The 144,179-nt window shown below is 43.4% G+C and overlaps 3 protein-coding genes and 1 pseudogene across 13 annotated transcripts in view; 3 read left to right on the top strand and 1 right to left on the bottom strand.

The window, feature by feature from the left end:
• Nucleotides 1-20,553: 20,553 nt before the first annotated feature.
• Nucleotides 20,554-21,012, bottom strand: LOC114709717 (annotated as a pseudogene).
• Nucleotides 21,013-32,387: 11,375 nt separating this feature from the next.
• Tut7 (terminal uridylyl transferase 7) lies at nt 32,388-93,642 on the top strand. 11 transcript variants are annotated; one of them, XM_037205666.1, is made up of 30 exons: nt 32,388-32,492; nt 33,701-34,251; nt 38,927-39,108; nt 39,376-39,492; nt 40,117-40,294; nt 42,989-43,077; nt 46,372-46,423; nt 47,298-47,367; nt 48,424-48,550; nt 49,687-49,806; nt 58,807-58,959; nt 62,208-62,388; nt 63,664-64,733; nt 65,243-65,393; nt 66,221-66,307; nt 67,159-67,259; nt 69,566-69,623; nt 72,487-72,590; nt 75,417-75,506; nt 75,914-76,027; nt 76,180-76,257; nt 76,945-77,122; nt 79,587-79,634; nt 79,722-79,813; nt 80,689-80,804; nt 82,179-82,504; nt 84,909-85,105; nt 85,290-85,353; nt 90,561-90,635; nt 92,648-93,642. In XM_037205666.1, the coding sequence occupies exons 2-30, from the start codon at nt 33,732-33,734 to the stop codon at nt 92,713-92,715; spliced, it is 4,806 nt and encodes a 1,601-aa protein (XP_037061561.1). In that variant the 5' UTR covers nt 32,388-32,492; nt 33,701-33,731; the 3' UTR covers nt 92,716-93,642. The 11 variants fall into 11 exon arrangements, with proteins under 11 accessions (XP_037061561.1, XP_028749520.1, XP_037061559.1 ...); XM_037205664.1 differs by having other exon boundaries at nt 32,404-32,596; XM_037205667.1 differs by having other exon boundaries at nt 32,406-32,596; nt 84,909-84,973.
• Nucleotides 93,643-95,496: 1,854 nt separating this feature from the next.
• Nucleotides 95,497-110,728, top strand: Isca1 (iron-sulfur cluster assembly 1). Its single transcript, XM_028893688.2, has 4 exons — nt 95,497-95,670; nt 103,315-103,368; nt 106,769-106,874; nt 109,138-110,728. Exons 1-4 carry the CDS (start codon nt 95,590-95,592, stop codon nt 109,284-109,286), a joined length of 390 nt encoding a protein of 129 aa, XP_028749521.1. The 5' UTR covers nt 95,497-95,589; the 3' UTR covers nt 109,287-110,728.
• A 29,822-nt stretch (nt 110,729-140,550) lies between these two features.
• The window catches only part of Spata31d1 (SPATA31 subfamily D member 1), a 6,496-nt gene continuing 2,867 nt past the window's right edge, over nt 140,551-144,179 (top strand). The window contains exons 1-3 of the mRNA XM_028893698.2: nt 140,551-140,751; nt 142,780-142,833; nt 143,696-144,179. The exon at nt 143,696-144,179 is cut by the window's right edge and continues 2,867 nt beyond it. Of these exons, the coding sequence (XP_028749531.1) occupies nt 143,712-144,179 (468 nt within the window). The 5' untranslated portion in view covers nt 140,551-140,751; nt 142,780-142,833; nt 143,696-143,711. The remainder of the gene's footprint in view (nt 140,752-142,779; nt 142,834-143,695) is intronic.

Genomic DNA, 144,179 nt, shown 5'->3' on the forward strand with positions numbered 1-144,179 from the left:
TAGTTGACCCACCAGGGATCACACCCCAACGAAAATGGGACTCTCTCTGAAAAGCATCCTCAGCTAAGGGTGGGAGCTCATGACTACCTTCTCCTTCCACACTAGAATGCCGATTGCCTCAATCTTTAACAGGTCTCATGCAGGAAACCACAGTTGCCTTAAGTTCATGAGTGCAGAGGTCCTGTAACTTCCAGAAGGCACTGTTTCACTCTGTTCTTCCCCAACTTCTTTCTGCTCCCTCTTCCATAATGATCCCTGAGGCTGGGGTGCGGGGTGGTAATAGATGTCACATTTGTGTTTGAGCACTCCACAAATGCCTATTCTCTGCATTTAACAAGTTATGAGTTTGTGTTAATCAATATCCACAGAACAAAGAAACCCCTCTAAGTCTGAGAGCAGAACTAATCTATGAGTAGGAAGATATTAATTTAGAGGGCATCTTGAAACTTTCACTTAACATAATAGTTCTCCCTGGGGCCTTTGAGCTTCCCAACCACAGGTTATTGGCCAGATTTACAAAACTAGACATGTGTTTCCTTCTGTGCACCAGGCCTTAAATCCAATCAGAAAGCAGTTGGTTACCTGCATAACATTTGTGCCAATACTACAGCCACAGACATGTCTTACCATGGTAATCATTACTGCAGTTCACAGAGTTCACCTGGGTGAGACTGCTGCTGGCTTTTATCTCCCAGCAGTCTGCACAGCGCCCTCTTGTGCTAAGAAAGCTGGCCAGCAAGGAGAAGCTTCCTGGTCAGTACCAACACGATTCCTCCATGTCCTGCAACCATTGTGTATATGTCTTTAACAAGGGGATCTTGCCATCAAGTTGTGCAGCCAAGGGCAATGGCAACAGACTGTATTGTTTGTCTTCAGGCTACTTCTGACCAATAACTCCAGGGAAGACATATCACACCTGGTACTGGGGCTTGTTATTTGGTTCCCTGTGGCTTCTGGAACGACTGTTGATGGGCATGGTTTAGGGGGTTTTGGACAGTTTTATTTTGGGTTTTGTTGTTGTTGTTGTTTCTTTTATTCTACTGCCACCTAGTGGATAAAAAACAATTCTGAGAGCTGGGGGTTTTGTTGTTTTAAAACTTGTTTATCTGAAATGCAAAACTTGTGCTTTACTTCAAAATAACCTCTGTAGCTACCATGTGTAGATGTAACCAATCGTCTTATTAAAATAAGAAACACAGAACCAATGTAAAAGAGAAAGCCGAGAGGTCAGAGCTCAGAGATAAAATCTTACCTCCTGCAGTGCTCCTAGCTTCCCCGAGAGAGAGCTTCTTCCTGTGTGTCTGTCTTTAAATAGTCTTTCTGTTCTGCCTTCTCATTGGTTGTAAACCCAACCACATGACTGCCTCATCACTGCCTGTAAGTACCACCCTCCAGGTCTTAAAGGCGTATGTCTCCAATACTGGCTGTATCCCTGAACACACAGAAATCTACCTAGCTCTTCTAACCACCACGCTCTTGCTATGGCTCTAATAGCTCTGACCCCAGGGCAAGTTTATTTATTAACATAAAATTAAAATCACATTTCAGTACAAATAAAATATCACCATAACCATGTCTTCTTGCTTTGCTTTGGATTAAGTAAAATTTATAATAAAGTGATACTTCAAAATGTATGTTGTATTTCACATTATCCTGAAAACAATATAGATAATAAGGTTTGAGTTTCCAGTGACCCACTGATCCATTTGACCTCTCAAAGAGGCCCCTTCTGTATTCTCAGAATTTGGTCTGGCTTCTGTTTCTGCTTCCCTGTGTGATCAGTTGGGAGGAGGAAGGAGAAGCCAGAGAGAGAGAGCAGGAAGGAGAGGAAAGGCAGAGAAGGGAAAAGGAAGGGGAGGGAGGGGAAATAGGAAAGCCTGACTGTATCGGAAGCCGATCCGGATGGCCGCGTGTGTTCCCCAAAGATTCATGTGCTGGAAGACTGGTCCCCAGTGTGGCGGTGGTGGGACCTCTAAGATGAAGGGCCTAGTGGGACACTGTAAGTTTTGGGGGTCACCACCCTTGAAAGAGGTTAACATAATTCTCAGATGATATCAAGTCATTAGTGAAAAAGAAAATCTGAGTCCTGAATCGATCTAACTTCGTTTGTACCATGTGGTTGCCCCTGCAGCTGGCTAATGTCCTTTCTGATTCTCCATTTGTCGCACAGCCAAGGGCTCCTGGTGAGGATGTTGACTCCCACCTAGTTACAGAGTGAAGTCACCAGAACAGTGACTTGAAAGCATTGTTTTGTGTAACTCAGCCAAGGGTGTTCCATAAGCAACTTGATCAAGAGTGTTTTCTTATAAATAGCAATATATATGAATCAAGAACCTGGAATCCCAGTTCTCAGAAGGCAGAAGCAGGGGGATGAATGAAAAGTTCAAAGCAGGCTGGGCTACAGAATAAGTTCCAGACCAGCCTAGACTATAAAATGAGACCCTGTCTCAACAATTAGGGGCTGGAGAGATGGCCCAACAGTTAAGAACACTGGCTGCTCGTCCAGGAGGCTGTGGTTTGGGTCCCAGCACCCACATGGTAGCTCACAACCATCTGTAACTCCAGTCCCTGGGAATCTGGTGCCCTCTTCTGGTCTCCTCGAATGCTGTATGCACAACATGTGTAGACATAGTTGCAGGCAAAACACCACTATACATAAAAATATTTTTAAATTTTTAATAAAAAAAATTAAGAGTCCTAGGAAGCTATAAGACAGAGAAATATAAGAAGTTGGGGGGGGGCCTCAACAGTAGAGTGTTCACTAATACACATAAGGTCTCAAGTTCCCTTCACACTGAAAAAAAAAGTTTCAACTCTCTCCACCTCCTATTCCACCCCAAGCCCACATCCTACCCCACTCCAAACCCCACCTCCCATTCCACCTTAAATCCCCCATTCCACTCACCCCCCACCTTAGAGCTGCACGCAGACAGAACTGAGACCCTCCCTGCTCTTCATGCTGGGCCACTTCCTTCCCCTGCTGTTCATTCCCAGCCACCCCCTTTCCTGGGATAACTGGTTTATCTTCATGCTGCTCTTCCTGCTGGACCATGAGCACAGGAAGGCAGAGGTTTTGACCGTTCTTATTTTTTCCTTCCTGTTCTGTCCACTAACAGTAAATCCTGGCACAGGCATGGTAAGCTCTTGGTAGGTATTTATGAGATAAAGGATGAGTGAAGGGATCGCAGGGTCCATTCTAGAACTGAGCGGGTGTATTTGTGTGGTTTGTCCTGCTTTGCGACTGACACATGGACAGTGTGTCATGGGCAGAGCACATTTTCATTTGCTCATATTCCCTGAACTTTGATCCCTGCTGTTCTTCTAAAGATACAGCATGGATGCCTAGCAATCATTGCTCTCTTTCCGTGCTAATAAACATTTCTTCTGTTTGCCCAGGACAGAGATATCACATGCAATGCTAGGCAAATAAACAGTACTGAACAACACCTGTGTCCAAAGCAAAGATACTCCTGGGTGTGACAGCACATGCCTGTAATTCCAGCATGCCTGTAATTACAATACTAGGGAGGCTGAGGCAGGAGGATTACAAGTTTTGAATCTAGTCTGCTATAATGAGATACTTACTTGCAAATGATAAAAATACAAGGCGTGGCATATCCCTGGGGCGCTCTTCACCAAAAATGTTTTGCAAGCAGTCACACCCAGTTTCTTTTTATTCATGAGGCTGCCAACAAATTCAGGTTACTCTGGTTCATCTCCTTTTGTGTTGGTATATATTTATTAAAGTTATTAAAATTGAAATTATCATATCTTCCTGAAGCTCACAGGCTCATTTTATATCCTCCGAGGTTAGCACTAAGCCTCCATTCATGCTAAGTATCTGCATCCATCAGGTCCCTGTTTCTCATTAGCTCATTCCCTGCCTGCATCCCCTCCCACCCCCGTATTCCCCTGCCTGTATCCCCCCACCTGTATCCCCCCACCTGTATCCCCCACCTGTATCCCCCCACCTGTATCCCCCCTGCCTGTATCCCCCTGCCTGTATCCCCCCACCTGTATCCCCCCACCTGTATCCCCCACCTGTATCCCCCCCACCTGTATCCCCCACCTGTATCCCCCCACCTGTATCCCCCCCGCCTGTATCCCCCCACCTGTATCCCCCCCACCTGTATCCCCCCCACCTGTATCCCCCCTGCCTGTATCCCCCCACCTGTATCCCCATGCCTGTATCCCCCTGCCTGTATCCCCCCACCTGTATCCCCCCTGCCTGTATCCCCCCTGCCTGTATCCCCCATGCCTGTATCCCCCCTGCCTGTATCCCCCCACCTGTATCCCCCACCTGTATCCCCCACCTGTATCCCCCCTGCCTGTATCCCCCACCTGTATCCCCCCACCTGTATCCCCACCTGTATCCCCCTGCCTGTATCCCCCACCTGTATCCCCCCACCTGTATCCCCCCGCCTGTATCCCCCCACCTGTATCCCCCCTGCCTGTATCCCCCCCGCCTGTATCCCCCTGCCTGTATCCCCCCACCTGTATCCCCCACCTGTATCCCCCCACCTGTATCCCCCCACCTGTATCCCCCCGCCTGTATCCCCCCACCTGTATCCCCCCGCCTGTATCCCCCCACCTGTATCCCCCCCACCTGTATCCCCCACCTGTATCCCCCCACCTGTATCCCCCCACCTGTATCCCCCACCTGTATCCCCCTGCCTGTATCCCCCCTGCCTGTATCCCCCACCTGTATCCCCCTGCCTGTATCCCCCTGCCTGTATGCCCCCCACTTGTATTCCTCCCCTGCCTGTATCCCCCCACCTGTATCCCCCCTGCCTGTATCTCCCCACCTGTATCCCCCTGCCTGTATCCCCCTGCCTGTATCCCCCCACCTGTATTCCTCCCCCCGCCTGTATTCCTCCCCCACCTGTATTCCTCCCCCTATCTGTATTCCCCTCCCCACCTGTATTCTCTCCTGCCTGTGTCTCCCCACCTGTATCCCCCCACCTGTATCCCCCCTGCCTGTATCCCCCCACCTGTATCCCCCCTGCCTGTATCCCCCCTGCCTGTATCTCCCCCTGCCTGTATCCCCCCTGCCTGTATCCCCCCTGCCTGTATCTCCCCCGCCTGTATTCCTCCCCCCACCTGTATTCCTCCCCCCACCTGTATTCCTCCCCCCACCTGTATTCCCCTCCCCACCTGTATTCCCCTCCCCACCTGTATTCTCTCCTGCCTGTGTCTCCCCCCACCCACACCGCCTGTATTCCTCTCCCTGCCTGTATTCCCTGGCCCCTCGCCTGTATTCCTCCCTGTATTCCTATGCAGAGGGAGAAAAAGAACACACTCTGTCTCCAGCAGCTGGTATATTTTTCAGCTGACATGTCCTAGATTTTCCTAAAAAGAGAAGCAGCTGGAGAAACTATAAGAAGAGACGATTCCAATACTCCCTGGGCACTGCCCCAGGCAGCTCAAAAGCATCTGTATTCTGAGTCACTCCAGTTTTCGAGAAGGGAGAACATCATTAGCCCTCCCCTTGCCTAGACCCCTGTGGTCTGCATGGGCTTCAGAAGTGGTCCACAGAGGGCCCCATCAGGTCTTACCCCCACTCATACAGCTCAACATCATCTCTCAGTTTCTAATTATTGACTGCTGCCTACAGAAATTTTACAAATTTTGTGGGTTTTTTCCCTTGATGATTGAACCTAAAATCTTGTGCCTTCTCGGCAGGCAGGCATTCCTCCACCGACCTGTGTCACCAACCTGGCTTCACACTCATCATAGACCCAAAGATAATCTTGAACTCCTGATTCAAATTTAAAACTAGTCTAGTAAAATCCTGTCTCCAAATAAGACAGCAGGCCAAGCTTGGTGTACAATGCCAGCACTTGGAAGAGAGAGGAAGGAGGACCAGGGGTTGCTGTGGATATCACTCTATATAAATAAAACACTGATGGCCAGTGACCAGGCAGGAAGTATAGGCGGGACAAAGAGAGAGGAGAATTGGGAAAACAGGAAGAAGAGGGAGAGACACTGCAGCCACCGCCAGGACAAGCAACATGTAAAGACGCCGGTAAGCCACCAGCCACGTGGCAAGGTATAGATTTATAGAAATGTGTTAATTTAAGATAAAAGAACAGTTAACAAAAAGCCTGCCATGGCCATACAGTTTATAAATAATATAAACTTCTGAGTGATTATTTTATATGTGGATTGTGGGACTGCGGGGCTTGGTGGAGCCTGGAGAAAAGCCCTCCAGCTACAAGGGGTTCAAGGTCATCCTCAACTAGGGTGAATTCAAGGATGGCACAGGCTACATGAGACTCACCATAAGCAAGGAGCTGGAGATGGCTCAGTAGTTAAGAGCACTGGCTGTTCCTCCAGAGGACCTGGGTTTGGTTCCCAGCACCCACAGTGGCTCACAACCATCTGTAATTCAAGTCCAAAAAGATCTGATGCTCTATTCTGGACTCCAAGGCACTGCACATAGGTGGTACACACATTTTCTGCAGGCAAAATACTTGAACCAGTGATTCTCAGCTTTCCTAATGCTGCAGCCCTGTTGTGTTGACTCCCAACCATAAAATTATTTTCATTGCTACTTCATAACTAATTTTGCTACTGTTAAGAATCATAATGTAAATATCTATATTTAGGGGGGCTATCCCACCCCCACATTTCCCCCAGAGTACTCTTGAGTAGAAGCAGCAGGAAATAGTAGATAGAAGGATAGAGGGGAGAGAAACAGATAGAAAATACAGGATAGCCTCAGGAGGGCCTGGATCCTAATTCATTGGCCCCCACTGTCTCTGCCAAAGGGTTTTTAAAGGAAATGCCAAGGGGTGGAGCAAAAGACCTCCCCTCAGCACAGCCAAGTGCAGACCATCTCAGACACCTGGTACTCGGCCGTGGTCCAATCTTTATGCAGACCTGCTGGGTAAAGCCTAAATGGGCTCCAGTATGTTTTCTGATAGTCTTAGGCAACCCCTGTGAAGGGGTCATTTGACCCCCCCACAAAGGAGTCATGACCCACAGTTTAAGAACCACTGACTTAAACACACAAAATTAATAAATCTAAAAATAATTGTTAAATAATAAACAAGACCCCTACCAGCACCATGTGGAACCTAATAGAGCGAGGCATCTGAGAACTTCGCCTTTGAACTGAATACAGTTGTGCCTGTACTTCACTCCTTAAGTATTGGTTTGTTTTGATATTTTTATATGCTATGATTATTTATTAATAATAATTATTATTATTTTATATCCCTACTACCTCTCCTCCTAGTCTATCCTCCCCACATCCTCTCTGCCCCCCCCCATTTATTCCTCCTCTGTTTCTATTCAGAAAAGGGCAGGCCTCCCGTGGATATCAACCAAATATGGCATATCAAGTTGCAGTAAGACTAGGCTCCTATCCTCATATTAAAGTTGGACATGGCAACCCAGTATGAGGAATAGGGTCCAAAATCCAGCAAAAGAATTGGAGACAGCCCCTGCTCCCACTGTTAGGAGTCCCACAAGAAGACAAAGCTACACAACTGTCACATATATGCAGAGGGCCTAGGTTAGTCCCACTCAGGCTCCCTGGTTGTTGGTTCAGTCTCTGTGATCCCCTATGAGCCCAGGTTAGTTGCTTCTGTGAGTTTTCTTGTGGTGTCCTTGGCTGCTGCAGTCTTTTCTCCCCCTCTTACACTGGATTCCTCGAGCTCCACCTAATGTTTGGCTGTGGGTCTCTGCATCTGTTTCCACCAGTTGCTGGATGAACCTCTCTGATGACAACTGGGCTAGGCACCAATCTATGACTACAGCAGAATATCATTAGGCATCATTACAGCGACTTTTTTTTTGTCAGTCATCTTTGTTTCTATCCTAGGTCTCTGGGCTATCCAGCCTCTGGGTCCTGGTGCTCCAGGCAGTGTCCGGGGTGGGCTCCCTCTCATGGCATGGATCTCAGGCTGGACCAGTTACTAGATTTTGAGATTCCTCTACCTAGAATTCTCTGTTTAGATCTGTACCCCATTTTCCAATTGGACTATTGGGTTTGTTAAGGTCTAGTTTCTTGAGTTCTTTATATTCTTTGGAAATTAGCCCTCTGTTAGATGTGGGGTTGGTAAAGATCTTTTCCTATTCTGTAGGCTGTTGTTTTTTCATTAATGGTGTCCTTTGCTTTACAGAAGCTTTGCAGTTCCATGAGGTCCCATTTTTAATTGTCAGTCAAGGTGCTTTTGGTGTTCTGTTCAGGAAGTTGTCTCTTGGGCCAATGCATTCCAGGTTATTCCTGACTTTCTCTTCTATCAGGTTCAGTATATCTAAATTTATGTTGAGGTGTTTGATGTACTTGGACTTGAGTTTTGTGCAGGGTGATAGATATGGATCTATTTGCATTCTTCTACAAGCAGACATCCAGTTAGACCAGCACCATTTGTTAAAGATGCTTTCTTTTGTTCCATTGTATAATTTTGGCTTCTTTGTCAAAAATCAGGTGTCCATAGGTGTGTGGATTTACATCTGGGTCTTCGATTTGATTCCACTGATTCACCTGTCTGTTTTTATGATAATACCATGCTGGTTTTATTACTATAGCTCTGTAGTAGAGCTTGAAATCAGGGATGGTGATACCTCTGGAAGTTATTTTATTGTACAGGATTGTTTTAGCTATCCTGGGTTTTTTGCTTTTCGATATGAAGTTAAGTTTCATTCTTTCAAAGTCTGTAAAGCATTGTGTTGGGATTTTGATGGGGATTGCATTGCATATACAGATTACTTTTGGTAAAGTGACCATTTTTTATATATTAATCCTACTGATCCATGAGCATGAGAGATCTTTCTGTCTTCTGATATCTTCTTCAATTTCTTTCTTCAAAGACTTGAAGTTCTTGTCATACAGGGCTTTCACTTGCTTGGTTAGAGTTACACTAAGATATTTTATATTACTTGTGGCTATTGTGAAGGGTGTTGTTTCCCTGATTTCTTTCCCTGCTGGTTTATTGTTTGTGTAGGAGGGCTATTGATTTTATTTTAGTTAATCTCATACCCAGTCACTTTGATGAAGGTGTTTATATGCTGTAGGAGTTCCCTGGTAGACTTTTGGGGGTCACTTATGTATACTATCATATCATCTGCAAATATCGATACTTTGACTTCTTTCTTTCGAATTCATATTCCCTTGATCTCCTTCAGTCGTCTTACTGCTCTAACTAGAACTTCGAGTACTACATTGAATAGGTATGGAGAGAGTGGACAGCCTTGTCTTGTTCCTTTGAGTTTCTCTCCATTTGATGTTGGCCACAGGCTTGCTGGATGTTGTCTTTGTTATGTTTAGGTATGTCCCTTGCATCCCTGATCTCTCCGAGACTTTTATAATGAAGGGGTGTTGGATTTTGTCAAATGCTTTTTCAGCATCTAATGAGATGATCATGTGGGTTTTTTTCTTTCAGTTTGTTTATATGGTGTATTACATTGACAGGCTTTTGTATTTTGAACCATCCCTGCATCTCTGGAATGAAGCCTACTTGACTACAATAGATGATCTTTTTTATTTGTTCTTGGATTTGGTTTGTTGGCATTTTATTGAATTTTTTTCATTAATGTTCTTAAGAAATATTGGTCTATAATTCTTTTTCTTTGTTGAGTCTTTGTGCAGTTTAGGTATCAGGGTGACTGTGACCTCATGAAAATAATTTGGCAATGTTCCTTCTGTTTCTTTTGTTTGGAATAATTTGAGGAACATTGGTATTAGGTCTTCTTTGAAAATCTGGTAGAATCCTGTGCTAAAACTGTCTGATCCTGAGTTTGCTTGGTTTTTGTTTTTGTTTTTTGTTTGTTTGTTTGTTTGTTTTTGTTTGGTTGGTTTTTGGTTTTTGGTTGGGAGACTCTTAATGACTGCTTCTATTTCCTTAGAGGTTATATCTGTTTAAATTGTTTGTCTGATCTTGATTTAACTTTTGTAAATGGTATCTACCAAGAAATTTGTCCATTTCTTTTAGATTTTACAATCTTGTGGAGTACAGGTTTTTGAAGTATGACCTATTGATTCTTTGGATTTCCTCAGTGTCTGTTATGTCCCCCTTTTCATTTCTGACTTGGATAATTTGGATATTATATCTCTATCTTTTAGTTAATTTGGATAAGGGTTTGTCTATCTTGTTGGTTTTCCCAAAGAACCAGCTCTCTGTTTCATTGATTATTTGTTTCTATGTTATTGATTTCAGTCCTCAGTTTGGTTATTTCCTGCCATCTACTCCTCTTGGATGTGTTTGCTTCTTTTTGTTCTAGAGCTTTCAGGTATGCTGTTTAGTTGCTTGTATGAGATCTCTCTAAATTCTTTATGAAGGCACTTAGTGCTATGAACTTCCTCTTAGTACAGCTTTCATCGCGTCCCATAACTTTGGGTATGTTGTGCCTTCATTTCTATAGAATTCTAGAAAGTCTTTATCTCTTTATTTCTGCCTTGATCCAGTGGTGACTCAATAGAGAGTCGTTCAGTTCCCATGAGTTTGTAAGCTTTCTGATGTATCTGTCATTGTTGAAATCCAGCTTTAATCCGTGGTGGTCTGGTAGGACACAAGGGGTTATTTCCATTTCCTTTTGTATCTGTTGAGACTTGCCAAGTGATTGACTGTGTGGTCACTTCTGGAGAATATGTTCCCCAGGGTGCTGAGAAGAAGGTGTATTCTTTTGCGTTTGGGTAAAATGTTCTGCAGATAGCTATTAGGTTCATTTGGTTCATACAGTCTGTTAGCTCCAGTATTTCTCTGTTTAGTTTATGTCTGGGTGACCTATCTGTTGGTGAAGGTTGGGTACTAAAGTCTTCCACTATCAATGTGTGAGGGTCGATGTGTAATTTAAGCTTTAGTAATGTTTCTTTTACAAGTGTGGGCACATTTGAGGCATACAAGTTGAGAACTGAAATATCATCTTGGTGGATTTCTCCTTTGACGAGTATGAAGTGTCCTTCCCCATCTCTTTTGATTAATTTTAGTTTGAAGTTTATTTTGTTAGATATTAGTATAACTACACCAGCTTGCTTCTTGGGGACATTTGCTTAGAAAATCTTTTTCCAACCCTTTACGCTGAGGTAATGTCTATCTTTGATGTTGAGGTATATTTCTTGTATGCAGAAAAATGATGGATCTTATTTTCAAATCCCTTCTGTTAGTCTGTGTTTTCTTTATTGGGGAATTGAGTCCATTGATATTGAGAGATATCAATGACCAATGATTGTTAATTCCTATTATTTTGTTGTAGTTGTTGTTGCTGGTAGTGTGTGTGTGTGTGTGTGTGTGTGTGTGTGTGTGTGTGTGCATGTCTGTGTATGTGTTTTCATTCTTTGGATTTTGCTGGTGTAAGATTATTTATTATCTGTGTTTTCGTGGTTGTCATTAACTTCCTTGGGTTGGAGTTTTCCTTCTAGTACTTTCTGAAAGGCTAGGTTTGTGGGTAGATATTGTTTAAATTTGGCTTTATCATGAATATCTTGTTTTCTTCATCTATGGTGATTGAATGTTTTGCTGGGTATAATAGTCTGGGCTGGCATCTGTTGTCTCTTAGAGGCTACAGCACATGTGTCCAGGACCTTCGGGCTCTTAGAGTCTCCATTGAGAAGTCAGGTGTAATTCTAATAGGTCTACCTTTCTATGTTACTTGGCTTTTTTCTCTTGTAGCTTTTAATATCCCTTCTTTGTTCTCTGTGTTTAGTGTTTTAATTATTATGTGGTGGGGGGACTTTGATGTTCTATAAGCTTGCTGTATCTTCATAGACATGCCCTGCTTTAGGTTAGGAAATTTTTCTTCTATGATTTTGTTAAAAATATTTTCTGGGTCTTTGAACAGAGATTCTTCTCTTTCTTCTATTCCTAATATTCTGAAGTCTTTTCATATTATTCCAGATTTCCTGGGTGTTTTGCATTAGGAATTTTTTTGATTTAACATTTTCTTTGACCAATGTATCTATTTCTTCTATTGTGTCTTCAACGCCTGAGATTCTCTCTTCTATCTCTTGTATTCTGTTGGTGATGCTTGCATCTGTAGTTCCTGTTCACTTACCTCGATTTTCCATTTCAGAATTCCCTCAGTTTGGGTTTTCTTTATTGCTTCTATTTCCATTTTCAGGTCTTGAACAGTTGTATTCATTTCCTTTAACTGTTTGTCTGCTTTTTCTTGGCTTTCTTGATATTCTTTGAGGGATTAATTGATTTCCTCCAATTTTTTGATTGTCTTTTCCTCAGTTTCTTTAAGGGATTTATTCATTTCCTCTTTAAGGACCTCTATCATCTTCACAAAGTTGGTTTTAAGGTCATTTTTTTTTTTTTTTTTTTTTTTTTTGCACTTCAGCTAGAATACTCAGGGCTTGCTGTGGTGGGGTGGCTGAGCTCTGATGGTGACATATTGCCCTGGCTATTGTTCATTGTGTTCTTACACTAATGTTTAGGCATCTGGATTTGGAGTGATTATAGGTCTAGGTGCCAATTTCTGAGTTTATCTACGTTGGATGTTTTGTTCCTTGGTTTCTGTCTCCTCTCTGGTCTTCTTGCTGAAGTGACCTGTGGTTGAGTAGAGGGTCTCCACCCAAGTTGGGGGCTGAACTTCTAATGGCCAAGATGACCTCTGGTCCAGCAGGGGGTTACTGCCCAAGTTGAGGGCTGGAGTTCTGGCAATGTGTGTGGCCCCTGATCTGGCCAGGAGTCTTCTGGGACTCAGGAAGCTGGCCTGGCTTCTGGTGGAATAAGAGGCTTCTGCCAGGTTTTTAGAGAGCTGGCCTGGTCTCTGAGGCTCAGGATGTTGGTCTGGTCTCTGGTTTTCAGGGTTTTGACCTGGAGTCTGATAGGATACAAGACTTCTACCATATGAATGAGTCTGGTTTTCAGGGTACTGGCCTGGCTTCTGATGTGGTAGAAAGCGCCTACCATAGATGTGGGCCTGACTTTCAGGGAGCTGGCTTGGCCTGGGGCTCAGGGCTCTGGCCTGGCCTCCAGTGGTGTAGGAGCCATAACTGTTGTTTGTATGACTTGTTTTTTATTCTTTTTGTGTAATTATAATAAATATTATTAAAATATTTTGGAATTGTAACATTAAAAAATTGTAACTTCCACTCTGGTATGTGTGTCTCATGATTATTTTTTATTTGTTTGTTTATTTCCTGGCTAGTTAGGCCTGCAGTTTGTTTCTCTGCCCAGCTTACTGGGAGGTGTTCTTCACTATTCTCTTCAACCAGATGTCATGGACTTCCCTCTTATTCCTCGCTTTTCTTCTTTCTCTCATCCTTATTCCCTCCTTTGCTCTTCTCAGTTGTTTCTTGTGGGATGTTAATGTATGTCCTGTGGGAGCCCTTCTTGGGTTCCTTGTGGCGTTACCCAGCTGGTCTGCATAGAGGATGATTAGGACCATGGGCCTGAGTGCAGGTGTCTGAGATGGTCTGCACTTGGCTGTAATGGGGGATGGTCTGTATGTCAAGTTGCTCTGATTGGTCAATAAATAAAACCTGATTGGCCGTGGCTAGGCAGGAAGTATAGGCGGGACTGGCAGAGAGGAGAAATAAAAGAACAGGGAGGCAGAGAGACACTGCCAGACGCCACCATGACCAGCAGCATGTGAAGATGCCGGTAAGCCACCAGCCACGTGGCAAGGTATAGATTTATGGAAATGGATTAATTTAAGCTATAAGAACAGTTGGCAAGAAGCCTGCCACGGCCATACAGTTTGTAAGCAATATAAGTCTCTGTGTTTACTTGCTTGGGTCTGAGCGGCTGTGGGACTGGCCAGTGACAAAGATTTGTCCTGACTGTGGGCAAGGCAGGAAGACTCTGGCTACAGCGTACACTGTCAAGGCTGACAGGGTCCCAGCTAGAACCTGGCCTCTCATTTCATAGTCTCTAAGTGAAGGAGGGGCCTGCCATAAGGGGTAGTTTAGATGCTTCTCTATTCCGATTGATAGATTTGTTTAATAACCATATCTCTACTGTGAATGTCCCTTCCCATAATACAAATGGTTTTAATCATATGCATGCCCAATCAAACATAGGCACACGATGGTAAAGAGGGATTCTTCCTAAAAAGTTACTTAGAAGACACAGCTTTGCTTTACTGCACAGGCACCTAAAACCAGTTCAGGCAGATGAGCTCTTCATTAGCCCTATCATTGTTCACAGATGGGAGGGCCTGGGCCTAACGCAGGTGGGGGACTGAGAGTTCTGAGGTTGTTACGTGTATTGTTCAGACAGGATTAAGGGTTGGATCCACTTTGAAAAGAAAAGAATTGAAATGGGTAAAGTAGCTGGGAAGTGAAAGTTGGCATCCCAACTTTCAATAGATTTTAGAGATTATTAAATCTATGAAAAGAAACTATAGATGTAACCAACCGTCTTATTAAATAAGAAACACAGAAACAATGCAAAAGAGAAAGCCGAGAGGTCAGAGCTCAGAGCTAAAATCTCACCCTTCCGCCTGCGGTGTCCCAGCTTCCCGAAAGAGAGCTCTATTTCCTGTCTGTTCATCTATTTAAAGTATTTTGTTCTGCCTTCTCATTGGTTGTAAACCCAAACACATGACTGCCTCGTCACTGTCTGAATGTACAGCCCCCTAGGTCTTAAAGGCATATGTTTCCAATGCTGGCTATATCCCTGAACACACAGATATCTATGGGATTAAAGGCGTGTACCACCACCGCCACACTCTTGCTATGGCTCTAATAGCTCTGACCCCCGGGCAACTTTATTTATTAACATACAATCAAAATCACATTTCAGTACAATTAGATTACCACCACAGTACGCTCTAAAAGCTGCACTATCGTTCCACTACAAATGATGCTACTGTACTTCTGTAAACCTCTATGAGCCCTTATTTCCAGTTCTTTAGATAAGAGGCCAAGAACCTAGAAGTATTCAATCCAGAGTCTCAAAAACCACTAACAACAACACACCCAACAATCTTTATATCTCTAGGTACCTACATTAGGAAATCAGAGATATCAAATAAATAACTTAAGGAAGCACCTTTAAAAATTCTGTAATAAAAAAAAAGAACAAGTCAAAACTAAAGCATTCAGATCAAGGTAGAAATCAATGAAATGGAAACAGTGACAAGGAGTCGGGAGGCAGAGTTGGTTCTCTGCAAAGATAAACACAATTGGCAAACCCTTAGCCAAACTAACCAAGAAGAGAAAGACAGAAGATCCAAATTAAATGTGGTTAGAGATGAAAAGGAGCCATTATAACAAATAATAATGAAATTTGAAAAATCATTAGCTCTTACCTTAAAAATATATATTCCACTGAATTGCAAAATCTAAAAAAAAAAAAAAAGATGAATTTTGGACTTGTATGGACTACAAAAACTAAACCAGTTTAATTGCCAAGATGGCTCAGCAGGTAAAGGTAGTTGGTGCCAAAATGAATGACCTGAGTTTGATCCCTAAGACCCACGTGGGGAGGCTAGAACTGACTTCCACAAGTTGTCCTCTGACCTTCACAGTTCATCTGTGGTCACACACACGTGCCTCGTAAACAATAACTATTTTTAATAATTAAACTACAATGAGATAAAATATTTTAGTAGATCTCTAACAAGCAGTGAGACTGAAATAGTGGCTAAAATTTTCCCAACTTGGCCTGAAGAGGTGGCTCAATGATTAAGAGAAGTTACTGCTCTTCCAGAGGACCTGAGTTTGATTCTCAGCACCCACACCAGATAGTTCACAATCACCATCCAGTGCCAGAAGAGCTGATACTCTTTTCTAGACTCCATGGGCAGAGTTGGACTCACACATGCACATATGTACACACACATGTGGACATATTTAAAATAAAAATAAATATTTTTAAGATCCCCAAATAAAAATGGTCTAGGCCCAGATGGAGTAATTAGTGAGTCAAGGACATATCATTTCAGTTAGATGCAGGAAAGGCTTTTGATAAAATCGAACACCTTCATGATAAAAATCCTGAAGGAACACTTCAAAACATAATAAAGGCTGTAAATGACAAACCTACACCCAGCATTGTGTTAACACATAGGAACAAGACCAAGGGTCTGCTCTCTCCACACTTACTCAGAGCCCATTTGAGTCCATTTATGTAATTTATAACATTTACTGTATATTAAATTACCCTTTGTGTCCAGAATAAAGCCAGTTTGATCATGATGAGTATGTTTCTAATGTGCTCTTGAATTTGTTTGTCAAATATTTTGTTCAGAATTTTTGCCTCTATGTTCATCAGGGAAATTGGTGTGTAGTCTCTCTTTCATTACATCTTTGTCTGGTTTTGGCATCAGGCAATCCAAGCTTTGCCTAGCTAGAAAAGTAAGACAGGAGAAGCCAATAAAAAGGATACAAATAGAACACAAAAAAGTCAAAATATCTCAAGCCAGGCAGTGGTGGCGAACACCTTTAATCCCAGCACCCAGGAGGCAGAGCAAGGTGGATCTCTGTGAGTTCGAGGCCAGCCTGGTCTATAGAGTGAAATCCAGGACAGGCACCAAAACTACACAGAGAAACCCTGTCTTGAAAACAACAACAAAAAAAAGTCAAACTATCTCTATCTATAAATGATACTATTCTGTACATAAGAGACCCTAAAGACACCACTAGAAAAATGTTAGAACTCATAAACACTTTCAACCAAGAGGCAGGTTACAAATTCAATACACAAAATTCAAAAGCCCCCTATGTACAAACGACAACTGAAAGAGAAGTTATACACGCCCATTCACGATAGTTGGGGTTTTTTTGTTTTAAATACCTTAAAATAAAACTAACCAAGGATGTGAAAGACCTCTAAAATGAAAACTTCAAAACACTGAAGGAATATATTGAGGAAAACACTAGAAGTTTAAAAGACCCATCATGACCATGGATTGAAAGAGTCAACATTGAGGAAATGGCTGTTACCTACAGATCCAAAGCAATGCTGAGCAATATCTTTCACTTAATTTTTTTTTTTAATCTTAAAATTCATGGGGAAGGGTTGGACGGTGGTGGCACATGCCTTTAACCACAGCACTCAGGAGGCAGAGGCAGGTGGATCTCTATGAGTTTGAGGCCGGCCTAGTTTACAAAGCAAGTTCCAGGACAGCCTGGGTGGTTACACATAGAAACACTGTCTTGAAAAAAAATAAATAAATAAATAACAAAGAAAACAAATAAGCAAACAAACAAACAAACAAAATTTCATGAGGACAGACCAGGCACAGTAGCACACATCTTTAATCCCAGCAGTCAAGAGGCAGAGGCAGACAGGCTACACAGTGAATTCTAGGCCAGCCAGGAAGCAAGAGACATTGGGGAGGGAGGGGCGCTGTGGTATTGGCAGGCTGCCTACACTGCTGTGGATGTCTCCCACCCATGTGCATGCGGGCAGCCCAAACTGGACTCAGTGGATTATTAAAAAGACATGAAGTTGGCTTGAGGATATGTTCAGAAATCCAGAGGAGTTGCAAGAGATGAGTCGAGATGGATGTGATAAAATACATAGTATACATGCATGGGATTTTCAAAGAATAAATAAAAAATATGGGTTTTTTATTAAGTTTTTTAAAAGAGGATCTTCAAACTCTAGGCTGTGGATGTAGCTCAATGGTATTGCACTTGCTTAGCATGGACAAGGTCCTGGGCTCAATCCCCAGGACAGTAAAAATAAATAAATAAAATAAACCAAACCAAGTCCTCAAAGCCCACCCACGGTGACAATAACATGCCTAACATGCTTGCACACAGAAGCACTGAGGAAGGATGAGGAGCTGACACTAAGGAAAAGTTACAGGTGACAGAAAGGGAAAGGCATTCAGATGCCCTGGGGGAAGGTGGCTTAACCAGGAAGACGCCTGGAACTAGCATCAGGTCTTTCCAGGTAACCCGAAAAACGTATTTAAGTGACCTGCCCTCCACTTGATTTTGTACAAGGGTCCTAACAGGGCTGCTTGAACATGTCATCTCTTCTATTTTCCCTGGAGTAAAAGTGGCCTGAGAAGGGGGAGGCTGGAAAGTAACAAGGGAGGGTCCTGTTCTCCCCTCCCCCCACCTCCCAAGTGGGAGGAATGTGTCTCAGAAGACAAGAGGAAGTTGTTTTCAAGCATATCAGCCATGACAGTTCACGGTAGGGCTGTCTGTATTTTACTATTTTTAGTTAACAAAGCCTGTGCTCCTAGAGAAGACTTCAGGTCACGTGTCCTCTTCACGGCAGGCGTGCAGCACTCATTTATGCTTTTCTTTTTACCACAGTCATATTTAATTCCCAAACACGCTCCTTTACCGCCCCCTTCACAACCGTTTCCTCTGCTCAACTTCCACCACTTTGGCCCAGGAGGTGACAACCCAAAGCCTGCAGGTGACAATGAGCCTAGGTTGCTTGTGAACTAAGAGTCACTATGTTAACTCTGCTCAGTGTCATTAGCGAAGACACACCGGCCTGGCCTGGTCCGCACTTGCTTCCTCTCAAGGGTGTCTTGACATAGCATTTTGAGTATATTAGGCCACCAACAGTTCAGAGCAGCTAAGAGCAAAGGCCTCACTGTCTCCTCCTCCTCCATTTTAGATTTACTTTATGTGCACGTATGTAAATGCATCATGTGTGTTCTTACAGATGATTGTGAGCCATTGTGTGGGGACTGCAAACTGAACCAGCTACACAGAGGAAAAAAAAACAGAACAGAAAGTACTCTGAACTGCTGAGCCATCTCTCTGGCCCTCTCTCTCGACATTCAGCCCTCCTCCTTTTTTCTCCAACCACCATCTCTTATCTTTCTTAATGTCTAAAGGATGGAAGGCCTTGCTATTTACTCCTGAGCATTTTTCTCTTCTCTCCCTGACACCTAATGTGTCAGGCCAAACATATCATCTTCAGAATAATTATTTAATGACTTATTATTTCTGTTTCATGTGCACTGGTGTTTAGTCTGCAGTTTCTCTGTGCACCATGTGCATGCTTGGGGCCCACGGCCTACCATGCCTGTTTTGAAATCCATGTATTTCAAAAGAGAGCTATAGCACAACTGTGCATGGCGACAGCTCCCTCAGAAAGGCCTGCGCCTACAGCCCCGAGGACTAAGGAATGTAAGTATGGGGGTCACTTGAGCTCAGATGCAACATAACTCGTGTGACAGAGTGAGACCCATCCCAAAAAACAAAGCAATAAAAATAGAAGCCACCGGGTAAAATTTTATTTTCAGCTTACATTTGAAAAACTAAAAAAAAAAAAAAAAAAAAAAAAAAAAAAAATAAACCATAAAAATAATTTTAAATATAAAATATCAAATGAATCAGGTTGTAGCTCAGTGGAAATGTTTACATTGCATGTGAGCAGCCCTGAGTTTGAACACCAGCACCACAGGAAGAAAAAATGAGACAGAAGTTGTTGCCAGAGTCTTCCTGCCTTGCCCACAGTCAGGACAAATCCTTGTCACCCGCCAGTCCCACAGTCACTCAGACCCAACCAAGCAAACACAGAGACTTATATTGCATACAAACTGTATGGCCGTGGCAGGCTTCTTGCTAACTTTTCTTATATCTTAAAGTAACCCATTTCTAGAAATCTATACCTTGCCACGTGGCTCGTGGCTTACCAGCATCTTCACATGCTTCTTGTGCTGGCGGCATCTGGCAGTCAGTCCTTCTGCCTTCCTGTCCTTTTATTTATCCTCTCTGTTAGTCCCGCCTATCCTTCCTGCCTAGCCACAGCCGATCAGGTTTTATTTATTGATCAATCAGAACAACTTGACATACAGACCATCCCCCAGCACAGCCAAGTGCAGACCATCTCAGACACCTGCACTCAGGCCCATGGTCCTAATCATCCTCTATGCGGACCTGCTGGGTAACGCCACAAAGAACCCAAGAAGGGCTCCCACAGGACATACAGAACATCCCACAGCAAGAAGTCATAATCGTTGATCTTGATTATCGATTTACCAGGATCTGGAATTAACTGAAAGTCCTGTGTCTAGGCAATTCCAGAAAGGACTCTGAGGAGGGAAGACTCTTCCCATGTGGGCAGCACTTTCCAGCTGGCGGTCTGGAAATAAACCCATGGCAGATGCAGTGTGGCCACCTGCTCCCTCCACCTCTTGTCCAGTGCATCCTGCTGCTACTGCTGTGCCACCACCAACTCCTGATGGCATCAGACTCCAGCCTTTTCAGGCTTCCAAGGTAGGCTGGAGACCCACAACTCTCTTGGCGCCTTCCATGCTTTAGATGCCAGATGGAGACTGGCAAGGCCTCCAGTTTCCTAGAATGACCAGCTATCAGGCTGTCATCCTCTACAGTGCTCCAGCCCTGAGCACTTCCTCCCAGGATGGTGTCTAGAAGTCAGCTACTCCCCAGCCCTACAGAGTAAGCCATTCTGGTAAATCCCCTGTTAGGTATAAATTATGTTCCTCTAGAGATCCTTGTCCAATACAAGGCTCTGTAACCAAGCAGGACTTTCCCCTTGTGGTTGACTTCTATCGTGACATGTGCATCCATATTTCGTCTTTTTATTTTCATGATGTTGTAAGCTTCATCATGGTGAGGACAAGCAATTACCTACAAATTAAAATATAAAAATTAAAAATTACATAAAACACATTAGCTGGGCCTGGTAACATAGGCCTATAATCCTAACTACTCTAACTGCTTTCTACTGAGGTGGGTTTCAAAAGATGATTGTTCACAATCATGGAGTAATTCTTGCCATTGAGATTTTTTACCAAAAGATCAAATGACTCTCTGTGAAGTATACCTGCACATTCTCAGTGGGAATCTGATGAACTCCAGTTAAGGTAATGTAGATTTTCACAAACTTATTTGACTGATGCCATCCATAGTAACCAGAGCAGCTGGCTTTTCATTGTCAAGTTCTGGTTTCTTCTGTGATTTCGCCAGCTGCATCTTGTTCTTTGTTTCTGTCTCAATCTTGAATTTTTTACTTGTAAGAGTATCACACACTCTTTTCCTAGTGGACTTTTCCAGCAACATTTTGACTTCTTCTAGGTCTTTCTGCAAGTCCTCCAAAGTGGAAGCCATGGTGCAGTGGTCGGCCCGAGGCTGGAGCTGCACTGGTGCACCCGAGCCAACAGGAAACGCAGAACGAGCCACCTGAGAGCAACACAGAACCCGCAGGGAAGTACACTGACCCCGGGTGACTTCTGCAATCACTTTGCACTTACTGCAGGTGAAGCAAAGTGAATACTCCCTGTGTCAGCAGCATCCTTCATAGCATCTCCACACAGCAGCTTACAGCACAAAACAGACTGATGACAATGAGCTGCTGACAGTGGAGTCCACACAATCCACAAAGTCGAAAGTTTCAAGGTATATTTTAATCTTTTTTTTTATAGCATCAATACATCTGAAAACTTAAAAAACCCATAAAGAGAAACCAGAGGAAGAAGTCAAGCAATCAAACCTAGAGGTGCAATGTAATCTTAGCATAAACATTTTCTTTCCATTTGAAAACGATACTAATTAGGGATGGAGAGATAGCACAGCAGTCAGGAGCACTGGCTGCTCTTGCAGAAGACTGGAGCTCAGGTCTCAGCACCCATGTAGGGCAACTCAGCTGCCTATAACGTAGTGGGTAGCTGTTCTGTCTATGACCTTGAAGCACCACCCCTAGAGATGCAGCAGATGGACTGCTCCACCTGCCTATGACCTTGAAGTACATGCCCCTGGGTCGTGGCCTCTTGGTGACCCTTAAGACCTGAGATGCACGTAGGCATCGCTCTCTTCACTGAACCTCATGGGACTCGAATGCAGGACCGATTCAGGCAGCTGGAACAGTGTTCCAGAACTGTATCAATTCTGTTATGTATAGTGAGTTTTTCCCCTTAATAAATTCTTTTGCCCTTTAAACTGACTCCATGGATTTCTCATTGCACTGTAACTTCATCTCCAAGGGATCAGACACCCTCTTTGACCTTTGGGAATAACTGCTTGCAGGTACATACACACAGAGAAGCACACAAAAACATAAATATACATAAAATAAATCTTAAAAGATAAAAGACTCCAGCCCTGAGCTCCCCCTATCCCATGAGGGTGTATAAAGCTGGTCAGAAGCAATGGGGTCTTCTAGCTTCTGAGGGTTGTGGTTATAAAGTTGTGAATGGCCTCGAGGTGAATCAAAAACCCTCTGATGGCCACAGGCATGACTCCCAAAATGGCTTTAGTCAGAAATGTGAAGGAAAGGTGCAGACCCTACAGGGGACAGCCTTGTGGCCCATGGTGAATTCAAGTCCCTGACCAAGTGAAGCCAATAAGGAAACCTCTGGAGATGTCTGGCCCAGGAAAGCTCTGGAATAAGGCTGGCCAATGAGAAGGTGACGCCTGCTCTCAATGGGTATAGAGAGGAGAGGGTCATTGTCCCTGAGGACAGTTTGAGAAGCACAGCAGTGTCATCTGAGAAAAGGCTAGAGCTGGGTGTTCAGTTTACACAGAGCATGAGACTTAGAAGTAAAGAGAGAAGTGAGATGCAGGGTGGTGGTCTATGAGGCAACAGGAGAAGAACATGCCATCACTGCAAGGGTGATAGCAGTAAGGGAAAAGTCTAAGCATGTGACCCCAGCTTGGAGCCAGGGAGAAGGAAATCACCTACAATGATTTCAGCATTCTAAAAATAATAATGAGACAGAGTCAAACTGTATAGCATCAGAACTGGAAGCCTCAAACATATTTGAGAGTCCACATGTCCTCAGAAGAAGTCCACATTTCTAGATCCTTCTTGGTGCCAAGAAAGACCAAGGGCAAAGTAGCCAGGAGTTGTCACAATTGAGACAAAATGATGGCAACCATGTCAAAAATCACCTCTGAGCTGCTGTCAGGCTCCAAGAGGGATGTGCAGTGATATTCTGTGAAGGGTGAGTCCAAGCCAGTGGGTACAAACCACTGGGGCTGGACCACCCGGACCAGGTAGCAGACAGCATAACTCAGAGGGAGGCTGGCCTTGAAAGACAGAGCTAGGGCTGGAGAGACGGCTCATCAGGAAAGAGAGTCCACGGCTCTTGCAGAGGACCTGAGTTCACGCGCGCACGCATACATACACACACACACACACACACACACACACACACACACACACACACACACACACACTGGGGAAAAAGACAAAACCAAATTTAGTAATTCATGCCTATAATTCCAGCACTCAGGAGGCTGAGCTAGGAGGGTTGCAATGGTTTTGAAGTCAGCCTTAGTAAGTTCCAGGCCAGCCTATATGATAAAATGAGACTCCCCTCCACGCTGAGATCATGATGGAAGGACGTGCAGAGATGACCAGCCATACTAGTGGAAGCCCGTGAACTGTAGACTAGTGGCTGTGGAGCCCCCATGGGACTGGACTAGGCCCTCTGGATATGGAAGAGGGTTGTTTGGCTCGAACTGTTTGGGGGGCACCCAGGCAGGGGGATAGGGATCTGTGCCTGGTGCATGGCAGGCTGTTGGGAGCCTCATGCCTGTGGTGTGACACCTTGCACAGCCTTGGTGCAGTGGGGAAGGGCTTGGACCTGCCTAGGCTCAGAGTGCCAGGCTCTGCTGACTCCCCATGGGAGACCTTGATTTGAGGGATGTGGGGTGGCTTGAGAGGGAGGGCAGGGGGGTGGGAGGAGGGAGGAGGTGGAATCTGTGGGTGGTATGTAGAGTGAGTAGAAAATTTAATAAAGAAAAATGAAAAAATGAGACCCCCCCATTTCCAAAACAAACAAAATCACCCCATTAAATAAAATAATAAAATATAAAACCATAAATATGTGGCTTAGCCATTTTAGCTGGCTTGATTTTAATTATTAAATTCCACAAAATTTTAAAAAATGGTTCAGGGCTGGCAAGATGACTCAGTCAGTAAAGGGGCTTGCTGCTAGGCCTGACAACCTGAGTTCCATCCCCAGGACCCACATGGAGACGAGTAATTCCTCAAAGTTGTCCTCTGATCCCCACACACATGTGCAAACAGACATGCACACGAAACAAGAATGAACAAATGAACTAAGAATTTAAAAAGAAAAAAATATTCCAGCAGGAATGAACAAGAGAAGTTCCTCACAGAGGTGTAGCAAGGCTGGAGAAAGTGAAGCGCCTGACCACCTCAGGGTCCCTTTACAAAGTGCAGGCAGAACAGAGAAAGCTGCAGATGTCCAGCACTGGGTCACCTGAGCATATCTTTTTGTGTAAGGATTAGACCAGAGGGGACATCCGTGACCACAACAGTTAGAACTAACCTGTTTTGGAAAATAGCTGTTATCTCTCTCATCCTGATTTATCGCAAGGCCAGGAAAAGCGCCTGAGTTTCAGTTTTGTGCAATGGGACATCAGCTGACTACTGCTGACATTTTGCCTGTTGTCTGGCTGCTCCAATGACCTCCTTAACACTGACTTTAATTGCAAAGACCAGAGAGGTAAGAGTGTCACTCAAACAACTGTGTCTGTATGTCTGTCTGTGTGTGTATCTCTTTGTACGTCAGTGTATATATGTGTTTCTCTCTCTCTCTCTCTCTCTCTCTCTCTCTCTCTCTCTCTCTCTCTCTCTCTCTCTCTCTCTCTCATGGGAAGGAAGGGCTTGAAAGGCTGAAATAATGGTTCAGTGGTTAAGAACGCTCACTGCTCTTCTAGAGAAGCCTGGTTCAGTTCCCAGCACCCACATGAATGCTCATAATTGTCTGTAACTCTAGTCACAAGGGAATCAGATAGCCTCTTCCAACATCCATGCACACATAAGCATGCGTATGGTACACATACACATATGCAAGCAAAACACTGATACATGTAAAATAAAATAAATAAACCTAAATGTTTAATTAGGTTTTTTTTCTTGAGACAGTACTTCACTCTGTAGCCCAGACTAGACTCAAACTCATGATCCTCCTGCTTCAGTCCCTTCTGAAAATGTACCCAGCCTGAAAATGTTTTTTTATCCCACCACCCCGCTCCAGCACACACACACATACACACACACACACACACACACACACACACACACACACACACACACACAAAGAGACAGGGTCTCACCACATTGTCCTGGCTGGCCTGGGACTGGCTATGTAACCATCCTGGCCTCAAACTCACAAAGATCCTCCTGCCTCTGCCTCTGAAGCACTGGGATTAAAGGTGAGTGTTACCACACCCTGTGAAAAATATGGTGGCCAGGTGTGGTGGTGCAGATTAGTAAAAACTGTGTTTGGAAAGATGGGCCATAAGAATTATGAGTTCAAGTTTAGTCTGGGCTACAAGGGAGCCTTGGGGCAAACATCTGAGTGTGGTGGCATGGGTCTGTTACACGGGGAGGTTAAGGCAGGAGTTCTGACAGTCGAGGGCCTGTCAGAAGCTTAGAAAGACCTTCCGGTTTGTCATTTGTTTGCTGTAAGTACAGAGGGCTGGGCGGACAACCTGGGTGGAGTGCTTACTTGTCTTCCATGCTGGAAAACAAAGCAAATGACAAAAGCTGGATCTTCCATGCCTGGTGAAAACTCCAGGCTAGTTGGGGGGGGGGTAGTTGTAACTGTTTTCAGATTAAAATGCCTGAATTCATTTCTTCTTCTGTTGTTGTTTTAAAGCAGGTCTCAGTAACTACACCTTGCTGGCCTGGAACCCACAGTTACCCATCTGTAGTGCTAGGATTGGTGTGTGCCACCTAAAATCATGTAAATTCTGTCATATATTAGGTCTTTGTGCTCTTACACCTTAACAAAAGAGAGGAAGGAACCAGCGGTGCACAGGCACATGTCTGTAATCCCAGAATTTGCAAGGTAGAAGCAAGGGGGTCAGTAGTTTCAGGTCATCCTTAGCTACACAGCCAGTTTAAAGCCAGTCTGGGCTACAGGAGACCATCTCAAGAAAAATCACCTTCCACAAACAACAAAAACAAAAGGGAGGACACAGTGATGTTTGAGAAAGTGAAGCTGGAGAGGCATCTAAGTTGTTCTTTGTGATATGGACATCTTTTCACAAAGAAAAACATTTAAAAGGGAACCAAATTCTCAGGGTTTCTATTGCTGTGAAGAGAGATCATGATGACCACGAAACACTTATAAAGGAAAAACATTTAACTGGGATGGTTTACATTTTCAAAGGTTTAGTCCATTAACATCATGATTCGACATGGTAGTGTGCAGGCAGACATGATGCTGGAGAAGTAGCTGAGAGTCCTACATCTTGACTTGCAGGCAACAGGAAGTGGTCTGAAACACTGGGTGTGGCTTGAGCATATATGAAACCTCAAAGCCTTCCTCCACAGTGACACACTTCCTCCAATGCTGCGGGCCGCAGGAATATCATAAGAACTCAGCTGGTTATGGCAAAGTCACTACCTGGAATCAGGGAATTCCTCCAGAGGAAGCCAAATCCCAAGGAGTTTTTGGTGTTACTTGGCTTGTTATATATCAGCTGTATTCTGTTATGAAAATCATGTGTGCCTTCATAGATTTCCCAATTGACTTTTCCCTAAGAAGGACTAACTGGACTGATCACTCTCTGGACATACACATTCCAGGTATTTGGAGGAAAGGCTTTCTCTGGAATCAGATATCTCCCTTGGCTAATTTCAAGGACTAGCAGTAATAACAGTCCACATGCAAGTCTCCTGACTTAAGGTAAATTCCACAAGGAGACACCACCTAGGTCAGGTGGACATTAAGTAATAGCTTTACACAATTCAGCTCGGACCCTCCCTTCTTACAGTCTTACCAACTTTATAGACCACTAACTCCTTACCTAACCACTTCTAGGAATATTTAGATAACCTTCTGCGCTGACAGCTATGCTCAGCCAGAACTCTAGTTCAAGCCTCCCTATAATTATCATTAGCAGCATCCGGCCAGGTCCATCCCCAGATGGAGGAAAGTACTTTATCAGAGATACCCCTGTACTCTCTAAGAACAGACTTAAGCATCTGGGCTACCTGTTTAAGAAGGCCTGGCGGATGTGCCAATTAAGCCTTACTTCCTCTTTTCCCAAACCTTACCTCCAGTTCCAGATCTCCCTTTAACTATCACCAGAGGCATCTAGCTGTACACAGGTTGCCTAGCGACTGAGCACACTTTCCCCCACCCTGCAGAAAAACGGCAGATAGCTTGGACAGATAGAAGCTACAGGAAAAAAGAAGACAGTTTTATTTTCTCCATTGACCTAGCAACTTATAGATTCTTAACACTTTCTACCAACCACGTTTAAGATTATAGTTGAGCACATAAGAGCCCTCTTCTTAGATATTACCTGAATTTAGCCTTTAGTTAATTCATTTCCCCATTGGTCACTTCCCTTTGGGGTTGCAAGTGATAATTAATGGTTATTGCCTCCCTGTGTGATTCTTATCACCCCTCCATTTGACCCTGGAAGCCTGGTTTTGCACTGCTAAGGGAATACTGTTTGTAAGTGTATATATACCAGAACTCCCAGGGCACGAGAGGACAGAGAAGAGAAAAGAGAATGGAAGAATTAGATGGGTAAGAACTTGAGAGGAACAAACTGAGAAGGGGAAGAAGTAGATTAAAGGGCTACAAGAGAGTACTAGAGGAACAGATGGAAGAGGAGGAAGAGCCAGATGGGGAAGAACAAGATGAGGTAGAATGAGAAGAGGAGAGAGGAGATGGGAGAGGAGATGATATGGGAAGGAACAAGATGGATGAGAACCTAGAAGGGGCAGAACTAGATGAAGGAATTAAGATAGAACCTAGAGGGGATCGCAGACAAGTGTAGAGAGAAATCAGGCTAAAGATGACCTAAATATGAGAGCAGAATATAAGCTTGTAACTGACACAGAATAATAAAGTATATGGACTAAGGAGTTTCGTGTACATAGATTCACTTCTTCTCATCAAAGATTAATTATCAGCTGGTTGTAGATTCTTCCTGGACCCTGGGAGGGGACTATCGAGGGGCTGGACCCCCATAGTCCCCGATACTCCAACAAAACCATACCGACTGCAACAAAGCCACACCTCCTAACAGTGCCACTCCCTATGAGCTTACAGGGCCAATTACATTCAAACTACCATACAAATGTTCATGAGAACCACTGACCAGAAACTGACTTGTTCCATAATTCCATTTGTCCCTCAAATCTTCCCAGTGAGTGCCATGACCCAGCTAATATCCTAGAGGGTGTATTTATAAACAAAATAGGTGAGTCACTGGCATTTAAAATGTATATTCTATTTGAAAAAAAATATGGCAGCAAATAATTTTAATGACTAAGTGAAGAATCAGATAAGCATACAAAGTGCTACAAGAGAGAAACATAGTAAGGAGGGAAACAAGGAAAGCGGCAGAGAAGGGCAGAGTGCAGCTAACTTCCTTCCCTACAGAAGACACATTGTAATATGAAGAGCAGTGCCACTGTTCTCAGAACAATTCTGGAATCATCTACTGTACTCTTACACCTAACACACTATGAGTTTAATCCCAAGCCCCAAGCTCAGCACTCAGGCAGCTTGAGGCAGGTGGATTGCTGGGAGCTTGAGGCCTGACTAGGCCACATAGTGAGTCCCAGGCCACCCAGAGCTATAGTGAAACTCTTGGGAGTGTAGCTAGGTGATAAGAAACAGAGAGAGAGAGAGGGAGAGAGAGAGAGAGAGAGAGAGAGAGAGAGAGAGAGAGAGAGAGAGAGAGAGAGAGAGAGAGATGTTCAGAGGGGGCTGCAATGAAACATGACCTTTGAGCAGAAATAAAAAGGCCAAGAGGATGTGAACTAGATACCCAAAGGAAGATTGAGATAGGACAGAAAGATGGGACATGAGAAGGAAACACCTTACTTGTTGGCTTAAAGTCAATAACTTTAATACAACTAACAAAAATGTTTTTGTGAATACCAGTGAACTACTTAAGGTAAAAATGAGTGTGACTAACTACTTAAGGTAAAAATGTGTGTGACTTTTGAGTTTAACATTTTCCCTTCCTTATACAAACCTATATTCTTCTTCAAAGTTCACAAACAAAGTTATAAACCACATTTACAATCAAACCATTTTCTTTTTAACTTCTTTTTCTTTTTGAGATGGGATCTTGCTATATAGCCTAGATAGCAGCCTGATACTTGCTATGCAGACCAGACAGTCCTTGAACTTGTGGTCCTCCTCCTGTCTCAAGTGCTGGAATTACAGCTGTGAGCGTGTGTGTGTGTGTGTGTGTGTGTGTGTGTGTCTCCCAGGATGTCCTCAAACTCACAGAATTCTCCTGCCTCAGCTTCCTGAGTGCTGACAATATATGTATGCACCATAAAACCTGGCTTGAAATGTCTCAGTCTCAATATGAACTACTTGTATAAATCATTTTGACCTTTTTTACTTGTTTTCATCTTATCAACCTGTAAAGAAAAGATCAGGAAACAAAGGCCAAATACACGTCATGTTTTATCTTCATGGAAGTAGTAAATGTGTATCTGAAGGTAAATGGAGCTGTGTGGACATTTTAAGAACCTGTATTTATTCTTAGAAGCAACAAGAACTTAACACAAGCCTCTCTGAAAGCTACTGACTGGGGCAAGTCAGCCAAGCCAGGCTAGTGACTGACAGACTCATACCAGATTCCAGGCTGGAGATGTGGTAAGAAGTCACTGGACTCTGGACATGTTTACCTTTCTTTTGTTTTCTTTTCCTAGGTGTACTTAAAGAAGAGTGAACACAATTAGCTAACAAAGTGGACAAAAAGCCTTGAGAGAAAGAGAAAAAAACCTAGCTGATAAAACTATAAAGATAACCACTGTTCTTCTGATGCCATGGACCCACGGAACAAAGGACATGGAGTTTGTTACAGATGCATCACAGTAAACAACTTCCATTCCCTAGAGAAGATACAATGTAACATGAAGAGCAGTGTCACTATTCTTAGAACAATTCTGGAATAATCTACTGTTTCCTGCCCCCACATTTCTGCTCAGGGTTACTGAACAATGCCACAAACATTCCAAGAAATTCAGTCTTCCTCCCAAGGACTTCCAAAGAAAATCCAAACAAAACATTTCAACTACATTAGAATTACCATGACCAATATAAATCTCCAATATATTCTGACGGTTTTATTTTGCTGTCAGTAATTTTTGATTAGTACTAGGTCATCAATATGTTTTTTTTTTTTTGAGTGCTGTAAAGGAATCAAAAGCATTCTTCTAACTGAGCAGTATCCTCAAATGAATGATGTTTTTAAGAATTTGTTTATTTTTATTATGTATATGCATGTGAGTACAGTTGCCCTAGGTGGCTAGGGGCACTGAAGATGGAGTTACAGGCGACTGTGAGCCACCCAACATGGGTGATTGGAACTGAACTTGAGTCCTCTGCAAGAGTAGCCATACTCTTAACCACTGAGTCACTTCTCCAGTCCCTGAAGATGAGTCTTTCCTTTTTTTTTTTTTTTAAAGATTTTTGTGTGTGTGTGTGCATGCATGTCTTGCTCATATGTATGTCTATACACACGTGTGTCTGGTGCCCATGGAAGTCAGAAGAGGGTCTTGGAGTCCCTGGAACTGGAGTTATGGACAGTAGTGAACTGCCATGTGGGTGTTGGGAATTGAACCTGGATCTCTGCAAAAGTAACACATTCTCTTAACCATTGAGCCATCTCTCCAGCACTCAGGATCTTGTTGTTGTTTGTTTGTTTGTTTGCAGCTGAGGACCGAACCCAGGGCCTTGTGCTTGCTAGACAACCGCTCTACCACTGAGCTAAATCCCCAACCCAGCAGCACTCAGGATCTTAAAAGCAACTATTTAGAATAGGAAATGACCTTGGAAAACACATTGAAGATATGCAAATACAAGTATTTTAAATCTTTAAAACAGTGTAGCTGTGTCCTTCCTCTAGGATTCTAGGAATGGAGGCTGGCTTACATAAACCAGGACTTTGGTACAGAGATTACTCACCTGGGTGTGGTGACGCTGCTGTGGCCCATAATAAATATAATGATGTATCACCAACTCTCTTTGGACTCTATGAAATGTCACTGTCTGCCTGCCAAACAGATTATTAGTTTGGCTCCCATAAATTTTCAGAACCAAAACATCTACATAAGAGACTATCACAAATTTTTAAGAGTGTGTTTCAAGTCACACACAGCTACATAAAAACTTCCAGCTGGTGAAGGTTTGGATTTCAGTCAGGTTCTCCTAAAGGGCTAAGCTTCGCCATCTCAAAAATGGGAATGATCATGTTTCCCCTAGAGCTGTTTCTAATGTACTTTCCTCATTGTTAAAAGGTGTGTGTGTGTGTGTGTGTGTGTGTGTGTGTGTGTGTGTGTGTGTCTGGGCGTGCAAGTGTTGATGGAGCCCAATAGAGGGTCAGATCCCCTAGGGATGGAGTTATAAATGGTTGTGAGCAATCCACTGCGGGTGATGGTAAGTGAACTTTGATCCTCCATAAAAGTAGCAAATGCTCTCACTCAATCCCTCAGCCCCTTCATTCCTTAAATGTATCTACAGAGGGATACATTACATTGCTTGGTGGTCACATTCACTCTGAGTGCTAGGAATGCTCAATTTATGTTAGCAGAACAACTACTGACATTGTGGGACCCTGGAGATGGCTCAGTAAGAGCCACAGATAATTTCCAAGACCCATAAGGTGGAAGGAGAAGACCAACTCTGACAAGTTGTTTGTAGAACGCCTACCACTGTGTGGTAGCTGTGTCCTTTCTGCCTTTTAACAGTCTATTGTATTTCCTTTCTCCCTAAATTATTAGGATTGAGTTAATATTTCTTTACAAAGTTTCCAAAATAGTGTCTTGGAATAGCCAAGGCTGTATATGTTCCTCATTTTAAGGCGGGCAACATAACTAATGGATTTAAATTTGTATGTGGTAGGCATAGAAATAAAAACTGCCTTACTTTTCCCAGCACTTCCTATCTATTAGTTGCTTGATGTTTTTGAGGCATTTAGAACACTTTAGATAATAACGAATGCCCAGTTAGAGAACAAATTTACCAATACATGTATTCCTCAAAATACGACCTTTTTTTTAGACAGGGTTTCACTGTGTAGTCCTGGCTGTCCTGGAACTCACTCTGTAGACTAAGCTGGCCTCGAACTCAGAGATTCTCCTGCCTCTGCCTCCTAGGTGCTGGCATTAAAGGGATGCGCCACCACGCCCTGCCAAAATTTGACTTTTCATAAAGTCAAACTGTATCACATGCAGCCTAAAGAGGAGAAAGCGTTCCCCTTGGGCATGAGAGTTGGGTTAGGGAGAGGCTTAGGTAGCTAGACTTCCTTCAAGGTCGGCAATGAAGCCCTCACTGAAACCTTGAGTCACTTGGAATTATAAAAAGGCAGCAACAGTTTGGCTCAGTTTCCCCGGAAACCACAGGAGGGCCTCCGGTAGTCCGAAAGTGCTCGGCAACAGAACCCACAAGAAGCCAGCAACCGAGCCCCTCGGACCTCACGCGCCGCGCGCGCCCGCCGCTGGGCGGAACCTGGGCGGCGCGCGCTTCCGGTGCGCGCTTCCGGCCAGCGGCGGAGCGCGGGGCGGGGGCACCACCGGCTTCCAATCGCGCACAATGAGACGGCGCTGAGCGCCGGAAGTGGGGCCGAAGGAAAACACGGAGAGGAGCCGGGCCCGGACAGGAAGCGGCGGGGGACCGCAGCGGCGCTGGTGAGTGCTCCGGGGCGCCGTCTCGTCGCGTCCCTCCCGGACTCGCCTCCGGGCTGGGCCCTTGGGTTCCCCCGGCCCCGAGGAGCTTACTGCCCGGCCCCGAGGTACGTTGGCGCCGTCCTTCTCGGGCCGCCTCGGCCCGGCTGCGCGCCCGGAGCCCTCGGGTTCGAGTCCGTGTCTTCACTTTGTGTCCGGGCTCCGGCCCTGGCTGGGGAGACCCCGGAACCCTGTCAATGGCCGAGTGCTTCCTGCTTCCTAGTCCCCGCGGCGGCTTCAGAGCCAGTAGCGCGGTGCCGCTGCCTCCATCGCCTGGGGACTCCGCTTGTGGAAACTGAGGCACACAGGGGTGGGGCAGCCGAATGGGGAAGGAAAAGGAGTGGCATTCTACGGAGGATTGTGGTTGGTGTCGAAACCGGACTTGTCTGGGGCTGGGGACTAAGAAATCGGGTAAGTCAGCTGGCGTTATCCCTTGGTCGCAAGCTCGGCCCCTTAGAGTGGTACCTTGCTGGCAAGTGTTGCCCCTTCGTCCAGCGGTCGCGCCGGGTCTGAAGTGAAAAGTAAAGCAAAGAGAGGGGTTGATTTAAATGAAATCTGTTCACATAGTTTCAGCTGCTTTGACACTTGAAAGTAATTGCCAACTTTTTTTTTTTAAATAGACTTGGGGGAGTTTTGTAACAGTGTTGACTTAGGATGTTTACTTTGAAGAGAGGTGTTTTTGTTACATAGAAGCTAAGTTGCTACATTAGTTTTTGAGGTTATAGAAGCACCTTCCTATTTAGTCAGAACACTAAATGACTAGTTTTTTGTTTGTTTGTTTTTTGTTTTTGTTTTTAATGAGAGATGTAGGGCTAAGCCTCCTAACTTCTGGAATGCACTAATTATTAGCGATGTAATTGCAGTTTTATTTTTTATTTTATTTTATTTCCTTGGTTTTTCGAGACAGCGTTTCTCTATGTAGCTTTGCGCCTTTTCTGGAACTCACTCTGTAGCCCAGGCTGGCCTCGAACTCACGGAGATCTGCTTGGCTCTGCCTCCCGAGTGCTGGGATTAAAGGCATGCGCCCGCGCCGCCGCCACCACCCGGCTAGCAGTTTTATTTTTTAAATGTGGAAAATAAGTCTTCAGGCCATCAGTGTGTTACTTTGAGTATTTGGTATGATGGCATTTTATAGTTTTATAGTTTGTTTCTCCTGAAATGCTTTCTTCCAGGTACAAAGTAAGAAAATTAAAGTTCAAGACCATGGGAGATACAGCAAAACCTTACTTTATGAAGCGCACTAAAGACCGTGGAATTACTGATGATGATGATTTCAGAAGGGGTCATCCCCAACAAGATTATTTAATAATGGATGATTATGCTAAAGGCCATAGCAATAAAATGGAAAAAGGCCTTCCAAAAAAAAAGATAGCACCCGGGAACTATGGGAATGCCCCCAGGAAAGGACCATATGCCGTTTCCAGCAATCCCTATGCATTTAAAAACCCAATTTACAGTCAGCCTGCTTGGATGAATGACAACCACAAAGATCAAAATAAGAGATGGCTGCCTGATGAACTTACTAGTAGTGCAGATAGCTGGAGAGAGTTCAAGCCTGGACCTAGGATTCCTACCATCAGCCGGTCAAGGAAAGAATCCTTTCAAGAAAGTGAAGATTGCTACCGGTGGCCGGAGGGGAGAGGCTGCAGAGCAGTTAGACGGCTGTTTCAGAAGGACCTCACCAGCCTGGAAGCCATGTCAGAAATGGAAGCAGGAAGTCCAGGTATGTTTCAAGTCTCTAGATTACATGTCTGTATTTTTTTTCCATCCAAATTATTTTTCCATCCAAATTATTTTCAGTAATGAGCTATTTAATGTGATTATGTTAGGGTTTATAATGCTATAATTGGGTGACTTCAACATATTTCAGACATTGGGCTGCAGAATAGGGTACTGTCCCACAAAAAAAGTAAGGCTCGTTTTTTACATTAGTAAACACTTTACAGAAGAGGGTCATATACCCTTGGAGGTCATACTGTAATTTACGAGTAATGTGTATGTATTTTCACGTTCATAATTTTAATTTTAAAGTGCGTTCAGAATGTACATGACAATTTAAAACTAAAAATATTTAATGCAGAGACAGGGTGTAGGCTGCGTATATTCCAAAGAGAGGGAGGGAGGGAGGAACTTTGGGGAAAAGGAGACGCTGAGTTGCTGTTTAAGCAAACTCACACAGTACTAAACTTCATTTCTCAGTAACTTCACATGCTTTATAATAACTGTACAAAGTGGTTGTGTGTTTTTCTAAAAGGTGCAAGTAGCTGTTCTATAGCAATTATTCCTCAAAACAAGAAAGTTATTTCTATCTAATTGATGTATTTACTGAAGTGAAATAAAAGTCGTGCATTGGATGCAAAAAAGTAAAAACTGTTTATAGTATGAAATTGGATTTAAAAATTGCCTTTTTTTTTTTTTTTTTTTTTTTAAAGAAAGTGTCTTAATGTGTAGTGCTGACTGGCCTGGAACTTGCTGTTTAGACCAGACTGACCTCACAGCCATCCTCCTGCTTCTTCTTCCTGGACTAGGGTTTAAAGAACCATTGCAGTACTAATCTGTGAGCTGAACAGACTAGAAAGGCTGTTGTGTAGGATGCCAGAGTGGCGTGGAGCCACAGTCCTGCAGATTGGCTAGCTGCAGTTTGGAGAGGTTAAAATTGTCCAGACTTGTTCATGCAGTGCTGGATGGAAAAGTGGGACTCAAATGAAACAGAAATCGGGGTTCATTCTGTCACTGTGACCATTACCTCAGGCTTGTAGGACCTGGGATCCTGATGAGGAAATTGAGTATGTATTGGTGGTTTCTGGGCTTTTGATTTTTTTGTTTTGTTCTTTTGTTTTTGTTTTTTAATAAGTTTTGTGCATACCTTACGTATGTCTATATTATAGCATCCATGTAGGTGTGGATACTAAATTACATTTGTCGTATGGAAATTAAAAAATTCAGATATGTGTGTGTTACCTGCTTGCAATCTCAGAACTAGGGAGAATAAGGTGGGAGGATGGAGAATTTGAGGCCAGCCTGGACTACATGGCAAGACCTTGGAGAGGGGATGATCTTTGAAAATCATTTTTAGGTCAGGTGTGGTGGCCCACCCGTATAATCATAACATTTGGGAGGTGGAGGCTGGAAGATCAGGAGTTGAAGATGAACCTTGACTCCCTGAGTGAGTTCCAGGCCAGTCTAGGTTTCAAGAACAAAATAAAACAAACACATGAAAAAAAGGAAGAGGAAAAGGAACTGTTAAGAGTCTCATACTCTACTGACTGAGCTGGGTGGGCCATCTTAAAAAGAACTTTTAAGATGGAGAGTTAAGCCAGGCTGAGTGCCACACACTAATACTACCAGTACAAGAGGAAGAGGCTAGCAGATCTGTAAATTCGAGGTCAGCCTGGTCTACTTAGTGATTTCCAGGCCAGCCAGGGCTACTTTAGACCCTGTCCAAAATTACTACTACTACTAATGATGATATATTTATAGATCAATGTTTTGTAGCTAGAAATATTAAAGGGACTGATTGCAGACTCAAACCCTCTTACAGGTGCTTTTGCTCAGGAATAACTAGGGAGGTGCCTCAGCAGGTGTGAACAGGAATACCTTGTCCCTGTATTTGCAGAAGCTCATTTAAGTATGTATATATGTATGAAGTACAGACATGAGTTTCAAGTTGCCAAGTGAAGAAATTGATAATTTCCCTTGAAGATCTTCATAAAGGAAACATAAAGGTTTTGTGTAAGATTACATATACTAGTGAGGAGTTTAATTTGATGTGTAAATTTGCAGTCGGTGGAAATGATCCGAAGAAAAATCATTAAAGGGACTAAAATGTCTTAAAAAAATTTTTTTTTCTTTTTGAAATGATCTCCTGTGTAGCTCTGGTGAGCCTGAAACTCTCTATGTAGATAAGGCCACCTCAGACTCAGAGAGATCCACCTTCCTCTGCCCTCCTTGTTCTGGTATTAAAGGGATGCACCACCATGGCCTGCAATAAGGATCAATCAAACTATGAGAAGATATGATAAAACTTATATTAAAGCTGATTTTTAAAACTTTAAGTACTGATTTTTTTTCTCAATTCTACATTGTTGTCCCTCCCTTAGCCCTCAAATGTCTTAACTGGCAATGTAAAGCATTTGGGACAATGTCATTAATAGGCTGACTGGAAACATCCATTCAAATATCCATTCAAATTCCTCTGTGACTGGAGTGATGCACCATATGCAAATAAGATGTGAGGGACTAGGAAAGCTCACAGACACCTGGGGTTGTGACAGGCCAGGGAGCCTGAAGTCTTCCTGTCAGTGGTTATAGAGCCTTCTTGGGGCTGTTTTGCTGTCCGAGAGCTGCTCCGGGGAGCTTTTCTCACAGTTGGTACCTGCAGGCCTAGATAGCCTGTCAGTTTGTAGGGATTTCTCTTCACTTTGCATTCTGCCTTATTTTAAATTGCAGTTTAGATCTTTATTTTACCTTGGCCCTGTGTCTTTAGGCAAGTCACTTAGTTCTCTGAGACTGCTATTGTTACTAGCTGCACAATGGGGCTAATCTCAGCATTGATGTAGGGATTACTATAGGGATCAGAGGAGGCAGGGCACATAAAAGCACTTGCTTTCCTTAGGTTGTGGGATGAGATAGTGATGCATGCTGTTGACATCACCCAGCACTTGGTTCAGCTCTCCCTTGCCAAAAGGAGTAAGTCATGGTCTTGGCCCTCTAGCCTCAGTGTCCCAGTGTTGTAGCAAGAATGCACTACTAATCACAGCTGCAGCTGATAATTAATATTTGATGGATTGTTTTCCCCAGGCTGAGAATCAGTCTTAGTGCCAGTGTGCATGTTGAGCAAGTGTTCTGCTCTCTAGCTAAGTTCCCAATCTGGCAATGGCATTCTTTATTTTTTTGTAAGAATTTATTTATTTATTTATTATTTTTATGTGTATGTGTGTGCACACCTGGATGGGTGTCTGTGCACCATCCATATATAGGAGCCCGTGGTACCAGGCCAGAGAGGGCATCGGGTCCCCTGGAACTAGAGTTACAGATGATTGTGAGTCTTCTTAATTGCTGAGCCATGTCCAAATCCAACAGTGGTATTCTTTAAAATCAGAAGTCCTGTATTTCCTTTTCTACCCAGAATTCTTTTCTGCAATTAGCCAATGCATTGCAATTGCTATACTGGTAATGAGTGCCTCTAGAAGCTGGAGAGAGACGGCTTTATGCAAGATCTTTTCTAAGCACTAATTTATGGAAAGCCAGTGAAAACAATTCCATCAGAATTTTTAAAAAGATTTTTTTTATTATTTTAATTTATGTAGGTGTGTGCATGTGTGGATGCTTGCAGAGGCTACCTGGGTGCCGGGAACAGAACCCAGGTCCTCGGTAAGAGCTCATTCCACTGAGCCGTCTCTCCAGCCCCACATTCGGAAGTTTAGCTTGAGAATAAATATCATTTTAGCCCCATGTTACGATTAGCATTCATTGTCTTTCAGAACCTGATAGGAGTCCCAAGGCTGCTGACCATAGTTTTTCAAGTTCAGTCCCACAATTCTTATATGCTTCACAGGCTGACGAGTAGTTAGCTTGAATTTATTTATTCACTAAGGATTACAGAACTAACCAAGAATTCATAACACATTTATTTAGGCTAAACTTTTATTTTTAACTGCCAATTGTTTTTCTGGTATGGCATGTGCTCAGTCTGTCAGTGGTATATTTAAAAAACAAAAGCAAAAGTGAAGCGGGAACTGTGTGTTCTCACTAAGTAAAACTTTGGCTTGAATTTTTTCTTAATAATGAAGGAACTTCACAATTATGATTAAAGGCTAAATTTGTAGCTAAATGACTTTATTTGAATCACATAAGAAAATGATCAATTTCTGAGTTCTCCAGGTGCATGCAGTATTGTCCATTCTTCCCTACTGGGATTCTTCACTTTAAAAAAATCAAAACAAATATGAATACCTTTTATTAAAACACCAGGTACATTTACAATTTGGTTGGAAATACTATGTATGTATGTATCAAGTGTATTAGAATTACAGTTATATCTGCCTTCAGCGGGAGGCTTTTACTGTTGCATAAGTGTGCTCAGCAGCCCAGTGTGGGAGGAGATAAAATCAAATTGTACAGAAAACAATCCTTTTTCATTGCCGTGGTGTATGTGGATGGGGGAGTATGGAGAGCTGCCTCCCCTGTGGTTCAGTGTTCAGACGTCACTTGTCCTATCACTGAAATAGTTCATAGGCGCTCGGGATAGGGCACGGGGCCCAGTGCTTGCCCGTGTGTGTGAGGACCTGGGTTCAATCCCTGGTGCTGTGTGTAAGTAAGTGAATTCAAAGGAAGGAAGGAAGTTCTTACTTGGAGTGATGGTATTTAACACTGTCAATATTGTCCCCTAACTTAAGAAACCAAGAAACAGCGGTCCAGACCTCGGAAGCCACGAAGGACTAGAAATGAGGAAAGTGAGCAGGATGGAGAGTTGGAAGGTCCTGTGATCGATGAGTCTGCACTTTCAACAAAGGAACTTCTGGGCTTGCATCAGGCTGAGGAACGACTCAAGAGAGACTGCATTGACAGGCTAAAAAGGGTACCATCTTTACGCATATGTTTGCTAGAGCGTGTCTGTGTTTTCCTTTACACTGTGTTAGTGATGCAGCATTTGCCTCAGTGGATTAGGCTTTCCACTTCTTTATCCTTGTGTAAGTCTGTGTGTTGAGGGATATTCAGTGTGATTTAAGAAAATCAAGACAAAACTGTCCATTTTGAAAGTGATGGGGGAAACCATCATTCTGGCTAATTTTGTTTCTCTAAATGTTTGGAGATATATCTTTCTGTAAATCTTTTCAAACTGTAGCGACCACGAAGTTGCCCTACAGCCAAGTACACCTGCAAGCTGTGTGATGCTCTGATTGACTCCATCCCATTTGCTCATAAGCACATCAAGGAGAAGAGGCACAAGAAGAACCTCAAGGTGAGTCTCTGCAGCTGCTGTCTCTGGCCTTCCTAAACCCTGTAGATACCGGAATCAAACCACTTGCTGAATTTAGTTTCGCCAGAGTACTTCTCCACTAGTCAGATGTGTTTGCTGGGTAGCCCTGTGAATCTGTGAATATCCTCAAGTTCAGGGTCAGGATGTAGGAAGCCACTGGGGAACCTAGGTGTTCTTCTGTAAGTAAGGTGCATAATGTCTGTTGTATTCTTGCCTGCTCTTTTTTTTTTTTTTTTTTTTTTTCAAGATTTATTTATTTTATTATATATACAGTGTTCTGCCTGCATGTATCCCTTCAGGTCAAAAGAGGGAGCCAGATCTCATTACAGATGGTTGTGAGCCACCACGTGGTTGCTGGGAATTGAACTCAGGACCTCTGGAAGAATAGTCAGTGCTCTTAACCTCTGAGCCATCTCTTCAGTCCCTTGCCTGCTCTTTATTATCCATATTAAGTACACAGAGTGTGTGTTTGATAGGAAGAAGACATGTCTGCGATAAGGAAGGCTATGAAGAGTCCAGAACATTCTGTAGGGTACTGTCATGGTGAAAAGTGAAAGGTAACTGCTGCCTATGAGTCCTTTGTAATCTTGCTGTTGATCTTACAAGGAAAAGCAGGAGGAAGAGCTGCTCACCACGCTGCCCCCGCCCGCGCCCTCCCAGATCAGTGCAGTTGGCAGCGCCATTGACAAAGTGGTGCAGGAGTTTGGTTTGCACAGTGAAAACTTGGATCAGAGACTAGAAATTAAGCATGTCATGGAAAGTGTGTTCCAGCACAAACTACCAGGTATTTCCTAGATTTGTTGTCTTATTTAGCATCTAAGGATACCTCATGGTTAAGTCACTTTCACCTGATAAGAATTCACTTATGACCGGGCACAGGACTGCTTCCTGTAATACCAGCTTATGGAGGCTGAGGCCTGGGGTCCCAAGCTTGAGGCCAGCCTGGGCTACATAGCAGACCCTGTCTCGAGAAACAAGACATCATGAGGACTTTTTTGCTACATCGCACAGCGCCTATTTTTAGTGCTCTGGTGGTGGTGGTTTTTTGGTGTGTGGGTGTGGGTGGCGGCCAGGGCTGGGGGGGTGGGAGGCTGGGGGCGTGTTGGGGAGCGTTCATTACGTTCATTTTGTTTCGTTTCCCTTCTTCCAGTGTGCTAGGCTGGTCTGAAATTTGCTAAATGTAGTCCAGGGTAACCTTGAACTCATGAATCCCCTCCCATAGTTTCTTGTATGCTGAAATTACAGGCATGTACCACCACATCTAGCTCATGTGTGTGTGTGTGTGTGTGTGTGTGTGTGTGTGTGTGTGTGTGTGTGTGTGACTTTTCCCAAGGTAACAAAAAACTTACATGCACTGTCATTATACATCTCTTTTCATGATACATTTTAATGTGTGACTAATTTTAATATAGTTGAATATGCCCTTTATTGAGACACTGAGGTTTTGATGGATGTTTGGTTACTTTTTTGTCTGAATTAACGTAGGTTTTTTTGTTTGTTTTGCAGTACTGAAAGCAACCCAGAGCCTTTTGCAAATCTTAGACATGTGCTTGATATTGGCTGAATCACATCCCCAACTCTATTTTTATTAAGTAGCCTTATTTATTAGACTATTATTTATAGCACTAGAGATTAAATCTAGGACCTTGTACATACTAGGTAATTGTTCTATACTGAGCCTTAGTCCAGTTAAACAAAGAGAGGTATCCTGAAGTAATTTTTAGGTTATATGTGTCAAAATAAAATTCTATTTAAATGTACCTAAAAGAATTGTGTAGAAACTGAGTTTTGGAGCCAGTACATATTATGTGCTATTGTTTTGTTTACCCTTGCAATGATTTTCCAAGTTGCGTCTGTCTTTTGCCTCTTTCTAATTTTAGATCCATCAAGTTGTGGGGATAACTTTGTAGGGGCATGCTGTGTGCTAACATTTAAGACTCATCCCACACACACTTGGCTGGGCCTCTGTAGGCAATGACTGAAGTAGCTTAATCGGCTTTTGAGTCTTTCCTGTGGCAGAATTGCCAATGAACAGCAGACAATCCCTTGTAAAAGCCCCACAAGGCCCCAGCACTTGGGAGGCTGATGGATGAGGATCATGAGTTCAAGGCTACCTGGGCTACCTAGAGGGGGTCAAGGGAGGGAGAGGGAGTTGGAGTCATTGCTTAGTTACCTTTCATTACAGCTCCAAACTACTCAGACAGAAAAGTCATGCACATGGTGTTCTGTGACAAGCAACCAAAATAAAAGCACTTCCTCTTTTGTCTTTCCCTCGAGACAAGGTCTCACTGTGTTGCCCTGTTTGGATTGAAACTCACTCTGTAGCCAAGGCTGGCCTCAAACTCACAGAGATCCGCCTGCTCCTTCCTTCCAAGTGCTGGGACTAAAGGCGTGTGCCACCCCACCTGGCAGCACTGTCTCTTTAAGCGAGGTGTGGGTGCAGATGTGTGTGTCACCTGTGCATATTTAGAGCATTCAATTTCAGTGCTTACTTCCATTGTGCCAAAAAGACCTTCACCATCAAGGGGAGTTTTTCCTTAAAAAAAAAAACAAAACAACGAAATGATTTAAATGACTTCTTGGGTTTTAAGAGTTTTCTATAACAAAGTATATTTTACAAGCAAAATTTACTAAAGTTACAAGTGACTAAGAGACACCTTTATAAGGAATGAATATATTCTGTCCTCTTTCCTCAACCTTTCAAATGTGGGGACTTGAGTGTGAGCTTCACCAATCCATCTTGTCACATTTTAAATTATTCTGTAATACTTTCGAAAATAATTTTCAGAACTGGTTGTGTTATGTTAAAGGCTTTTTGTTCATGCTGTGGTGATTACTATTAAAAAGCAACTTTAGAGCCTCATACAGTGGCAATTCTAACACCTAGGAGGAGGTGGAGGCAGGGGCATCAGGAGTTCACAGTTATTCTCAGCTACGTAGGTAGTTAGATGCCAGCTGGGCTACTTGAGTCCTTGCCTCAAAGTCCTGTCCCCTCACAAAAATGGCAATGTTAGCTGGGTGCAGTAGTTCTAGCGTTGGGGAGGATGAGGCAAAATGATTGACCCAGGATCAAGGCAAATCTAATAAAGTTAGAGCTATGTATGCATTCTGATATTAGAAAGAAATACTTGCAATAGCTCATGAGTATACTGTAGGATTTAAAAACAGGTGTTCTTTTCAACATTCAACATCAGAATTTTAAAAATCATTACAGAGTTTTCTGCACAAGATGTGAGCATGATAGCAAGATTCATGTAGGAGTCTTTAAATGCTTCAGAGCTTCATGGCAGGGTGGCTGAAGTCCAGGGAAAAGCTGAGCAAATGGCTTTGCAGTCCTCCTTTGTGAGTGTCTGGTCTCTCTGGGCTTGCTTCTATGCACAGCTTTGATTGACAGTTTTGTGTTTTAAGTAGCAGTGTTTGGTTAAAGTTTTTGAGAGATTTTACTATTTGTGACTCCCATGTGCTTACTTATTTCTAGACTGTTCTCTTAGGCTGTATGGATCTTCCTGTAGCAGACTTGGCTTCAGAGACTCAGATGTGAACATTGATGTTCAGTTTCCAGCAATCGTAAGTACAAAATGATGTGCTGGACTTTGCAGTCACAAAGAATTCTGTTTAGCTTTTAAGAAAAGTTTATATTTACATGCTTGTGTGAACTCATGTACCCTTCCTATTGTGTGTGTGTGTGTGTGTGTGTGTGTGTGTGTGTGTGTGTGCATGCCAGGTGCATGTAGATGCCCATGGGGGCCAGAGAGGGCATCAGCTCCTCTAGAGCTTGTGAGCCACCTGATGTGGGTGCTGGGATCTGAGCTCTGGTCCTCCAGAAGAACAAGTGCTCTTAACTCCTGAGCCCCTGTCTTTATTTAAGCTTATTTTATTGCTGAGTACGTGGGCACATTTGTGTGTATTTTCAGTTGGCTGGGCAGACCTGCATGGTCTTAGAATATCAAGCCAGTTGATAATTTGGCTCCATATCAGAAGCACATAGATCTTAGTGTCCTTATCTTTTCTGTTCCTCTCAAAATGTACACATCAGCCACTTTCTTAATGGAGTGATGGGGACTCTCAGAGACATCAGGGGCAAGGCTTTTAGATTTGAGAATTCTCAGGATTTGACCGCTGACCAGCAAACATAATTATGAGTCCCTCAGGATCACGTGGATTGTGAGGAAATCAGGCCTTCCTTAAGCCAGTTTGTCACAGCTCCTTTCTGAGGACTTCAGCTTTGTCTCGTATCAGCCTGCTGTGCTTCACACTGGCACAGGCTTTTCCAGGGAGCGTGCTTGAAACTTGAGGCTGTCTGATGGCAAAAAGCAGAAACTCTTCTAAATGTGACCTGGATGTAAATATATGTTGAGACTTAAAGTGTAGCTGTGTCTTCTACCTGTCTTTAGCTTCAGAACTGTATTTTTTTTACTTTACAAATTTTCATGCTCATTTTGCTATAGATCTTTCCCACTTACTTGTAACGCTGGTTTTATAGGCGTATGGATCTTGCAAGGGTGTATATATGTCTTCAGAAAGTTTAAATTCTCTTCATAAAACCAACCTTACTATGACAGGAAGGCAGACGTTCAAATAGTGTGTATTTGTAAATGTCCGTGCTCTGGAAACCTAATTAACTCCCAAATTCTCATTTTATATATTATTATTAATAATAAAATAATAACAATAATAAAAACTAGTGATGGACCAGAGAGATGGCTCAGTGATAAAGGTGCTTGCCCACAAGCCTGATGACTTGAGCTCAATCTCTGTCTGGTGCCACAAACTGTCCTGTGGCCAAATGTATGCCCCACACAAAGGCATAATGAATACATGTAATTTAAACAGTAATTAGACTTTTGAAAAGAACCACACCTTACCTCATGATGGAGCACACCTGTAATCCCAGTACTAGAGAGTTGGAGACAGAAAGATCAGGACTTCAAGGCTAGCCTCAGACAAAGCAAGCTTAAGGCAAGCATAAAGTAAGGAACCCCTCCTCCCAACACACACACACACACACACACACACACACACACCAGCTATACAACCCTACATTTTGGTGAAATATGACTCCCAAAGACATGGATAAGTCAGAACTTTAAAGCCAGAAGAAACTTAGATTATCCATTTACGCACTCTGGTTCCCAATGGCTTTTTTACAGTTGGTCTATGCTTAGTTTAGTTGTTTGTTAAAAATATAGATTCTGAGGCCAGGCATAGTGGCACATGCCTTTGGTCCTAGAGGCAGGTGGGTCTCTGTGAGTTTGAGGCCAGCCTGGTCTACATAGTGAAGTTCCAGGTCAGCCAGGGTTACTTAGTAAGGCCCTGTCTTTAAAACAACAACTAGATTCTCAGTTGGACTCCTTGGTGGTCTTCCTCATAGCCTCTCATTCCTTGCTGTGCTGCGATTCTGTAGATTCTGTAGGTACCTGATTAGTTAACCCATAGATTTTACTGCTTTTTTAAAAACTTATTTTAGTGAGTCAGTGCGTGCGTGCGTGCGTGCGTGTGTGCGTGCCTGTCTGTCTGTCTGTCTGTCTGTCTTCATGTGGGTATATGCACGTGAGTGTAGGTATACCTTCAGAGGCCAGAGATATTAGATTCTCCCCAGGAACTGGAGTTACAAGTTGTTGTGAGCTGCCCAATGTGAGCACTAGGAACTGAACTCAGGTCCTCTGGAAGAGAAGTGTGTGCTCTTAACCACTGAGCCATCTCCAGCTCCAATGTTAATATTGTTTTAAGTTTCAAATTCTAGTAAGTAATTTACCAGAGTAAATCCATAGTGGTTATTTTGATCTGGTATCATTAGTGTAGCAGATTTTCACTAAGCCCCTGTTGTATGTAGGCACTGTGCTAGTTTGTAAAGGACAAGATAGACCTGGCTCTCTGGTGGCACTTGTAGCTAGTCAGGAGGTAAGCTGTTTGCTCAGTTATTTACTATAGTAACAGCTATGCAGAGAAGCAAGGCTGAGTGACAAGCTCTGAGAACAGACTTAGCTTCCTCAAAGAGGGTGCATTTCCACAGAACTGTGCTTAGGATGTAGAGACCTGGGTCAATTGTACAGGAGGAGCTTGAAGGCTGTGCAGGAACATTTGACTTTGACCTAATAACAGTATGGTATCAGCAAAAATTTAAGGACCCTTGAATTGGGAGGGTGGCTCACACCTGTAGTCCCAGCATTTTCGAGGCAGTGGTAGGATTACTGTGAGTTTCAGGCCAGCCTGAGCTATAGAACAAAACCCTGTCTCAAAAAACAGAAAAGGCTAGAGCGGTGGCTCAGCAGTTCAGTGTTGATGTTGCTTTTCCAGAGCACCTGTGTTTGGCTCCTAGCTCACACATGCTTATTTTACAACTGCCTGTACCTCCTGTACTGAGGATTTGACACCCTCTTCTGGTCTCTTCAGAGATACACACACACACACACACACACACACACACACACACACACACATAAATGTGTAAATAAAACACCTCAAACCAAGGACATAAGAAAAAGATTTAAGGATCCATTGGAGAATTTGAAAGGGCTTTGGTCCAGTGTGGAGCAGAGACTGGAGAAGGGCTGGAACCATGCAGCTGTGTGCTGCAGCAGTGTTTCAGAGCCGGGGAACAGTGTTGCAGTAAAACTCCTTCCAACCACCATCACCCCTCAAGAATGAGTTTGTATGCACTTAAGCCAATCCTTTGCCCACACACAAGCCTCCTCATGGGCTCTTTGTTGGCCTTACACACAGGCTAATGACTATTTTCTTCACCTGTAGCAATGTGCATTTCTTATTTGGAAAGCAATTTGGGGAGCTTCAGACTGTATTATACCAGAAAAACAAAAGTGCTGAGGGATTATTTCATGTATTCATTCATTTATTTCCTAGATGTCTCAGCCAGATGTCCTCTTACTTGTTCAAGAATGTTTAAAGAACAGTGGTAAGGCCAAACTCTTCCACATTTTGCTTCTGATTTTGTCTTCTGTCTATAAATTTGAATATATCTTAGTACAAAACTGCAAGTAGGAAGTTCACTTTTAAAAATTACTTATAGTAAGGGTAAAATCCAAAGCAAAAATAAAAGTCAGTGCCTTTGAACTATTAGCTAGAGTCCAGCGAGCACTCTGAAGGACCACCAGTGAGACAGCTGTTAGTCTGACAACATTTAGGATTAATGAACCCTAGATGAGTTAAAAATGCAAAATATATGATATTTACTCTTGGGAGTAAGCTCATAACGATCTGCTTTATTTCATGGTTGAAGTCAGTGTTACAAATGGCAAATAGGTGTGGCCCCACCCTGATTAATGAACTCAAAGACCACTGTTCCCAAATGGGCTCCTCAGTTGTCTTGTCCATTCCAATGTCCCCCTTGGGGCTTATGGCTTTTCTCAGTAGCTAGGCCTCATCAGATGATGCTTTCCCTTGAGTTAGGTGTTCTTATTCTTTCTGTTTTTAGAAACATTTAAACATTTCATCTTGTTTCAGTCAGTACATAGTTTGACACTGTCTATTGTTAGTAGCTTTACATCACTTTGTCCTTAGTCTCCCGTGCACATTTCTAATTATGTTGTCCACAGAGCGTTTAAGTGCTGCTTCAACACTGCAGTCTTTCTGATCAAACGCTAGCTTTGGAAGATTAGGACTTGGACTGTGGTGATTTGATCGTGGACATAGTGTCTTCTCTTTCTAAGTCACCTGAGGGGTGTTTGTGGCAGTGGCCTCTCAGACCCACAGCTACTCTTAGGCCTTCCCAGGTTTGTTTTTCAGAGAGGTTTAATTAACCTGTTTGATTGTTTTTCCTCTCTCCTCAGACTCCTTCACTGATGTTGATGCTGACTTCCATGCCCGGGTGCCCGTGGTACTGTGCAGAGATAAGCAAAGGTCTTTGTGTCTTTAAGCTGCTATTTATTTCATATGATTTATCTTATTTGGGTTTATTCTGAGATAAAGTCTAACTATATATAGCCCAGGATGGCCCTGAATTACTCTGTAGCCCAGAATGGCCTTTAGTTTATGGCAGTATGTTTGCTGCTAGTGCTGAGATCACAGGGGTGTACCACCATGCCCAGATTATCAGATTACCAAAGTCACGTGTACTTTGTTAAATCTCAGGGTTAACTTGTAGAAGTGTAAATTCCTAATCTGGCTATTACTTGTCCTTCTTACTGGCATTTTCCCTGTACTTTCATTTTAAGAAGAAAAGGAAAATAAACTTTTGGAAGTATCTTAACGGATTCCAGCTAAACTGGCCTGATTGAATAATTGTTTCCTCTCAGCACCTTCTTTGCCATTGTTTTCAGTAACATTTTTGGCCTCCGAGATAGTGGTCGGTGTGGACCTCTGTGCCTCACATGTGCAGCTCTTTCCCCGTGGGAAGCACTGCCGCCACCACTTCCTGGGAGCTTGGTAGGCTGTGATGACTCTTCATTAAGCAAATCCCTTGACTCTCAGGAGAAAACTCTTGTACCATTGGAATGATCAGAGCAGGCTTTTGATAATACTTTTCTGTCCTTGTGTTCTTTCCAAAGTATTTTTAATACTCAAAAATACTACCACCATTTTTTAAAATCTAGTTTTGGGGTTGAAGATATGCTCAGAGGTTAAGAGCACTGACTGCTGCTGCAGAGGAGCTGGCTTGATTCCCAGCACCCGATTGGTGGCTTGCAGCCACCTGGGATTCCAATTCCAGGGATCAGATGCCCTCTTCTGACCTTCTAAGGAACCCTGCATGTACATGGTACACAACATACTTACATTTATTCAAAATGGTCACACACATAAAATAAATCAAACTCTTTTTGAAATCCCACATCGTGATTTTAAGCTCTTTATTCTTTAGGTTTTATTGTTGTTAGTGTAAACTTGATGTAGAAGACCAATCCCTATTTAACACAATTTTTTCTCTTTTCCCTCTCATCTTTACCCTTCCCCCACTAGTGGTCTTCTTTGTAAAGTGAGCGCAGGAAATGAAAATGCTTATCTGACCACAAAGCATTTAACGGCTCTTGGAAAACTAGAGCCGAGGCTGGTTCCTCTGGTGATTGCATTTAGACACTGGGCAAAGGTAGGATTTGGGGTGGGTGGTTGTGTGTGGATTTTTTTTTGTTTTGTTGTTGTTGTTTGTTTGGGTTTTGTTGGGTTTGTTTGGTTTGGTCTTGTTTTGGCAGCCCTGGCTGGCTTGGAGCTCACTACATAATCTAGGCTGTCCTCTAACTTGTAGCTGCCTTTGCTTCCTGAGTGTTGAAATTACAGATGTGTGCCACCATGCCTTATTTCAGATACCTATTTATAGAGAGTGGATGTCAGAATATTGGACTAGACACTTTAATATACACAGAAGGAAAGCTCAGAGTTTTTATTTCAGTGTGACATTATTTCTCAGAAGATAAAATGAGTTATAGCACTTATTAAAAATCAGATATGGGTCAAACTGGTAGAATATGACCCAAGAAGTTCTACTTTAACTTCTTTGTGAAGTCTTGTGAGGCGTGGTAATGTTTGAGATAAGGCTGCTGACACCATTTCCAGTGACACACTCAGAGACTCCAGGATGTCTCACAGTTCCGTAGTGTTGTAGATAGGTGGTTGAACTGCAGTGTCAGCATAAGCAGTCCCAAGTGAGATCACATCATGACGTAAGACTGACGGCTGGCCAGGTGTGAGCACACGTGTGAGCCTCACTAAGGAGGCTGAGACTAGGAGCTCTCAAGTCCCAGGACAGCTTGAACTGCTGCATACCAAGACCCTGTCTCAGACAGCTATAAGAAGAAAACATCCAGTTAAAAACAGAAGGACTTGCCGGGCGGTGGTGGCGCACGCCTTTAATCCCAGCACTCGGGAGGCAGAGCCAGGAGGATCTCTGTGAGTTCGAGGCCAGCCTGGGCTACCAAGTGAGCTCCAGGAAAGGCGCAAAGCTACACAGAGAAACCCTGTCTCGGAAAACCAAAAAAAAAAAAAAAAAAAAAAAAACAGAAGGACTCATAAACCACAGCTGCACTGACTCAGCTACACTAGAGGGTTCACTTCTTGAATCTAGGATAAACAGGATGCCCAGTTTTTAACTTGGTGAATTGGAAAAAAAACTTAGAGGAGCTGGAGGTGTAGCTCAGTGACAGAGTTTGCTAGTACAAGTAAGGCTGTGGGTTTAGTACCCAGTCATCCCCAACTAACGTCATTAATGTGGGTTTGGTTTCTTTGTAGCTTTGCAGCATCGATCGCCCTGAAGAAGGAGGCCTGCCGCCATATGTGTTTGCTCTGATGGCCGTTTTCTTTCTTCAGCAAAGGAAAGAACCTCTCTTGCCAGTTTATCTAGGATCATGGGTATGACACATTTTGGTTATGCCTGATAATGATTTTATTAAATTCCTTATGAAAAAAATCTAAACACTTAGCCAGACCTGAAGTATCTAATTATTCTACCATACTCTCATTACCAAAATATTAGTGTTTGATTACAATACTGATGTCACCCTGTCCCTGTGTAGGGATAATACTGTTTTAAAGAGTACCTAATATTAGTTTTGAAACAACTCTGAGCTGGGTTTGAATTTTTCATTGAGCTTAATTTTCTGACTTGATACTTTATTTAGCATCTCCATGCTGTTTGAGAACCACTAAGACTTTTGTCTTATTTTTATTATTTGTTGATTTGTTTTTGAAACCGAGTTGCACTGTTGCCCGTGTTACCTCAAACATCTTGGCTCAGTTTATCCTCTTGTCTCAGCCTTCTAAGTATCTAGGACCACAGCACTTTGTATCTCTGGTTTCCCCTGTATCCTGTAAAACTAAAGAAAGCAAACTGATGGTCACCTGAATCGTGAGATGCAGAGTGACATTTTATGTTACCTTTGTGGCAGTTGTCTTTAGCAATGGAACGCTTTGGTCTGACTTGGGGGTACAGGTCTGTAATTCAGCTGTGCGGGAGGCTGAGGCTGGAGGACCACAAGGTCAAAGTTTACCTGGGCTAAAGTGAGTTCAAAACCAGTCCCCTTAGGCAATTTAGCTAGATCCTATCATAAAAATAGTTTGAATAAATAAAATGGTGAGCTGAGGATTTATTTGAAATGTTGAGCACTTGCCTAACAAACCTCAGTGTTTATACCCTGACAATGGAAACTGAAGCATAAAGACCTTCTCCAGGCTAGGTGTGGTGTACATGTCTGTAGGTCTAGCACTCTGGAGGCTGAGGCAAAAGAATGGTGAATTCAAGAATAGCCTGGGCTATTTAGCAATACCTCCTTCCCTTAAAAAAAAAAAAAAAGTGCTCTAAGCAGTTATTTAATGAAGGTATTACAATTTGTAACTTGCTAACAAAATTAATTACCCAATAAAGCAAACAAAACTGTCAACATTTGTTTGGTTAAAGCATAAAGGATCCATATTTCTCACAATATAGAACAGTGTTTATAGGATCTAGGGTGCAATAAAAATTGCTCAGTCTATGAAGAGCCAAGGAGCCTGAACAAAAGAGCAGGTTCCTGTGTATTAGCTGGCTTTTGTTTGCTGCAGTGGTATGCTTGAGAGATCAGCTTAAAGAAACATGCATTTGTGGCAATGGTTTCGTTCTATGTTGTCTTGGCTCTGTTGCTTTGGCCTTTAGTAGCCCTATATGTACATCATTGCAGTAGGAACATTTAGCATAAAAGACTGTTCACCTCAGAGTGGACACAAGCAAAGAGAAAGAGAGAGGTGGGGCATGCTGTAGAGGTACTTTGATTAGTAAAGTAAGCATGAGGGCCCCAGTCAGTTTCTAAAACACTTGTAAAATGTTTTCTGTAAAACACTGAAGCCATCTGCCCAGCCAGCCTAGCCTACTTTGGTGGGTGTCAGACCAAATGAGAGACCCTGTCTCCAAAATCAGGGTAGACACCTCCTGAGGAACTCCATTCAAGGTGGTCCTCTGGCTTCCACTCGTACGCACGGATGTACCCTCCCGCACCATCCCAACCACACACACAGGAGAAAGATGCATGAGGTCCCAGTGTCCACTTTAAGGGTATGCCCCCAGTGACCTAACTTCTTTCCATGAGGCTCCACCTCTGAAAAGCACCATAGACTCCAGCAAAGCCTTCAGTGTATGGGCCTTTGGGGGACCATGTCATTGACTCCGAAACTACCCAGAGGTGAAAACTGTCAAAGGCTTGAGCCTAGCTTTGATAACTCACATCTGGAGATAGAAAGAATACACTCAGAATAAACGAAAGATGAGAGACACCAGCTTGAGAGACAGTAAAGTGGATGTTGATCTAGAAGCAGTGATTGTAGCAGGCTTTCTCGGCCACCAGCCCCCAAATTATGATATGGAGACTTATTATAAATTATGAATGCTCATCCTTATTTTATGCTTTTCCCACTAGCTCTTATAATTTAATTTCACCCGTTTCTCTTCATCTGTGTTTTGTCTCGGGGCTTTTTACCCTTTTTCTTCATTCTGTATGTCCTACTTTCATGCTTCATGTCTGGCTGACTGGCCCCAGCATCTCCCTCTCTTTCTCCCTCATTCTCTCTCAAGCCTACATTCCTCCTCTTACTTATTCTCTCTGCCCACCAGCCCTGCATATCCCTCTACTGCCTAGCTATTGGCCATTCAGCTCTTTATTAGACCAATCAGGTGTCTTAGGCAGGCAAGGTAAAACAGCAGCACATCTTTACACAATTAAACAAATGCAGCATAAACAAATGTAACACATCTTTACATAGTTAAACAAATATTCTATTCCACAACAAGTGATAGCAACAATTATCTGAAATATGAGTGGGTTGTTAGACAACCCTATTTTAAAAGGCCAACATAGATGTCATGGTATACATTTGTAATCCCAGCAGTCAGGAGGCTAAAGCAAGAAGATTGAGGAGGCTCAATCATTAAATCACTGGCTGCTCTTCCAGAGGACCCAAGTTTGATTCCTAGCGTTCACATGGTGGCTCACAACCACCTGTAACTCCCGTCCCAGGAGACACCAGAGTGTCTGGTCCTAGGGTCCCAGAGATCTGACTCCCTCTTCTGGCCTCTGTGAGTACCTGGCACATGTTGTACACAGACATATTGCAGGCAAAATATCCATATGCAAAAAATAAACAAACAAACAAAGGTTTTTAAAGGATTGAGAGATTAGAGATAGCTGGAACTAGGAAGACTCTGGAGGAGAGAGTAGAAAACATTTTTAACTAAATGATTAAGAAGTACGAGCTGTTGGAGCCAGGAGGTGCACACCTTTAATCCCAGCACTCAGGAGGCAGAGGCAGGCAGATCTCTGAGTTCCAAGACAGCCAGAGCAACACAGAGAAACCCTGTCTTGAAAAGGGGGCGGGGGGACATACAAGCTGAGTATGTGAGCTGCAGGCAAAGTGTTCACAAGGGCATTTGTAGGCTTAATTCACTTCAATGTAAAACAAGAAAAGATTCAAGAAGTGTGAAGTTGAAGGGCAAAATAAATGTGCACTGGGCCTAAGGAAGCAAATGGACTAGTGGACTAGAGCAGCCGCAGGAGGAGAAGGGAGTGGGTGGATCAGCACCGGCAGGTGGAAAGCAAGCTCACCCGGGAGTGACACGCCAGACCATTGGTTCACCAAAATGTCAGGTCCTTTCATCAGGAAGCTTAATAGAGTGACTAAGATAAAGAAATACAAGTCAGTGGGAACGAGAGAAAGATTATTGTTTAAGATCTAGCGAGCCTGAGTACATACCAAGCATCACTTAAAGCCAGGCATAGTGGTATACATTTGGAATCTCAGCACTCTGGAGGTGGAGGCAGGAAGGTCAGTTCAGGGTCAGTCTTGGCTATATAGCAAGTTTGAGGCTAGCTGGGCTATAGAAGATTGTCTTTAGATAGATAGATAGATAGATAGATAGATAGATAGATAGATAGATAGATAGGAGACTTAAAAAAAGAACATTTATGATGGCATGGTGGCGCATGCCTTTAATTCCAGCACTTAAGAGGCAGAGGCAGGAGATCTCTAAGTTGAGGTCAGCCTGGTCTACAGAGACTTTTTCTCAAACAGAGAAACAAAGCACTTACTGCATGGCTTTTACTGAGCTTATACACAGAAATGTCTTCACACACCCACTCCTGATAGTAAGGGCACTGGTGTCCCAGAAAGAACTGTACCTGAGTTGAGCTGGCGGACCTCCCTTTACTGCACTATTTACAAGAGCATTGGTGGCTCAAGCGTCTGTCAGCCCTCGCCGTCACATTAGCACCCATGAGACACAGCTAGGGATCTGCAGGTGGCAGTGCCTAGACTCAGGCAAGGGTCACCTGGCCTCCTTTTCTTCCTTCTTTAAGGACTGTCAGCACTACTGTTTTGCTTAGTTTGTTGTCTGATCCTTGTCTTCAGATAGCAGTTCCGTGAGGGTCAAGGGTCATGAGATAGCTTCACTACAGCAGAAAGAAGAGCTAGGTAAATTGTACATTTTTTAAAAAAATTTTATTTTATTATGTTTATGGGTGTGTGTCTGTATACATGAATGTAGGTGTTCCCAGAGGCCAACAGCATCAGATCCCCTGGAACTAGAGTTACAGATGATTGTAAGCACCTGACGTAGGTGCTGGGCATCAGACTTGGGCCCTCGACAAGAGTGCTCTCTCAACTACTGAGCCATCTCCCCAGCCTCAGATGTACGTGTTTTATAATAATCAACATGGCACTTTTCAACCAAAGAAAAAATAATCTAGGAGCCTTTCTTCTTCCTCTTTCTCCTCCTCTTCCAACAGAACCCATTTTGTGGCCCTGGCTGACATGGAGCTCGCTCTGTAAACCAGAGTGACCTCAAACTCCACCTGCCTCTATCTCCTGGGTGCTGAGATTAAAGGTGTGGGCCACCATGCCTGGCTGACAGCCTTATTTTTACTAAAGAAGTTGAATTTGACAGGAGACATCTGTGGAAAATATCTGCAGCTAACTTATTACACTTTCTTCTTTTGAAACATAAAAATGCCCTTATTTAAAGGTTCTGGGAAAGCTCTCTGTAGCTAGTGTACAGGCTAATGCATTATTGCTTGCTTGCTGCTGCCTCAGCGCTCAGCATGGGACTGCCCTGGCATGCCATGGCTGCAGGCACCTGGCCAAGCTCTGCTTTTCCTTCTCATGAGAAACTTTCGCAGCCACCACTGATACCAACATATCCTAGTATGAATTTGTCCTTTAAACTTCTCCTTACACCTTAAAAACAAAAAATCTGAATGCTGATGGAAATTTTGGGAAGCTACCCTCAATGAAATTAATGACCACAAAGAGTGGCTGTATTGTGGCTGTTCCCCTCCCCAAGCAGCCATCTGATTTTTGCTATCATACCATGACTTCTGTATTAATTGCTTTTCTATTGCTGTGATAAAATACCACATCTTAGTTTGGGTTTCTATTTTTATAAAATTCCATGGCCAAAAGTAACTTGAGAAAAGGGTTGATTTTACCTGAGGGAGATCAGGGCAGGAACAGGAGCACAGGCCATAGAGGAGTACTACTTATGGCTTATTTTCCATGGCTTCCTTATAGCACCAGGATTACCTTTCCAGGGATGGCACTGCTTACCCTGAGCTAAACCTTCCCACATCAACATCAGTCAAGAAAATGCACCACAGGCTTTCCCATGTGGGGTCTCCTCTTCCCAAAATGATTCTAGCTTGTGTCAGGTTGATGTAAAACTAGCCAAGACACACCGTGACAAGGCAACTTCTAGAAGGAAGGATTTAGTTGGGACCAGAACCATTAAGTTGAGATACTGACATCAGGGCATCCCGGCTTTAATGGTGTTTTACTTGTAGTTTCCCACCTATGCTTGGTACCAAGGCACCTGCATTTCTGGGACATTGGGGATAGACTCCAGCAGCCAAGGTTTTCTTTGCGCTTGAGTCCCTGTTGCTGGAGAGCTTCTCTCCAGGTTCCACCAAGCCCTGCAGTCCCACAACCCACGTATAAAATAATCACTCAGACACTTATATTACTTATAAACTGTATGACCATGGCAGGCTTCTTGCTAACTGTTCTTAAATCTTAAATTAACCCATTTTTATAAATCTATACCTTGCCACGTCGCTTGTGGCTTACCGGCGTCTTTACATGCTGCTTGTTCTGGCGGTGGCTGCAGTGTCTCTCCTCCTTTTTCCTGTTTCCCCAATTCTCCTCTCTCTTTGTCTCGCCTATACTTCCTGCCTGGTCACTGGCCATCAGTGTTTTATTTATATAGAGCGATATCCACAGCAAGTCCCACACAAGGCATTGGCCAGTTGGCCAGGCACCCCTGCTATCACAGCAGCCTCATGATTAGTAGTGGGATATTGGGTGGCTTTACTCTGCCAGTAGAAGCAGAGGGTGTCCACCAACCTACAACCTGAGACTCAGCCTTTTCAGAAAGCCCTGGTCATTGCAGTCAGGAAAGAGGTGAAGAAGCAAACCTTTGTGTGCAAGTGACATGATTTTTTAAATAGAAAAAAAAAAAAAAAAAAAAAACAAAAACTCCTAGAATTAATAAGACCGTAGGATTCAAAGTTAAAATACAAAATTTGGTTGTACTTTTACATGCTAGCATCATACAATTGGAAAATTAGGTTTAAAAAATTCCATTGAGCCTTTTGTGCAGTATACCTGTAATTCAAACACTCAGTCTGAGGCAACAAGATCATGAATTTAAGGCCATTTGGTGGCATTAGCAAGACCATGTCTCAAAACAACAAAAATTCCATTAATAGTAATGCCAGAAAATAAGTGTAACAGAAGATAGGCACATTTCCCAACTGGATATTAGAGTGTATGGCTGAGGAACTCTTAGACATATGCATCAAGGTGCATTGGCACAGACCTACAAACCTGCTACTTGGGAGATTCAGGCAGGAAGATTACAAGTTTGAAGATGGCCTGGGCTACGTACTGAGTACAGGCTACACAGTGAGACCTTGTTTCATAATCCATGCACACATGTACACACACAAAATAAGACATAGGTAAATGAGGTATACCGTGTCTTTGTGGACTCAGTGTTGTCATGTGGTAATCACTTGGTTTTGTTGAAGGTGTCTAAGCAAATTTTTGAGGAAAAGAGAAGTTTTTTTTAAGAAATGCTAAAAACTGAAAATCCATGGGGAAAAGGCAAACATTAAACCTTGATACTCCCCAGTGGGTCAGAAACCTATACATGAAAGTCAAAACTGGAATTCTCAGAAGTGAAGTCTTCATAGCAAGAGTTCCTTAGAAAACTAAAACTGTAATCTATATCAAGTTTAAAAATCAGTAAACTTTTTAACTTCTAAAAAGTTTGCTGTTCAAAAAACATTGTTAAGGACATGATAGGCCTTGTGGTAGAGCCCTTTCCTGGTCCTACAAAACAGAAGAAAAATGATGACGAAAAGAAATACAGCAGTGACTTTGAGAACACTGAATGCATGCATCTAAGGAAGAGACAGGACACTCCCTGACCTCCAGAGTGTCTTTGGGAGAGTTGTTACAGAACACTGTCCTCTCCAGGCATTCTGGGTGCTGTGGTAGAACACCAGAGCAAAGAGTCATGTCATGAGTGTGTATACCGACCAGGGTGAGGTCTTCCTCATGCGCTAGTGCATGCACACCAACCACGCGGTGGTGTGTTTGAGAAAAGGAGAAGAGTGACAAGGGAAACATAGAGAAGAGGAGTGGAGTCTGTGGCCCTGGGACTAGCAGGTGTTCGGAAGGCTGGGAAAAGACTGACTTCCTGTGAAATACGACAGCAGGAAGTCGGGAGAGCCACAGACCCTTCCACTTCAGTGGGAGTGCTGTCAGCTAAGCCATTGATGGAGAACCCAGTCCACAGTTTGGTGTGTTCATTAACTTGTTGAATTACATGTGATGGTTGTGTTGTCAACTTGACAGAATCTGGAATCACCTAGACGACAAGCTTCTTTCATCAGGTTGAAAGGAGAAGACTACCTTCACTTCCTTGCCATGATGGACTATGAGCTAAAATAAACATGCCCCTCATGTTGCTTCTTTCAGCGATAGGGAAAGCAGCCCAGGCATTATGACTAATAAGCCCCATTGTGTAAGGAGAGAACTGTCCAGCGCGCCATAGTGCTTCTCAGAGCTTAGCGCTTCAAACCTTTTCTTCTACAATGCACAGACATTTTCATTATTAATGAAAAAAATATACACAGATACTTTTGGACTTAATAAGAATTCATGATATCTAATGTTTTTTGGGGGTAGTGATTCTGGGAATTAAACTAAGGGTCCCAAACATGCTACCATCACAAATGCTCTACCACAGAGCTTCATTGTTAGCTACCTCTTAACCTCTGCTGTGTACGCGCATGTGTGCCTGCGTGCATGCATGCGCGTACACAGCAGGTGCCTACAGAGGCATCAGATCCTCTGGAACTATAGTTACAGGTGGTTGTGAGCTATCATGTGGGTGCTCGGAATCAAACCTGTGTCCTCTGGAAGAGAAGCTAGTGCTCTTACACTGAGCCATCTCTCCAGCCCTGTTTTACTTTGAAACAGTCTTGCCAAGTTGGCCAGATTCTCCTTGAACCCCTGCTTCCTGCTGAGAAGCTTGACTCCAAGTGTGCCCCCCTCCCCCAAGCTATTCTGTTATGAGGAGGATCTAGATGGTAGTTGCATACCTTCACAATGCTGATAGGAGCAATTCCTGACATCCTTTGAAAAATTTTAAAGACTATGTGTCATGCATGAGCAGATAAATTATAGCACCAGTATACTCCCATAGGGGGGGCTCCACTTCTCAGGATGCTGAGGCCTAGAGAGATGCCTCAGACTCTCAGGACACATAGCTAGAGTAAGCTAAGGCTTAAGTACCAGTGAATTCTACTCTAGAACCAACAACTTCAGATACTTATTAGGCTATTTTGTTTTTTTCTTAGGGTTTTATTTTGTTTCGTTTGTTTCCAGTTTTGCGACAGGTCTCAGGCATGCCAGGCAAGCAAGTACTCTAGGACCATGCTGTGCCCCAGGATACTGAAAACTTACTTTGCAAAGTCACTGTGGCTTTTGCAAATCAAAACCCTACTCTTTACCCCGGAAAGATACTTAAATTACCAAATCTCAAAGGTAGTTTGGTGAACTGTTTTGTATTTTATAATTTCGTACTTTTATTCATTATTGTGTGTGGAAGTCAGAGAACAGCTTTCAAGGATCCCCTACTTCGTTCCACCTTGGGACTGAACTCAGGTCATCAGGCCTTTACCCATTGAACCATCTTGCCGTCTCCTATTTCATGTCTTTGATGAACTATAGAGTGTGTTAAGTTTGTATTCCTGTGAACGTTTTAGTACCCCCTGTCACAGAAGTTTTCATACTATATAGTAAGATATGTCTGATTATTTTTTCTAGATTGAAGAATTCTCCTTAAACAAATTAGGGAATTTCAGCCTTAAAGACATTGAGAAGGACTCTGTGGTCTGGGAGTACACCGGTGACACCGCAGGAGGCGCCAGCACCACCAAAGAGGAGGCACCCGGAGAGACTGCGGCGAAGAAGGGGCAGGTCCGTTCTCCCCTTCTAGTCACACCATTGATGTCCCTGGCCTTCGTGGTGTTATGCATCAGCCTGTCTCCCTGTCTTCTTTGTTTTCACGACGCTTTTTGTTTACACTGCTTGGGTTTTGGAAACAGGGTCTTAACCCTGTTTTCTAGGCTGACCCTGGAACTTAATATGTAGCCCAGAGTAGTCTGGAATTCATGGCAGTCTTCCAGCCTCAACCTCTCAAAGTCCTAGGATTATGGACATGAGCTGCCTGCCATACATGGCTTTATCTTAACTGTTTTTGAGATGTAGTATAAGTTAATTGCACAAAGGAGTGGGTCGCATTACATACAGCATTTCTCTGCATGATTGTGATATGTTTTGACCCTGTTCATTCCTGTTAGCCTTTCTTGGTTCACCTGTCCCCTCCCACTTCTCCTTGTCTGTGTCCTAATAGACCCTTTTCTACTGTCCTACCTTACGGCGCTCTTCCGTTCTGCATAGGAGACAAAGTGTGGGATGCTCATATTTGTGAGACTGGCTTATTTTAATGTGATCACATCTGGTTCCATACATTTTCATGCCAGAAACATAATTTCCATTTTTATGGACAAATAAAATTTCGTTTTATTTAGAGAGACCTATTTTTTTTAATTCCATTTATGAGTACCTAGGCTGACTTCAAAGTATGACTGATGTGAGTAACGCATTTGTAAACATGGGTGTGTAGGCTTCTCCATAGTAAGCTGACTTTTGAGTGTAGGACTGGGTCATATGATTGTCCCAGTTTGTTTGTTTGTTTATTTGATTTTTCGAGACAGGGCTTCTCTGCGTAGCCCTGGTTGTCCTGGATCTCGCTCTGTAGACCAGGCTGGCCTTGAACTCACAGAGATCCGCCTGGCTCTGCCTCCCGAGTGCTGGTATTAAAGGCATGCGCCACCGCCGCCCGGCTTCCAGTTTGTTTCTTAAAGAGCTCACATACTTATGTGCTAGCTCATGACTGTTTCATTTCCTTGTCTGTTCAGCCTCTTGAATAAACAAGTAATGAGAAAGGTTGAAAAATTGACCGTCACTAATCCATTTATTTATGTGGCTTCTTCTATGTGCAGAGGCCTTTTAAAGATACTGAAGAGAACCTTTGATATAAGATAACTGTACTAGCCATAAAATACTTTTGAGTCAGGGTTCATGGTTCTAAGCCCAGTGTACACTAACAAGTCATGTTACTCCTCTAGTCCATGGTTTATGCGTGTCTCAAAATGGACCAGTGATGAACTATGGACTCCAGTTTCCTAGAACTGGGAGAATAGTGGAGATGTCCCTGACCCTGCTGTCCTAGACAGCACCATTCTGTTTTCTGTGTTTTTGTTTGGGTTGTGGGAAGCATCCTAGGCTTTTGAGATGGCGAATGTGAATTTGTGTCTCAGCTCTGACTTTCTAGCTGTGTGTCCTTAGGCAGGTCACTTAATCTTCCTGTGCCCCGGCTTCCTCCCCACAAATAATCTTAGTGCCTCTCCTTGCATTCATTGTTTCCTAGAGAGTTTAAATCAGTGTCAGGCATGTGATAAGCACTCGGTCAACACTAGCTGCTATTCTTCCTTGGAAAAGAGTATTCTCTACTTTGAAAAGAAAGGATAAAACCAGTGGTGTAGATAGTCTTCTGAAGTCCCTTGCTATGAAGCTTTGAAGGCATTAAGTGAGAGACTTAAAAGTCCTTCCTCAGACTACAAAGTGGATAAAGAGGTGAAATTCAACAAGGCTCTCAGGCTTTCTGTGTCCTCAACTACGATGTGTGGGACTTAGACCAGGTCTGTTCCAGTGAGGAGTGTCAGCACTGCCTTGCAGTCCTCCCAGGTGACTTCGTGAATCCATGTGCCTGAGATTTACTAGTTAATGAAATATCACACCACTTATTTTAAAGTGTGGTGTTAGAAGTTTGATTGTAGACAAATTTATATACTTCAGATGAAAAATGTTTTATTCATGTATTAGAGGAAAAAATGTGAAGAAAAAGTCATTGTTATGTGTCCATTTAATGCTTTATTTTAAAATTGTTATTTGGAGAGGTTAAGCAACCTCTAGAACATACTTAACTTCAGAGTGGTGGTTTGCTTAACCTCTGCTGGTTCTTCCTGCTAAGCAGTGTCACCGAGGAATCATGAAAGTGCTCAGGATTTCAGTTCCTTCTTGTAGCACATGGGAGTTGAACTGAATTACCTCTAAAGAGCATCTTACAGGTGTGACGTTGTGTTTCAGTGATGTTTGCATTTCTTCAAAAGATAGTGCCTGAGAAAAGTGCAGAGAGCAACCACATCTGCCCGCTGCTTTCCCTTGCTTCTGATTTAATCCTCATCACTGTCCTGTGTTATAGGTGTATCATCCCTACTCTGCAGTAATGATAGCGACCATTTTTTGAACACTGTCTGCCAGGCACTGTGCTAAGCACTTTACAGACACTATCTCCCTCAGTCCTCCCAACAACCCTATGAGGTGGGTACTGTTATCCCCATTTTCCGGATGAGGAATTCAAGTCTTAGACAGGTTATAGACCTTGACCAAGGTCATCACAGCTAGTACCTGGCAGAGTGTGGATTTTAAACTAGGCTTGTCACACAGCCAGTTCTGTTGGCCATTGTCCTGCCTGTGCTAACAATCACAGAGTAGAGAAACTAAGTTGCAGAGCAGCTAAAGCTATGGGCTGGCAGAGTCACATGGGACTGTTCCCCTGTTCCTTTCTATCTTAAGTCCTGTGTACTTTTTATTATGTCACATATGTTGTTTGAACTGATACTAAGTATTATCTGACGTAAAGACTCAGTGCCACTTGGCAGATACAGTGTGTCGGGCCAGTGACAGTGAGTTTCTTCCTCCTCCCTGCCTCAGCAGGAGCAGCTCTGAGTCCCCACACCTGCACAGGTGCCTGCCAGCACCAGCAGCAGCACCAGCACCAGCACCAGGCCTTTCCTGAGCACACCAGCAGCCTTTCACAGGGGCCTCTCCACCTACTGCTGAGACTTCACAATTAGCTGTGCTGTCTGCTCCTGTGGTGAGATTCCTGAGACAATGGCTGAGTGTTAACATGCTTGAATCCCAGGGTGCAATGCTGTTCACCTCTGACCAAATAGAACCTATCATTAGATTATCTAGATGGATTGTCCAGCTCATGGTTTTCTGAAGTCTTCAAATTTTTCACTTAGGTTTGAGAAATCTCTTACTTCTCGGGCTGAGCTGGCATCTGAATTAACCTCTGTGCTCCTTGTCATTCATAGGTTCCACTGACATTTAATATAAAACACGAGCCTTCAGTGCCAGTTGGGCAACTCTGGGTGGAATTGCTACGGTTCTATGCTTTAGAGTTTAATCTGGCTGATTTAGTGATCAGTATTCGTGTCAAAGAATTGATATCCCGGGAATCCAAGGACTGGCCCAAAAAGCGCATCGCTATTGAAGGTAATACTGTTCAATTACTTTTTATATGGTACCAATCTAACAGCCCATTTTTATCACATTTCTCTTTACAGTTCCTACCAGAGGTAGGCCTGGTCTGAAGGTAAAATAAACACTAGACTCCTGCATGCAGTGCCTTGGGTTGTAAGGGACCAAGGGCTTACCCTAAGGTACAGTGTCTTAATAATCAAGTGACTGGTTAAAGGTACCTGAGTCCCTGCTTTGTGAGGTGCTTAGAAACTTAGTGCTTTCGAAGTTTCCCTGCGATCTGTGGATTCTTAGTCTTCTTCTTACTGTCCTCACTTTTGTGTTTTGAAATCCTACCCTTTTAGGAATTCCTGTTGAGGTTTAGTTTTACAAAGATGAGTGAAATATTTTTCTTGTGAAAAATGCTGTTCTTAAGGTTGGATGACTCCAGTAGAGGGAACAGAGTTATTTTTAAAGCAGAAAGCAGTAACTTCCTCATGCAGAGTCAGCTATCAGACAGTGATGGCCGTTAGTGTCACCGAATGGAAAAACTCCTCTCAGCTTTGCAAAGTCAGGAGGTTGGAACCTTCTAGAAATCTTAGCTCTCCTCCTTTAACTTAACAACAGCAAAACTCCTACATGGAAATCTCGGTTTTGCTTGATTTTTTTTTCAAGCTTTATGTTGCATAAGATATATTTTTCTTTTTGCATAAATTCTATGTGCAGTCTTGGGGATCTCACATTTTAAACCCTCCCCTGCAGTTTCTCTGGCTCAGCTCTTCTGGCCAATTGCCTAACCTGCTGGAGTTCTAGGGGAGGAGAAAAGATTGAGAGAAGTGGTGTCTCCTCCTGGTGCCTCCCTCTCGCCCCTGAAACTCAGGCCAGCCACTTCAGTGATGGGGCCTCCCAGGGCGGAAGAGTGGAGGTAAGCTTGACACACCGCAAGGCTGGCTGAGTAGGGTGCAGAGGACTCAGCCACAAAGCCTGTTGGAAGGTCTTCAGTTCCCCAGGGCTCAAGAGCCACACTGATGATATCTTTCCTACCTCCAGTCACTGAGCAGCTAGGGAAGGGGTCTCAGTTCCCATGGGTTCTCTGTGGAGAGCAGGAGACTCAGGAGCATTGCTTTCAGCTGCTGCCCTCACTCCCACCGAGTTGTTTTTAAGTGTATCTAAAGCATGTAAGATGCATGATCCAGTTTACTGTTGTTTGTTACCTGCTTTATCTTTGAAAGTCTAGTTTTAAACATGATGAAATAGAAGTGTATGAAGTGGTGGCTTTCTCTTTTTTTCCTCTCTTTTTTTTTGTTACAGACCCCTATTCTGTTAAAAGAAATGTGGCAAGGACCCTGAATAACCAACCTGTGTTTGAGTATATACTTCATTGTTTGAGGACAACATACAAATACTTCGCTCTCCCACACAGAGTTACAAAACCCAACCTCACAAAGCCTCCTGGCCCCATTACCCATGTTTCAGACCCATATAAAGAAGCAAGAAGTTGTGGCCCAAAGCTCCAAGAGGCAGATACTGATAAACTGGGAAAAGCAGCTGTGGCTCAAGGTCCTGGTATTCCCACCTCAGGTTCCTGCAAGGCACAACCGCTTACTCTTAAAGATACCACTGAACTGCTGGGAAGCCCACCAAAGGAGGAAATAGGAAGTGTGCACATTCAGATACACCAGGAAAGCTCTGGCTATGTCCAAGCAGAGGTCAGTTGCGAGGGTTGTGAGGATGCCGCAGCACAGCATCAAGAAACAGGAAGTGACAACAAGGAAGTCAGAAGGAAGTCCAGGCATCTTTTGAGCTCTGATGATCAAGATTTAAGCAGCAGCAAGCATCCAGAACTTAAGAACTATGGCAGCCTTTGTGGTCTCCAAGCAGACAACACTCTGGAGTTGGTAGGGCTCCGGAGCCCTGGCACTGAAGAGTGTGGCAGCTGTGCCTCCTCGGATGACAAGGTTGATATCAATGAAGAAAACACAGAAGGGTCTCTGAATTGCTTCTCCCCTCTAGTCCCGGGCCAGGCATCAGCAGTCATGCACTTTGATGACGACGACGACGACGAGGATGAGGATGAGGATGAGGAGCCCAGGCTCAGTATGAACCACACAGAAGATGAGGAGGAGCTTGTTAGTGAACATCAGGGGGATAACAGACACATTGGGTCAGGGGAGGAGGATGCCCTCTCTGAAGAGGATGACTTAGCTGAGCTTGCTAAGGGTGAAGATCTAGAAGAGTCTGGAGAACACATGGGTGGGACTCTGCTCATAGACCTAAACAGAATAAGTCTTAATGAAAAAAGCTTTCCTGAGGAAAATTCACCCAGGGACCAGTCGGACTTCTTCTATGAATTTAGAAAACTGACCTTCACCAAAGGCAAGGTAATGGTTGCTGATGGTCTCAGATCTGGGGGACTCTAGAGCATTCTAATGGATATTATTTCTGGGGGGAGGGTGTTATATTTATCCATTTATCACCTGTGTGGAATAGGCATATGTGCCATTTGTGTGTTTGTGGAAGTCTGAGGCCAACTTGAGGGAGTCAGGTCGCTCACTGTGTGGGTCTCAGGAATTGAACTCAGGTCACCAGGCTTGGCAGCAAGGGCCCTTTACCAGCTGAGCTGTTAGTCAGCCTGATTTCCATGAACAGGTTCTGATGTGTGACCACTTGATCCATGTCCCTCCTTGAGACTAATAGGATGTGCATAGGCTACAGACAGTTCACATCCCTTTTCTCCTGACATCACCAGCAGCATGTCCCATCTCTCAGGACATTTGGAGTAGCTGTAAATTAGGGAATAACTATAGTTAATTATTTTTTTCTAAGACCCTTTATTTAGCAGAGATTTTTATCTCAATCACTTTTATCTTGGTTCATCATATCTCTGCAGTCTCCCACAGTTGTGTGCAGCTTGTGTAAACGAGAAGGTCATCTAAAGAAGGACTGTCCTGAGGACTTCAAGAGAATCCAACTGGAACCTTTGCCACCACTGACACCCAAGTTCTCAAATATCTTAGATCAAGTTTGCATCCAGTGTTACAGTAAGTCTTCTGTGTGCACAGGAGTTGACACTCAAGAGTTATCACTGTCAGCCTTACAGTCAGTCCTCTGAGAATTGCATGCAGTGTGTTGTGATCATATTCACCACCACCCATCCCCCAGATCCTCCTGCATCCACTCCCCACATCTCACTACTTCCACTTCATGTCCTCTTGTTACCTTTTCACAACCACTGATTCCAATCTGTGCTTCCCTGTTGTGGGGCCACCCTCTGACTCTCAGGCCCAGCCTAATCCCCCCTTCCCTTTCTCTGATAGGGTCTCACTGTGTCATTGAGTTCTTGGATTCAAGCTGTCCTCCTCTACCTTAGCCTCCCAAATATCCAGGATTGCCCAGCTACCATTGACATTTTTGTTTTGTTAAATTTTTTCAGATATTAAAAAAGGAAACCGGGCTCCCATTTAAAAACAAAGTGGCCCACAGACATTTCTGTTGGAATTCTAGAAGATTCTGTCAACCCAGGTTTAGAGCCCCTGTCCCTGTTAGCTTCCCTCTCCAGAGCAGTTCTTGGGCTAGACTCATTGAGGCAGGGTCTCCTTGTGTGTCTGTCCCTGGCTGGCGTGGACATCCCACTGCTGGCATTATGTCTGTCCCACAGTCCTAGCTGGACAGATGCTGTCCGACTGTTTTATTGCTAGCACTGTTTGCTGAGAAGGTATAAAAGTCTAATTTTTGAAGCTTGTAAGTTTTCTTTTCCTCAAAACTATTTTTTCAGCTTTCCTAACAATATCAACTCTTTTTTTTTCTTTTTTCTTTTTCTTTTTTTAAGTCACTCCCCTACTCATTGTATCTATTTGTTTTTAAACAGAGGATTTTTCTCCAACTCTTGTTGAAGATCAGGCTCGTGAACATATCCGGCAAAATCTAGAAAGTTTCATAAAACAGGACTTTCCAGGTAGGTAATTTTTTTATCTTTAGGAAAGGAAAGGTAATAGAAGAACATGTGTATTACAGGCACATTAACTTTAGCAACGATGGGAAAACCTTGTGGTAAGTAGGATCAGAGTTGAGGTCGTTTATACATCTGGGATGGGCTTTGGTCCACCACATCTAGTTTACCAACAGAAAGACTACAGTGTAGGATCACCCAGCATGCAGGAGGTAAATTCACTTGGAATTAGAGTAAGTCGCACACATTTCCAGGAGCTAGAGAAATGGCTTAGCCAGTAAGAGTACATGGTGCTCTTACAGACCAACTTCAGGGGACCTGACACCTTTGTTCTCTGAGGGTATATGCACTAATGTATGTAGACACAGACACAGAGGTAAAAATCAGTCTTTTAAAGTACATTACAAGCATCGCTCTTACAGTATTAAATGGTTCACATTTTTCCTTGAACGACGTTCTTGCATTTTTGTATAAAGTGGTATCCACTAATCTTTCATGTCATATATAACATGTATATTTAAGTAAACTGAGAGAATCATTAAGAATAAATGTGTATTTAAAAAGACATTGGGGTTGGCAGGATGGCTGAACAGATAAATGACCTTGGTGCCAAGCCTGATGACCTGAGTCCAGGACCCACATGGTGGAAGGAAAAAACAGCTCCTGCATATTGTCCCTGTCTTTCACATATGCACACAGACACAGTACATAAATAAACAAACAAGTCATTGTAATAACAACACTTAAAGACCTTAATTATGAGATAGGATAGTTAGCAATTGGTATTTTGGATTCATTAAAACAACAATTAAATGTACTCAGGTAATAAGTTATTACTTGTCATCTGTCCCTAACAGGAACTAAATTGAGCTTGTTTGGCTCCTCCAAAAATGGATTTGGGTTCAAACAGAGTGACCTTGACGTCTGTATGACAATTAACGGACATGAGACTGCTGAGGTACGGTTGCCACGTGAACACACATGTGCTGTGAACATGTGGTTAGCGCCGTCCTCACTGGCAGAATTGTGAGGCATCTGGAATGTACCGGGGCATTCCACATGCAGTGCACCGCGAAGCACAGCCTCTGAACCTGTGTTGACCCACTTGGAGGGGATGTGAAGAGTAGCAAGTGTTGGCTGGGCATGGGGTGGACACACCTGTGATCCCAGCACCTGGGAGCCTGAGGCAGGAGGATTGCTAGAAGTTCAAGGTCAGCCTGGGCTGTAGAGCAAGAGCCTGTCTTAAAAAAAAAAAAAAAAAAAAGGCAAAGCATGCCCATTGACTAGGTAGCTCTGAAGGGGCTTCCACTGTAGTACAAATTGTGCTGACTGCTCTGAATCCAGACCGCCTTCACCAGTGCCCATTGGCTTAGTCACTAGACCGGGACAGATACCCTCCCAGAGTTATCTGTGATGTTACTTTGCTTATATATGGTGAGCATTAACTCTTGAGTTCAGGACCTAGATTTAAGACAAGCTTGGTCTTATCAGTACCAAAACATGTATTTTGGTAGATAATTCTGTTCCCCCTCTTGCTTTGGGAAGTTCTCTCTTGGATGGCTTGGATCATGTCTGTCAGGAGAAATAGCAGAGTACACCCCATATGCTGAAAAGCAGCTTAGAGCCCCGTTTGTTGTTTTGATTTTTCCCCCTCTTCTTGAAGATGGGGGTCTGCTGTATAGTTCAGGCTAGTCTGGAACTCCTGACCCTCTTGCCTCAGCCTCTGAGTCGGGATTATGACCTGTGCCATCATTCCATGCTAACAGCCTGTTTTCACAGTTTTATTAGAATAGCGCCACACCCAGTCCTGTACATGTTCTCTGTGGCTGCTCTCTCTTTCTCTCTCTGATAACAGAGTCTGGTAAGTGCCTTATGCATGCCAGGTGGGGCCCTGCACCGAGTCACACCTGTCACTAAGGGACCCTTCGGAATGAAGTGGCATAGATGCTGTTGGTCTGATGCCTGCACTGCTGCTGCTCAGGAGCTCGCTCTACATGGCTTTGTTCTGAGTCTGCATTCCAAGGGCATTTCTGACTTCAGGAAAACCCGTCAAAAATAATCTACCTAGAATTTGATGAATGGTGTAGAGTGAGATTAGTTCTACCATATGGAATGACCTATATCTCCTCAATGTTGATTTTCATTAATTTTTTTTTTAAACTACTTTTGATAGTTATTTCTGAAGTAAAATTCTGAATATGTTATAGGATCTGTACCATCAGAAGGCCTTATGCAGATGGGGATCACAAACATGTTTTTATGTGCCAGAGTACAGTGGAATATGCTTGCATCCCAAAACTTGGAAGGCACAGGCAAGAGGGCCTTGAATTATTTGAGTTCAGCCTGGGCTGCACAGAGACACTTGGTCTGAAAAACAGCAAAAACATGAAGACTTGGCCAAAACACCATTCCAAACTACTGTGTGACTTTAATTTTGGCTAGTCCCACAGGGAAGTAACCTGAGTTCAGTCGCTCTCCACAGCAAGGCATCAGTTCTTAAATAAACTGTGCAAATCTGCTCAGCATAAATGTGAGGAAGGACAGAAGCTCTCTTGCATATCCATACCTAAGGTATTCTTCCAAGTGAGAAAGTTCTCGTGGCTCAGAGACCTTCTGGAAGTTCTGGTTTTGGCTTTTGTTGTACATCCAAAAGGTTTACATATCTTTAGGGTGTTTTGTATGTATCGTAACTGACACTCCACTGAAGGGACATAAAAGCCATCTGAGATTGAGCTTGCGGAGGCGACTCAGCAGGTAGAAGTTTTCAGTACAGCTCGGATGACTCCCACAGTGGAAGAGGAAAACTGACTCTTGAAAAGTTGTTTTCTGACTTAAACCATGCATGCTCACTTTCACACATGTAATGTCCTGACATGTGTGTGCCCACACTCAGTCACACAGGCACACAAATAAAAATAAGAAGAAGAAAAGGTTTGAAATGAACCTCGCTATCTCTGAAGGTGGTGGAAGCTGTCACAGTGTAGGACCCTGCCTCCTGCTTGTTCCCGATTTGCTTTGGGTCCGACCAGAACCTCACACAAACCAGGCGAGCTCTCTAGCACTGAGCTCCGTCCCCAGCCCTCCCCAGTCTCACTAAGTTACCCAGGCTGGCTTTGAACTTACTGTGCAACCCAGACATCCCTTTAATTGTTGACCATTTTACCTCCGTCTCCTGAGTAGCTAAGATTACAGGTATGTGCCAGCAGGCCCAGCTTGTTTCCTGATTTAGCTTTCAGTTTTCTTGTTTTTGTGCCTTTGTTGCAGGGGTTGGACTGTGTAAGAACTATTGAGGAGCTGGCAAGAGTCCTCAGAAAGCATTCAGGTACCTCTATTCATTTTTCAAAAATACCTTTTACTTTTTCTTTAGTGTTTTATATACTTAGAATTTATTCATGCCAATGAGGAAGTATGCCTTCTCATCTATAAATATATGTAATATTGTTGTCATTAAAATGTTCTGTAGTCTAATAAAGAAAGAAAATTGGTAGTAATGCCTGTGTGGTTGATGCTAGCTATTTTGTCTGGGTTACAAAGCATATTCAAGGCAGGTGAGAGATTTAAGTCATTTTGCCTTAAATGTGAATCCAACTGTAGACATTGCTGAAAGCCCACAATACGGTAAAGAGCACACAGACCTGGTGAATTGTGTTTGCTTCCTTTCTGCACAACAAACTGTGAACCATAAGCAAGATGCTTAACATAGTTTGATCCAGTCTCATCACAGATCTAGAAGACTGTTGTAGGTGGTTTCTGAAGTATTTAGAGCTATAGAATGTATAGGTCCTACAAATGATCTACAAACCTGAAATGTTCTTAGGGACAGCTGTGGACCAAAATAGTGAAAGTGTATGTTTGTTTGCCTGCTTGTCTGTTGCTGGGGGTAGAGTCTGAGGCCTTGCTCATCAGAGGCACTCTACCACGGAAGTACAACCCTAGCTCTGTCTTAACCACGTAACCCAGGCTGACCTCAAATTTCCTCTGTACCTCGTTTCTGGGATTATGGATGTGTACCATCATGCCTGGCTGTTTGCTGGGTAGGGTGGTTAGTTGATTAATTGGTTGGTTTTGGAGGGGTTTGTGTGTTTGAGAGTTCTTATTTGTTTGGGACGAGTTCTTTTTTTTTTTTTTGAGACAGGGTCTAATGTAGCCTTGAACTCACAACTCTTGCCTTAGCCTCCTGACTACCTAAGATCACAGGTGCAGACACCACACTTAACAAAACACTTTCTTTAAACATTTATTTCTTAAACTTCTGTTCTGAGAGTAAAGAATGAAGGTGAACAACAGGGCTCCTGTTCTTGTGCACACACAGTGATACAGTTTCCTTTGTATATTGAGAAGAAACTTTCCTCAAGTAAGAGTCCATCTCTAAAGATAAGTTTTGTTTGGATTCTCAGATTATACAAAAAAAGTGAAGTTCCTAGACTTGAACATTTTTTCGTGTTTAGAGCTGAGCTGGACATTGACATTTACTGTAACTCACCCATGCTTGCCTGCCTTCCGTCTTTTCCTGGATCACTTGGGCTGAGATAGACTGCCCCTGTCCTGAGCTTCCACTATGTTTAGTGCTTGTTTTTAGAACAGAAATTACCCTGTATAGTCGTTTATATAGAGAATTATATGGTCGAAGTGGACTCTGGAGAATGTAATGGTAACTGGAGGGCTCTGCTTACAAGCCAGTGCCTTCAAAGGCAGGCAGTCTCCCCAGCCATAGTACTGAATGCCTGCCACATATTACAAGTGTTGGTTATTTAAGGACAGCAGAAAAGTTAAAAGCCTGTGTGTGTCTCTCCTTTGGTATTTGGGAGGAGCTGAAGTTTGGCATAAAACTTGATTACAGTGGGTAGAAACAGAAGCCTTTGGAATTATAAAGTGGAGCCAGGGTGACATGCAAGGGATAAGTTTCCGAGGACAGGTTTGTGAGTGTCAAAGGAGATCAATCATGGTAGATTCCCTAATAAGAAAGAGGGGCGTAGCAAATTGTGGAGATTCTCGTTCCTAGACTTCCTACTGGTTCTATGTTGTGTGAATTCAGATTTGCTGGTTGTTTTGGGTTTTTGTTGTTGCTGTTTTTTGTTTTACATTTCTGTCCTGCTGCCTCTACCGGCTCTTACTCTAAATCCCTTCTAGACTTCAGCACTGGCGTCTGTGCAATAGCAACATAGGCAAACGACTGCTCGCCTGATCTGTGCACAGGCCAGGGAAGTTGAAGTTGTTGCGGCTTCAATCTGCGGCCCTGCTCTGCAGCTGACCGCTTGCACGTGCAGTTCCCTAGGATGCCTTCCATTTCTGTTCCCCCTTATGAAAGTCCGGTTATGAAGGGTCCTCTGCATACCACCATTACATGTAGGCCCACAGGAATTGAGTTTGTATATAAGCAATCTCAAGCATGCATTCCTTCATCTTTGCATTCTCAGGCCACTGTGACAATTGAAGCTCAGATGTTCTTCAGGAGTGGTCACCCTGCCTCTGTCCCTGTGCCTCCAGGCTACTGTTCACCAGGAACATGGTTCAACTCTGTGGTCCATGATTATCCAGTACTTAGGCCAGCACATTGGTTTCTTTGTCCTCAAGGATTCTTCCCAGTTTTTCTCCTGCTGTTTCTTATAACACATTTTCCTTTCCCTTGGGTCCGTTTTCCAGCCTACATAGTGTCATGGAAGGGCCCTGGAGCCTTTTTGTGCCATTTTCCTTGCCAGGTAAATGACTTCCACCTCCACTACTTCAGCATGTTCAAAGTGTGCCTCAGGCAGTCTCCTCACCCACTGAAAGTCATTCCTTCCCTTTCCGGTCGTTGTTTTAGCTCCATGGTGATTGCTGTGTCGGGCATTGAGATGATGGCTCATGGGCCATTAGTCAGATGGAAAGGGTAGTAGAACTCGTGTGCCAGCTCCAGTAGTTCCTCTAGAAACAGCCCGGCTGGCATACACACTTGCAGCTTCTCATGAGCTAGTTGGTTGTGGAGGACAGTGGATTTTTTGGTTCTTGTGATTCAAATACCAGTGTGCTTAATAGATACAGACTTTGCCAGGCATTTTCTAGTTACTTAACAACAGACTTCGTTGATTAGTTGTAATGAATACAATGAGACAGCTCAAGTTAGATTTAGTTCATCCTGGACATTAGCATGAGAATCATCTCTGCCCAGTTGTTGTGTTTAATTATGCTTCTTGCTTCCCTCTTAGGGTTGAGGAACATCCTGCCCATTACAACAGCAAAGGTGCCCATCGTGAAGTTCTTCCACCTAAGAAGTGGGCTAGAGGTAGACATCAGCTTGTATAACACACTGGTAAGATGCTTAGGGTTCGCCCAGCCTGTCTTTCTTTCTATTTTTTTTATTTTTTTTTTAAGAGTCTCAAAGACTAGCCCAGCCCAGTCTGTCCTCTCACTTGCCATGTTATGTGTGAATCTCCTATTTTGGTTCCTTGAGTACATTTTTTTTTTTTTTTTTTTTTTTTTTTTGGTTTTTTGAGACGGGGTCTCTCTGTGTAGCTTTGTACCTTTCCTGGAACTCACTTGGTAGCCCAGGCTGGCCTCGAACTCACAGAGATCCACCTGGCTCTGCCTCCCGAGCGCTGGGATTAAAGGCCATTTGTAGCTTTAGTTTTCCTGCCTTGCCCACAGTCAGGACAAATCTCTCTCACCCGCCAGTCCCACAGCCGCTCAGACCCAACCAAGTAAACACAGAGACTTATATTGCTTACAAACTGTATGGCCGTGGCAGGCTTCTTGCCAACTGTTCTTATAGCTTAAATTAATCCATTTTCATAAATCTATACCTTGCCACATGGCTGGTGGCTTACCGGCGTCTTCACATGCTGCTGGTCATGGCGGCAGCTGGCAGTGTCTCTCCCTCAGCCTTCTGCTTCCCAGAATTCTCCTCTCTCCTTGTCCCACCTACTTCCTGCCTGGCCACTCGCCAATCAGTGTTTTATTTATTGACCAATCAGAGCAACAGATTTGACATACAGACCATCCCACAACACTTCCCCTTTTCTTTTTTTAAAAAGGAAGGTTTTAACTTTTATACATCTCCAAAGCCAGCTTGGTATATTTGGGAATTTGGGCGTAGCTTCTCTTACTACTTCCTGCTGGAGGGGGGCGCTGTATCTTTTGGGGACACAAAGAAAATTTTAGGATCATGGAGTAGTCCGTGAGACTGTATCGTCTGAGCCAGTTGCCTTGAAACGATTCTGGATGTTGGATCATCTGGGCCATGGTGTCATCGGAGACCTTTCAGGTGGTCTTGGCTGGTCAAACCTGATGTATCTTAATCTGGAACAAATCCATAGCCTCTGGCTTTCTGTAGAAACAAAAGCAGAGCCTCTTTTCCAAAGCAACATATCCTTATAGCTAAATTTTGAAGTCAAGGTACCTTTAAAATATACATTTTGGCATAACTCAACAGCTTTTGCAATCAAATGTTTTTCTTCAGTTACGAATATCAAAGAGAACATAATCCAGATTCTCTGTGTGGTAGCCATCTTTATGTGGCTTATGTTTTATATTACCTTGAGCCTATTGCTTTAAACTGTGCCACCACCGCCTGGCTGAGTACATTTTTTTTTTTTAAGTCTTTCTGTTTGCTTGCTTCCTTCCATCTACTCTTTGTTTTTGCCGGGGCTGGGAGTGGGGATTGAGACAGGGATTCATAGTGCTGAGGTTAGCCATGAACTTGCTGTACAGCTGATGGTGACCTTGAACTTCTGGTCTTCCTGGCTCCACCCCACAAGTGCTAAGATTACAAGTTCATACTACCATGCCTGGTGTTTCAGGCATTTTCTTCAGGGAGATAAAGAGAAATGAATGTCTTTTTAAAAATAAGCACATAAGTGAAATGAGGCACTCATTTCATCCTTCTTACCCCGTCCTTTTGGCTACTCGGCCTCTGTCCCGAGGGGCTGAAGCACCTCTCAGCCCTCATTTTCTCTCTCTTTGGGAATTAGTTGGGTGCTTGGTATGTGCATTTTAAGTAGTATTTTAAGACTGAAGCTATGGGGAATTCAGTAGCCATTCATATCCACATGGGCTAAGAGAGTAGCTCAGTGGTAGGATATTTGCCTAGCATTCCATCCCCACTCTGTTGTCAGTGTGTTGGTAAACGTTCATCAGTTTAAGTGTGAGAGTGTGTGTGTATGCACAGCTCATCAGTTTAAGTGTGAGAGTGTGTGTGTGTGCACACATGTGTATGCACACATGAGCCCAGTTGAAGATTCACTTCAGGTAAGGTTTGTCTCTCTGACTTGAACTTGACTGTAATTTGGTTTGTGTGCTATACTCTCCTTTTTTTTTCTTGGAGAGTAAAGGGTTTATTTGGCTTACAGGTCACAGTCCATCATCGAGAGAAGTCAGGCCAGGCGCTTAAAGCAGGATCCCAGAGGCAGGACTGGAGCAGAAGCCATGGAGGAATGATGCTTACTGGCTTGCTCCCTATGGCTTGCTCAGTTTGTTTTAATATACAACCCAGGACCCCCTGCCATAGTGGGCTGGGCCCTCCCACATCAGTCATCCAGCAAGAACATGTCCCAGAGACTTGTCTACAGGCCGATCTGATGGAAGCAGTTTTCAGTTGACTTCTTTCTTCCTAGATGATTCTCAGTTGTGTCAAGTTGACAAAATCCCAGTGCAAAGGCATTGTCCCACTAGTCAGAGCGGAGTCACAGGCCCCGCCCAGCTGCTGTGGAATCCGCTCCTTTTTGGCCTCACATGTGGCTGCTTCCAGACCTAATGGGACCTGAGAGGGTTTTACTCAAACGATGCCACATGGAGAGGGCATCTACCTAAAGGAAACTCCTTATTTTATTACTGCCTCCATCTCCCAAGTGCTAGGATGACAGGCCTGTGTCACCACACCTAGTAACATGCTTGTTTAATTATAATGGCTTTTTTTTTTCAATTTATTCAGACTAAAGATTTATTGATGAAATCAGAATTACATGTATTTGTCATTATCTCTTAGATTAACACAGCTTATCGAAGGAAGGAAGGAAGGAAGGAAGGAAGGAAGGAAGGAAGGAAGGAAGGAAGGAGAGAATTTCTAAACTGTGTTGCAGTTGTGAACTTTTCTAGGTTGCAATGTTTTCAAAGCCTCATGATGCCCTTTTCTTTTCAACAGGCTCTTCATAACACAAGACTCTTGTCTGCATACTCAGCCATTGACCCCAGAGTGAAGTATTTGTGCTACACCATGAAAGTGTTCACAAAGGTGGGTGCACTGCTGCCTGTGGCTGATCTGGAAATTGTTCTACACTTGCAAACCTTTTTGAAAGCACAAGTGTGACACTACCACCCTATACACACTGTGGGCTAGCTTGGAACTTGCTGTATAGACCAGGCTGGCCTCAAAAAGATCCTCCTGCCTCTGCCTCCCAAGTGCTGGGATTAAAGGCGTGCACCACCACGCCTGGCCTTGATGTCTTAGTTTTTCATGATAATCCTGCTGTGTGTCCACTACTTCTTTTTTGGTTTGATTTAGGTTGGGTTGGTTGCTTTAGTTGACATTTTCACTTTTGAAAATGTGATATTGTATTAGGTCCTCAAATGAAGTAGTGGTAATAGGGTGACTGCAGGCTGAGTAGACATGCTCTTCACAGGGTCATCTCTTCCCTCTAGATGTGTGACATCGGTGATGCATCCAGAGGCAGCTTGTCATCCTACGCCTACACTCTTATGGTGCTATATTTCCTTCAGCAAAGGTCTCCACCTGTCATCCCTGTGCTTCAAGAGGTACCCACAGGGGACTGTGTCCTCTGCAAAACTGGACTTTGTCTGAGCCTCTGCTGACGTGCTGTAGTTCTGTAGTTAAGCTTTTCCTAGTTGTCTTGCTATCAACGCATTAGTTTTTCATTCTATACTAATACTTTTTAAATTAATTTCAGATATACAAAGGTGAAAAGAAACCGGAAATACTTGTTGATGGCTGGAATATTTACTTTTTTGATCAAATAGATGAACTGGTGAGTATTTTAAGGTAAAGATTTTCCTAAGCTTTGACTAACAGTCATCCGGTTCTATGTTGTAGATGACCATGGTGTAGAGTGGTCACATCTGTCTGTTGTGACAGTGAACACTGGCATTCACGAGTGTCCCTTTCATTAAGCTAAGTGCATTTATAGGCACTGTACCTGGGGTTTCATCAGTGTCAACTGGCTCTTGGTAGTAACTATTCCAAGGGAACACAGTTTTGTTGTGTGATTCTTCTAAGACTTTGAGCACAGCTCTTAAGCTGCTTCACAGATTCTCCACCATCACATCCTGAGACACGTCATTTAAACGTCGTGTCTATGTCCTAGTCAGAGTAGAAGCTAATAGATTCATATAAATGATGTTTTAAAACAAAAAAGCCAGGTGTGGTGGGGTACACCTTTAATCCCAGCACTTACAAGGCAGGGGCAGGTGGATCTCTGTGAGTTCAAGGCCAGCCTGGTCTACAAAGTGAGTTCCAGGGCTACATAGTGAAACCCTGTCTCCAAAAACAAAACAAAACAAAAAGTTGAATGAGAACTTACACAATTAATTTACAGTTACATTTTTGTGTCTGTAAGCCTGTTGATAGTCCAGGTTTTTCTTCCTGGGGTGCAAATGCATACTGTTGTTAACATTTTATTGATAGAGTGACAGCTCTTGTCCCCTTCTGTCTCTAGCCCACTTGTTGGCCAGAATATGGAAAAAATACAGAATCTGTTGGGCAGCTGTGGTTGGGACTTCTCCGATTCTATACAGAGGAGTTTGATTTTAAGGAGCATGTAATCAGCATCAGAAGAAAAGGTCTGCTTACAACTTTTAAGAAACAGTGGACCTCAAAATACATCGTTATTGAAGGTATGAATAAAGTCAAATTAGAAGTGAGCTGCTGGCCTAGCATGTGTGAGGGGTGGTGTGCAGAGTCTTTCAAGTTGAACACTGAGTCTAAACTAAGAGCCCTGGCTCTTCTGGCAACACATCTTTTGTGGGGCAGTCACTGACTGCTGCCGCCCAGAGTGTGCGGTGCAGCAGCCCTGGTGTGGCCCATACCACCCTCAAGGTTCATTTGAAAATATATAATGCCTCCAGGTGGGGCCTTTCATGAGTCCAAATGTCCTTGTTCAGAAAAATAAACCTTTCACTAATATTGGACTCCTGTGGGAGAATATGACAGCAGTAGAAATGAGGCAGCTTCGAGATAGTGGGATGTGGAAAACCTAAATTGAATCGTTTGTCTACGTCTGATTCTGTTGTGGAGGGTTTTGGTTGTCCTAGGTAAGTGCATGAAACATTTAATACTTAATGTGTAAAAACTAATGTGGAGTTCCACAGCTTCCGATTTAAATGCCTATTCTAACCATATAGAGATTCATTGAGTTGTATAGACTTTGGGTCTGGTTAATTTTGGTGTGTGATGCTTTTATGTATTTGCAAGTGTCTTTTTTATAATAAAGTTAAAGTAACTTAAGACTAAAATAAAACTAAGACTTTATTGAAGGTTGGAGAATGCCAATAGAAATGAATTTTTAGGACCTTTGCTTACTGGTGGGCAAAAAATTTTCTTGTAACAATTTGTCAGTGCTGATGAGAGGGAAAGGCTTTTTCTAGCCTGGTGCTGGCCTGGTGCTCAAACCTATGACTCCAGCACCTGAAAAGGCTGAGGCAGTTGGATCAGGTCACCCTACTGAATTCATGGGAGCCATTGATTTTTATAGTTAATTGTTTCTAACTGGTAGGAATTTAATTTTTAAAAAGACAAAATAAAGGTTAAATTCTTTAACGAGCTGAGAAATAGCTGAGGAAATGTCTACTTGGTCTCATAGGATCCATTTTCTTACCATGAGCTAGTATCTAGATGGTATATAGACTTTATGATGACTTCATTTCTTCGGGTAGTGTTAGATGCAGGGCTGTGACCTTCAGCCTGGGCTGTGGGTGGGGATTTAGCATTTTGGATGCTTCTGTCAAAGGAGAATTAGTGGGGGAGGGGTCCTCTCATATTACCATGTCTTTTGTTGTTGTTCAGCATACTAAGTAAACTAAAAAAAGAAAAAAAAAAGGGCAGAATTGTGAGTGTGGTGGCCCGTATGTCATCTCAGTCCTGAGAGGAGGACCTAAAGCTCAGAGCTGTCCTGCCTCCGCTTCTCAAGCACTGGATTAGAGGCATGCACACCATGCCCGGCAGAGTAGCAATCATTTCAACACTATGGTAACTAAGGTACAGTCGGCCTTTTATAACCAAGCAAACAACCAAAGTACAACACACACACCCACGCGTACATACACAACACATACGCACACACTCACTTGTGCACACACACACACACACACCCCAACAGAAGAGAGCAGCATCTGACTAGGATGATAGTCTCCTCACACGTAGTTCAGAGGAAGGGTTCTGTGCTCCCGCCGACAGTCACGTCTGATGTCATACTCCCTGGCGTGGTGCTTGCCCGCTGGAAGCAAAGCCTGCAGAATCTTGGTGCCTAGCTTCACTCCCTGGCTCCTGTCCTGCTGTGCTTATGTGGTCCTTCACATCCATATGGAGGGCTCTAAAAAGAGGCATCTTGGTTTTTCCTTTGCCTTTTTCAGTACTGTCTTAGACAGGAAGAAAATGATACCTATCTTCATATGATGACTAGATCATTAGTAATGTGTATTTAGTATTTTTAATCATCTATAAAATAATACTTGGGTTCAGAAGTGCTCAATAGTACTGTATGAAACAGTCCCCTCAACCACATCTGTCACACCTTCCTCCTTTCATCAGGCCCGCTCCTGCAGCTGTCTTTTCATGGTTCTTGACAAGTGTGCAACCAGTGTTTTACACACTGCACCGTCTCCTTGGCCATTGATAATCACTATTTACCATCTCAGTGTCAGTCTCTAGCTCAGATTGAGCTGGAACACAATTACATAGCTCAGGCTTGTCTCCAATTCCTGTCTTCCTGCTTCTGCCTCCCATGTGCAGAGATTACAGGCAGCGACTGCCACTCCTGGTTTATGCATTTATATTTGTGACTAATAATGTGAACACAAAATGGACATCATTAAGTCACCTGGGTAATGAGTCTTCCTCAGTAATTTTTCCAGAAGTAGGCAACCTTTATAAAGATTATAAAGGTGACACAGTGCTCTTTTGTGATTAATGCTTTTGGGAGATCTTGGCTTACATTTAGGTTTGTCTGTTGCTTAGCTGTGCACAACTCTGACTAATAAGCAAAGAGGTGGTAATGCTTCCTTCTTGTGTGGACCTAGGTTATGGGATGGATGGTGGCATATCCTACTTTATTATCTTTTTTGTCTCTTTTTCTTTACTCAGATCCCTTTGATTTGAATCATAATCTTGGTGCTGGATTATCAAGAAAAAGTAAGTTAATCTTGTTGGTAAACTTGGTGCAGTCTCTTGTTCCCTTAATTAATGCATGTAATTGAGTTCTTACTTTTTTCTTTATAGTGACAAATTTTATAATGAAAGCTTTTATCAATGGTAGAAGAGTATTTGGAATTCCAGTCAAAGGATTTCCAAAGGACTACCCCTCAAAAATGGTGAGTTTCTCTTAGAAATTCCAGAAAGCAAATAAGGTGCACATTTTAATCACCAATAAGTATGCAAAAAGGAATGATTCAATCAAGATGATTAAAGTATCTATCTTCTGTGTCATTTTATAGTGTGGCATTTGAAATACATGCAGTTATTCTGAAATATGTATTCTTGACTGTAGCCCCTACTTGGCAATAGCTCTCTCCAGACCTATTCCTTCTCTCTGTCCAGAACTTTGTCCCCTTTGAACAACAGCTTCCCATTTCCTTCCTCCACCCAGGAAGACTTTGATGCAACTTCTACATATGGGCATGTAGGTACTTTTAGCATATCATTGCCAGGCTCGTGTCAGATATTACTCTGGACATCTACAGTGGTGCATCTCATGCTTGTTCAAGAACTCCTTCTCCTGCACAGTCTGTTCAAATGAGTACTTTGTTCAGGAAGTGTGCAGATGGGATGCAGCATCCCACAGACTCCTGCAGCAGACACTGAAGCAGCCCTTCTGTTTCTTTTTCGTAAGAAGCCACCCAGCAGCACCAGTACTAACATACAACAGTTTACTTTGCCTTAGTAGAGAATTTGCACAATGTAGATGATGTTTCTCAGTTCATTGCAGTTTAGCTATTTTGTTTCCTGACACCCTCTATTTGGCCTTGGCTTCTCCTTTTGTGTTGAAGCCATGTGTGTGTGTGTGTGTGTGTGTGTGTGTGTGTGTGTGTGTGTGTAGGTCAGTTGATCAGCTGTACCTCTCACTGATGTTGAGATCTTGTTTGGGATGAACAGTACAAATATTAAAATACCACCCTGTTCTCCCACTGGTTGCACGGTGTGTGTGTGGTCTTGTTCACAGTTCCTTTTCACAGCTGTGTTCTTGTAGGAATACTTCTTTGATCCGGATGTCCTAACTGAGGGAGAACTGGCTCCGAATGACAGGTGTTGCCGAATTTGTGGAAAAATTGGACACTTCATGAAGGACTGTCCCATGAGGAGAAAGTAAGCACATGTTCAGAAGGGGTAGCCTTGTTTTTATTTCCTTGTTGTACTGGTTTCTAAGTGTGGGTCTTTTGATACAGAGAAAATAAGCATCTGAAATCAAGCATTTTTTCAGATAAATTTAAGATCTTTTTTTAAAAAATCAAAACAAAATGATCCCAGTGTGACTGTGGGTGCAGATGCTGAGGGCTGGCTCATTTGAAGATGACCATCTTCCAGGCCAGGTGCTCATCCCTAATTTTTGGGTGTAGCTTTGGTTTAAAATTAGCTTAATCATTAGTGATTACTTTCAGTAGATCAGGTGCTTAGGCACCGTGCTGTCTCCTGATGTGTTAGTGAGAGGCAGGGAGGGAGGTGTTTTCTGTGGTCTGCTTGGGTGGTTTTTCCCGGCTGACAGTGGTATTGCTTTAACTGGACAGTGCTATCCTTACCTCAGATACACTCAAATTAGGTCACAGTCTGGAGTTTAAGGACTAGTCATCAGTAGGGCAGAAAGAAATGATCTTGATACCTGGGTGTCATTTACTAGTGCTTTTTACACTTAGGAAGCTGAGAGTTCAAGGCCAGCCTCAGCTACAAAGGAAATTTGAAGCCATCTTGGGCTATGTGTGATGTTATCTCTGAAGAGATGACTCAGTGGCTAGAGCACACTGCTCATGTAGAGGACCCCAGTTCCATTCCTAGCACCTGCATCTGGTATCTCACAACCACCTGTAACTCCAATTCCAGGGCCTCCGTGGACACTTACATATATTTGGTACATATACGTATACATAAAATAAAATCACTTCTAAAAAAAATAAAGGGAAAAGTGAATGACACTTTTTAAGATAAGCCTCCTTAAAACCATTGTTAAATTTTTCAGTGAAATTCAAGTTTTACAGTTCAAATTTTCACTGCCTAGTAAAAGGTGATACATCAGAAAGGCTGATTAGCACAACAGCACTCGAGTGATTTGAGTGTCATCACACAGATATCGAGGCAGGCTCTGGGCTCAGGACTCTTAGCAGTAAGCGCTAACTTTGCAGCACTGTTAATAGACAGGCTCTGTGCCAGGGTTTCACATTTGAAAATTCAGCCAACTGCAGACAGGCTGTTTGGAAACTAGTGCATCTGGGTTGAAAATATACAGACTTGGGTGTCTTGTTATTCACTCCGCAGTGCAGTGTAACTGTCAGAGGGTGTGTGTGGTTATGCTTATACACACCATTTTCTCTAAGGACTCAGACAACTGCAGAAATCGTAATAGTGAAACTAGACTTGTCTAATTCAAGGTTTCCTTTTCACACTTTCTGGTCCTGGTTATCTCTGCATTTGTATGTATCTTGATAAGTTCCTGTAGACACTTTTCCTATTATATTTTATCTTCAATAGAGTGAGGCGACGGCGAGACCAGGAAGATACCCCAAACCAAAGATACTCTGAGAGCAAAGAAAAAAGAAGCAAAGAGGACAAAGAAATTCAGAACAAGTACACAGAGAAGGAAGTGTCAACAAAAGAAGATAAGCCCACACAGTGCACAGCTACGAAATCAAAGCTGGTGAGGGCAGTTGTAGACCTGGGGCGGGAGAAGATTCTCAGGACACCAGTGGAAAAATGGAAGAGACAGGATGACAAAGACTTAAGAGAAAAACGTTGTTTCATTTGTGGAAGAGAAGGACACATTAAAAAGGAATGCCCACAGTTCAAAGGCTCTCCAGGTACAGACACCTCTCCAGAGACCTTGATGTCTATGCTCAAGGGATGTTAACCTCTTAGAGTTTTTCACATTTTGTATTTTTCCCTCAAGGAATTGATTCACTCAGCAGAGATGATGCTGTAAGGAAGTGACATCCCCCCTACACACCTTTAATTCTCACCCTCTGTGTGACTGAACTGCTCATTGCTGGGTTTACTTAGTCTTAAGAAAGTCTAAGGTTATCAATGAAATGGCAGTTTGCTCCTCTTCAGTCCTTGTAAGCATAGTCTTAGTAGCCAGTAAACAAGTTACAGCGAGAGGCATGCTGCTCACTGTGTGTACTTGTGAGTCAGAGCACTGCCTAGACACTGCTGAGGCAGAGCTGGGTTATCTCAAGACACCACCATGTACAAATGAGCCGCTCATGTTCCATTCATGTACTCTAAGCACGTGAGCAGGAAAGAGAATAGAAGGATGTTATTTAAATACCTGTCTGTCAATGACCATAGTTATTCTTAGGATGAAGGAGGAAATATCTTAACAGCCCACAGTTCAGAGTCAGCCACAGATCTTCTGGTCCATGTCTCTAGTCAAAGCTGCTTAATAGGCTGAAGCAGGAGGTTACCTTAGCCCAAGAGAGTGACACCAGCCTGGGCAACATAGTATAACCCTGTCTTGAGCACAAAATCAAACCACCCCCAAATACTGACGCTTTATGTTGTTGGATGTGAGTTGATCATTTTTACGGAATAGGTTGTGTCTATCATGGGTACCTTTTTAACATAGTCTAGGCATCTTTAACCTGTGTAAGTTATGGTCTGCAAAACAACTTATAGACTGTACTGGTTCTTGGCATAAGCCTGGGTAAAATTGGATAAGCATAGACAAGGGCCCCTAGAGAGTAATTGTACTGCCCATTTGCTGAACATTTTAGTTAGGGCAGCTCTGTAGTTCCTTCCAGAACACCCCGTGTGCTAGGAGCACTGATGAGCTCTTCCGGTTTAAATGCCAGGCCTGCCAGGCAGATTCTCTTGGTGTTTAAGACTGAAAGTTTTAGATCTCCTCTTCTTATTTATTTATTCATTTACTTACTTATTTATTTTTTTCTTTGGGTTTTGGGGGCAGAGACTCACTATTGTAGTCAAAGCCAGCCTAGAATTTGCTGTGTAGTCCCAGCTGGCTTCAAACTCAGAATTCCCCTGTCTCCCGAGTTCTGGGATCACATGCATGTGCTACCATGCCCAGGTCATTCTTTTTTTTTTTTTAAAGGAGCCTTATGTGGAAAGAATTTGTCTTAACATTTTCTTTTATTTGAAGTAGTGCTTGAATATGGATGAATGATGTAGCTTTGACTGATTCCCATGGCCTGAGTTAGCCCTGTTCTCCTGAGGAGGTCCGAACATAACCCAACACTTGCCTTGATTTTCCTTTATGAGAAGGAGATGTGACTTAAAGAAATTAAAATAATGACATGTTAGCAGTCAACATGCTACTAAGGGTAGGCATTATTTCAAAGTTAAGTATAGTTGAAAAGATCTCATTTAGCTCAATAGCCTCCTTCAACCTAGTTAGAACTAGACAATATAAATACAGTTTGACATAGTTTTCTCAAAATTACTCATACTCTATATTTGATAAAGACTCAAGGCTGTGTTTACAAACAGGATAAAGTAGATCTTTGTGGTCCCCTCTTCCTCCTCCTCCAGCAGAGTCATCCTGTACCTCCCCGTCAGGTGCATCCCTTTGTCTAGTAGCAAGCTTAAAGTCAGTGACCAGGACGTCTCAAAACCGTTAGAGATGGCTTGGTCAGTAAAGTGCTTGCACAAGACCTGCGTTCTGTTCCCAGTGTGTACATGAAAAGCAAGGCAGTGTAGTGGATGCTTCATCTTGTGCTGGGGAGGCGGAGACAGGCAGATCCTTCAGCTCACTAACCAGCTAGCTTAGCCTAACTAAGGGAGTCCCAGTGAGAGACCCTGCCCCAAAAACCAGAATGGACTGCTCTTGAACTCAGATACAGGTACACATCCCCACACATATGCATGTGCACATGCATACATACACACAAGTGTAAGAGTGGTGATTCTGACAGCCTGACAGGGCACCTGGCTAGCAGAGGGATTGGCAGCCTTAAGGAAGAGCCTGGTCTAGAAAACCTGCCTATATAGTGTTTACAACTAATGTCAACAGTCAGCACACAAGAGCAGAAGGGACGAGTGAGGCTAGAGTGTGACAAATGCTACTTGGTGGTAATTAAAATAATCAGATGTTTCTGTGCCCAGAGTTCTGCTCTTCCCTGTCATTCCCTCAGTGGACTATGTGGATGGAATTCCATCACATCAACAGAGAATTCTTCTTAAAACATTCGCGAACAGGGCTGTTGCTTTCAATTTAAAATAGGAACAAAAAGTGTTCCTTTCTTTCTGTAGGTTTGTGTAAGTCAGATTATGTGTCTGGATACTCTTCACCTAGCCCTTTGAGACCAGTGGCTCAGGTAACAGCCAGCCCAAACCTGAGAAGGGAGCCCTCTTCACTCTGTCCTGCCCACTCCTCTGAGTCTTCTGGAGTGCTTGGAGCTCCTGGCTGGCCTGTGTGCTTACCCTTTCTGCGCCCCATGTACTGTGTGGTAAGGCTTGTGGGCCCTGGTAGCAGGGGCTTGCTGAATGACTCCTGCATACATGTCTGTCATTCCAACTAACATGTAAACTTCTGCCACCCACATGCCTAATTCCAGCTCTTGGATACAGTTTGAGACTGTTTCTGTTGCTTTTACCTTCAGTTTTTGTAAACCAGTCTATTTCATTTTTTAGGCAGTGCTTTTACATGAAGACAAAAAGAAACAAAAAACAACCATATTTTTGAGTCCCCAGTCAGGTATGTGGTTTTAAAGGATCAGGTATATGTTGTTTTTCTTGTCTGAATATTTTACCACATGCCTTTTGAGACTCTTCCATTACCTTGTGGTTCTGACAGAGGAATATCAGAACCTCTCAAGGGAACTTAAAAAACAAAAACAACAACAACAAACCAAAACCCTTCTTGCCTTGCTTCCACGTTACATCCTTAATCTGATTGTTCAATGGGTAAGTGCAACCTGTATAGTTTTCAGATTTTCTGGGGAAGAATTGCTACCCTCAACCATGGAATCCTTTCTTTGTGACTTTTTGTGACTGCTGTGGAATTGCTATTGTTTTGCCGTCACTGTTCTCCTTGTGGAGATTATCTGCCATATTCTAGAAGAAGGAAAGAAAGTAACTTGAACCCTCGACTCTGCAACTAGACAACTATTTCATTTATGTATCCTTTCAGTAAATATCTATTGAGACTCTATCTGCAGGGCATGGCCTCAGCACTGAATACACCCCAATGAGTAGCAAAGCCCCTCCTCTATATTCTTGTCAGGGACAGACAACAATAAAGGACAACCGTGTGGCAACAGATGCTTTAAGCGGGGAATTGCAAAGTGATGCTGAGTATGGCAGTATCCCCTCTAATAAGATATTATCTCAAGTCAGTAAAAAGTGAGGGTCAGGCGGAGAGGAGATAGACCTTTAATTGTTAGCAGGTCCTGCCCTTCAGCCTGAGACTGGCAGGAGTGGTGTGAGCTCAGGAGAGCAATGGGAGATGACATCAGAGAAGATAAGTCTAGTGTCCTGATGCTCCAGCAGTGACGGAGGGACTGAAAGGTTTTTTAAGATTAAGTGAGATGGGAAGCTGCTGGAGACCTAACTAGAGGAATGGTGCTATTTGAAGTCTTGTGAAAGGCTAGGATGGGAACGCTGTAGCCACTAAGGTATTTACCAGCGTAGTTAAGTAGAGGTGATGACTCAGGCTTGGGGTGGGCTGTCGGGGAAGATTCAGAAGGTAACACCAACAAAATCAGTGTACTGGGCACTGACGTGAAACTACAGTGAGGCTCAGATGTCACAACAGTCTTTATCTGAGAACTTTATTGTGCTGGGAAAAGTTGGAAGGAGAAACTGAGGTCTGTTTTATAGTGGTAGCTGTGGAATTCTAGGGCAGGGATGTCAAGTGGCCAGTTGAATATTTGAGCCTGGCATTTAGTGGGTCCGGGCTGCAGAAAGGAGTGTAGGGTTGTCAGTGTGGAGATAGCATTTTAAGCCCCTGTGCTGGGGACACGGAACAATGGGAGTGTGTAGACCCTGGAAATAAAGAAGACAGAGAGATGACTAAAGAAGGAGCGGAAGGAGCCAGAGTTGGGTCTCAGGGTGCAAGCAAATAAAGTGATTTGTGAAGTGCTGCTCAAAGTTCTCTGTGGAGGCTGAGTTCAGCATTGGGCTTGGCACCTGGGCTCACTGAAGCCTTTGTAAAGAGCTTTTTCTTTGGTAAGAAGGTTCAGACTGCATGGAAAGGAATTGGAGCCTGCTTAGCCTTGTCTGTGGTATCAAGGGAGAGCCCTCCTCCTGCCATGTCCCAGGCCTGTGGAGGGATGCTAGAGAGAACATGGTGGACTACCATGGCAAGAAGGTCTTTCCTGGTATTTTAGGTTTCTTCTAAGTCTTAGGGGGGGAAAAAAAGGACAAGATTGAGGTGAAGGAAAAGTGACTTTTTCAGCATTATTATAGGAAATAACAAAACATGATGTAAACAACAGAGTCCTAGCCACTAGATAGCCTAAGTAGCCTTACTTAATCAATCCATCCTGCTCCCTCTTCACCTCTTTAAAAGAAGGCTAAAGGAGGAAAATTAAGACTGAAGAGCATGAATAATCAGTCCCTTTTAAGTTCTTGCATTTTTTATTAAAAAAAGAATGGAGGGTGTCTTTTATGTATATGAGTGTTTTGCCTGCATGTGCCTCATATGTACATGGTGCCTGTGGAGGCCAGAAGAGGGTATCATATCCCCTGGAACTAGAGTTACAGATGGTCCGAAGCTTCCATGTGGATGCTGGGATTCAAACCTGGTTTCCTGCTGGAGCAACAAATGCTCTTAACTGCTGAGCTATCACCAGCCCCAGAAAATGAAATTTTAAAAAATAACACTTATGTAACTTTTACTACAGCAGTGTCTCATTCAGTTAACAGTAATCTCTTTTATACATTAGACTCTGTCACAGAATGGGTATGTAAGAATAAGCTCAGAACATATAGAACAGTTTACATGTTTACAGGTACAACAGAACATGTAGATGGCTTCAGTTTCAGGTATCCATTAGGGAGTCTTGGAATGACATCCTAATGCTAGGAACAAAGTGTTGACTTTTTAGCTTGGATAAAATGTGGTAGAATGAGAAGTCTTAGCTGAGATCAGACCGTAACAGATTCCCTGGCTCCTCAGAAGGATGAGCTGCCTTTCCTGGTCTTTCCAGCCTCTTCTGTCAAGGCAAGGATACTGACCACACTCTGGAAAAGTTGAAGAAGCTTTGGGTTAGGAATGTCTATTATTTCTACTGTGAATGCTGTTAGTGGGGAGAAAATTGTGGAACTATTAACATTTGACTCAAGTTTTTTTCAGTACCAAGTGTTACCTCAAATATTTGCAATTACTTTACCTTTTTTTAGAGAGTGAGGGGAAATGTTGAAATTATACCAGATCCTCTTTTTTTTTTTTTTAAACTAGTATCTAATGTAGCCAAGGCTGGCTTTAAATTGACTGTGTAGCTGAGGGTGGGCCACGCCATGCTATGCTTCATGAGTGGTAGGCAAGCAGTCCACTGTCTACGTGACATCCCCGGCCATGGTATCAGATCTCTTTACACAAAATTTAAAGTTTGTGGAGTTGAGGTTGATGTGTAGAATAAGGGCAGATAATTTAAAAGAAACAGAAATCTTCTAATCTTAACTGTACTTAGACCTGAAGGAGAACATTGTATGTACAGATAAGCAGGAGGAGGCTTAAGAACATGAGCTCCAGTGGTTCTCAGAAGGTTTGTGATTGTTCTACACGGAACACATCATTTCAAAATAAGAGTTCTGTTGGGTACTCTCCAATCCAGTAGACAGAAGGAAAGGGGAATGGTGGTGCCCTGCAGCTAAGCTGATGATAGGTGAGGAGGAGAAGTGGGCTGTATTATAACCATGCTGACTGCCCAGCATTCTGGAAGGGTATGGACAACAGACACCACCAATCAATGGGATATTTCTCCCATAGATCTGGGAGTTTGAAAATCACTGATGTACCATGTATAAACAGACCAAAAGAATATTATTTTAAGCAACTTTGACCCTGAACAGATATTCCCAAAACATTTTACATAAGAAAAATACTGATGTTCCTGATGCTAGGCTTATAAAGGAACACAGAGTATAAACATCTGTTCTGCAGTTTATTGCATAGGTCTGGTTCCCGTTCATTTGTTGGGAATGTCGCGTGTCCTGCACATACCTCAGAACTCTCAGCTACAAATCAAGAGGCTAATATCTGACTGCTAAGGCTGCTGAGGAGCCCGTGTGCGAACAGTGTGAGCAGCTGTGTGTGTGTGAGTCAGAGCAAAGGATCCTGGTGGTGGTGACTTCCCTGACCTTATTCCCACACTATCCCCAAGTCTGCACGTATCAGCATTGCTCGGCGTATGGGTTTACATATCTTAAAAGTAGAATTTTACTATAATTTTGCAAGTTTTGAAACAGTGGAAGAAAACTGCAGATGTTAGTTATATATCTAGAAATGGTGTGGCCAACTGGCATTTATTTACTTATAAAGAAGTTGTTAGTTATTTTTCTGGGTAAAAATCCTGTAACTGAAAAACTTACTAACTTAAATTTATTATGGGGAAGTTTTATTATAAATTTATTCTGCTTTCTACAAGAAAAAATTATAGATGGCTAAGATGTGTCCTTTCCCATAACTCATGAAGTAAGTTAATGACAGCTGCCAGACTTAGCTGTCACGTGCAGGTGTAAACGATGTTGTTAGCATGTGAACTGTTTCTGTCGTAGGTAGATGTCATTTCCCCTGAACCCCTTGTAGACTGTGCCTCTGACCGACTCGTCGCTCCTTAGTTATCATGCTGATGGACAGCCTGTGCTCTTTGACTTTGCTAGTCTTGGGAGACAGATGCATTTCTGTTCCAGATGTCATGTCTCAGCAGATGTTGTTATTTTAAATGATCATAAAGACTATTGGTGGGGCTGGGTGATGGCTCCATGAGTAAAAGACTTGCATTTAATCATGAGAACCAGAGTTTGGATCCTTGCATCCATGTAACTGCTAGATGAATGTGGCAGCCTGCTTGTAATCCATCACACAGGAGGTAGAGGGAGGGAAGCCCCAGAACAAGCTGGATAGCTAACCAAACCTGCCTCAGTTCAATATTTTGAGTATAAACATCTGGAGGAAGGTACCCAATGTCAACCTGTCTCCATATGTGGATACACACATACACAATGTGTCCAAACACACATAAACATGTATAAACGTGAAACTTTATCATACATACACACGGGGTGGGGGGAGACGACACACACGACATAGGGTTTGTTTGTTTCCACTGGGCTTTAAAATTCTGTCCAGTGATAAAATTGTGTGAATATACAAAACATGAAGGAGGAGAGATAACTACCAATCTCTTAAAATGTCTGATTTTTAAAACTCAAACCATGGGATTAAAATAGGATAAAGAAAAAGCTTGTGGTAGATCATTCTTTATATATATATATATCTTGAAATCCTCTTGTGTGAATATAATATTCATTAATAGTCCCTGTTGACCACCCTGACATACTTAACTACAACAAAACATTTATAAATTGGATTTTAAAACTTTTTATTAAATCTCAAGCTGCAAAAAAGACTTTCAAGTAACAAGATAGGATACTTCCTCTTACTTCCTCTTATGTTTAGATAAGCATTACTCTGCATGTTTGCGTGCGTGCGAAGTATTCCTTGTCTTTGGTTTGTAAATACTGAGAAATTCTAATAGTCTTAATGACAGCAAATGAGAAGCAATAGAAATACTTAAGAGTACTGGTTCTCAGCCTTCCTAATGCTGTGTGACCTTTTAATACAGCTCCTAATGTTGTGGTGACCCCAACCATAAAATTATTTTGTTGTTACTTCATAACCATAATTTTGCTACTGTTATGAATCATATAAATATCTGTGTTTTCTGGTGATCTTAGGTGACTCCTATGAGAGAGTTGTTTGTACCCCTCCCAGGGGTAGTGACCTACAGGTTGAGAATCACTGCCTAAAAGGTTAGAAATGGAAGAGTTTTTTGTTTGTTTGCTTCCTGGCTTTCTGAGACAGGGTTTCTCTGTGTAGACTAGGCTGGCCTCAAACTCAGAGATCCACCTGCTGCTGCTTCCCAAATATTGGCATTAAAGGTGTGCACCACTACCGCAGGCAGGAGACGTATTATTACAACGGTGCCACTCAGTTACCTGAATTAATTGTTAATTATGTGACCCAAAATCGAATAATGGTATGTCACAGAAAATGATTTTTAATGATGATTCACATGTCAGTGGAATTCCTCAAAGCAAAAAATTGGGACCTAGAGATATCCCCACTGCCACATATGTCAGCATTCCGTTTGCCGTAAGTGCCATGCGCGTGCCACGGGAAGAGAGTTACAGTTCTGTCCATAGAGTCGAGTTCACTGGGGGAACACGGTGTGCAAAGCCATTTCTTAGAGACATTCTCACACTTCCGTCTTGAAGTGTGTGTCAACTCCAATACCACCAGTGTTTATGGTGGGGCTTCCTTCAGTTAAGTCTTCCCCCTCCCAAACATACCCAAGTGTGTCTCCTGAGTGCTTCTAAATCTAGCCAAGTTGACAGTGGGGTTAAGCACACAAAGGTGTGTTTTCTTCTTTATATATTGCTTTTTCTTTAGGAAAACTGTGTCCATGCCTTTGAAAACATGCACTACTGCTTATACTTTGACTTTCTTTTACTGGCATTCAATTCTGGGATCCATTTGGAAAAGAGTGGCAAGAGGGGCAGTTTAAAAAGAAGCTAGCTTCCTTCTACCCTTCAGAAATATGTATTTGAGCCAGGTGTGGTGGTGGTGGTGGCGGCGGCGGTGGCGGCATAGTCCTTTAATCCCAGCACTCAGAGGCAGGCAAATCTCCATGAGTTCTAGGCCATCAAAACAAACAAACAAACTGAAATAAAACAAAGTAGTTGACATGATAATACCAGTTGCTAAATACTTTGTATCCTCTCATTGGTTTGACAGCGCCCTCATTATACAGGCGTGGTTACACTGGTTCTCTCAAGCTGTCAGCTTTCTAGCCTAGTTCATTTATGTGTTCAGACTCCAGAACACAGTAACTGTGGTAATGTGTGGCTTGCTTCACTACTAATTAATTCTCATTCCTGTCCTTCACCTGTAAGAACAGTGAATTTTATTTTCTCCTTGTACATCCATAAAGTATGACTAGACTTCTAAAGGGTAATGGTGTGAGATATTAATTTCTGGCCAGAGAACTCTTTGCCATCTGTTTGGTTGCAAACGAGAAGAATGACCTTTGTAAAGAACTTCCATTTCTTTTCCTTTTTTTTTTTTTTTTTTTTTTTTTTTTTGTTGTTGTTTTTGTTTGTTTGGTTTGGTTTGGTTTTTGGTTTTTCTTTCTTTCTTTTTTTTTTTTTTTTTTTTTTTTTTTTTTTTTTTTTTTTTTTTTGGTTTTTCGAGACAGGGTTTCTCTGTGTAGCTTTGCGCCTTTCCTGGAGCTCACTTGGTAGCCCAGGCTGGCCTCGAACTCACAGAGATCCGCCTGGCTCTGCCTCCTGAGTGCTGGGATTAAAGGCGTGCGCCACCACCGCCCGGCCGGTTTTTGGTTTTTCAAGACAGGGTTTCTCTGTGTAGTTTTGGTGCCTGTCCTGGATCTTGTTCTGTAGACCAGGCTGGCCTTGAACTCACAGAGATCCTCCTGGCTCTGCCTCTCAAGTGCTGGGGTTAAAGGCGTGTGCCACCGCCGCCCAGCTGTAAAGAACTTTCAAAGCATTGGTTTCCTCCACCCTAGCGCCAGCCTGGGAACACGGCCTGCAGCTGCATTAAACAGCCTCACTGCAGGGACTTGTCAGCACCCAGGAAGCCGCGGCTCACACTGTCTAACTTGTTTATGTCTAGCTTGCTTAACTTGACCCAGGACAAGTGCCCTTTCTAGTGGAACACACTTCTGTGAGTAACTGACAATAAGATTGTGTGCCTTTGATCAAGTAAGGTTCCTTTCATTTATGTTGGATTTTGTTTTCCCTCCTAGGTAGCCTTTCCAGTAAATATCTGACTCAGGGGAAAGCCTCAGTGAAGAGGACCCAGCAAGAATCATGAGGGAAGGAAATGCAGCCCTGGAAATGGCCACTGCAGCGTCCCTACCCACTTGGAAAATTAGGTTCACTTCACAGGACATAGGAACACAGATCAGGCTTAACCGTTGAGGGAGATGTCGGAATTTTTAAAGTTTTAATGAAATTGTTAATGAGGAAAAGAAAATTTTAATACAGTCTTAACATCAATCCCCAGAGATTTGAGGATTTTAATAGAAAGCTATGATGTATTTAAGCCAACTTCAAAGAAAAAAAAATATAACTGTGAGCCAGTATTCAATGACTACAGCGTCATGGTTTTTCATTCTTTCAAAGCACACTAAAAATAGTGTGCTGTTCACGTGGGGAGGAATTAGTCCTCCTTTCTCTAGGCATCCCTTTTGATTTCCAAGAGGGGAGTCTATCTCTTGCTGGATCCTGGTGTGGATGCACATCAAATATGTGTGGACTATCCTGCTGTAGTTAGGGTCTACCAGCATTATTCGTGGTTCTTGTAGAAGTGATAACACAATGCAGGCACCTATCAGTGTAGGCCTCAGTGGACTGCAGAACCACTGACTTACTCTGGGGCTTCCTTCTCTAAGTAAATTGACACAGAACTGTTGTGCTCATAAAAATGAAGTCATGAAAACAAGTAGTCCTGTTTGCTGGTCTTAAAAAAGAAATTTTCAAGGGGAAAATGACAGAATAAAAGTGCTTTTTACTTTTTATGATACTCAGAAATTAGGGTGGGGAACTTTTACAAACCTGAAGATCAAAGAGGCTGCTGTCTCTACTAGTCACAAGTTTGATTGGCATCCTTATGGGTCTGACTGGAGCCCTCTCTGAACTGTTTCTCTAACTTCACAAGCCTTTCTGAAATAGTACATGGTCAGAACTATGCCTCAGTTTATTTATCATTTTAAAATAAAATCGAACTTTCAACCTGTAATTTTATCTACATTATTTTCTATAAAAGAAGCCTCACTAGAAAAATCAATGAAGGATCTGGGACAGTACAGATGTCCATCATGTGAAGCCTATGAGGTGCCCCTTTGACATGGACTGGGTTGTTGATAGCTGTGTGCTGGGTCTGAGCTGCAGGCGCAGGAGACTGGGGGCTGAGAGCTTGCTGAGGACACCCAGACTGGAGGACTTGGAAGGTGCTTGTATGCACACTTGTGTTCACATTCTAACTACAGAAGAGTCGTGCCAAACGAAGTCTGTGAGCATTTGGAAAGCATGGGAAATAAAAACGGTGACCATCAAACTCATAAGTTGTGCTACCCAGCCGCCTGCTACGTGACTGCTTAGCTGTTGTTCCTAGTCTCTGGCTGTGAACTGGCAGCATGCCACTCTGACCTGAACAGCCACACCTTCCTGGAAAAGCTCTTGTGTTGTCTGTCTGCCCTTAAAGCAGAAAAGAAATATGTGACCAGACTAACATTTATCCCTGGAAGTTATTTTCTACTTGGGTTTTTTGTTGGTTTTGGTTTTTTAGGTTGTGTTTTAACTTATCCCTAAAATTAGGAAACAGAATTGCCATGTTTTCTTCTATCCTTACAAAGGTTTCCTACATTTTGTTTTGATTCTTAAAAGAAATTCTGTCCAGCAGGCTGGGGTTTTGATGGCTTACAGTGAGACCATGGGACAATCAATGAAGCCTGTTTACCAGAAGATGAGAAAATGGGGCTCCCCACAGCCCGGCCCCTCCAAAGCTGTCTTTACAAGTGATCTCAGTGCCTGCTGCCGTGTTCTTTCTAAAACAACAGAGACTGAGAATCCAGTTTTGACAGCAGGAGTCCTGAAAACTCCACTTTTTAGCAGTGTCTTGCTCACTTTGGACAGCTTTGGCAAGTGTCACCGTAAAAAGTCAATCTATTTTGTCTTTTGCTTCAAGGGGGGGGGGGGGGAGCGCTTCTCAAGTGGAACAAAACCCTTGCAAGACAGATCAGTGAGTGAGTGTCGTTCACAGTTACAGACATTAGAAATACAGTCCAAACATGGTGTACCCGCTCTTTGCTCCAGGGCACGTCTAGGCAGCAGCCATGTAGAACATCTTATTGGCAAAGCCGCCTTAGAGTGGGCCGTCTGATTTCCATCCTTTAAAAGGAAACTGCCCCTTCTACTCAGATCAGTGAGTCCGCACTGGGAAAGCGCTTGTTACCCAAGGCTGAATCCTGAAGTGCAGTTACAGACATTTCCCTCCCTCAGCCTTCCTGGAACCCTGGGGTGGCTCGAGCCAGCGAACTCCTCAGTACTCCCCACGCCCACCCAGTGCCAGCACCAGGGCAGCTGCTGCCCCGAGATAAAGGAGTTCCTGTTTTTACAGCATCATGAAAGCTCATCTCACAAGCCCGAAAGGAAGCTGGGGCGTGTTTACGTGCGTGCTGCTAATCAAATGGGAACCGCCTGCAGGAACTGTTCCAACAAAGCGCCCAGGACACACTGTTTTCGTCCTCGTCGGTCGCGCGGCTGGCAGGTCACGTGCTCAGCTTTCATGCTGCAAACTGCTGCACAAGAACTGGAAGCCTGTCGCAGGGTGTCTTCCTCCGCTAGTTCCACTGTCCCAGCGGCTGCAGGCTGGAGTGGAGCTCGGGCGTGCTGTCTTCAGTTCCGGAGCGTCCCGTTAGAGGGCGCCGTGCGGAGGGAGCCATTCCACTTCCGGTAGCACAGTGACTGCGGAGCCCGCAAGGTCACAGGTCACCGCCCGCGCCTCGTCATGCGGTCCAGCCCGTCACTCACCCGACTGTCCAATGGCGGCGCGGGGCAGGCTGCGCAGGGGCGGGGCCTGTGGCGCCTGCGCCCGAGCTTGTGGCGTCAAAGCTCCAGCCGTGTCCATGGAGAGCGGCTGAGCGATCACGCTCCGGCCCGAGGCTGCGGGCGCCGCGACGTGGACATGTCGGCGTCGTTGGTCCGCGCCACAGTGCGGGCCGTGAGCAAGAGGAAGCTGCAGGCCACGCGGGCGGCGCTGACGCTGGTGAGTCACCTCGGCGTCCGCGGGAGGTGGCGGGGCCCGGGGCGCCGCGGGAGCGAGCCTGGCCCGCCGAGTGGGGCTCCCGGCGGGCCGCGCGGGCGGAGCTCCGAGGAGCGGACGGGCTGCGGGCGCAGCCGCCCGGCGGCCGGGACACAGGACGGCCGTTTGCCGCCGAGGTCACGGCGTTCTGGAGAAAGGTCACGCAGGGATGACGCCGCGCAGGACGGCGGGTCGGCATACCCAACCTGGAGGCGGCTGCCGCGGTTACCTCTGTCACCCCAGGAGGCAAGCCTAGGGTCCATCCTGCCTGAGGCCGCCGCGGAATCTGCTCCATCGGTGTCCTAAGAGCGGCGGCTGCCAAATAATTCGTAGAAGTAAAATCGAAGGGGGTCGTGAGCAAGTAGTGATCTTTTCAGGATAGGTCGGTGTTTGGGCCCTCAGTCAGTCTCAGGCCTTTTCTAGAGCCAGCTTGTTTTTATTTCTGCAGGTACACCATGGAACCCAGAATTGTGCAAGCACAATTCCGGCTATGTTTCAACTTAAAGCAGAAAAGTCAGTGCACAGGACATGTTTCTCTGTTTGTTACCCCCCCCCTTTTTTTTTTCCAAATCACCATTTGGCATATTACCTGTTACTTGGGAATTTCGAGGTGCCCCGTTTTTCTCCTTTCCTACCTTCTCAGCGTACATTATCAAGACCTGCTATGTTTTGTGACAAGAAATAAGTGAGTTTCCTGGGCCCCGCTCTCGGTAGGCCCTTCTTAGAAGGAATACCGTCCCTGTCCGTGTTTTCTGATCTTCTGCCTCGTTATGAACTGTCACACAGCAGATCTCAGTTCACAGACTCTCCGTGTTCCTGTAGTCTGTCGTCTGAACTCATCCTTGAATCTCCTGTCCCTGTGATTCTCCTAGGAGCTAGTGTGAGAGGATAGCACACAGAGCAGCACTACAGCCTGTTTGTGCGTGCTTTTCAGGTGTTTGGTAAACATTTTGAACCCCAGCGTGTAGCATGCAAAAGCAGTGAGATGATCAAAGGCCCAATGCTTGAGAGAGATACTAGCAAACAAAAGTAAACTGATAAGAATTAAACATTGCAGCTGGGCGGTGGTGGTGCAAGCCTTTAATCCCAGCACTCGGGAGGCAGAGCCAGGCGGATCTCTGTGAGTTTGAGGCCAGCCTGGGCTACCAAGTGAGTTCCAGGAAAGGTGCAAAGCTACACAGAGAAACCCTGTCTCGAAAAACCAAAAAAAAAAAAAAAGAATTAAACACTGCCGGGCTGCCTCAGTCTGACAGCGGGAATTTGAGAGGTTGCAATAGCTGAAGAGTGCTCTAGAGTCCACCAGAAGTGAGCTGTGGCAAGGAAAGGTGCAGCATGAATATGTGAGCACCAGTTATTTCTTTTAGCTGGTGTTAGTCCTGCAGAGAGTACAGGGGTGGGGTGAGGGGTTAGATGGGTAAAGTCTACAAACCAGGAATGACTCCGGCTCACCATGTTAGTGCAAATACCCTTGGATACTTGGAAAGAACATCCAAGGAGAATGGGCTCCTTCCTACCCCACATTTCCAGGAGTTAATAAGTAGAATTGAATTTGTAGGGACCAGGTTAAGATGTGACTGAAGAATGTAAAACTTAAACACCTCCTAGTTGACAGGCAGCTTTACCACCATCGTTGTACCAGACAGTTGGTGCAGCTCTCGTTCATGATTAGAGGCTCATGCTGCACAAAGCTCAGCTTGTGAGTAAGTGATGGGGCCCAGCCAGTATCAGTGCCCATATGTGCAGAGAAGTTGGTTCACTGCACACAGAAGACTTGGGGGTGGGGGGAACTTAGCTTCCCTCTGCTGCCTGATTGAGGGACACATGTAAGGACCTGTTACTTCGCTGGAGTAGGACCAGAGACCTTTGGAACAGCATGCAGTTCAGAAGCTGTTACCAGGAAAACTATAGCATACAGCTAGATTTCTAGTCCAGTGGTAGAGAAGCTGCTTAGGGTGTGAGAAGGGGGAGAGCCTGTTGGCAAAGTATTATGTACTCATTGCAAAGTGTAATTTTTTTTTTTTAGTTTTATAGTCGTTAACTCTTCCCCCCCCCCCCCCAGACAGGGTTTCTCTGTGTAGCTTTGCGCCTTTCCTGGAACTCACTTGGTAGCCCAGACTGGCCTTGAACTCACAGAGATCCGCCTGGCTCTGCCTCCCGAGTGCTGGGATTAAAGGCGTGCGCCACCACCGCCCAGCAATAGTCATTAACTCTTATGTCATTAATTTAGTAGCCCTTGCAAATATTCAATTATTCCTAAACCACAGAATTGGTACCTTAGCTAAAAGCATGATGTATAACAAACATCAGGTTTGGGGCGGTAGCTCAGCTGGCAGAGAGCATGCTGTGAAGCATGAGGGCCCGAGTTTCCTCCCCAGTTCCTAGATAAAAACAGCTGGTTAGGGGTGGGGTGTGTGCATGCTTTTAATCCCAGTGCTGGGATGGGAACAGGATGAGCCTAGGCTCCAGTGGCTGGCCAGATACCCTACTGGACAAGCACCAGGCCCTCTGAAGCAGATCTGAAACATTCACTTGGAGGGCATTTCCCAGCATTCTGACAGCAAAAACAGTCTTGAAACAATTTTTGGTTTGTGGTTTTGAATATTTAAAATTTACATTTGTGTAATGTGTGTGCAGATAGTAGGCACGTGTGCTGGCGATTGTGTGCTCAGAGGGCAGCTCACAGGGGTCACTCTTCACCTCCCATCATGTGGATCCCAGGGATCAAACACTGGTCCTCGAGCTCAGAGGCGAGTTCCTTTACCTGACGAGCCATTTCACCAACCTTTAATAATTCTTTAAAAACATCTTCAAAATGTTCTCCCTTTAAGCAGCCATGTTCCTGTGGTTTACACGGAGCTGATTAAAAGGCATTGTTAGATTTGAGAGTATTTCAGTATGAATTCTGAGTCCTTACTTATTGGTGCATTTCTTGGGGAGGTTCAGGTTGAGTTGGTCTAGGGGTGCAGGCACAGTAGAGAGCTGCCAGACTTGCAGGGAGCTTCAGGAAGACTTTCTCATCATTGCCAGGGTGTGCACATGGAGTCAAGGGGAGTCACTTACCTTCTGTCTAGTACCACATTGCCATACCTAGACTAGAAAGGGCAGCCCCATGCCCAGCAACGGTTCCTTCAGCTGAGCAATGGCAGTGCACTGCACTCCTCAGAGGCCTGAGAGTCAAGTGTTAAAACCAGCCTGGAATACACAGTGAGTGTCTGTCTCTAAACAAGGCAGAATCAGAGCAATCACTTGGCCAGTTCCAGCTGTCAGTCCCTCTTGGTTGAGAGCTCCTTAGTAACAGCTCCCCAAGGAGGAGCATAGCAGAGTTAAGATCTGTTTTGTCCTTCGACGGCCGCTGGAAGACATTCAGGTCCTTTAATGTCACTTTCTCCTTGTGTGTCTTTCCCTGGACATTAGCAGCCCAATGCCTGTGTGGATGGTTCTGCATACCTTGCTTTTACTTTCTGTGTTGAACTTGTTTTAAGAAAAACCTAGCTGTGTAGACCAGGCTGACTTCAAATTTATTATCCTCTTGCCTCAGCTTCCCAGTAGCCAGGAGTATAGGTAGCTACTGTTTAAATGTTTTCTAAGACTTGAGAAAAGAAGGAAACCTGATTTGTAAAACCAAATTAGGTAACTTTATGGGGATAAAACTCAGGCCCAGTTCATCAAAAAGAGCCCATGTGCTCTCATCACACAGTACAGTGGGCTTCATCTTCACCTGTGCACTCAAAACACAGGCTCTCCTTCAGAGTCTTGCTCCAAAAAATACTTTTTCTAGACTATGCCTTTTCTTCTAAGCTTTTTGTCGTATGTCTGAGTGTTTTGCCTGCATGTATGTATATGTACCATGAGTACTTCGTGTCCCTAGGGGTCAGAAGAGGGCATTGGGTTCCCTGAAACTGCAGTTACAGATGGTGGTACCCCACCATGTGGTTGCTGGGACCAAAGCCAGGTTCTCTGCAAAGACAGCTAGTGAGTGCTCTGAGCTACAGCACCACCTCTGTGGCTTCTCTTGTAGGATTATTTTCAGAACTTGTGTTCTGTTGACAAAGAATTTCCTCAGCACTTTCATAGGAAATATGCCCATGAAATGTACAACTGGAAGACTGGAAAGGAAGTGCTTATGAGCAGCCACTTGGAAGTGTAATAATCACATTTTTTAAAATGTTCTACTTATCCTTGATAAACCTTTTACTTTGACTAAAATTGTTTTCTTTCTGAAATTAAGTTTAGATAATTTAAAAATCTGTTAGAATCTTTAAAATCTGACCAAAAAAAAAAGAAAAGAAAAAAAAAGCCAGGCGGTGGTGGCGCACGCCTTTAATCCCAGCACTCGGGAGGCAGAGCCAGGCGGATCTCTGTGAGTTCGAGGCCAGCCTGGGCTACCAAGTGAGCTCCAGGAAAGGCACAAAGCTACGCAAAGAAACCCTGTCTCAAAAAACCAAAAAAAAAAAGGAATTTTTAAAATCTGTACATCTTTTTAATTCCTTCTCAAATAAGTTCACATTTAAAAATTATTTCTTTTCTGGAGCCATAATGTAGAGTAACCACTTCAAATGTGAAACAGCAAATATTGGTATATTCTGACACTTGATGTCACTGTATAGCAGTACCCTAGGTTCGTGTTCAGGATGACACGTGTCCCTTGTGCACAGTGGCTTTTCCTAAGAAAAGCAGCCTGACAGGTAAGGTGTGCAGTCAGGAGCAAAGACAAGGTCTTTCCTTCCTCTTGCTCCGTTGGAGTTCATGGAGCTTTATTTCACATACTCAGATCCCAAGGTCTTAGAAACATGAGCTCACCTGTCAGTTTCTCTAGTTGCCCTGTGCTCTTGATTATTTTAGTAGCTTTTATTTGACTTTATCTCTAAATGTCTTATTGGTGTAGCCTTATTTTATGAGAAGTACAAATAATGGCAGGATGTAATAAAGTCACCTGTAATTAGCTTGATTTGTGATAATTAAAAGCTGCCAAATGGCCAGAGGAAAGTTCAGAGTCTTATTATACCTCAGTCTGCCTGAGCATCACAAGTTAGGAGTGTGTGTTTTCTTTCTTTGTTGACATGGCACCTGTCTGTATGCTGGGCTTTGGCGTTGCCATCCCACATTCCCTTCATCCCTCTCCCATGGAAGCCATCCTTCCTAACAAGCCCCACCACTTAGAATGTTGTTGAGGTTTTTGGGTGGTGGGTTTGTTTGTTTGTTTGTTTGTTTGTTTGTTTGTTTGTTTTTGAGACGGGGTTTCTCTGTGTGATCCTGGCTGTCATGGAACTTGCTTTGTAGACCAAGGCGACTTTGAACTCAGGGATCTACCTATCTCTGCCTCCTGAGTGCTGGGATTAAAGGTGTGGACCACCACACCTGGCTTGTTAGTTTTAATGAATGTTTCTGTTGACTCCTTGAGGTTGGCGTTCCTTTCTTCTACCCTTCATGTTGTTCCTGCATGCCACTTCAGTTGTCTGCACTGTGACTGAGGGTCAGGACCAGACAGACCACACTGACATTATTAAACATACTCATTGCTTTCTTTGTGTGTGTGGAGTGTGTATGTGAGGCAGTGCTGGTACGCATACATGTGTGTACATGTGTGTGGAGGCTGGAGGATGTCTCCAGGATTATTTATTCCTCAGGAGCTCTCCTCCTTTCTTTTTCTTTAAGGCAGGGTCTCTCACTGACCTAGAACTCCCCAGGTAGGCATAGCTGGCTCCCTCCCTCCCTTCCCTTCCCCCAACCCCATCTGGCCAGCTTACTGTTTATTTTGTTTTATGGAGATTGAACTCGAACTCAGGTCCTCATGACTGAAGCAAGTACATTACCAGCTGAGCTGCCTTCCAGGCCTTCAGTGCACAGCTTCTTACTTCACATTTTCTTCTTTGTTGATTTTATGACTCTTGATTTAGTTCCACCCTGTATTTATACTTCATCTGTCCTGATCTAGGGCCATGTTGATCGAATTATGCAGTTTATTACCATGCTTATCCTCATTTTACTATTTTAAAAGATAGTCAATTTAAGTGCCAGGATGACAGCTTTAGAAAAACTTGTTAAACCTGTAAAAATTCAGACAGAAGAAATTAACAGTGAAGTTGTTTCAAGATTGGATCATAAGGTTACAGAAAGAAAGCCTGTTTTCACACAGTCACCCTTAATTTATCCTGTAACCGTACAGCAGTTGCCTAATCAAATGACTACACAAAATATCTGGGCTCCAATTGAAATGTTGGATTTACGAAGGTTTAAGGAGGCAATCGTATCTTATGGCATGCATTCCCCATATGTAAAGCAAATGTTAAACTCTTGGTCAACATATAATAGGATTGCACCACAGGACTGGCGGGAGCTGGCACAGGCTGTTCTGGAACCCAGTCAAAGGCTTCAGTGGCTAACTTGATTCAAGGATGAAACTAAAAACATAGAAGACCTAGAGGACTGTACATACAGGCAGTGATGAGGCAGTCATGTGTTTGGGTTTACAACCAATGAGAAGGCAGAACAGAAAGGCTATATAAAGACAAACACACAGGAAGTAGGTTCCTTTCAGAGAGGTCTCTTGGCTTAAGAGGCTAGCTGCAGCAGGCGGTAAGGCTCTTAGCTCTGACCTCTTGGCTTTCTTCTTTGCATTGGTTCTGTGTTTCTTATTTAATAAGACGGTTGGTTACATCTACAGGGCCAGGCCTATCATCTGTCCCCTCAGCACTAGCCTAATGCTCTTTGCTCTTGATCATAGCAGACCCTGCCAGCTGGAATAGCTGATGATCACAAAGTAGGAAGAACATGGTTCCCTCACCATAATTTCTCTCACCTTTGTTACAGGAGCTGCCAATTTGCACTGTGCCCCATCCTCTCCTGGACTTCAGAATGCCATCCTCTCTAGGCTGCCTTTCCTGCTTTCAGTATTTAGTCTTCATCAGAATTCCAGGGAAGGGATTATCTCTATTACCCAGAGTAGGAAGCTTAAGCATTAGGGAAAAACTGCTTAGGGTGTCTACCTTTGGGATATACCCAGGAAATAGTCCAAGAATGTTGCAGATCAGACTAGGTTCCCAGCACCCTTTACAAGAAGGTGGGAGTGGTGACACTGATCTGAGAACAATGTCCAGGACGTTTTCTCCTGCTGATGACCACTAGGCTGGGTTGCTCTGCATTCTTAGATACACAGCCACATACATAGTCCTGTCACTGAGGAGCATGGCTGCTCACCCAGATATCTAGGTATGTTGTTGATGCATACTGGATGTCTGCCCAGAAGCAACTCTGTAGCCATGCATTCAGATAGGTCTGAAGGGGATTGAACCAACAGGGGAAACACCCAGAAGTTGGCTTTTCCGTTGTAGGCTATTCATGAGCATCTCTGTCTGGCACTGTGCTTATTACAAGACATGCAGTGGATGCACAAAACATGGCCTTCCCAGGAAAAGTGGGTTTCTGTTAGGATAGGAATGAATGTGCTTTCGCTGTGGCTCCCTTTGCCGGATGAAATCCACAGGTCCTCTGGCAAGAACCACACGCATGCACTTACAACAAGCTCCTGTAGTGGAAGGCCTGGCCATTCTGTGGTTTTAGAAGATGAGTCTAGTAACTGTTTCTTTTTTTTTTTTTTTTTTCTTCCAGACCCCCTCAGCTGTGAACAAGATAAAACAGCTTCTTAAAGACAAGCCAGAGCATGTAAGTAACACCTGTGGAAGGGTTGGCAGAGCTAAAGTTCTGTTCTCATTACAAAGGCATTTTGTTGCAAATAATATGTTTTCATTAATTAAGGTGTTTGGTTTTGTTAGCTTTTACATTGCTAAGGGCTCAACCTCCTGGCTTCACTCACCCCAGGCAAGTACAGGGAGCTGTACCCAAATTCTTGAATCACACAGGGAGAGCTTTTCCATAGAAAGCAGCTACTCACCACTCAAAACCCTAGACAACCAAGACATTGTCACTCATGCCAGATGCAGTCTGAGCTCGTCTGTGTGCTCACTGTATCTGGGCATTCCCCTGCCTCCACTGTATGCCTTAGGGTGGCTGAGGATATTCTGGAGGGTCTCTGGCCTCTGCCTGCTGCATGACAATAGCACCCTCTCTCTTCTTAAGTTGTAACAACCAAAAATGGCCTGCATGGTACTTGTTCTTATGTGCATCTCTCACTTCTTCCGTAGATGGCAGCATACAGAACATGCTTGGTTACACTTCTGTTCTTTACCCTAATAATTCAGCCTGAAGACCTTCCAGATCATTTTCTAAAGGTCTGCTCCTTTTCATGACTGCACATATTCTACCCAGCAGTTTTGATTCATTCAACTAATACTTTGTATGAAAGGCTGCCACAGATTTCATTTACCAGCTGTAGGTGAATTGAGCCATGCCCACAGGGTAGTTGAGTTAGATTTGTGAATCACTTCAGGCTGCGGCCTGTGCATAGTGGTTCTGAGATTGTTTTCTGGATATTCTTGTGCTACATGACTGGTCTTCTCGCACCTCCATCCTAAAAGCTGTTAAATGTTGATAGGTTTCAGTGTTCTGACTCTGGACTTTCTAGCACATAAATTGACCAAAAATTCCATGAAATTAGCCTTGTAGGTATGTAAGGTATTTGTTCTTATTGGTGTAAAAATATGAAATTTACAGCATTAACAATCCCTTTCCCAAAACTCCCATTACCTAAACCTTCCTGGACTGGAATTGTATGGGAACTGGGCTACCTTTGAACTCATAGGAGATCCATCCGTCTCTTCCTCCTGATTGCTGGGGTCACAGGTGTGAGCTACCATGCCTGCTTAAACCTGAATTTTCAGATACTGAGGAGGGTTACTGTTTGTTTTTGCTTCTTGTGTTTCTGGGAGTGAGCGTAGGACTTCAGACATACTAGGCAAAGCTCTTCTGCAGAGCTACCCCCTCACCCTGTCTTTGAGCACTCTAATGTCCACTGCCTAATGTCTGGACTTCCTGATTACAGAGGTAGAAACTAAAGCCTGTGCTCCAGAAATTCATCAGGCAGCTTATTCCCATTCAGAATAATGAAGCCCCTCATCCTAAGCTTTGCAGTCAAGCTCTTGAAACAAGCACACCTTTAAGGGTTTCACAGAATTGGAGGGCTCTGGTGGGACAGGACTTAGGGTAGTAGTACTTGACTGTTTAAAGAAAAGGCAGGCACCAAGATTGAGAGTAGGTAGATATTGTTAGCAAACCCCTGTGATATGCTGTGTTGGCTAGGTTTATGTCAGCTTGACACAAGCTAGAGTCATCTGAGAGGAGGGAACCTCAACTGAGAAAAGTCTCTATAAGATCAGGCTGTAGGCAAGCCTGCAGGGCATTTTCTTAATTCGTGATTGATTGGGAGTGGGGGTAGCTTATTTTTGGTGGTTGTGTCCCCAGCCTGGTCATCCTAGGTACTGTAAGAAAGTAGTTTGAGCAATTCATGAGGACCACAGCAAACCAGTACACAGCACCCTCCACAACCTCTGCATCAGCTCCTGCCTCCCCCATACCCCTCCCATCCCCACACACAAATTTTTAACTTCTGTGGTCTTTGCCTTCCTGGTATGTTGGAAATGTTTTACCAGACTGCCTTAGAAAGGAGGCTTCTGTCCAGAGGCAGGATGGTTGCCAGGTGACAGGATGAACCTTAGTGCTCACTAACCATGGAACCCTCCAGAAAGTATCTCACAGAACAAAGTGGAGCTGACCTCTTAAAGGAAGTCTAGGTTTTAAAGTCAAAATCTACCATCAAATACCTTTTAAAAAGAAAAGAGGTGGCACACCTCTAATCCCAGCACTGGGGAGGCAGAGGCAGGTGAGTCTGAGTTCGAGGCCAGCCTGATGTACAGTTCAAGTTCCAGGACAGCCAGGGCTACATAGAGAAACCTGTCTTGAAAAACCAGAAGGAGAAAAGAAAAGGCCAGATGTGGTTGTGCATGAGCTCATTACCCTAGGCTGTGAGCAGTAGAAACTGGCAGGTTGTAAATCCAGGGCAAGGCAGGGCTACAAAGCAAGTTGATACCATTTTTGACACCCTGTGTTTAAAAAGTAAAAGAAGCCAGATGTGGTAATATACACCATGATCGCAGCACTTTGAAGGATGAAACAGGTGGATGATGAATTTGAAACCAGCCTGGACTACAAAAAAAAAAAGCAGCTGGTATTCATAGCTACAGAAGAGCATTGTGCTCTCATTACTTCCAAACTGTAGTTAAGAAAGCAGACACTCTGAAACCATGTAAAGCCATAAAATACAACAGAGTACAACTTTTAATATGCTGTAATAAAAACTGTGCAGATGCAACCAGGCCTGAGGAAACACAGAAAAGCTGCTTTCCTGGACAGCAGTGGTTGTGCAGTTCTTCCTGTATGCGTTTTCAGTGTCGTTTTTAAATGCTTGTTTCCCATTCCATTTGTTCTTCTATAGGGGCATTTTACAACCAGAAACCTATTACCACTGGGTTTAGGAGAAAATGAATAGTGGTAATAAATATTTTTTGTTTTTTCGTGACAGGGTTTCTCTGTGTAGTTTTGTGCCTTTCCTGGAACTCACAGAGATCCACCTGCCTCTGCCTCCCAAGTGCTGGGATTAAAGACGTGCGCCACCACCGCCTGGCTGGTAATAAATATCAAAGGTTGCTTTTTGTTGTTGTTGTTGTTGTTATTGTGTGTGCAGGTTATCTGTTTGTATAGTACTTTGATATTTGTGTGCATGTGTCTGGGGCCAGAGGTCAACCTTAGGGGTCATCCACCCTGATTGGAGACATGGTTTCTTGTTGGTCTGGACCTCAGGAGATAGACCAGACTGACTGGTCAGCAAGCCCCAGAAACGGCCTGTCTGTGCCCCCTCCCCAGCACAGGTACAGGCATGGGTCGCTGTAATGGGCCTTTTCATCTGGATTCTGGAAATCTGCCATAAGTTCTTGTGCACTTTACTGAGCTAATGCAGCTCTCATTGATTTTTCTCAAGACCGAGCCTTGCTCTTTGGACCGGGCTGGCTCCAGCCTGCTATAGTCCTGTTCCTCAGCCTCCCAAGCAAGTGCTGGGATTCAGGATGTAAGTCATCATGCAAAGTTTATTTATGTTCTCAATTCTTTTCAGGTGGGTCTGAAAGTTGGTGTGCGAACCAGGGGCTGTAATGGCCTCTCTTACACCCTAGAGTATACAAAGACAAAAGGAGATTCTGATGAAGAAGTTATTCAAGATGGTAAGCTCTCTTCTCTTTTTGAGATAGGTTCTTTTGTAGCCTAGGCTAGCCCTGAACTCCTTATGTAGCTGGGTGTAGGGGATGACATTAATTCCTGCTCCACTACCCAGTGGTGGGGTATAAGTATGCACCCCCACACTGGATCTGGTAAGTAATGGAGTTTTTGGGGTTTTGGTTTTTGTTTGGTTGGTTGGTTTTGTTTTTTTTTATTTATTTATTTTTTTTTTTTTTGGTTCTTTAACATTTTATGGGCACTTTGTCCTGATGAAAACTTTTATCCCTGTGCAAAGCTGATGTAAAGACTGCTGTCTGTGTTAGGAGTGGTGCTTCTTACGTGCCCAGCATTGGCAGACAGACATTCATTATCAAACTATGTGCAGCCACTGAAAGGAGAGAGGTGACATTTTTTCCTGGCTTCTGTTGAAGAACCTGGTACAAGGAGAGATTCAGTAGCTGGGAAGCCCAAGGTTTCACAGTGAAAGGACCCAGTGAAGCTTTGAACCAGTTCTAAGGGTTTGGAGGAGTTGTGTTTTGTTTCGGCTCTAAAGGTCATCACTGTGAAAGGTTTTGGCTTGTTTTTGTCCCGGTTTTTTTTTAAGACAGGGCCTTCACTATGTGGCCCATTTTCAGACTCTTGATTCTTCTTCCCATACATCTTAGTCTTGGAATTACAGAGTGTTGCTGTGACTGCTGAGGACCAAGTTCATCCTCACAGGTTTTTAAATGTTCTATTAGCATATGAAGTCAGAGGACAACTTTTGAGAGTTGGTTCTCTTCCTTCACCATGAATTCCGGGTATCAAAACTCAGGTAGTCAGCTCCTTTTACCCCCTGAACCTCTCACCACGCACACAGATTTTAAGACCAAAAGTAAACCATTCAGCCATTTCTGTTGAAACAGTTTTGTGTGGCTGTGGTTGTGGGTGTTGGTGCAGATTCCTGTTCCTGTGGAGGCCAGAGGTGTCAGATCCCCTGGAGCTGGAGGACAGGCGGTTGTGAGCTAGCTGCCTGAGATGGGTTCTGGGAACCAGGCTTGGTTCTCTGCAAGAGCAGCACATGCTCTCCAGCTACCACTTAACTTTTGAGGCCTTGTTTTTTAGTTTTTCAGTTATTGCATTTGATACCAACCCCTGTCATCTTGCAAAACCTACCAAAGAGTGAGGTACAGTGTCCCAGACTTAATATCACAACCATTGGCAATGGGGATCTTAAGTTTGGGGTTCAAGATAAGTCAGGCCAGCCTGGGCTAGCAAGATCCTGTGTGAGACAAGAAATAACACTGCATCCCTGGAGAAAGGGAGAGCCACAGGCTTTGCAGGCTTGTGCACTGGAGACCTGTGAGTAGCTTGCAGCCCTTTTGTGTGAGACAAGCAGGAATTATTCCCAACTGTGCCTCCATCATATTTAACTGAAGTAATTAACCAATAAAGACCTTTTTAAAATTATAAATAAATGGGAGCTGGAGAGATGCTCAGAGGTTAAGCGCTTTTCCAGTTCCCAGCACCCACATAGTGACTCACAGCCATCTGTAACTTTTGTTCTAACACCCTCTTCTGGCTTCCACAGGCAATCAGCACATACCTACAGGCAAAACACCATACACATGAAAAATCTTAGAAAATAACATCAGTTCAAAAATAAGCCTCAGTTGCTCCCCTACAGAGGAAAGGACCTGTAGTGTATGTTCATGTTTAAGTGATGTCTTGTAAGGAAAAACATGTTTTTGTATTTTCAAGAGGTTGGTCTCTCCTTCACAGTGACTAGGGAATATTACTCATTTTTAAGGCCATCAGCAGATTACAGCTCTGGGTCCCGTGGGCGTTTTCTGAAGTCCACATCTCATTATGTGGTCTTGGTTTATATGGTCTGGTTAGAAATGCACCATGGAATAACGGTTCTGTGGGTGTTTTTACCTGACAGGGTCAGGCACAGATGGTACCAGAAATCTCATTAATGCTGTCATTAAAAAACTCAGAGAATTACACATTTCTCTGTAGCAGATTGAGGGGGGAGGGGATGAGTAAAATACAGTGAAAAGCAAACCACAGTTTTGCAGAAATGCCTTGGGATTTCCATATGTAAAAGGGTCCTCCCTGTTATGATTGGTTGGGCACAGACTGGGCTGGTGGGCAGCTGTGTACTTCCTGTAAGGAACCCTGGGCTTGCCCAGAAGCTGTAGGATTACCGATGGCACCCACTGGAAACTCACTGGCAGGTTCTGCACCCTGAAAGCTTCATGTCTAATGTGTTTTCTTTTCCCCAAGGAGTCAGAGTGTTCATCGAAAAGAAAGCACAGTTAACACTTTTAGGAACAGAAATGGACTATGTGGAAGACAAACTGTCCAGTGAGTTTGTTTTCAATAACCCCAACATCAAAGGGACTTGTGGCTGTGGTGAAAGCTTTAACATTTGAAACCTCAGGACTCCAAGCTCCGGGAGAGCCGGGATCTACCTGGGAGCTCACTGAAGAGATCATGTGATTGTCATGTGCTCAGAGTTTATAATGTGTGGCCACCTCATGTGGAAAAATAAAGTGATGCATTTTGGAAATCAAGCCAGTGTGCTAAGAGTCCCGAAAACTTGGTATCTGTATTGTCTGTAAAGCACAGAAACTGAGAAGCCATTGGTTTCTTTGAGTCGTCTGTTCTGTACAGAAAACTCTTACCCTGCTCTTAACACTGTAGCATTTGTGCTAGAACCAGCTTCGTGGCCATTGCTTTGCTGGGAGCTAAGGAAACAGATAACAGGTGTGCCCCCATAGATCCTACTGAATGGCTTGAAACTACGCCTGCTGGGTCCTTTCCCAACCTTTTGCCAACTCCTAATCTCAGAGTCAGGACAACTATGGGTAACAGCACGGTGGTACCCCACTTCCCTCTCACGTTTGCCATGGCCTTTTGCATTTTATTAGAAATGTGATGATCGAATGCTTCATTTGCCCACTCAACAGTTCCAGACTTCTGAGTGATGGTGTCAGAAGGTGGGAGCGGCCAGACCTGGTCTCAGTCCATCCCCTAGGGCATGCTTCAAGATGGTTGGCTTAGACCTTTCCACTGAAAGCTCTTGTGACAAGCAGCCAGCTAGTAGCTCACAGCACCTGTGTGTATGAAGACTAGGTCTGAGTACAGGTTAGAAGAGCTGGGACCAGACCCAGCTCTCCCTTCCTCACAGGTGACACCAGTGCTGTATGAGACACTCAGTGGAGGTGAGTGCTGGCCTGGCTTCATGCCTGGGCAGCATTTTTATAAGACTCTCTTAATTTATGGAGATTGCATTGGTTTTCTTTTGAATGGAAAAGTCTTAGTTAAACCCTTTTGTATGAATTGCTACCTTGTTTGTTTAGAACTTTGAAACAATAGTTTCTTACAGAGATCCTGCAACAGTGGAATTACTCTTGGAGCACAGGACCTATGGAGCAGAACATGGAGGTGTCTTCTTAGAGTTCCCAATATGCATATACTTGCTGGTTCCTAAATGAAATTGCTGACTTTTTAGTATTTTTATCACCAGTTTTTTGAGTCGTGATTTCACGACCTTCCTGCTTCAGCTTTCTGAGACATGTGCTACCACACCTGGATCCCAAGTTCTTCTTCGAAGTGATCTTGACTTGACTTGTGTTTGACATCTTAAGTAACCTGTGAGTTCTTTTGTGGGAGGCTGATTTTCATGAAGTAGCTGAGTTTAATATCTGTGCTGTATACTAAAGTACCTAACACCAAAATGCACTGACTTGTAGTTTTATGATTGTTGATGAGTTTGTATCATAAATAGAATTATTGATACATCTTTAATTTGTGCAATATTGTATGTAGAGATTGAGTATCAATTAAAAAACAGAACTCCTTGTGGTCCTAATACTGTCTTTTCTTTTGGGGGGAGTTAGCTGCTAAAGCCAGTCAGTCAGTTATGCTGCTGTCTCCAAAAGCCTGAGAACACACTGGAGATGATGCTGTCTTGCTTTGCTGCCTGTTTGTGGTACACACACTCACACCCTACCACACCATCTCTCCAACTGACTGTAGTGTAGATTCCAGACTGTAACTCTTGTATGTGGAGTACATACTGTTCTCAAGCGGTAGGTCTGACAATATCCTTTTCATACTTGAGAACCTAAAGCATGACAAGAGTAGACTCTTATCTAATTAAATTATATAGGGCCTGGTGATGCTCTGAACAGCTACAACATATACTATTTTAATGACCTCTAGGGGTGAGAGGCAGATGGAGGGTGCCCTCAAGGTTTGTCCTCTGAGTTGAGTTTTTAAAGACGAGAAATATAGAGGAAAGGGGGAGAATGAACAAAACTAATTGGTTTGAAAAAATGTAGAGAAGCTATGCCCTGAAAAGACCAAGGCACAGGAAGGACAAGGTGGGAGGCCATGAAACAACCTCTGAGTTCTGCAAGGGTATCAGTGTGTACAAGGGAGTCCTCAGAATACAACTATCATTCCACCAGACAAGGTGCAAGCCTACAAGCAGAGCATTGGAAGGCTGAGGCCGGAGGATTGAACATTCCAAACCACACCTGGGGTGGGGGGGCGGTGGGGGAGCAAGACCTCCCACTTTAAAAATACAACTGGAAGACAAAACAGCATTCAGAAGTATCAGTCTTGTGCTTATACAGCAAAGTAGGCTAGAAGAGGGTAGAAAGGGGCTGTTGCAAAACTCGGAAGGGGACAGACAGCGACCAGAGTGGCGCAGTTTATGTGGGTACAGCAATACCTACAGTTTGGGCTTGGAGTTTTCTCTTACCCAATATTGAAACGTGGAAGACAGGAACTCAACTGCCTCAGTGTTCTTGCTCCAGAGGTGCATCAGTCTTTCAGACAGAATGGCTCAACCTGTAATCCTAACAACCATGTACTCAAGCCTCAGCCCTGACCAGGAAGGTTCTCACATACCCACACAAACCCTGTGGCACCCCTAAGTGACATGTGGGGCATCAGATGTTCCAGGAGCCTCACAAGGTGGCAAATCTCTTTCTTCATATAACCTTGGTTAAAAACTTCACTGTCCTAATCAGGAAGCTCTGAAATGAATGGGTCAGGCCACTGTGGTTAAAAATACTCTTTAATGCATTTCAGAAGACCAGCCTGCTGTGCTTCACTGTTCTGGAACATCTCCCAGCCCCCTCTCTGCACCTACAAGAAGGGCTTTTTTTTTTTTTTTTCTCAGACAGGAAAGGGAATAGGAGTGGGGGAAGAAACCCACAAGATTGAGGGTCTCTGAAATCCTCAGTACTTCCTAGGATTGATTCAGCAGGAAATGCCTCAAAATAGCCTTTCTTGTCATGTTTTGATGTGTAAGCAATCAGACAGGCTCAGCCCAGAATCAGCACAAACACAGCCAGCCTCAGGCATAGTGGTCTAGGATGAAAACTAACCTGGATTTGATCCCGTGGAAGAAAGGAGGAAGATCCATCTGCCCTTGACCTCAACTGGTGTTCTCAAAAGAGAACACAGGGAACAGGGTCACGGACTTGTGACTACACAGACATGTTTGAGGTCATGAGCCAATAGCCCAAAATTCCAGGGTTTGCTGGCAGAAGCTATGAGAGAAGCATACAAAAAGTCTTTCCCAGCAGCCTTTGGGGGACATGGGCTTCCTGACACCTTCATCAGTCTACTTCCCAGACATGCAGATGAGGTTTCTATATTTTCAAGTGCCTGGCTTGGGGAGGTTTGTGACAGTGGTGCAGTACATGCTGTCTGCCAAGTGTCAGAATTTCAGATGCCCCGTGGGTGATAGCATGTTCCCCAATATATCGTGCACCCTAATAAATTTATCTGGGGTCAGAGAACAGAACAGCCACTAGACAGACTTAGAGGCCAGAAAATGGTGGCACTCACACCTTTAATCCTAGCATTCCGGAGGCAGAGATCCATTCAGATCTCTGTGAGTTCAAAGCCACAGTAGAAACAGCCAGGCATGGAGACTCACACCTTTAATCCCAGAAAGTGAAGGCAGGAAGCAGAAAGATATATAAGGCATGAAAACCAGGAACTAGGCCTGGTTAAGATTTTAGGCTTTTGAGCAGCACAGTTCAGCTAAGATTCATTCTGGATGAGGACTGAAAAGTTTCCAGTCTGAGGAAACAGGGCCAGCTAAGGAATTGGCAAGGTGAGGTGGCTGTGGCCTGTTCTGCTTCTCTGATGTTCCAGTGTTCACCCCAATAGCTGGCTCCAGGTTTGTTTTTATTAAGACCTTTTAAGATTCGTGCTACATCTGGCACCCAACTTGTTGGGTACAAATTCTCGAAAAAGCTACTTGCCTGTGGCCTTGCGGGCCCCAGCTCAGACCCGAGCTACACATTGCCAGTTGTGGTGGCACACGCTGGTTGGATTTACTGAAGAAGGCTTGCTAAGAAGCTGCAGCTGGGGCCCAGCCACAAACAGTGGCAGTGGGACCATGGAGGCAGCGGCTGCTGCTCCAAGTTACTGCCTGCTTCTCTTCATGTTTGTGACTGCGGTGATGCTGCTACCTGGGATGAAGGGTTTACTGCTGCTTCTTCAGAGAAGAATTGCCAGGACCATCGTGTTACAAGAAAGCATCGGCAAAGGTCAGTTTGGAAAAGTTTGGAGAGACAAATGGCAGGGAGAAATTGTGAAGATTTTCTCTTCTAGGGAAGAATGTTCATGGTTCCAAGAGACAGACATTTATCAGACTGTGATTGCTCCAAACCACAGAGGAGGCAAAAAAAAAAAAAAAAAAAAAAAAAAAAAAAAAAAAAAAAAAAGTCTGCCCGGGAACCATGATCACGCCTAACAGCGACTTTGAAATCTTCAAAAAGATGACAGGAGCACACAATAACGATTCCACATGGACTATGGTAAAGCCATTAAGCTGATTAACACCACCAAAAGATCAACTCTGGACTACAAACTACTCAGGACAATTTGAGATGGCTAGCTGAGATGATCCAGCCTGACAGACTACTTGAACAAGGACTTGAAACAAGCCCTGCATTTTCTCATTATGTAGCAACTGGACAAATGATACAGGACTTGACAATTAACCCAGAAATTTTCTTTTCAGGATTCCCTAAAAATGTCTTCACTCCAAGAAAGCAGGAAGTAATTTTAAGAGAAACACGCCCACATTCCCAAGATGTGGGGTGGATGGTTTTGGGGTCGTTTAATGAGTTATGGATAATTGTCATTGTTTATGATGGTTGGTTACAAGTTGTTAATTGTTAATGGTCAGGAAAAACACTGAACAAGGAGATTAGATTCAGAGTTTTTGTTTAAAAAAAAGAATATAGATATGAGGTAGATCATTGACTCTACTCTGAGAAAAAAAGATAAGTAATAGGACAAATGGGTAGATCATTGAACCTACTCTAAAAAGAAAAAGAGGAAGATATAAAAATGACAAAAGGTAGATTATTGAATCTATTATGAAAAGAAAAAAGAGAGAATATGGATATGATAGGATAAAAAGGTCAATTATTGAATCTACTTTTAAAAAGGAACTACTTGTTTTACATAGGATAAGTAATGAAAATTTTTTTTGTCTGAGTTTATCAAATGTTACTGGACTGGACATTGTTAATATATATAATGGAATTTTTGTCTGAATCTGTCAAATGTTAATGGACTAGACATTGTTAATGTAATTCTTGACTATATATTGGATATATTTATTGGATATAGTTTTTCTTGTATTAGTTATAAGCTTTTTAAATTTTAGACAAAAAGGGGAAATGTGGTGATATTGTGTTCCCTAATATATCGTGCACCCTAATAAATTTATCTGGGGTCAGAGAACAGAACAGCCACTAGACATAGAGGCCAGAAAATGGTGGCACACATGCCTTTAATCCTAGCCTTCTGGAGGCAAAGATCCATCTGGAATTGGCAAGGTGAGGTGGCTGTGGCTTGTTCTGCTTCTCTGATGTTCCAGCATTCACCCCAATACCTGGCTCCAGGTTTGTTTTTATTAATAAGACCTTTTAAGATTCGTGCTACAGCCCTGTCATGGGATATCTTAGCACAGTTGAGCTTGTGCCCCTAAACCCCTTACCTATGACTTTTTGAGGCTTGCTCTCTACTTTCCAACATACTTAGTCTCATAGTGCTGAAAAACAAGATAAACTGTGCCCACAGACTGGGCTGCTAATGTAGCTCAGAGCCCTCCCCATAACAGTCTCACCACTGCATCTCACCTAGCAGTGCTGTGTACCACAAGTGGATCTATTTCCACAGAAACATTTGCTTTTGAGAACAACAGGGAGAGAGCAAACCAAATGTACTTACTGGACACCTTACAGCTCCAGCTCAAAAGAAATGGCGATAAATGTTCCGCTTAGGTCCAGGATTGTCCAGTTTTGTACCTGTTTAATAAGAACGTTGGTGAGAAACACGATACATGCAAATGAGATGATGTCATAACCATGTGCTGGTTCTGAGACAGCTATGTGATCTTATTTGCCTTGAGTGTCATCACCTGGGAAATGCTGGCTGAATTCATCTACTATTGCATCCATCTTGGTCTCTCTTTTGTCCCTGTGGTTAAAATACTCTGCAAAAGCAACTTAGGGGAATGGGGTTTCTTGCAGCTCAGTTCAAGGTCACAAGTTCATTTTTATGGAGGAGTCAGAGTGGCAGGAGCTTGAGGCAGCGAAGCACAATGCATCTGAAAAGAAGTGAAGTAAGGTGAGGGATGGACGCATGCTGCTTCCAGGCTCCCTTTCTCCTCTTACACCATCCAGGAGCAAGCCTGGGGAGTAGCACCATTCACAGCAGCAGGTCTTCCCACCTCAAAATCCAGAAACCCCTAACAGGCAAGGCATGCACAGAGAGGCCTATCTCATGGGTGATTCTAGATTCTGTCCTGTGGAAATAACACAAATCATCACAGCATCAGCTCCTTTATTTAGTGTCCATCATTAGGCTAGTGTCATCCATTGCATCTTGTGCACAAATCCTACACTTGTGAGACTGATTTCTTTGTATTGACATGAATCAATACTTAAGTTCTTCAAATAGGTTCTCAGAACTGAATGCTTTCTGAATAGGGTTGAGGTCACTCAAGAAAGAAAGCCAGTAATCAGCACATGGGATCTCATGAGAGTGTTTTGCACAACAAAGACATTCAGAGAAGAGACAGTTTCAAGAGTGAGAGAAAACCTTTGCCAGCAATATATCCAACATAGGGTGGGTATCTAAAATATACAAAGAACTAAAGAAACTAAACATCAAGAAAATGATCCAGTTAGAAAATAGGCCCTGGAGCTGCACACAAAATTATCAAAATAAATACAAATGGTTTTAAGTATTCAAATTATTAGCCATCAGGGAAATGCAAATTTAAACTACTTTGAGATTCCATGTTATCCTGATACCAATGGCAGTCAAGAACACAAAAGGATGCTGGCAAGGATGTGGGGAGAGAAGAACAGTTGTCCACTGTTGGTGTGAGTGTAAATTGGTGCAGCCACTGTGGAAGTCAGTTTGGAGGTTTCTCAAAAACCTGTAATAGAACTTCCACATAATCCATCTGTCCCTGTCCCTGGGCATATATGCAAAGATTCAATGCCATCCTGCAAAAATACTTGCTTATCCATGTCCATTGCTCCTGGAATCAGCCTAGAGGCCCATAAACTGACCAGTGAATAATGAAAATGTGATAGAATGGAATTTTACTCAATCATAAAGAAAAATGAAATTAAGCAACCTGCAGGAAAATGAACCAAATGATATTATACTAAGGTAGCCCAGGCCAGCAAGACAAATGCTGTGTGTTCTCATGTGGATCCCAGCTTTGAATTTTCACAATTGTGTGTTAATTTGGAGTGTCTGGAGGACAGGAAGTTAGAAAGGGCCCAAGAGGAATGGAAGGAATGAGGCCTTAAGGATTGAAGTGTTAGTAGAACTCAAATGTTATGAAAGGGCAGGGTCACTGGGGGCTAAAGGTTTAAGTGGAAGCTGAGGCAGGGGATGAAGAAGAGGAGTTGACTGTGTGGGTTAACCAAACTGCAGATATATAAAATTCCCTTATAGAAATACACCTCTTTACATCTGATTAAAAATAGAATTTTTTAAGGTCTGAACACAGGTACCCTGCATGGATAGATAGGGGGTGCTCCCCTAGAAGGCATGAGTAACTAAATGAAAATCTCAGTACTAGTATGGGATAGCTACCTAGGAGTAACTCGTCAGAGAAGGCCCAGAGGACCCTAAAACAATACAAGCTATTGATCGCCATTTGTCTCGGTTGCCCATCAGAACTAGATAGTGAGACTGTTATTGAAGACACACGCACTTCAGTTGCAACATAGAGAAAACTGGAACGGACCTCAAAACCTCCTCCCTGGTACCTGAAAAGTGACTCATAACTGGTCAAGGGCTTACAATAAGTGGCTGTTGAATGCTCTGCCTTTTATGAGACATCTATAAGCACCACTAAAGCCCGCCCAAAGCTCAGGGACACAGCATAAAAGCAAACAAAAAGAATACAAGAGCCAGAGGAGACACTGTAAATACCATCTTCTGGGTGTGGCATGGATGTGGCACTCAGGAATTCATTGCAACTGTGGCAACCTATACAAGACCTGCATGAGATGAAGCTGACAACATTGACTACAGAAGACAGAACTGGACTCAGTGGAAGGAGCAGGGAGGGCTGTCGGTGGGAGGCTGTGGATAGTTACCAAGAGAGATATCTGAATGTATGAAATTATCAAAAGATAAAAAGATTCAAAACATTTTAGCAATTGAAAATTTTCCTAAGTGGTTTAAAACACTTCATTTCCTATAAATTATCTGGCTATAGTAAACAATTCCAACATTTACTGGGTGCTTACTAACTTACTTTACTATTGAGTTCTGAAGAGCAAGCCTAGCACCGTATGCCTGCTAGGCAAGCAGTCTACCCCAGTACACCCCTGAGCTACATCCCAAGACCAAGTACTTAAAGCCAGTATTAAACAGTTAATCACTTAACATCACAACCAGCTCAGTACAGTGTTGCCCTTTCCCTAATAAGTGAACTAAACATGTATGTCAATGTCTGTTTTCTATAAAACATTCTGCTATATAAGTAGACTTGAGACTCACAGCTCAGAAGAAGGAAAGGATGCACTTGGACTCACAGTCTGGAAAGTTTGAGTGCATAGTCCATTGGCTTTAGAGATTTGAGGCCTATTATGAAGCAGAACAAAATGATGGAATTAAGATGTCATGAGGCAGCAGCACACAGCTCACAGTGGAACAAGTCCCACGCCCAACCAAATCCCAGCATGGAGATGGGGCACAAGCGCGAAATCCCAGCCCTAGCCAGGAGCTATTGGCAATTGTTTGCTTCAGGGAGAGGGAGAGTGTTTAAGTGTAGCCCCTGAGAAGTCAGCCACGTTCCAGGAGAAGGCCACACGTGCAGCCCCTGACAAATGAGCCACGTTCCAGGAGAAGGCCACACGCCCAAGACCATTTGAGCTACACAAATTGATCTTGATCGGTTCTTTGTTTGTTTTTAAGAATACAAAATTGGGTGGGTGGGGAAGAGTTGGGGGAGGAGATGAATATGATCAAAACATGGAACTCTCACATGTTCTGGTATTGGGGGGGGGTTGTTTTGGTTTTTGGTTTGGTTTGGTTTGATTGGTTTTTCAAGACAGTTTCAATGTATAGCCTTGACTGTCCTGGAACTCACTCTGTAGACCAGGCTGGCCTCGAACTCACAGAAATCCACCTGCCTCTGCCTCCTGAGTGCTGGAATTAAAGTACTCCACCACTGCCTTGCTAACACATGTTTTTAAACCAAGTTAAAATAGGCAGGAAATAAAAAAAGAGTCAGTGGGGGCCCATTGAGTTGGTGTCTGTCACAGGATGAAAGAGAAAAGGAGACCATGGGCTAAATTGTCTTTAAAGGCACCCAGTGACAGAGGACTTCCTGCTGTGAGCTACAGAAATATAAAGTAGGAATTCAACTGACTATGGAAAAGCTATTACCTGGAAGAGTCTCTTCCGGAGGATAAAGCCAAAACTCAAGGTGTATTGGTAATATTGGCTTTTGAATATATTAGTTGTATCCTGCAGCAAATTTCTTATGTGCTATTGTAGCTTTCCCATTTGATTCTCTTCCCAAGAACTTCTAACAGTGTGATCAATCATCTATTGGGCTTAACTTCCCATATACATTCCCCAGCTGTGTTTATTCATCATTAGCAAACATCTGGCCAGGGCCATTCTCCATACAAAAGTATTTCACCTAAGATACTTTTCTGCATCCAAGGACAAACTGCAGATAGATAAGCATTAGCTCATCTCACCTACAGATAAGAAAATAACCACTAACAATTAAATCCTTAACTCCTTACCTTCACCCTGGTTTATTTACACAAGATCCTAATTTAAGGGATTTACTGCTTACAATTCTGGCATAGTGTTTTGGACATCTGCTAGTTACTGACCCAAGGAGTTTACTGACAAGGCCAGGCAGATGATAGGTACCAAACTTCATCTCATATGCAAACTAAGCTTTAATCCTCCCTCCTTTATCTCAGCCCAGGTGTTATTCCTAGTTCTAAAGATTCCTTCCTTAGCAATTAACTCAGAAAGGATTTTACTTACCAAATACTACACATTGTAATGCAGGTTGCCTAGCAACCAAGTACACTCTTCCTCCCCCTCAACTCCACCTTACCAGAAAGCGGCACCGCTGAAATAAACTGGGACAAAAGTGGCACCCAAGGAGAAAAAGACAGTTTTACTTTATTAGTGACTTATACTTACATATATAGACTCCTCAGGTTTTACCTAGCCACTTCTAAGATTATAGTCTGAGCACATAAATTCCTTTTTAGAATCCCCTAATGGATTTTAGCCCTTAGTTGACCCTACCAGAGAACTCCCATTAGTCACTCCCCTTTTGGGGTTGTAAAAGAAAGCCTGACAGTCACTGCCTGGTGTAAACTCTTACCTGCCTTTATGGCCCTGAAAGACTTCAAGCCTGGTGACCTCACGTTGGCCACAGAGTTGCTGACTGTGTGTGTATATGAACTGGAAACTTGAGAGGGAACGAAGTGAGAAAACAGCAGAAGGGGGACGGAGAAGAGCCAAGTGTGAGAACGAAAGGAAGCTGTGCAGACAGAATTGACTGAGAAGAATGAAGTGAATGGACTCAGAAGCTCGGTGTGCTTAGAGTCTTTCCATATCCCTAAGTTTAGAGCCTCGGCTGGTTGTTAGACTCTTCTATGGACCCTGGGAAAAGACTATAAAGGGCTGGACCCTTAGAGTCTTTAATAACTTCCATTGGTCCCTGCTCTTAAGCTTCGTACCATCTTTCAACTGGGAGTCAGCCTTCATTAGAAGCACATGTGCCTCTGAGGGCCATTTCAGATTCAAAAACCAGGGGACAGGTTACTTTGTCCATAAATGGGAGATTTGGGGTTCTGATGGTGGTTTTCCTAACTGCAAAAGCACTATGCCAGTGATTTTCAAACTTCAGTGAATTAAAAGTCACCTGATGTGTAGGGCTACAGAGGTGGCTCAGCACTTAAGAGTCCTGGCTGCTCCTTGAGAGCACCTAGGTTTGGTTCCCAGCACTCACCTGGCAGCTCACACCCATCTGTAACCCCAATTCCAGAGGAACTGACGCCCTCTTCTGACCTCCAAGGGCACTGCACACATGGCACACAGACAAACATGCAGGCAAAACACTTACATAAATTTTTAATTTTTTAATTACCTAAAGGAATTAGATAAAATGCATATCCTGGCAGAGCATGATGGGACACATCGTTAATCCCAGCACTTGAGAGGCAGAGATAGGCAGATCTCTGTGAATTCAAGGTCAGAATTCCAGTCTAACCAGGGCTAAACAGAACCTGACTTAAGAGAATAATAATATAAAACATATCCTTAGGTTTTACTTACCAAAAATCAAATGAGCCTTAGGAAGTAGACATCAACTTTCACCCAAATGACCAGATGCAAGAGGTCTGTGGTCACACTTTGAGAAACACTGCTCTGCACTGAGATGCCATTTAGGATTGCTATTTTATTATTAGTTGCTATATATTACCAATATCATATAATAATTATGATTATAACATGTTTCAACACTATCTTGCCTCTTGTGCAGATGAAGTTTTCCCGGCAACATTCATTGCATGGAAACTGATTATTCATTGATCTATTCAATTAGAAAAATACCTAGACAATCCTAATATATGAAGCATGTGAATGGAGAAAATCATTATCTGATAAATGAAAGATCTGCTGTGGTGAAGAGTAACAAGGAGTCCCACAGGCTCTCTCAGGGTGCCGAGTCTTCATCCTCGATGTAGCACTAAGAAGTTAGTGACATGCAGAGTGATGTCATGTAAGTTTCCCTTTTTTATGGGGACACACACAGGCCAAGCACAGCTGGCTCCACTCTTTGCTGTTGCTCAGACTATGCAAGGATCTTTAGGCAGGAAGTACACTCGGCTTCTGGCAAGGCACACTAAGTGGGTGACCATGAAATGATGTCTTAGTCACTGTTCTATTGCTATGAAGAGACACCATGACCAAGACAACTCCTATAAAATAAAGCATTTAATTGGGGATTTTCTTACAGTTTCAGAGGTTTAGTCTATCATCATCATGGTGGCAGGCAGGCAGGGATGGTGCTGGAGAAGTAGCTGGGCTACATCCTGATCTACAAAAAGAGGGAGAGACGGGGCCTGATGTGGGCTTTTGAAACCTCAAAGCCTACCCCCACTGACACACCTCCTTGAACAAAGCCACATCTTTTCCAACAAGGCCACAGCTCTTAATCCTTTCCTGACAGCTCTTTAACTGGGGACTAAGTATGCAAATCCATGAGCCTATGGGGGCCAATCTCAAAACACCACAAAAGTGACATTTGTATTTCAGATTCTTGATGGTGAGCACAAGAGAGATTTATGATCTTCCAACTGAGAGAGATAGGCTACAAGTGGATGCACTTAGAAACTGCCTCAACCTCATCCACTGCAAACTCATAGTAATTTGGAATTGTGGTAAAATTATGAGAAATGGGCAGTGGATATCCATGATTCTTGGAATTGAAATAGTAATTTCCCGAGTGTTTGGGAAGCTGTCGAGGTTAATTTCAGAACATGCCTCCTGTGCTCGATAAAGCTCTGTCATCATGCTTTTAGAGTTTTGCTTTTAGAGAATTGTGGCTAGGGTTTTAAGGGACTCCAAACTCTAAAGTTACCATATGAGCATATAAATATCTAATGGAGGGCAAAAAGTTCAAGAAGTTTATGAACTACATCTTTGAAATAGTTCATAGGGCAAGCACATACACACACACACACACACACACACACACACACACAGAGAGAGAGAGAGAGAGAGAGAGAGAGAGAGAGAGAGAGAGAGAGAGAGAGAGGCATGCACATACAGTCATAGACACATATACACAGGCACATGCACACATGGACACACATTCACATATACTCATGCTGGAGTAGAACCAAGTCAACTCTAATATATTGCCAAGGGGTAGATCCTCTTAATGTGTCCTCAGGAAGGAACATAATTCGTGTTTACAGAGACTATATTAGTGATTCGCATATAATCAATCTCTTGGTGAACAAGAATGTACCTTCCTCCCTAATCGCTAGGACCCTGTGACTGAATGATCTCCTGAGGAAATCCTCAGTGTGTTCAGAAGTGAGTCCTCCATCCTGCAGGCTGTGCTCTGTCCTCCTGTACCCTGAGTCCTCCATCCTGCAAGCTGTGCTCTGTTCATCTGTACTTTGTGTTTTAGTGGGCTCCATGAATCAGAAATAAGTTCTTCATGAGGTCAGGGTTACACTGTGCCACAGTGTGTACTTAGTACTGAAGTAGAATTTCTAGAGCTTGGTCAGGAACATGATAAGAAGGTCAGTCGACTATCTCTGTTCCTATCTAATACTGAAAATACAGCAAAAGAAATCAAGGAAACAATCTTATTCATAATAGCCACAAAATTGTGTCTTAGTATAAACCTATCTGGGGAAATTAAAGACATCTCCAATGAAAGCTTTAATGTTAAAGAAAGAAATCAAGAAGTCATTAAAAGATGGAAAGACCTCCCATGCTCATGGGCAAGAAGAATCAATATTTGTGAAAATGACCATCCTATCCAAAATGATCTAAAAATCCTAAGCATTCCTGTTGTAGGATTATCTTCTCATACATTGTATAAATATGTGCCATTGTGCTTGGTTTAATAAAGAGCTGAACAGCCAATAAGTAGACAGGTGAGGTTAGGCAGAACTTCTGTGCAGAGAGAGGAAGTTAGGGGGATGAATCTGGCACATCAAGAGTTGCCAGTGAGATACTGAGGAAGTCAGACATACATTATGGAGGAGAGGTAAAGAGCCACATGGCAGAATGTAGATTAAAAGAAATGGGTTAAGTTATAAGAGCTAGTAGGACAGGCCTAAGCTAAGGCCAAGCTTTCATATTAAGTCTCCATGTCATTATTTGGGGACTGGAGGGCCAAAGAAAGTCTGGCAAAAAAGACTAGCTACATTTGGCATCCAACGTGAGGTACATAACTGGAGTCCACTGCTTGAGGCATGCAGAGGCGCAGGTCCTATAAGAGGTCCTGCTATACAGCATAGTACTTAAATGGCACAGTGCCAGTGGGAGGCTATAGTCAGACTTTTCTCTCCCACCTGTCAATCCCCAAATAACCATTCAGAAGCTTAATATTACTTATAAATGCTTGGCCAATAGATCAGGCTTGTTACTAGCTAACTCTTACACTCAAATTAACCCATTTTTTTAAATTTATGCTTCACCATATCGCCCATTGCTTGTTACCTCATTTTCTATACATCATGCTTCCTCACTGCTGGCTGGCATCTCTAATCTCTACCCTTCTACATCCCATCATTCTCAGTTTGGCTTTGCCACTTAGGCTTATCCCATTCAGCTATTGGACAGTCAGCTTATTCACTAAGCCAATCATAGCAACATATATTCACACAATATACAGAAGGATAATTCCATAGCATTTCCCCTTTTTTAAAAGGAAGGTTTTAAAATTATCGTTGTAAAATTATATACAACAAAAGAGTTATCAATTAAAAATTATAGTTATAATATCTAGTTTATTTGTATTTGACAAAATTAGAGAAAATATTCTATTATCTATCTTATCTTGGTGAGTCTAAAGATTTATACCTAATTTGCTTTCTATTATAACTAAGGAAAACTAGAAGTTTAACTCTTTAGTCTTTAACTCCATCAAATAGCCCACAAGGATGAAATAATACCTAATGACAGGGACATGTAGAAAAGTTTCCTGAGTTGATTCTAAAGGAAATTGAGACTTCATCAATTAGGAGGAATAGACCCAGCAGAAATTGTAGTACTTTTTACTAATGCTGAAATTTCCTCTTTATGGGAAGAAAATGAACATTGGCAAAGAGCTTGCAGTAATTTTTTTGAGAGAAATTAACAACAAATATTCCAAAAGCAAGAGAATTCAGTTTATAAAGAGAACTAACTGGGTCCTTCCTCACATTGTACAGGGAATATCAATTTTTGGAGGCCCTACATTCTATACTGATGCAAACAAATCAGGAAAGACAGGTGATAAATCAGGAAATTTAAATAAAGTGGCTCAAAGCTCTTATGATTGTGTTCAAAAGTCAGAATTGTATGCTATAATCATAGTACTTGATTTTCCAAAACCTCTTAATATAGTTACTGACTCTCAATATGCAGAAAGAGTTGTTTTACATGTTGAAAGTGCTGGATTTATTCTAGATGATTCAGAATTGGCTTTGTTATTTGCTAAAAGAAATAATCAGAAATAGAAATTATCCCCCATATATAACACATATCAGATCCCACATGGGTCTAGCAGGCCTTCTACTACAAGGTGATGGTGAAGTTGATCAACTATTACTAGGAAATATTGGTGTATCCAACCGTCTTATTAAATAAGAAACACAGAAACAATGTAAAAGAGAAAGCCGAGAGGTCAGAGCTCAGAGCTAAAATCTCACCCTTCCTCCTGCTGTCCCAGCTTCGCGAAAAGAGAGAGCTACTTCCTGTCGGTTAGTTTTTTTAAAGTATGTTGTTCTGCCTTCTCATTGGTTGTAAACCCAAACACATGACTGCCTCGTCACCGTCTGAATGTACAGCCCCCTAGGTCTTAAAGGTATATGTCTCCAATGCTGACTGTATCCCTGAACACACAGAGATCTTATGGGATTAAAGGCGTGTGCCACCACCGCCACACTCTTGCTATGGCTCTAATAGCTCTGACCCTGAACACACAGAGATCTTATGGGATTAAAGGCGTGTGCCACCACCGCCACACTCTTGCTATGGCTCTAATAGCTCTGACCCTGAACACACAGAGATCTTATGGGATTAAAGGCGTGTGCCACCACCGCCACACTCTTGCTATGGCTCTAATAGCTCTGACCCCCAGACAACTTTATTTATTAACATACAATCAAAATAATATTTCAGTACAATTAGATTACCACCACATTTCCCCTTTTCTATTTTAATAAAAAGAAAAAAAGCAAAAGGTTATAACTAACAAAAGAAAAACTATATGCAAAAGTACAATAACTATATACAATATATACAAGTAATAAATACCTAAACAGGTATTTGACAAATCAGAGGAAATAATTCCATTATCTATCCTATTTTGGTAAATACAAGATGTATCTAATGCACTTTCTATCCTAATTAATTTTCAACTATAACTAACTAATCTTCAACCATAACTAACTAATCTTCAACTCCCTCAGAGACCCAAGAAGGGAATAATATTAGCTAACAAAAATAAAAACAGGAAGTGCATGCAAGCAACTTCCAAAAAATTTTGTGAGTTGACAGAAACAGCCAGCTGCCTGGACAGTCACCTGAGGTTTCTCCGCAGTGTTGGGGCATCATCTTCAGCCTATAGGCTTAGTGTATCTGACAGACTCATTTGTGAAGTAGGATGTACACAAGGATGTACACAAGGTCAACAGTTCAACCTCACATTGGGTGAGAGCAGTCCACGTACCAGAAACACCTGAATTCCACTAGTGTCCTGTCATGATTCAGGATTTTAAATTCTGGAAATTGTTGACAGTTTTTTAATTTCAGCTGTCCATTCTTCTTGGCTGTGTATATATGGCTTCATCTCAGCATCCCCTTCTTCTCCACATCCCTCTATCGAATGCCAGTCTACTTTTGAGAGGCATGAGCTTTCAGCTGCTGTTCCATTGTACAACAGAATCCATCGGCCCTCTGCCTGTTAAGCTGCCTTCGAAGAAAAGGGCACTGTACCTTTTCCGGATGCGAAGGCCACTTCAGGGATGGGGCCATATTGTCCTGGCCTCAGAAGATGCCTTTTGATAAAGCCATAACCACACTTGTTTTGGCAAGAATCAGTAGTCCCTTGTTTCGTGATCTGTCTGTCCATTTTGTCCTGTTGATTCGAGGATACTTTGTTGTCCAGTGGCTAACTTTTGCCACAAGGAAAGTTGACTCCATATGCAGTTTCTTCAATGCCCATATTTTCTCTGAAGTAGATTAGTACTGCCAGGAGCTGACATGTCTCAAAAAAGAAAAATTTTCTAAGTTATTAAAACATTTTAAATGCCATATTCTATAGATCTCTGAAGGGTTTGAAGATGACCTGTCTAAAACATCTCTGCTCAATTTTAAAACATATCTAATATGACTACAAGTTCTATGATAATGTCTAACTACTAGCTTTCATTTCTTTATATCCTAATAGTTGATAATAATAACATTCAAGGATCAGAAATTTGCATTACATTGTTAAATGGATGGAATAAATACAATTAGAAATATACATATAGCATTTTCTTTTCTTTTTTTTTTTTTTTTTTTTTGGTTTTTTTTTCGAGACAGGGTTTCTCTGTGTAGCTTTGCGCCTTTCCTGGAACTCGCTTTGGAGACCAGGCTGGCCTCGAACTCAGAGATCCGCCTGCCTCTGCCTCCCGAGTGCTGGGATTAAAGGCGTGCGCCACCACGCCCAGCCCATTTGTTTTTTAATGTGGAAAAAATTCTCTTTTAGATAGTTTCCTTTAAAATATCTGATATGTTATGACTTACCAAATCTGCGTAGAACAGTAGAAATCCGAGGGGATTTTCAAAGCAGCCACCTAGTGTCCCAGGTGTAAATCCAAAGAGAAAGAGAGAGAGAGAGAGAGAGAGAGAGAGAGAGAGAGAGAGAGAGAGAACAAGAAAGCGTAGCTGGCTAAAGTTTAAATGCAGCCACGTGTTCCCTCTTGTGCCGAGTCAAGGCTTGGGTCTGACTTCCTTAAGCTCCGACCACGTGCGTTGGCTTTACAGGCAGGGCCCTGTTCGGCAGGGCAGGTCTGAGTTGTTTGTAGCACCGGCTTTAAGCAAGCAGGATTTAAGCAAGCAGCTCACCGATAGTCCAGCCTGAGGTCAAGCAGAACTAGACCCAGGCTAAGAAGCCGCTGCTCGGACTAAGAAGCCGATCGCCGCCGGCCGCCGCCGCGGGCCGCCTGCCGCCCTTGCGGGAAAGCGGACCTGCCGCCAAGCCAAGCAGTTTTTAATGGATTCTTGTCACGTTGGGTGCCAGATATTGGTGTATCCAACCGTCTTATTAAATAAGAAACACAGAAACAATGTAAAAGAGAAAGCCGAGAGGTCAGAGCTCAGAGCTAAAATCTCACCCTTCCTCCTGCTGTCCCAGCTTCGCGAAAAGAGAGAGCTACTTCCTGTCGGTTAGTTTTTTTAAAGTATGTTGTTCTGCCTTCTCATTGGTTGTAAACCCAAACACATGACTGCCTCGTCACCGTCTGAATGTACAGCCCCCTAGGTCTTAAAGGTATATGTCTCCAATGCTGACTGTATCCCTGAACACACAGAGATCTTATGGGATTAAAGGCGTGTGCCACCACCGCCACACTCTTGCTATGGCTCTAAAAGCTCTGACCCTGAACACACAGAGATCTTATGGGATTAAAGGCGTGTGCCACCACCGCCACACTCTTGCTATGGCTCTAATAGCTCTGACCCTGAACACACAGAGATCTTATGGGATTAAAGGCGTGTGCCACCACCGCCACACTCTTGCTATGGCTCTAATAGCTCTGACCCCCAGACAACTTTATTTATTAACATACAATCAAAATAATATTTCAGTACAATTAGATTACCACCACAAGGAAATGCATTAGAAGCCTCAGAATTTCATAAGAAACATCATGTCAATAGCAAGGGTCTGAAAAAAGATTTTTTTCCCCATCACTTGTAAACAAGCAAAGGAAATTATAAGGAAATGTTCTACTTGTTCCTTGTATAACCAAACTCTACTACCTGTAGGAAGAAACCCAAAGGGTACTCAAAGAAATGAAAATTGGCAAATGGATGTGTTTCATTTTGCAGAGTTTGGAAAATTAAAATTTGTATACTATATTATAGATACATATTCAGGATTTCAATGGACAACTGCTTTGAGTTCTGAAAAGACTGATTCTGTAACCACACATTTGTTAGAAGTTATGGACATCATGGGAATACCCATACAAATTAAGACATGCTCCAGCATGTCTCTAGTAAAATGAAACAGTTTTTTGCTTATTACAACATAAAGCATATTACAGGTATACCACACAATCCTATAGGGCAAGCAGTTATAGAAAGATCTAATTGAACTCTAAAAGATATGTTTAATAAACAGAAAGGGGTAATAAAGACCCCTATAGATAGATTACACAATACTTTATTAACTTTAAATTCTCTAAATGCTAATGAGAAAGGAATGACAGCTGCAGAGAGACGTTGGACAGTAGAAAAAACTGCTGAATCAAATCAGCCTATATATATTAAAGATGTGTTAACCTCAGAATGGAAACCAGGATATGTGTTACATTGCGGAAGAGGTTCTGCTTTTTTTTCCATAGGAGAAGAAAATCTATGGATACCATCATAATTGATAAAGACTAGATTCAAACAAGAGAGATCTCTTCATTAGAAGAGGCCATAGTTCATCAAACAGCATGACTATTCAATCTAAACTAACTTATAAGACTAGCAAATGCTTTTCATTTGATCAGATATAACTTGCCAAAAGGGAAACTCCCCAAAGTTAGGGCTGGGGCAGGGTTTTGTTTTTGTCTTTCCAGGAGAATGAAGGCATCCTACTAAGGAATCTGAAGACCACTGGCCAAATGAGACATCTGAAGAAAAAGGACAAATCATCCAGAGAAAATGCCCCCAAGAAACAGAGTAAATTAGCCTATTGGTATATCACATTTCCAACAGGATAAAATTTCATAAATCTTTCAAATGTTTGTTTCTGCTGTTCTCTACAGACATAAAATGCAAATAGTCTTTTTGTACTCACAGTTCAATTAAAAATTAAAACTGGCTTTGGAGTTGGAGCGTGGCTCTCTCCTTCTCTAAATCCAAGCATGCTTGTTTGGAAAATCCAAAATATCTGTTTCATGTCAGAAGAGCCACCTGATATGGGACAGAAGAAAAACCAAAATTAAGGGACTATTCTTTTGCCACTAATCTCATAATTCTTTGGTTTAATTTTGACTCTTTAAAACTTTTCTTAAGGTATAAATATTATCTCAAAATTTATAAGATTAATGTATTTTTTTAAATTTTCATCATGATATTAATGGTCATATAGAGTACTAATTAATTCTAGAAAAAGGCTTCATCTAGTTTCCTGTACATGATTTCAAATTTGAGTCTCTATCAGATAACTAGGAATTAAGTTTTTGTGTTCTGGATGTACATAATAAATTATGGTCCTTTAACCTCTTCGAGATCTGTTGCATATGATATTTAAATGTTTAAGTTTTCTGCAGTGAACCATGACCATGCCTAACAACATGCCTTTGAAGTCTCCAAAAGGAGGGTGGGGCCCCACAATGAGGATTCTAACTGGACTATGATAATGCCGCTAAGCTGACAAACACCACCCAAAGATTGGCTTTGGATTACAAACTGCTCAGGATAATTTCAAGGTGTCTGGCTGAGATGTTCCAGCCTCACAGACTACTCTAGCTAGGACTTGAGACAAGCCCTGCACTTTCTCATTACACAGAGACTGGATAACAAATGATACAGCTAGCTCTCCCAGAACTTGACAATTATCCCGATTTTTTTCAGGGTTCCCTAGAGATGGGGGCAACAGGAAGTAATTTTAAGAACATGATGCCCACATTCCCAAGAGGTAGGGTGGGTGGTTTTTGGTCATTCAGTGGGTTATGAATGTATGTCATTGCTTAGGGGGGTTGCAAGTTGTTAATGGTCATGGTCAGGGAAAAAAAACTAAGCAAAGGAGGTTAGATTCAGGGATCTCTTTCTGAAAAGAAAAAAAAAAGGGGGATATAGGAATGATAGGATAAAAGCGTAGATTATTGAATCTACTTTTAAACTAAAAAAACAAGTATTAATCTCAAATATTTTACATTCATATGGATTTTTATATATTGATACAAATTTAAGGTTTTTTTGCTTTAACATACTGTATGTTTCTACTCTTGTTTAAGGTACTGTACCTATGCAGCTCATTAAAAAATGTAAAGTTAGAGTCCTTGAAAGATATTATAAACTATTTAGTATAATTAAGAAATGCAAAGTTAGTAGTTAGTCATCAATAACAATCAAACTTGTAATCAGGTATGTTTTTAAGGTCAAACAGATATTTTTTTTAGATAGATGGTCATTAAACACTTCAGAGATCTACAGAATATAGCATTTATGATGTTTTAATAGCATAAGGCTTTTCATCACAGTGAGATACATCTGCTCCTGGCAGCACCAGTCTACTTCAGAGAAGATGATGGGCATTGAAGAACCTTACATGGAGTTTGCTTTTTTTGTGGCAAAGTTAGCCACTGTGCAAGATATTGCCCTTCCCTTGACTGCTGACAATATGTTGTCTATGTTGGACAAGAAGGACACAAAGGACTGCTGAACTTTGCCAAGACAAGGTAGGACAGTCCTTCAAAATTCCTGCTTCATAGAAAAGTCTGTCAGATATTCTAGGCTTGTAGGCCAAAAATGGATGCCCCAACATTGCAGAGGAAACTTGGGTGACTGTCCAGGCAGCCAGGTGTCTTTGTCATTTCTATAGTTTTGGAAGTTGCTTGCTCTGCACTTCCTGTTTACTCAGGTAATATTTTATCCTTCTTGGGTCTCTGGTGGGGTTGAAGACTAGATAGTTATACCATTTTCTTTGTTACCAAATTCAGAAAAGAAACTCACATAAAAGATGTAAAGTTTATAAAGGTTGAGAGATATAAAAGCTTAAGTTGTTTATCTAATAAAATGTTTTAAGGTCTAAAAAGATATTTTTAGGTTGGTAATACAAGATATGATAAAAAGTGGTTTAGGTAGAAAACTTTGGACTCATCAGTATATGAGAGATAATGGAGTAATTTCTCCGAATTTGCCAAATACAAGTGGACTGGACATTGTAAATGTAATTCTTACTTGATAATTGTTCTTATTGTATATAATTTTCCTGGGTTAGAGTTAAAACCTTTCCTTTCTATTTAAACAAAAAGGGGAAAATGTTGTAGGATCATCTTTTGTACACTGTGTGATGATATGTTGTTGTGAGTGGTTTAATAAAGAGCTGAATGGCCAATAGGTAGGCAGGAGAGTTTAGGCAGGGTTTCTGGGCAGAGAGAGGAACTCAGAGGGATAAATCTGGTGTGGCAAGAGACGCCAGTGAGACACTGAGGAAGTCAGACATACATTATGGAGGAGAGGTAAAGAGCCATGTAGCAGAATGTAGATTATTAGAAATGGGTTAATTTAAGTTATAAGAGGTAGTGGGACAAGCCTAAGCTAAGACCAATTATTATTATAATTAATAATAAGTCTCCATGTCATTATTTCAGGACTGGTGGCCCAAAGAAAGTTTGACAAGAAAGACTAAGCTACACATTCCTAGTCAGAAGTCCAGGACAGTTTTTCTATGGCCATGAACACCAGGCCCAGGTCTCACCACCCACAGGGCCTGGGCCCTCCCACATCAATCATTAATCAATAAAATGCCTTACAAACTTTCTTATAGGCCAATTTGACAGAGGTATTTTTTTTCAATTGAGGTTCCCACTTCTCAGGTGACTCTAGCTTGTGGCAAGTTGACAATCTTATATCAACTTGACATGTTACACATCACTTTTTTTTTGATATATATTTTTTATTTTACAATACCATTCAGTTCTACATATCAGCCATGGGTTCCCCTATTCTCCCCCCTCCCATACCCTCCCCTTACCCCCAGCCCACCCTCCATTCCCACCTCCTCCAGGACAAGTCCTCCCCCGAGGACTGTGATCAACTTGGTAGACTCAGTCCAGGGAGGTCCAGTCCCTTCCTCCCAGACTAAGCCAAGTGTCCCTGCATAAGTTCCTGGTTTCAAACAGCCAATTCATGCAATGAGCACAGGACTTGGTCCCACTGCCTAGATGCCTCCTAAACTGATCAAGCCAATCAACTGTCTCACCTATTCAGAGGGCCTGATCCAGCTGGGAGCCCCTCATCCTTTGGTTCATAGTTCATGTGTTTCCATTCATTTGGCTATTTTTTTTCAATAATTGAGTAAAACTGAAATTTATTATAAGCCACAGTCGTCCTAGGGACCTCCATGCTATATATATATATATAGCCTTTATGGTTCTATGGGTTGTGGTCTGATTGTTCATTTTATATCTAGAATCCACCAATGAGTGAGTACATATCATAACTGTCTTTCTGGGTTTGGGTTACCTCACTCAGGATGATTTTTTCTAGTTCCATCCATTTGCCTGCAAATTTCATGCTTTCATTGTTTTTCTCTGCTGAGTAGTACTCCATTGTGTATATGTACCACATTTTTTCCATCCATTCTTCCGTTGATGGGCATCTAGGTTGTTTCCAGGTTCTGGCTATTACAAATAGTGCTGCTATAAACATAGCTGAGCATGTATCTTTATGGTATGTATCAGCATTCTTTGGGTATATGCCCAAGAGTGGGATGGCTGGGTCTTGAGGTAGTTCGATTCCTAATTTTCTGAGAAACCGCCATACTGATTTCCACAGTGGTTGTACAAGTTTACATTCCCACCAACAGTGGAGGAGTGTTCCCTTTGCTCCACATCCTCTCCAACATTGGTTGTCATTGGTGTTTTTGATCTTAGCCATTCTAACAGGTGTAAGGTGGTATCTCAGAGTCGTTTTGATTTGCATTTCTCTGATGATTAAGGATGTTGAGCATTTCTTTAAATGTCTTTCAGCCATTTGTAGTTCTTGTTTTGTGAATTCTCTGTTTAGCTCTTTAGCCTACACATCACTTTTTAACTAGAACTTTTTATCATTTGTCCCCAAGGTCTCATTAATATCAATATATTATAAAACATATTACAAACTTAAAAGTCCAACCATCTTTATAAAGTAAATCACTTTAGAAGTTCAATCTCCTTAAAAAATATTCAAAGTCTCTGTAAAACTCCAAAATCTCTTTAAAAGTTCAAAGTCTCTCAACTGTGGGCTCCTGTTAAATAAAAAGTAAGTTAAATACTTTCTTACTTCAAGAAAAAAGAACCAGGGACCATCACAATCTGAACAAAGCAAAACCGAACTCCAACAGTATAAATAACTTGATTGTCCAGAAGTCTGAGATTAACTCACAATGCCTAGGGCTCTTCCAAAGGGCTTGGGTCACTTCTCCAGCTCCGTCCTCTGCAACACATGCAGCTCGGCTCCTAGGCTCCATCGGACTCCACTCCACTGCTGCTGCTGTTCTTGGTGGTCATCCCATGGTACTGGCATCTCCAACATGCTGGAGTCCTGCTGCTGCAACTGAACTGTGCTTTCACCATACCCCTCCCTAGGCTTTCTTCAGGGACTCCAGCTCTGAACACAGTACCACGGCTCAGCTGCTCTTCATGACCCCTTCATGCACTCAAAACCAGTACCACCTGGATGACACATTACCAAGTTCAGCTGCCAGCATGAGTTGCAAGCTCAGTCCCTCTAGAACACAGCTTCGGTGTGCTCACCCTGAGAAAACACTCCCAGAAGATTTCACCTCAGTGATGCTGGTCTCTTCTTAACCACCAATAATCTCTTAACTAGCCATCATCAATTGTCACAGCAAAGCAAAGCCTTCACTTCAGAGGTTCTGGTCTCTTATTACTCACAGCTGATTCATCATGTTAAGCTAACCAGAACCATACTCTTTTTTTTTAATTTTTTAAATTTATTTTTAAATTACACTCATGATATTCATTACTTACACTCATGATATTAATCACATTTGTTATTCATAGATTACATTCAAAGTATTCATTCAATTATATATATATATATAAATTTTAAATGTCAAATGTCATTTCTTGAAGGGGGTAGGAGGTCTTAAATACAGGCTTACAGCACAATGGGAGGACCCCAGAGGGCAAAAGTTCGCTACTGATGTTTTACAATCTTGCATCTAAGCTGTTAACGCCTGTTATTCAGGATACATAGACAAGGAACTTCCCTTAAGCATTCAGGAGGGTGGAACCTGGCAGGGAATTAGCATTGGGAGGATATCAAGGTCAAGGTTCGCAAGCAAGGCAACAGTTACCCAAGACGGGGGCCAGGACCCTGCAGGTTCCCCTTTTATTTAAAAAAATGAGCTTCTGACTTGGGTTGGGTGGGATGTCAGCAGGTCACCTTACCTGTCATGGAGACACCTGCCCAGGCCACACAGGTGCTCTGTCTTAGGTTGGTGAGTGCCCCCCCAGGCATTACCCGTCTCTGAATACTCATTATCATACAGGCTCAATCGTGTGTGAGCTGCATGGTTAATTGCTGCCAAAGATCTCACAGTGGCACTGGGCTTGCAATCTGTGTCAGAACCACAGACTCTTAATTCAAAATCTCAGATGGCCCTGACAGAAAAGTCTCTGCTTCCCTCTGCAACATCACAAGCCAGGTCCCTCAGCTGTGCTGCTCCCAGAATCATCCTCTAACATTAGAGGTTTCACAACTAACCAAGCTTTGACAACTCAGCTTTTCCAAGACCAAGTCCTCTCCAAAACATGGGTCTGTCACATTAATACCCCCACAAACCTGGCACCAATTTCTGTCTTAGGGTTACTATAGCTGTGATAAAACACCATGACCAAAAACAACTATGGGAGGAAATGATTTGGTTTACATGTCCCAGAATCTAGTCTAATTATGGAAGCCAGTCAGGAACCTAGAAGCTTGAGCTGATGCAAATGCCTTGAGGGCATTCTGCTTGCTGGTTTGCTCCTTGTGACTTGCTCAGCTTGCTTTCTTATAGAACCCAGGACCTCTTGCCCAGGGTGCACCACCCACCATGGGCTGGGCTCTCCCACAGCAATCACTAACTAAGGCTTAGCCACAGCCAGAGTTTCTCTGCTGTGCTGGGATTTTTCTCTGATTTGAACCTGTGCAGGTCTTACGCATGATGTCACAGTTGATGAGTTCATGTGTGCATCAGTCCTGTTGTGTCTGAAAGACACGGTTTTCGTGGGTCATCCATCACTGCTGTGTCTTACAGTCTTTCTGCTTCCTCTTCCAAATAGATCCCTGTGCCTTGAGGGGACAGGCTAGCGAACACAGATTTTTTAATTCATACAAAGCTTGGAAGTTTTGTTTTCTACAAACTGTCTTTATTGATGTTGACATAATAGGCATTCAAAATGTTTTCATATATTCTGTTCTCATTACAAGACTCTGAATTTAGAAGGCAAGAGAAATATTACTTATAACAGAAGTATGTCACATACTGTTACTCCCAGGAGAGAAAGCAAGAAGGCAGAGAGGATGCTGGAGCTGTGAACCTAGCAGAGAGATGACCAGGTACACAAGACAACTCTACTTCCAAATTGGCCAATATTTTGTTAAAGCCATATTCTCAGCTATGACACTGCTTTCATTTTAAGATGAAGACCTTGTCTTAGGGTTTCTATTGCTGCAACGAAACACCATGACCAAAAGGCAACTTTGAGAGGAAAGGGTTTATTAGGCTTACACTTCCACATCACCTCATCAAGAAGTCAGAACAGGAACTCAAGCAGGGCAGGAACCTGGAGGCAGGAGCTGATGCAGAGGCCATGGAGGGTGCTGCTTACTGGCTGCTCACACAGCTTGCTCAGCCTGCTTTCTTATAGAACCCAGGACCACCAGCCAGAGATGGCCCCACCCGCCGTGAGCTGGGCCCTCCACCATTGATCACTGTCTTAGGGTTTTTCTATTGCTGTGATGAGGCACCACAACCATGGCAACTCTTATGAGGAAAACATTTAATTGAGGGGGCTTGCTTACAGTTTCAGAAGTTTAGTCCATTATCATCATAGTGGGAGCATGGTGGCGTGCAGGCTGATGCGGTACTGGAGACATAGCTAGGAATCCTACATCTTCCAGGCAACAGGAATTCAGCTGAGACACTGGGTGGTACCCTGAGCATAGGTAACCTCAAAGCCTGCCTCCACAATGACACACTTCCTCCAACAAAGCCATACACACTAAGACAAAGCCACACCTCTTAATAGTGCCACTCCCTATGAGATTATGGGAACCAATTAAATTCAAACTACCACAATCACTAATTGAGAAAATACCTTACAGCTGGATCTCATCAAGGCACTTCCTTAACTGAGTTTCCTTTCTCTGATGACTCCAGCTTGTGTCAAGTTGACACACAAACCAGCCAGTACAACTGACCCCTTGTCAACTTGACACACAGACACATCACTATTAAGCCACAACCCTTTTTTTCTTATTCATCCTCAAGATCTCACATTAAAATTATAATTTTTAAAGTCCCACAGTCTTTACACACTCAAAACACATTAAAAATTCAGTCTTTAAAATATCCAATCTCTTTTTTAAAAAGTTCAAGTCTTTCATCTGTGGGATCCTTTAAAAATAAAAATTAGATTAAATAAATACTTTCTTCAAGAGGGAAGAACCAGGGCACCATCACAATCTGAACCAAGCAAAACCAAACTCCAACAGTATAAATAACTCGATGTCCAATGTCTGGGATTCATTCACAATCTTCTGGAGTCCTCCAAAGGGCTTGGGTCACTTCTTCAGTTTTGCCCTCTGCAGCACACACAGCTGTCTTCTGAGCTCCAGATGGTTCTACTCCACCCTGCTGCTGTTCTTGGTAGTCTTCCTATGGTACTGGCATCTCTAAAATGCTGGGGTCCCTTGCTGCAACTGGGCTGCACTTCACCAATATCATCTCATAGGCTTTCTTCATGGAGCCAAGCCTCAACTTCTCTGCATGACCCCTTCAATCTTGGGCCTTCAACTGTCACTGAGGCTGCATCTTCACCAATGGCCTCTCCTGGCCTCTCACAGTGCCAAGCCTCAGCTGCACTCCATGACCCCTACATGCCTTCAAAATTAGTGCCACCTGGGTGACACTTACACATTACCAAGTCCTGGTGCCAACACAAGGTACAACCATGGCCACCTCTGGAATATAACTTCTGTTCTCTCAGGAAACACTTCCCAGAAGATTTCACCTCAGTGAAGCTGGTCTCTTCTCAATCACCACTACTTTATTATCTCCAGTCAACCAGCAGCAATTGTCCCAGTAACATAAGGTTTCACTTTAGCAGTTCTGATCTCTTGTTAATCACAGCTGATTCTTCAGCCCCAGCTAACCAGAACCATAGGATCTTAATTCAAAGTAGCAAACATCCCTTGTCTTTCATCTTCCCTCTAAAATTTCACAAGCCAGGCCTCCATCCTCTGCACTGCTCTCAACATTCTTATCTTCCAGGTTCCCACAGAGCATCCTACTGAGCTCTCAACACTCAATGGCTTTTCTAGCCCAAAGTCCCAAAGTCCTTCCACAATCCTCCCAAAAACATGGTCAGGTCTGTCACAGCAAAACCCCACTTCTGGTACCAATTTCTGTCTTAGTGAGGGTTTCTATTACTTCAACAAAACATTATGACCAAAAGAGCAAATTGGGGAGGAAAGGGTTTATTTGGCTTACATTCTTACATTGCTGTTCATCACCGAAGGAAGTCAGAACAGGAACTCAAGCAGGGCAGGAAGCTGAAGGCAGGAGCTGATACAGAAACCATGGAGGGTGCTGCTTACTGGCCTGCTCATAGAATTCAGGACCACCAGGCCCAGGGATGGTACCACCCACCATGGGCTGGGCCTTCCCCCATTGATCACTAGTTGAGAAAATGCCTTACAGCTGATCTTATGGAGGCATTTCCTCAGCTCAGACTCATTCCTCTCTGATGACTGTATCTGGGTCACATTGACACACAAGCCAGTATAGACCTAATCATTAAGAAACCACTTTTTAAATGATTCATTTAGAATACAGGGATTTGTGAGGTTTCTGTGGCTTACTGTACCCCCTAGAGAAGTTACTTAACCACCCTGAGCTTCGTTTTATTCTCTGAGAGAATGCTCATAGTACCTGCCCAGCTTACCTCCTTGAGTTATTGAGAGGGTATTGGAAGGTGATGCTCCATAAGTTGGGCAGCAATCATGTTCAAAATAATTGCAATTGGTGTAGGAAGGATAAGTGTTAGGATGGTCTATCACTCGACATAGTGGAGGTCATTGCTGGCAATGGAAATTATGTCCTCCCAGTATCCAATTCCACCCCAAATAAGTTCCCTTTGTTGGTAATCTGCAAGGGGAGAATGCTGTCCTCAATCTCCTCCTCCTTGTAGCTTTGCAGGAGTATCTGGGTATTGGTGAAATTATTAAGGCCACTCCACGTAGTTAAAAGGGAGGTTTATTTAGTGGTGTAACTTACAAATGAAGGGATAGGTAGGTTGCAGGGTCTGGGAAAGATGCAGCGCAGTCCGGCGGTGTTCTCTGGAGAACTCTGCTCGGTCTACCTCCAGTGTCCAGGGTCCAGGAAACAAGAGAAGGGGACACATCTGGATCTCAGGTCTTCAGGGTCCTCTCTTGGTCCCGCCTTGTAGGTGTGACAGTTACCAAAGCCTCAATGGGGGTTGGAACTTCCAGACCAAAGCTGGAATGGCTACCCACTACATCGGGGTGGCACTGAAAATGAACCAAATTTGATTTGGGAAAAGAATTTTTACTGAAACTTCATGTAGGCTTGAATTCTTGACACAAGTCTATACAGGAACATATCTAGCCCATAATGTCATTTTAAAAGACAAGTGTTGTTTGATTATCTTTCCCAAAGAATTGTTAGTTCATAGCAGAAAACTGGAGAGATGGGCAGGGAGGCCTGGCTGAGCAGTGGTGTCCCAGCAGTCCTGATCCACTGCCCCTAATCTACTCCGTAGGTCGCTTGGCAGTTTGTAGCTGCTGTAGGGGCCGGACCCTCTTCTTTAGGTGGGTAACTTTGACCTCTGCAGAACAGCATCCTTCAACCTTACCCTGAGCCCAACAGCAGAGCCTGTGACCTTCATGACTCTATGTCTCTCTCCTAGTCTCCAGTGATGTGTGATACATGAAGACTTGCCTAGGGTCGCAAGTCAATGAAGAGGAGCTTGTCCTCCAGGCAGGGCATGTGTCCTGCATGACTGACAGGGCTCCACCCAGCTTAGAGTCGATCCCTCACAGGAGAGCTAGTAAGAGGCATGGGCTGTGGTGGGAAGTGGTGGGGTTTAGAGTTTGAGGTGTCGTGAGAACCTAGCAGACAGGTGGAGACAGTCTAGAACAAGTGAGGGTGAGGGTGAGGTACAAAATCACCTGAGAAGAAATGCTACTTGTGTAACAAGTGACAGACTCCAGCTTGGAACATTACCAGGGCATTAGATCAAGTATATTTTAGGGAAAATCAGTGAGAGTCCTCAACCTTGGTTCTTCCCTGGCTTTGAGAATCCTGGGTCCCACTCTGTCCCCAAGGACTTGGGCCCCAAGGGCCAATTGTCAATCAGCCCTGTCTTAGTGAATCATGAATCACCAATGCAATTGTTGACATGGCCAGGGATGGTCTATACTGTAGGTAGAGTTGGGAGAAGTCAGGGTGAAAATAATGATGTAGGAGAAATGAAGGGAGGGAAGACTGACTCTTCTCAGACATGAGAACAATACACTGATTTGTGAGAATGAGTGTGTGTGTGTGTGTGTGTGTGTGTGTGTGTGTGTGTAACTTAAAGTCTTGGTCCACTTGAAGCTTCACTAGTTTCAGAAAAATAAATGGAATAAAACTGTCCCCAAGGATGCTGGGAGGTGTATGCATTTAGCATCATGTACATTTCGTATCACTTTGAGTTTGGTGATTCGAGTCTACCCCTGAATAAAGGTGTTAAAGTGCTGACTGGAACATGAAAATGTTCTAGTCAACATTTATAATATTATATACAAGAGATTTTTTCTTCCTAACCTGAGGGGAAAGAAAACAATTCCATAGATAAGATGTACTGGAGGACATTACGCCATTGAGACTAAAAATCCAGCCCAAACAGGTACTCCAGGAAGGCTGTTGGATTTCCTAGGCAGCAAAATGGGTTGCATCCAAATCGAATGCTGCAAAGCCAAAAGGAGGCTGAGGTGAAGTCCTGGTCACAGGGGGAACAAACAGAGACGCTCTGTGTGAAACATGAAGTAAGGAAAGCGGGGAAGAGAGCAGCAGGCTCTGGCAGAGGAGGTAGGGAGGTGTTGAGGGCTCCCCCGCCCCCGCCTCCACAAGCCCTCTATGACTCTCCCCTGCTCTGTGATGCAGACCTGGGCCTGCACTGAGGCCCACTCAGCCTCAGATCTCAGTTGGCAGCTGTGTGAGCCACACTATGGAGAAGGTCATCTCCTTTCTGCACAGCACGACGGAACCATGCTTGGGCTTCAGCTCCGTGCTCTCGGACACTGACCCACTGCACCTTCCTGAGTGCAGGGGCTGCTGCTCCTGTGCCTGCTGTACCTGATACTGACTTCATTTTATCACTGTGGAAACGTCAAGACCTCAGAAAGGTGAGGCAGTACGAGAGCCACTGAGGAGAGGAAAGAACACTGCTGCCCTAGGGTATGAGGTCTGGTGGGGCACGGATCCAAGGAGGACCAGGGTTTTCATCTGGATCCACAACCTACCTCTCTGGGTTTAATGGAAAGTTCCATGAGCTAGGGCTGAGCACTGAGTCTGGGCCTCATTGACTTCGTTCCAGAAGGTGGGTTCTCTGAAAAGCAGTGTCTCCTGGCCTGTAGTCTGTCCTCTCGTTGCCCTTCAACAGGCCTTCCCTAAGCTGGACATCAGGAGAGGCCCCTGAGGGTCGAAGCAAAGCCTGAGCTTTGTCCTCCAAACACAGGGCCCTCAGAAATGCTGAGCTGTGCCTGGAGTAGAGGACTGGAAGCTGAGAGCATGGAATGTGGACCTCACAAACCCCTTTAGTTTTCCAAAGAAAGAACAATTGAAAATGACTGCCTTTCAGAGTTAATAAGTGGAAGGAAACTTATTTGAAATCAGTATTCTTGGATAATAGATGTCCAAGAGAAACACGTTAATGCTACCTACATTCTTTTATTCCTAATATCAGAGCAGAACCAAGAAAAGACAAAAAACAAAAATGGGTTACATTCAATGCCAAGGTTCTTCCTATCCGACCTGAGCCCCCTAAGGTGCCCCTCCTGTTCTTCCATGAGATCCCAGGCTCATGATCTGATGATGTTTTTAAGACACAGTTCCTCTCAAGAAAGAGCTCTCAGAGAAAATGCTTACAGATTCACATTTGAGCACTCCTCAGAGTCCCGGATCTTGGAATGTGGTAGTTTGAATGAGATGACCCCATAATCTCAGCATTTGAACGCTTGGTCCCTACTTGGTGGTGGTCTTTGGGAGGCTTAGGGAGTGTGGCTTTGCTGGGGGGAAGTATGTCACTGGGGACAGGCTATGAGAGCTCACAGATTCACGACATTTCAGTTTGCTTCCTCTGCTTCCTGCTAGGGGCTGCAAATGTGAGTCACACTGTCTCTGGCTGCCACCAGGGTTCCTGCCCAGTCTACAGTGGGCTCTTAACCCCTTCTGTAAGCTGCTTTGGTCATGGTGTTCTATCATGGCAACAGAAAAGTAACAAATATAGAAATTGGTGTGATGGACCTGGGCACTGGGTCCTTCTCCTTTCTGGCCAAGAGAAGTTTAAGAAGGTCTGTTGGTTGCTTAGTCATGGGTGCTTAGTCATGACTTCTGTTTCCTGACATCATGTAAAGTGCTCTCTTTGTTCCTGAGTGCTCAGATGTCCTGTGTTTCTCATAAAAGGACTCCTGTAGAATCCTTATGTCTCAATCTTCATTTCTGTATTAGTTACTTTTCCTCTTGCCACAGTGAAATGCCCTGACCAAAGCTACTTGAAGGAAGAGTTTGTTTTGGCTTTGTTCAAGGGCACGCTCTCTCCTGGCGGGGAACCATGGTGGCAGGAGCTTGAAACGACTTACTGCACTTGTGTTGTTTTTATCTAAGTTGTTCTATTTTCCAATAAGGTCTCAGGAGTCAGATTTTGAGGTGAAAACCTGCTGCTAGGTCAGAGAAGCTGAGAAGCAACCAGCTCACCTTCCTTTTTGGCCAGAGATCCTGCAAGAGAGCTTCTCTCCACACCAAAACGGCCTTCAAATCTCTAAGTCCCTCCCTTCTCCTTCCTGTGGGTCTCTCTATCCACCTTCCCAGGTCCTTCGCACTCTCTATGGCTAATTTCTGTCAGTCTCTGGCTCTGCCCCCTATCAACATGGTTTCAGAGTTTCACAGTGCGATCAAATATCCCACAACACATTTGCCGTCGGGACATGGTGATACACGAGGGCAGGCAACTCACTCTCTCCCCTGTGTGCAGTCCAGGACCCCAGCCCACCAACCAGTGCTGCCATTTAGTGCTGGTCTTCCGGTGTCATCGACTAATCTAGAAAGTGCCTCACAGACATTCGAAGAGATTCGTTGTAAGGATTGTAAATCCCACCAAATTGACAATTGAGATTTACAATACAATACACATAACCACTGTTTTTGTTTTCCAGATTCGAGAACTTTCCAGAGAGAAACAGAAGGGAAGAAGCTGTCTGTTCTAGAAGGTAATTAAGTATTTTTCTTTGTCCTGTTCCCTTTGTAACATGGCTGTGCACCCCGGGAGCTCAGGGCAGCTGGTCCCAGTCTTGGAGGGAGAGTCAGGAAGCACACTCGAGTGGGAACTTTGCAGAAACCTGGTCTCTTTTAGGTCAGAGATGTGACAGACCATGGCAGGCATCAGGTGATCCCGTCTGAGATCGGTCACCATGGCCTCCTGTCCCTTGTGTTGGCCCTTACAGCAGCTCCGTGCCTTGCTCTTGAAGCCCCATGGGTGGGTATCATGATAGCAGCTACTTGCAGTAACTACGGTGTCCTGCTGAGGCCAACCACCTGCTGTGCCTGGCCGCATGGCACAAACTGCCCCATCTCTGGTCCCTTTGGTTTCCTTAGCTCTTTTGGCTGTACTCAACCTTCCCCTGTACTCCTGGCCCCTCTTGGAACCCCAGTGCTAGCCTCTCTGCCTGAGTCTTTTCCCACTTTCTCCTCCATCCTGTCACCTGACCAGGCATGTCCTTGGGGAACCTGCTTCCATCCTCACCACTGGGTAGCTCTCTGACACGAGAACCCTCTCCTCCCTTGGATTTGAAATTTCTAGTGAGCATTCCCTATCCCAGCTGCACACCCTCCCTCCCTGAAAATGCTTCCAACTCCAAAGATGACCCTGCTCTTGAACTAGGCCATTTGTCTCCAGTAGGGAGCTCATCCCTTATTCCTGTCCAAAGGCAGCGGCTCCCCAGCGTCCTCACCAGAACACTGTGTGAGATTGCCACACTGGCTCTTAGCACAGAAAGCTTTCCTGTGTTGAGGATTGCGTGGTGCCTTGTAAACAGGAACAGGCCCTATTTCTTACTTGTTCTTCACATTCAGGAACTCGAAGAGACAAATGAAAAAGACATTGACTTTCCAGACTCTTGAGAAGACTGAAAAGGAAGATAACACATTTTCAGATCTCAAGAGGTCAGAATATCATCTCCCAGCCCCATGGAAGTTCCTGGGTTCTACTGTCATTGATCAGGACACTCCAGTCCCCCAAACTGGCTGGAATCTCAAAGGGAAACCAGGGCAGTTTGGACTTTCTGAACGGCTCCTGTGTGTGAAGGTTCTAGAGGGAGACCTGGAGCAGAAGCACAGCCAGCTCTTCTGGGGTCTCCCCTCTCTGCACAGCGAGTCCATCGTGGCCACTCTCCTGGTGCCCCTGAGCAGCTACTCCCTAGAGCCTGACCTTGTGCTATTCAATGGAGTCTGTAAAGCCGCCACAGCCCCCATTTTGGACCACGGATCTCCAGCCCTTCCACAGCCCCACGCCTTGCCTCTTACCTTTGTACATCCTCAGCCTTTTCCTAGCATAGAG

This window comes from Peromyscus leucopus, chromosome 5 (assembly GCF_004664715.2).
Source record: "Peromyscus leucopus breed LL Stock chromosome 5, UCI_PerLeu_2.1, whole genome shotgun sequence".
In the NCBI taxonomy this organism is placed as follows: Eukaryota; Metazoa; Chordata; class Mammalia; order Rodentia; family Cricetidae; genus Peromyscus; species Peromyscus leucopus.

What these genes read in the sequence shown, in the direction of transcription:
- Tut7 (XM_037205666.1), top strand. Translation starts at nt 33,732, where the DNA reads ATGGGAGATACAGCAAAACCTTACTTTATGAAGCGCACTAAAGACCGT. An exon ending in CAGTTTATCTAGGATCATGG is followed by an intron (nt 49,807 to 58,806) that starts GTATGACACATT and finishes TATTTTTTCTAG; the next exon opens with ATTGAAGAATTCTCCTTAAA. An exon ending in TTGATCAAATAGATGAACTG is followed by an intron (nt 76,258 to 76,944) that starts GTGAGTATTTTA and finishes TTCTGTCTCTAG; the next exon opens with CCCACTTGTTGGCCAGAATA.
- Isca1 (XM_028893688.2), top strand. Translation starts at nt 95,590, where the DNA reads ATGTCGGCGTCGTTGGTCCGCGCCACAGTGCGGGCCGTGAGCAAGAGG. An exon ending in CGCGGGCGGCGCTGACGCTG is followed by an intron (nt 95,671 to 103,314) that starts GTGAGTCACCTC and finishes TTTTTCTTCCAG; the next exon opens with ACCCCCTCAGCTGTGAACAA. An exon ending in TGAAGAAGTTATTCAAGATG is followed by an intron (nt 106,875 to 109,137) that starts GTAAGCTCTCTT and finishes CTTTTCCCCAAG; the next exon opens with GAGTCAGAGTGTTCATCGAA.